Source organism: Macaca nemestrina, chromosome 12 (assembly GCF_043159975.1).
Source record: "Macaca nemestrina isolate mMacNem1 chromosome 12, mMacNem.hap1, whole genome shotgun sequence".
In the NCBI taxonomy this organism is placed as follows: Eukaryota; Metazoa; Chordata; class Mammalia; order Primates; family Cercopithecidae; genus Macaca; species Macaca nemestrina.
The window spans coordinates 4,957,541-5,099,099 of record NC_092136.1 but is presented as its reverse complement, the minus strand read 5'-3'; the positions used below and the strand labels follow the sequence as shown (position 1 = coordinate 5,099,099).

At 50.4% G+C, this 141,559-nt stretch overlaps 4 protein-coding genes and 1 long non-coding RNA gene across 8 annotated transcripts; 1 reads left to right on the top strand and 4 right to left on the bottom strand.

Annotated features, from left to right (window-relative positions):
* Positions 1-31,404: 31,404 nt before the first annotated feature.
* On the bottom strand, positions 31,405-69,734 carry LOC105469724 (uncharacterized). The gene is made up of 3 exons (XR_011610276.1): positions 69,520-69,734; positions 47,932-48,066; positions 31,405-33,175 (listed from the first exon to the last, which is right to left on the bottom strand). It is a non-coding gene; the product is annotated as an uncharacterized lncRNA (long non-coding RNA).
* Positions 69,735-74,363: 4,629 nt separating this feature from the next.
* Positions 74,364-87,031, top strand: LOC105469727 (cyclin D1). The gene is made up of 5 exons (XM_011721173.2): positions 74,364-74,740; positions 76,272-76,487; positions 77,074-77,233; positions 81,165-81,313; positions 84,237-87,031. Exons 1-5 carry the CDS (start codon positions 74,543-74,545, stop codon positions 84,399-84,401), a joined length of 888 nt encoding a protein of 295 aa, XP_011719475.2. The 5' UTR covers positions 74,364-74,542; the 3' UTR covers positions 84,402-87,031.
* A 671-nt stretch (positions 87,032-87,702) lies between these two features.
* On the bottom strand, positions 87,703-98,552 carry LOC105469726 (uncharacterized). The gene is given in 5 exon segments (XM_071074125.1): positions 87,703-90,170; positions 90,172-90,432; positions 90,434-90,736; positions 90,738-96,753; positions 98,061-98,552. Coding segments are annotated over 4 exon segments (843 nt in total). The 5' UTR covers positions 90,966-96,753; positions 98,061-98,552; the 3' UTR covers positions 87,703-90,119.
* Positions 98,553-98,703: 151 nt separating this feature from the next.
* LTO1 (LTO1 maturation factor of ABCE1) lies at positions 98,704-109,095 on the bottom strand. 4 transcript variants are annotated; one of them, XR_011610434.1, is made up of 6 exons: positions 108,911-109,087; positions 106,588-106,693; positions 104,918-104,988; positions 101,112-101,229; positions 100,621-100,800; positions 98,704-99,741 (listed from the first exon to the last, which is right to left on the bottom strand). XR_011610434.1 is itself a non-coding variant. In XM_011721171.2 (5 exons), exons 1-5 carry the CDS (start codon positions 108,958-108,960, stop codon positions 100,732-100,734), a joined length of 414 nt encoding a protein of 137 aa, XP_011719473.1. In that variant the 5' UTR covers positions 108,961-109,087; the 3' UTR covers positions 98,704-100,731. The 4 variants fall into 4 exon arrangements, 2 of the variants coding, with proteins under 2 accessions (XP_011719473.1, XP_011719472.1); XR_011610433.1 differs by having other exon boundaries at positions 100,621-101,229; positions 108,911-109,095; XM_011721171.2 differs by having other exon boundaries at positions 98,704-100,800.
* A 25,846-nt stretch (positions 109,096-134,941) lies between these two features.
* Positions 134,942-139,724, bottom strand: LOC105469728 (fibroblast growth factor 19). Its single transcript, XM_011721174.2, has 3 exons — positions 139,493-139,724; positions 139,108-139,211; positions 134,942-135,256 (listed from the first exon to the last, which is right to left on the bottom strand). Exons 1-3 carry the CDS (start codon positions 139,722-139,724, stop codon positions 134,942-134,944), a joined length of 651 nt encoding a protein of 216 aa, XP_011719476.1.
* Positions 139,725-141,559: the final 1,835 nt, after the last annotated feature.

The following is a 141,559-nucleotide window of genomic DNA, read 5'->3' as shown; positions in this document are numbered from 1 at the left end:
ATTCACAACAGCTAAGATACAGCAGCAACCGGGATGTTCATCATCAGAGGAATGGATAAAGACACTGTGATACATATACACCACCGAATACTACGCATCCTTTAAAAAGAAGGAAATCCTGACATTTGTGACAACATGGATGAATCAGGAGGATGTTATGCTAAGTGAAATAAGCCAGGCACACAAAGACAAGTACAAATACAACATGACTTTATACGTGGAATCTAAAAAAGTTGAATTCAGCCGGGAGCAGTGGCTCACGCCTGTAATCCCAGCACTTTGGAAGGCTGAGGCGGGAGGATCATGAGGTCAGGAGTTTGAGACCAGCCTGGCCAACATCGTGAAACCCTGTCTCTACTAAAAATACAAAAATTAGCTGGATGTGGTGGTGGGCACCTGTAATCTCAGCTACTTGGGAGGCTGAGGCAGGAGAATCGCTTGAACCCAGGAGGCGGAGGTTGTAGTGAGCCGAGATCACTCCACTGCACTTCAGCCTGGACGACAGAGCAAGACTCTGTCTTGGGGGAAAAAAACAATGTTTAATTCATAGAAGCAGAGGGTAGAACGGTGAGTACCAGAGGCTGGGTGCCGATGGGCATAGATGAGGCAAGGAAAGGTGTTGATCAAAGGCCATACAGTTTTCATCAGGCAGAAGTAAGCTTTAGCGATGGATTACATAGAATGGGGACTATAATAACTAATCATGCACTGGATATTCCAAAACTACCAAAAGAGTTGGTTTTAAATGTTTTCATCACAAAAAGGTAGTAAGTATATGAGGTTATCAATTTGTCAATTAGCCTGATTTAATCATTCTACCCTGTAAACATATCAAAACATCACATTGTATCCCATAAACATATCTGCAATGATTATTTGTCAATTAAAAATAAAATTTTAAGAAATGAAAATAAACATTCTAAAATAAGGACGATTAACTTTTTAAAAATAATACATCTTACAAAAAATGCACATTGAATTATCTCACTTTTTGAAGGAAATACATATCTTTCTGCAAAGAACCTGGATGCCAAGCCCCCAAGTGAAGGCAGCCCACCTGTGTGTGCTGTGATTCCAGTTGCTGTCCTTCTGCTCACTTTGTTTTCTGATCTTTTGAGACAAACAAGGACTACTTGGGCAGTAATTTTGTGTTGATTGACTTTGTAAAACGTTTGAAGGTTTTTGTTTTTGTTTTTTTTGAGATGGAGTTTTGCTCTTGTTGCCCAGGTTGGAGTGCAATGGCTCGGCTCACCGCAACCTCCATCTGCCAGGTTCAAGTGATTCTCCTGCCTCAGCCTCCCAACTAGCTTGGATTACAGGCATGCACCACCATGCCCAGATAATTTTGTATTGTTTTAGTAGACACAGGGTTTCACCATGTTGGTCAGACTGGTCTCGAACTCCTGACCTCAAGTGATCTGCCCGCCTTGGCCTCCCAAAGTGCTGGGATGACAGGTGTGAGCCATCATGCCCAGCCAAATGTTTGAACTGTTAGAACTTTATCCAATGCCTGTATGCATAAAATTTGAAGAATCAAATATTTTGACTGGCGAAAGTTCTTAAGAGTAGAAAGGACACTGGCCACACACCTGGCCCTTAGGGTTGGACTTGCACCCTGGAGACTGGAGACCCCAGACCTGGTGTTGTGGTCCCAGCCTGAGCTGCTTCCAGCTGGAGCACACCCATCCACGGCCCCAGGCTGCCCAAGGGTTTGTGCAGCTCTTGGAAATGTCAGGAATGTCCACCTGTCCCTGCAACCTGCGGGTCATGCAGCTGGTATTTCCTCAGCCCTTCCTCGAGGGCCCCTCCATGCCCTCCAATCACAACCCCAGCCCTCAAGGTGGCTGGCATGTCCCCCGGCAGACCTCGCCCATCACATAACCACCCTTGCTCGCCCATCATGGGCTACACCTGGTCACGTCGCAAAATACTCCACACAAAGACAGGCCTCAGTGCGGGGAACAGGCCCCACTTGTTCAGACAGACGAATTCAGGAAGGACAGCGAGGTTAAGTCCCTCGGCTGAAACTGTTTCCAGCGGGGCCTGCTAGTGCCCGACCTCAAAGGTGTCTGCAGAGCAACTCACATTGGCTAAGAGCAAACAAAGAACTCAGACACGAGAAAAGGGGATTTCATCTGTACACTAGAGACTGGTGTGTGTATGTGCACTCCACGTGGAAACCTGGGTGCGTGTGTGCACTCCATGTGGAAACCTGTGTATGTGTGTGCACTGCATGTGGAAACCTCTGTGTGTGTGTGCGCGCACTCCACCTGGAAACCTGTGTGTGTGTGCACTGCGTGTGGAAACCTGTGTGTGTGTGCACTGGGTATGGAAATCTGTGTGTGTGTGTGTGTGTGTGTGTGTGTGTGTGTGTGTGTATGTGTAATTGCTTTATTTTGAAAAATATTTCTGGGATACTTTTCATGCTCCATGGTGTGGCTGTGCCCACTTCTCCCCTCTGCAGAGAGGACAAAACAAAGACGGATGCATGGAAAAACACCTCATAAATTATTGTAGTCACATAAAACTTAATAAACCATTCCTTCTGATTCTTCAAAGCAATGGTTCTAACTGGGGGGAGGTTTTGCCCTCCAGGGGATCTTCAGCTGTATCTGGAGATGTTTTTGGTTGTCCCAATCTTGTGGTTAGGTGGACACTGGCATCCAGCGGTGGGGAAGCCAGGAGGCTGCAGAGTGCCGGCCCCACCCGGCACTGAACTGTCCCCCCTACCAAGAATCATCAGCCCCAAATGCCAGTAGCACGCACGCTGAAAAACCCCCTTCTGAGACTTCATGATCCCAGCTTCTGTGGTCCTAGGGTTAGCGTTTGTTTTTGCTGTTAGTTTTCAATAAGGCCCTGAGCGCCACACACAGGGCTCCCTGTGGGCGCAAATGTGTGCCTTCCCCACTCTCCTGTGGCCTTGGGAACCAGTTCTGGGCAAAGTCAAGGAAGTCGCCACCCGTCGGTGGGGCTCCCAGGAAAAGGAAACCTCCCAGAGGCTCCCTTTGAAAAAGGAAGGTGCCTCTGGCTTAGCCTGTAACCCCTGTCTCTGTTCCCTTCTTCTTGCCTGGGCAGGGATGGGTTATGGGCACTGTCTTGGAACCCTGAGGACACGCTGATGTGGAAATGGCTTTGAACACCATCCACAGACCAACGGCTCTCACCTCGCACCTCTCTCCTAGCCCTCCCTTCCCACATGCCAGTCGGCGTCTCCCCCTGTACGATCCACGGACAGGCTTCCCGGTCCTCCCCTCCAAATACGCTTCACACACACCCTCCTCCGACCCAGCTGACGGCAGCTTCTGCACATGCACCAGGATTGCTGAATCCATGGCCTACTGGTCTACTCCTCCCCTTGGGTAGGGAGGGCTCAGGGCCCCCAGTGGAGGCAGGCTGGAAGACACGGCCCCTCCGTAATGCCCTTGCTGTGACAACCTGCTCCAATGTCCCAGAGAGTCTTTTCCAGCCCTTCTTGGGCGCCCTGGGCTCTGGGCTTGCCTCCTGCCTTTTGGAGAGATGTGAGGGAGCAGGGGCTGCCAGGAAGTCACATCTTACATTCCTGCTATGGGTTAGGGGATGCTGCAGGACAGGACGGAGGGCCAGGTCCAGGTCTCAGCAGGACCATGGTCATCTATCCATCTATCTCCTGCTCTCAGAAGGGAGGTCTGGGGTAGGATCCTGGTCAACCTATCAGCAGAGAGATAGCCGGAGAATTCTGACTCTCCTTACCCACCTCATCTCCTCTTGCCAGACTCTAAGGACGGTTGCCCAGGATTCCAGAGCTGAGAGGCTGGAGATAAGCATGTGTTCCTGCCCGCTCACAGTTTAAAGTGCTGCTTCTCTTTAATTCGGGGGCATCTGCACCTCAGGAAACCCACCTGTGTGCATTCTCTCATTCCTGGGGGAGATCCCATCCTCACTTCCCACCAACCGCCAACTCAAAAAACACCTTTTCAGCCTTTTTTCCGGTTACTGCTAATGCCCAAGGGGCACCCCCAGTGGGCACCCCCAGTGGGCGCCCCCAGAGGCTGTGTGTTTTCCATTTCCTCCACTGGGCTCTCCATGATCCCATTTCACACGTGCCTGTGGGAAGTGGGAGTTTCTGTGTCAATATCATGATGACTAGACCCCAGTTCCCTGCGAGAATCAGTGCACTGTCTCGGAGTTCGGTGGCCTCGAAGCCAAAGAATTGGTTAAAACCCAACAGAGTATCTACTCTCACATCTCCAGGCCCCGTGACTGGTGGACCAGGAGAATTTGCAACCTTTAAACCAGCTCACCTGAGAGCCCAGTGAAGGTGCAAATTACTCACAAAAGCAATGCTCTTGGGATTCCTGGGTTTGGTCATCGGGGTCCACAGGTTCATGGGGCTGCAATTTAGACAGCTGGGTTTCCCAAACCCCTCCTGATCCTCAGCGCAAAATGTGCTCCTTGGATAGCAAATGTGCATTTTCAATGTGACTTAGCAAGCTGAAGGATCATTCTGTAGTCAGCCTCCAACAGCCATAGCCAGGCTTATTTTGCAAAGTCGGGCCAAAGGTTTCAGGAAAGCTGGGAACCTCATTCCTCTACTGAACCTAAGGACCTTCAGGGAGCAGTGAAAATGCAAGTCCCTGTGCTGTCCCAGCAGTTCTGATTCACTGAGTCTGAGCAGGGGCCATGAGTTTGCATTTTTAACCAGCTTTTCATATGATGTTGATCCAAGAGGTCTGAGGAACTCTGCTCCAAGAAAAAAGGTCTAGCGATTTTTTGAGGATGATCATCTTTAAACAAACCATGTTCCCAAAAGACCTGCCCTCACGGATGGTGAGTACAACTTCTTCCTTGTGCTGAGAGTTTTGGCTGTGGGTCTGAGCCAAAGAAGCAACAAATAATGAGGGCCTTTCATGTTGTGTGATCAACTTCCAAAACTTCATAACGCTTTTGCAAACCAGATATTTGATGCCGAGGACTTTACCTGCCTCTTACCGAAGAAAATAAAAATAGAGGGATGTTGGTGGTCTTGTCCAAAGACTCACACCCAGAAAATCCTTCATCCAGGAATAAAAACCATTGTGGGAGTGGAAATAACTTGATTGCGGTCTATGTTATATATCATATAATTCACTGGTTTTGAGCGTGCTAGTGAATGATGTCTTTGTGAATTTACCAAGCAGTGCGATCATCAACATACAGCTGCAGAGCCATTCGTCACCCCAAGAAGGTTCCTCCTGCTCCTCACTGGTAATTCCTACTGCACCCACTGCACCTCCCATCCCTGCCCAGCCAACCACTGAGCTCCTTTTTGCCCCTGTAGATTTGCCTTTTCTGGACATTCCATCTGAATGGAATTGCGCAATGTGTGTTCTCTTGTGGCGGGCTTTTCTCTCTTCTGCAAATGTTTTCTATCCATCCGGCTGTGGCACGCGGCCTTAGTTTGTTCCCCTCGATTGCTGAGCCGCATTCCTCTATGTGGATGGACGGCACTGTGTTTATCCATTCACTTGATGATGGACATTCAGGTTGCTTTTAATTTTTGAAACCACCCCTTTTGAAATACCACAATCTAGCTGCTTCTTGGAAGAGCTGTCACACTTGGACGTCCTGTCCAGGTGGATGGATGGGGAGTGGGGGCTGGAAGTGCGCAGTGAGTCGCATCTTCTGGGCTCTCCTGTCTACCCAAGGGGCAGCCATCGGCATGGGGGGACATCAGACCCGGCACAAGGCACACGTGGCCTGGGTGAGGCCAGGCTCTCTGGACACCAAGCCCAAAGCAGAGTTGTGGAGTGCGGGCTCCTGGGGAAGCCTGCTGGGAGGGATGAGCAGGGTGAGGCAAGAGGAGGAACTGAGCCTGGCTCTGGCCTCAGCGAAAGGCTGCCCCTAGCCCGGTGTTTGGGGCAGCTCCGGGGCATGAGTCCCACTGCACCGCTGGTGCCAAGGCTGGGCCAGCCTTTGATCCACCTCCAGCAGTCACTGGTGTGGGCTGCCCCTTGAGGTGGGGGGTTAGATAACTGCCTGGGCAGCAGGACGGGGGGCTCCTAACAGCACCCGCCAGGTGCCATGGACAGCCAAGACCCTCAGCAACTGGGAGGTGGATGCCCTTACTCATAAAGGGGATCTGGGCAGGCACCAATAGTGTTTGCTACAGCCTCACACAAACTCGGGTCCCCATGAACCCAGCAGCAACATCAGCTCGCTCCTGCCAGCTCTCCAACCTCCAGCTGCCTGGGCCGAGACCCCCAAGACAACAAGCTCGTCCCCACCTCGGGGCCCCCACACACGCTGCTGTCTCTTCCCCCAATGCACGCCTTGCCGCCTGGTCTTCCCAAAAGTACACAGCACACGTGTGTGTGCATGCAGGTTTCCAGGGTGGGGGGCTCAGGAAAAGGTGGGACCACCCTGCCAGCAGCCTCCAAGTAGCTCTGACCTCACGACCTGTCTCACAAACGGTTTAGAAAAGGTCAGCCATGCCCAAGGTGCCCGCTCATGCTGCAGTGAAATCGGTCCTGTGTGCAAGCACAGAAGTGAAGACAATCGCAAGTCAGGGAGGGAAGAGATGTTGGGAAGACACACTGGAATGCTGTGGCCACACTGAAGCAGGCCTGGACCATACCTGCCATGGATATTAGAGGGCTTCCTGGAGGAGGTGTCAGTTGAGGAGACCCTAGGAAGGTAGGACTCAGTCCAGTGATGAAGAGGAGCCATGAAATCCAACGGGGAGAAATTGGCACCCAAGGTGAGGCAGCAGAAGAGGTCTTGCTCAGTTAGGTGCCCACAGCTGGCTGGAGTTCAGGTTGAAGGCAGGGGTCCAAGGGTGAGGCTACAAACGGGGTCAGGAAAGGCCTTCTGTGTTTGAGTTTTAGCTCAAGGCCCGTGAAAAGCAGGGAAAGACTTGACCACATTGGTTATGATCTGCTCACCAGCCTCATTTTTCCTGTGGAATTTGACACTCATTATCCATGTGGCTTTCACTGGGTGACTCTGAGGGTCCAGGGAGAACTCCAACCATCGGAACACAACTTGTACTCTATGTTGCTTCCTTAAGTCTTCCAGTCTTAAGCTGGGCCTACCCCTGAGATGCTTATGGATGCTACCATCTTGTTAATTAAGACTTGAACTTCTGAAGAATGCAGAAAAGGGTAGCTACACGTTAAAATTGTTCTCTGCAGTATCCAACGAAGAGGCCTTTGGAAGGAATGCAATAGGTTTTTACTGTTTTAGGCTGCCAAGCTCTTGCATGCAAAGAATCTGGCATCCAACAGCAATTCATAGTCTTTTCTCCTTCAAATACTCCGTGTTTGCCAGCTGATAAGCCAGCTCTGCGGTACCAGGGCCAGGCAGCAGTCCTGGGTCCTAACCGGGCTGGTATCTGCGCTTGGGAGGAACGGAAAAAATAATCCATGCATTTCTCATTGGCTTTGGAGGGCAGCACCACCTGCCTGGATCAGGGGTCACTTGGTAGCTGAGTTCACTGAGACAGAAGCCACACCAGCCCTGGAAGGGCGACTGATAAGAAGCTTTCAGGGCACCCTGGGGAGAATGCAGGTGCCAGGAACAAAGCCCGTGGCCCTGCTGCTCTCGGAAAGAGTAAAGATGTCATGGAAATTCAACTATAAGGTCTAGAAAAACCCAGTGGAGAGCTTTCAATGGTTTTGACTGAAATTTTAACCGTGTGTGCCTCCCTCTGTTAACGTGAGTCTGGGAGCTTCCTGGCTGAGCCACTCGAGGGTGGATTCCCCAGCCAAGCCCAGAGACAGAGATGGCAGGTCCACAGAGCTAACAGGCCATGCTCCAGCCCAGCTCTGTTCCCAGGCCCCTACTCCTGGCTGCACCCATGGCTGAGGCCTGGGTGTCTGGCTCCTCCCCATCACCCCAAGCCTCATCAAGTCTGCCCCGGCACTGAGGCGGCAAAAGTGCAGTGCGTTCAGAAGCTGAGAAGCACGTGGCTGGAAGGAAGCCTTGCCCCCACCCTCCCTCCCACCATCTACTCAGGGTCCAGCCCCCGGGTGTCCCTGGCTCCCTGTGACTCTCCCTTCACCTGTCCTGAGCCCACAGCTTCCTGACCCCACTATCCCATCACCTACTTTTGCTCCCATCTGCACCCACCTTGTCCCCCAAGCCAACAGCCTCATGTCTCATCACCAAGGCCACTGAGGCCCAGGGAGGTCGGAGGCAGGCCAGGGTCGCAGAGCGAGGGCGAGAACTCAGGGCCTTTTTCGCCAGCCCAGGGGCCCTGCCTCTTCCCACCAAGCTGCGGGTCCAGGCTGTTTCTACAGGGAGAGACGCTCATTGCTCTGTGTGTCCCCACTGGACCTTGGTCAGACCAAAGCCACTTGAAGTTGGGGACAGCCTTGGAGGTGTTTATTTCCCTCAGGGGTGTGAGGTGGTGGATGAGGCCGGGACACTGGGGGCTCCCTGTCAATACCTACAGCCTGCTGGGGGCTGGGTTTCCGTAGTTTCTTTCCTCAAGTCCTGAAGAGTTGATGCTCTTTCAATCACCCTGTCTCTCCCCGTCTCTCTCTGTGTCTCTCTGTTGTTGTCTCTCTCTCTCTCTCTGTCTCCCTGTCTCTCTCTACTGCTATCTCGATGTGTCTCTTGCTGTCTCCCCCTCTCTGTCCCTGTCTCCCCGTGTCCCCGTGTCTCTCTCTTGTGTCTCTTTGCCCTTGTTTGTTTCTTTCTGTCTCTCCCTCTCTGTCTCCATCTTCCCCTCTCTGTCTCTCTCTGCCGCTGTCTCCCTCTCTCTGTGTGTCTCTCTGTGTGTCTCCCTCTTGTGTCTCTTTGCTCTTGTCTCTGTCTCCCTCTGTCTCTCTCTGTCTCTCCCTTTCTGTCTGTCTCCATCTCCCTCTTTCTGTCTCTCTCGACTCTCTCCCTGTCCCTATGTCTCTCTCCCCACATGGACTGAGCTTTGAGACCTTCCTCCAGCCTGTCCCTCTTCCGGGACGACTGCCCAAAGGTCTGAGGTATGTGGGATGGACCCACACTGCCTGGAGGGTTCCCAGGCCCAGGAGAAGCGGTGGTGGTGGAGGCGGAAGGAATTTAGAACGCCCAAGGCGTTAAGCGGCAGGAGATAGTGACTCTTATGGGCTTTAGTGTCTCTGTCCGCCTGGTTTTCTGGTGTTCTGGAGGTAGAAAGGTCACTTGCGTGAGCACACAGAATCACTGTGGCTGAACGGGCAGTGTCTGGCTAGCTGTGGGGCTACCCTGGGAGGGCAGTGGGCTTGTGGTCTGCCCAGGACAAGCTCTCCTGGATGCATGACAATGGGCCAGTCACCCCACACTTCCAACCTGTTTCCTCCAGGGACCCTTCCAGCTCCTCTCTGCTTCTTATCAGCGCCAGGCTGGTTGCAGGGGAGGCGTGGGGCCCCAAGCACATTCCTTCCCCTTTTCAGGGTGGAGCAGGGCAGGTTGCACGTCTGTGAGCTCCAGAGCAGAGGACCCAGCCCTACCTGTGAACCTTTCAAGATGCACACCTGACCTGGGGTCTTTGGGCAGAGCCTGGCCGGCCAAGGTGCCCTGACTCTGACCTTAGTCAGGATAGGGCTGCCCCACTGGCCTGGCCATCTCCGGATATTTGCCATTGGCCCCAAGAGGAACTGGAGAGAGACTGAGTGCAGAACAGCCTAAATCCACTCGTTGCTTGCAAAACAAACCCAAGTTCTTTCCTTCCTGCTGGTGGGACAGTGGCAGAATCTTAGAAGAAGGGGGCCACTGAGTGTGGGGCTCAGGGCACAGTAATGAGACTGGCCTGGGTCCAACACACCAGAGCTCACTCTGCAAAGAAGTCTGATTAGAGATCCCGACGCCAAGCCTGGCTCAGAGCAATTTGGGCACTGCTCGAGGGATGCTTAACCATGCTAGGAAATTCTTCCGGTGACTTTATTACCACATATCAAAAGTGGCTCCCCCACCCAGCCCCATAACCTCCTCTGCACAGAGCTGCCTACCTCCTGCTGATCTGCCCTCAAAGCAGCGGCCACCTCTGAAGAGTCCCCCCAGGATGTACGTCCTGTGTAAGGCAGCCTCAATGTCCCGGAATCTACCCTCAGAAAAGAAAGGCCCCCTTTAGAATGGAGGCCTTACCAAATCGCTCCTGTTGTCAGTCTCCCTCTCAATATTTTGTTTCATGTTTAATAGACTTAATTTTTGAGCAGTTTTAGGTTTACAGAAAAATTGAGCAGAAAGTACAGAGAATTCCCATCTCCTCTCTCATCCCGCCTCCAGCTTCCCCTATCACTAACATCTTGCGTTGATTTGGTACATTTGCTACAAGTGATGCACCAACGGCGGTACATTCTTATTTGCTAGAGTCTACAGTTTACAACAGGGTTCACTCTTGGGGTCATGCATTCTGTGGGTTTGTTTGTTTTACATTTTTTTTTTGAGACGGAGTCTTGCTCTGTCTCCCAGACTGGAGTGCAGTAGCGCGATCTTGGCTCACTGCAACCTCTGCGTCCTGGGTTCAAGCCATTCTCCTGCCTCAGCCTCCTGAGTAGCTGGAGTTACAGGCATCTGCCACCATGCCCAGCTAATTTTTGTATTTTTAGTAGAGATGGGGTTTCACCATGTTGGTCACGCTGGTCTCAAACTCCTGACCTCGGATGATCCACCCTCCTCGGCCTCCCAAATTGCCAGGATTACAGGTGTCAACCACTGTGCCCAGCCCGTTCTGTGAGTTTTGACAATGGTACAATGACATGTATCCATCTTTACTGTGTCATATGCAATACAGTCAGCCCTCTGTATCCATAGGTTCTTCATCCACTGGTTCAACCAAGCACAGATTGGAAATAAGAATTTGTGTTCACTAAGTCCCCTGTGCTCCACCTATTCATCCCTTCCTTCCCTGAGCTCCTGACAACCACCCATCATCTTACTGTCTCCATAGTTTTGGTTTTCCTGGAGTTAGAGTTGGAATCACACAGTATGCAGCCTTTTCAGCTTGTCTTCTTTCACCTGGTAAGATACATTTACAATTCTACCGCATCTTTCATGACCTGACGGCTCATTGCTTTTTCTTCTTTTTTTTTTTTTTGTTTTTTTTTTGAGACTAAGTTTCACTCTTATTGCCCAGGCTGGAGTGCAATGGCACAATCTCAGCTCACTGCAACCTCCACCTCCCGGGTTAAGTGATTCTCCTGCCTCAGCCTCCTGAGTAGCTGGGATTACAGGCACCCGCCACCACACCAGGCTAATTTTTGTATTTTTAGTAGAGACGGGGTTTCACCATGTTGGTCAGGCTGGTCTCGAACTCCCGACCTCAGGTGATCCGCCTGCCTTGGCCTCCCAAAGTGCTGGGATTACAGGCGTGAGCCACTGTGCCAACCAGTTGGTTTGTCTCTTCACCTCCTGAAAGATATCTGGGTTGCTTCCGAGTGCTGGCAATCGTGCAGAAGCAACAGTAAACATCTGTGTGCAGGTTTCTGTGTAGACATAAGTCGTCAACTCCTTTGGGTAAATATCAAAGAGCGTGATTGCTGGATCACATGAAAAGAGCGCGTTTAGTTTCATAAGAAACCACCAAACTGGTTTCCAAAGTGGCTGCACCGTTTTATATTCCCAGCAGCAGTGATGAGAGTTCCTGTTGCTCCACATCCTCGCCAGCATTTGGTGTTTTCAATTTTGGCCACTCTAATAGGTATTTAATGGTGTCTCATTGCTGTTTTAATTTTCAACTCCCTAATGACATATGATGTTGAGCATCTTTTCATATGTTTATTTGGCATCTGTATCTCTTTTTTTTTTTTAGACAGTGTCTCGCTCTGTCACCCAGGCTGGAGTGCAGTGGCACAATCTCCGCTCACTGTAACCTCCGCCTCACAGGTTCAAGCAATTCTCCTGCCTCAGCCTCCCAAGTAGCTGGGATTACAGTCATGGAGTCATCAAATCTCAGGCTACTGGATTTTATTTTCCCAGCCTCTCTTTTGGCCAGATGTGGCCACATGGTAGGTCCAGGCCAAGGACCCATAAGCAGAAGTGCTGGGTGGGGTTCCAGGGACAATCTCTCAAGGGAGCTAACTCAGATGGGAGCTCTACTCCTTTCTTCTTTCTGCTGCCCGGAACTCAGATGTGATGGCTGAACTCCAGCAGCCAGGTTAGACCATGAGGTGCCCTCGGGAAGGGAAATGGCACACTAGGATGGTAGAGCTGAAAGACTGAAGAAGGAGCAAGGTCCCTGGTGCCTGTGAAGCCCCCATACAGCCTCAGACTACTCACTTCCAGACTTCTTTTATGAGAAAGACAAAGAAACTTCTATGCTCTGTAAGACACACTTATTCTGGACTTTCTATTACAAGCAGTCGAATGTATTCCTATCTGAAAGAGATGCAGTAGCAGAAACAACCTCAGTCTCTGGAGACTCAATGCCTATGAAAGGTGTCATTGAGAGGTGAAGATATCTAGCATAGCCTTAGAATTCTCCCTGGGACCATGGCCTCATAACTGTAAATGTCCAGTATGCGGGGCCCAAGTACTTTATTTATTTATTTTTTTAGAGATGGGGTCTCACTATGTTGCCCAGGCTGGATTCAAACTCTTGGGCTCAACGGATTCTTCCACCTCAACCTCCCAAGTAGCTGGGACGACAGCTGCATGCCACCAGGCCCAGCCCACGTCTTTTAAAGACCACTTGGCTGTGGGGTTTCCACTACAGACCTATAAAAGAAATGAGAGAGCACTTGCCCCACCTTTATGGGAGTGGCTCCTTGAAGGAGTGGACAGGTGCCAGCTAGTCCAGACAGGAGAGGAGCTGCACTCTGCAAAGTGTTGCCATAAAACCATGTCATAATATGTGAGATGGGAAAAGCGATATGTCTGCATCAAAGCATTTCATGTCGTATGTAATTGTAAATGTGTGTATGTGCAACTAGATCAGTGAGTCGGACTAGATAAGTAGATGTCTCACAATTTCATCTATGTCCCCGCAAGTTCATGTGTTCAGGCTCGCTGCTCATTACTCAAACTCCTTTTGAAGCTTCTCTTCGGGAAAATAGGCACCCACCACCATCTATTCAGGATCACCAGGTGTATTAGGCAAGCCTGGGCAATGGCTGTCTTGCAGAATAGGTGTGTATCCCCCTTGCATGACTGCAAAGACTGGTTTTGTTAAATAATATATTTGTTTGAAAAAGCAATCACATTATTTTATTATTGGTAGCATTTGATAAATCCTAATCATGTGGATAATTCTAATAATATATTCTAATCACGTGGAGTCTTATGATAGCCTAATGATAGTGATAATGACGTTCTAGTGATGAACGTAACAATCTATTCTAATCGTGCAGGTGTCCTGTTGGTACGAGATGCCCTGTGAAAGCATCTTTGATCTTCTCCCCTTGGATTTTAACTTGACACCTGTCCCTAATGGGTCATTCACGGGTCTTCGATAGAATGGCCGCTGGTCACCTCCTGAAGTGGTTCTTACTGGGGTCAGATAACTCAGGCCCAGTTCTTCCAGCATCTCAAGCCATGTGCTTCCACAAGCATGGTATTGATAACATGTGCTCTAGGCATTGCCTGAACCCTGACATGATGGCCACACCAACTTCTGGACCTCTTGGGAGTGGGATCCTTCAGCAAGAGTAGATCTGGCCCCAGTCAGCCTTCCTGAGGTTCCTACCCCATGACGTGAGGACACAAGGCCCATTTCTCCCTTAAATTGCTCTCTGAAGCCCTGAGTGTTCCTCTTCACGGAGTCATAAAAATCTCAGGCTCCTGGAGATCTTACTAGACCATTTCTTTCATTGAAGGCTCTCCAAAGGAATGCTGCAGCTTCAGACACAGCCTACGCTCTGTCCATGCAATACAATACAACCAAACTTACCAGGTGTGGAAAAAGCAAGCAAATAAGTGATCTGCCGCTTAGATGGTGCTGTAGGTTGAACGGTGTCCCCCAAAAAGATATGTTGACGTTCTCATCTCTGGTAGCCGTGAATGGGAACTTATTTGGAAACAGGCCCTTTGCATATGTAATTAGTTAAATTAAGATGAGGTCATGCTGGAGTAAGGTGGGCCCTAATCCAATAACTGGTATCCCTATAGGAAGACGAAAGACAGACACAGAGGAGAAGGCCATGTGAAGATGAGGCAGAGACTGGAGCGATGCGGCCACAGTCGAGGAATGCCAGGAGCCCCCAGAAGTTGCAAAAGACAGGAAGGATCCTCCCCGAGAACCTTCAGAAAGAGGCGATTGACACCTTGATTTTGAACTTTCAGTCTCCAGATCCACTAGAGAATGATTTTTTGTTATTGTTTTATGCCACCAAGTAACTCTTAGTCCAAGGCCAAAGCCCTGAGAACCTGGCACTGGCAGCGGGGGCGAGAGGGGCGCGCAGATGTAAATCTTGGGTGTGAAGGTCCATGTATTAGCAGCAGGAGCTCTGATGTCAGAGAGAGGAAAAGAAGCGTTTCCCAGTTCCAAGAGAAAGAAGGAATTCACCTTTCCTCTGTCTTTTTGTTCTACCCAGGCCCTCAATGGATTGGACGGTGCCCACTCACACTGGGCGAGGGTCAATCTTCTTTACACAATCCACTGATTCCAATGCCAGTGTCTTCTGGAAACACCTTCACAGACACACCCAGGAATAATGCTTTACTGTTATCTGGGTATCCCTTAACCCGGTCAAGTGGACGCTTAAAATTACCCACTACATTGTTTAATGTATTACTAGGGATTTTATAATTTGGGTTGCTATTGTGAATGTCTTTATTTTGTATTATATTTCCTACATGGCTCTGGCTGGTATATAAGAAAGTTGTATAATTACTTTCTAACCAGCCACCTTCTGAATTCTCCTACAATACAGCCTAGTAAGTTTTTCATGAATGCGCTAGGGTTTATACATAGATAGAATAATTATAGTTTGTCTCCTCCTTACCAAAACTACACCTCTGTAGGAATTGTAGCAGTAACAGCAGGGCATTCTGCCCTGTCCCTGACTCTAGTGGAAATGTGTTTCGTGGTCGGTCACTGAGTACAAAGGCGGTTGCTGGTTTCGAATGGTATTTTCATCACGGCAAGGAAGTTTCCTGCTGGCCTTTACTTACTAAGAATTTCCTTTACTTTTCAAATCAGAAATAAATATTGAATTTTATCAAATGTCTCTTTGGAAATTATTCAAATGATAGTAGGGATTTTTCCTCCTTTTGGCCCATTAATGAGAGGAATTATTAGTAGATTGTCTAATACTGAGCCCGGCTCCCTTTCTTTGAATAAAACCTGACTGTTTATGCTGTATGCCTTAAAATATTCTGTCGGACTGTGTTTGCATTATTTTATTTGCAATCTTACTTTGTGAATTTGTGAATCTGTGTTTACAAATTAGGTATGTCTGCAGTTTTCTGTGGTGTGAATAGAGAAACTCTTCATCCTGTTTTTCAGTAAGAGTGGTCTACATCGTATAGGGATGACTGATTACTTGAGGGCTTGAGGGAATTCAGCCTTTTGGGAGGACAATTCTTTGATAACTTTTCAATTTCTCCTATGGGTGTTTGTCTTTTCAGGTTTTCCACCCCTCCTTAATTCAGTAATTTTGCCACTTGTATTTTTCTAGGCAATAGTAGCCACATCATAGGCACCCAGTAAACATGAAGCCATTTATCAGCCGTGGGTCTTCCATAGCTTCTTTGTAACTGTGTGAATTCTCCAACTCTGTGGCAGAGTCCTTGTTCTCGTTCTTATTTGTTCTCCTTTTTTATTCCTTAATAATGAAAGCATTTAATATGTCTCCAAATTCAACCTTGACCACATCCCATAAATTTGGACGTCTGTAATTTCAGTTTTTACTTCTGCTTTGACCTAATTTAGAAGAGTGTTTTTTAAAACCACGTGGTTGGGTTATAAATTTCTGATTTTATTGCTTTGGAATCATACAGTGTGATTTATATAAACATAAAACTGTTACAATAAGAGCCAGAAAATGTGCATTCTCAATTGGTAAGGTAATAAACACACACACATAAAGGCGTTTATTAATTATAATTTTACCTATTATAGTTACGATTATGTTGTATACTCTATTTTTTGCCTATTTCATAGGCCAAAGACTGAGAGAAGTATGTTCAAGATATCTTTAGCACAGGCCCACAAGCACTTACACAAATCCACTGGAGCAGGCTATAAATCAAAACTCAGAGTGATCTAGTTTTTAGAAAAGTAATATAAGGCATTCACGTAAAGCCTCCAGACAGATGGGAGGCAGGATCCCATAATCAAATCCAGTGATGTTTCTTCAGTGAAATACACAAATATCCACACTGAGTGAGATAAGACTATAAATAGCCTCCTAACAGCTCAAGTCCGGTTTCATTCCCTAGCTGGTGTTAGGCTTACAAAAAGGTTTTGCCTTTCAGAGTTTTTTGAAAATCAAATGATGAAAAGAAGATTTGGGGCCTTGATGGATTTCTGTCCATTTCTCCCTATATTTCTAGCCATGTTTGCATTATATATTTTAAGGCATAATTATCTATCACCAAGAAACTTAAGTCAGTGTATCTTTATTTTGAATTTTATCATCCATAAACATAGCCAGTAATATGCACCTATAGTCCTAGCTACTTGGGAGACTGAGGCAGGAGGATCACTCAAGCCCAGGAGCTCAAGTTGAGCCTGGGCAACATAGCAAGACCTGTCTCAAAAAAATAAATAAATAAAAGTAAAAATAAAGTTACTTTCTCTGTTCCGCTTCTGTTTTTGCTATTGAATTTTACTTGGGCCAATATTAATATTGTGACCCTTTTTTTGTTGTTGTTGTTGAGGCAGAGTCTCACTCTGTCACCCAGGCTGAAGTAGAGTGGCATGTTCTTGGCTCACTGCAAGCTCTGCCTCCTAGGTTCAAGCAATTCTTATGCCCCAGCCTCCCAAGCAGTTGGGACTATAGTCATGTGCTACCATGCCCAGGTAATTTTTTGTATTTTTAGTAAAGACAAGGTTTTGCCATGTTGGTTGGGCTAGCCTCAAACTCTTGGCCTCAGTGATCCGCCCGTCTCAACCTCCCAAAGTGTTGAGATTGCAGGTGTGGAGCCACCATGCTCGGCCCCTTCTTTCTTTGTATTCGCATTTATTAAGTATGTATTTTCCTACATACTTTTTTCACGTTTTGAGCAACTATATTTTAGGGGTATCACCTGGAAATGGCACATAACTGAATTTTAGAGTCTTCTCAATTAAAGAATATGTCCCATTTACATTTATTATTATTACCAAGATATCCAGTCCTATTTTGTCTCTTTATTCTATGATTGTGTGTGCATTTCTTTTTGTTTTCTGTCTTTGATATGTTGTATTAGCCTGTTTTCACACTGCTATAAAAAAACTACCTGAGACTGGGTAATTTATAAAGGAAAGAGGTTTAATTGACTCACAGTCATGCATGGCTGGGAGGCCTCAGGAAATTTACAATTATGGCAGAAGGTGAAGGCAAGGCATGTCTTACATGGCGGCAGGAAAGAGAGTGTGCAAGGGGGGAACCACCACATACTTTTAAACCATCAGATCTCATGAGAAACTCACTATCACCAGAACAACATGGGGAAACCACCCCGATGATCCAATCACCTCCCACCAGGTCCCTTCCTTGACATGTGGGGATTACAATTTGAGATGAGATTTGGGTGGGGACACCCAAACTATATCTTATGTTGAATATACATTAAGTTGAACCCATGAAATTGCCTATATTGAGCTGTTTTAGACTTATAAAAATGGCAATTTCATAGGATTTAACCCAATCAGTCTCCCGATCTTTATTTGGGTCGGGGGGATTCTGCAATAGAACATTTTCAGACTGTGATCCTCATCTTTTAGATACTGTTCTGTTGCTCCTGTTTTCCCCTTATTGGCATTTATTTATTTATTTATTTATTTTTATTTTTTCTGGACGTTTGTTTGTAGGTTGGTTGGTTTGCTGGTTTGCTTCTTTTTTAAAATCCCTGAAAATGGCAAGATCTGTAAAGGCATCATGTTTTCAAATGATCAGGCAAATAATTGTACTTGGTGGATTTCCTTTCTCAGCCCCCAAACAGGGAAGCAAATTAGGTGCTCAATTCCCAGTCTAATTCCCAGTTTCTTTGACAGAACTTACTTAGTACACTGTTCTCTGTGAGGCTAAACTTTTGTCCGTTCTTCTCTGATGTTGACATGAAGCTGTCTCTCAGTGCCATCTGTGGTATCATATACTTTAAGGTTCAGTGTCTGTGGGGACATTTTATTGGAACTTGGAGAATTATCTGTGATTGGTGGTCTGTACCAGTTAGCCAATTCATATCCCACCAACCTATGTCATCATATCCCATTTAAAGTTTTGTTCTTAGGCTAGGCACGGTGTCTCATGCTTGTGATCGCAACACTTTAGGAGGCTGAGGAGGGATGACTGCTTAAAGCTAGAAATTCAAGACCAGCCTGACCCCATATCCACAAAATATCAGCCGAGTGCAGTGGCTCGCACTTATAGTTCCAGCTATTCAAGAGGCTGAGGTGGGAGGATCTGCTTAAACACAGAAGTAAAAGGCTTCAGTAAGCTATGATGGCACCACTGCACTCAGCTTGGGCAACAAAGCAAGACCCTGACTCAATAACGATAATAATAAAGGTTGTTTCTTTGAAGTCATCTTGAAATTTTAACATATGCACATAAACATGAAACACTGAAAGCAAAGAAGGCAGAAATAAGCCCTTAACAAAAGCCAAAGGCAGATGGTTTCCTCCAGACACATAAAATAGAATTTAATCTCTCAGTCTCACAATGAGGAAACTTCCCTTGCAACAAGTCAGGGTGATATGCAAAGCAAATACTCTGAATAATTATGACATCTGGTTTTACCCTTAAAAATAATGTTCATATATTAAAAGCTCAGTGTCATTAGATGACAAGTCTGACATGGAAAAGGCTTGGCCACATTCTCTGTTAAGAGAAGCAAGATTCCTGCCCCTAAGCTCACCGGTAACCTGCATTTGTTATTGCTGAACATCAGGCCCATGTCGCCATGTTCAGCCTGCACGATGACATCAGTTGCAACAACTCTACCTCCAAGTATGACACATTCAGTACCCACTCCACCAGGACTCGTTGGGATGTGAACCATGACAATGAACCAATGACTGTACCTCACCTAGGCTTTTCCAAATGGTGAGTTATGAAGGACATAGGGTGGCCCTCAGTTTCCCCCCCAGCTGCTGTCACAATGGGCTCTTAAAACCGTGAATCTGGGACAGGCACGGTGGCTCACGCCTGTAATCACAGCACTTTGGGAGGCCAAGGCAGGCAGATCATGAGGTCAAGAGATAGAGATCATCCTGGCCAACATGGTGAAATCCTGTCTCTACTCAAAATACAAAAATTAGCTGGGTGTGGTGGTGGGCGCCTGTAGTCCCAAGCTATGGGGGAGGCTGAGGCAGGAGAATCACTTGAACCTGGGAGGCAGAGGTTGCAGTGAGCCAAGATCGTGCCACTGCACTCCAGCCTGGCGACAGAGTAAGACTCTGTCCCAAAAACAAACAACAGCAACCAAAATAAAAATAAAAATAAACGTGAATCTGACCAAGCCACTCTCTGCTTAAGAAACTGCAGTGTTCCCCACTGCTGGGGCACTGTGGCCAGACTCCTTAGTGGAGCCCTAAGGGACCCTCCTGAGTGGCCCACCGACCCCTACAGCTCTTCTAACTCTTCTCTGAGGAAGAGTTACAGCCATTTTATTTTATTTTATTTTATGTTATTTTATTTATTTTATTTTATTTTATTTGAGATGAAGTCTCACTCTGCCACCCAGGCTGGAGTGCAATGGGGTGATCTCGGCTCACCAAATCCCTGCCTCCCAGGTTCAAGTGATTCTCTTGCCTCAACCTCCCGAGTAGCTGGGACTACAGGTGCGTGCCATCATGCCAACTAATTTTTGTATGTTTTTAGTAGAGACAGAATTTCACCATGTTAGCGAGGCTGGTCTTGAACTCCTGACCTCAGGTGATCCACCCATCTTGGCCTCCCAAAGTGCTGGGATTACAGGCGTGAGCCACCATGCCCGACCTAGTTACAGCCATTTTAACCCCAGCCCCCTCCCAATGTCCCTGGCTGTCACTTTTCATGGGCTCTGCTGCTTCCAGAAGGCTGGCCAATCCACCGGAAGGCCATCCTCCCTCCTAGCCTCCTCCCTGTCTTCCTGCTAAAACCCAACACATCCCTAGGCACCTGCCCCTGTGTCTGGTGAAGCCCTCCCTGATATCCCAGGCAGTCTTCTGGATCCCCTCAGCACCTCTCTCCCCATACAGCAGGTGCCACATGGTACTTCAAGCCATGGCTTCATGCCTTCAACAGCGTCATCACCCTGAGCTTCCAAGGACATACCCATGCACCCGTTGTCTTGAGGAGGCAATGTGGCACAGAGCACGGGTTTGGACTCAGACTTCCCAGACACACACCCTTGTGGGAGTTACTTCACCTCCGCAAGTCTACTTTCCCCATCTACAAGTTGAGGTCTCAATAGCACCTGCCTCATTCTGCAGACCCAATGGGCGCGTTTTTGTGATGTGCCTCCCAGTAGCACCTGTGACAGAGAATGAGCATGTGTTTTTGCTGTTGCCACGATTGTACTGTTATTCTCAACACCTTTGTCAGTCCAAAGTCAAAAACAGGGCCTGACACAGGTCAGAGGAATGTCTGTGCTCCGGATAGAGGAGCCACATTCATCCCTTTATCTGATGTTTCATGCATCCTTTTGACTCATCCTCACGCCCTGTCTTGCCAGGACACATGGGCAAAGGCTGGGTCTGGGCTAAGAGACGCGGCTTCCAAAAAGATGGGTCTGAAACCGTTGTGGCCTGATGGCTTGCTTGATTTTTAAAGCTGTTTGCAAAGCCACAGCAAACTACGTATGGGCAACATATATCCTCTCCCTCCCTGCTGTGGTTATCAGCCGGGAACTGCCACCTCCCTGCCGTTCTTGGCCTCCCGAAACTTCTTTTGCATCCCTATCATATATTTTTGTTTTCCTCCAGAAATCAACAAAGCACCAAACAACACAATTCAACAGAAAAATCGGCGAATTTTGATTTTTAAAAATTTCAAATAGCTCCTTTCCCTTCTATTCCCTCAAATAATTAACCAGGGACAGGCCATGCTTCCTCTGATCCTATTCAGGAAATGAATTTTGATGACCAGAGTTACGTGGACGTGTGGTATGTTTCCCATCCGTGGGAGTTCTCTAGCCGTGGACACTTTTTTCCAGTCCTATAAAGATCCTGCTGGAACTGGACACAGAAGAGTTGAGTCAAGTTCCTCAAGTCAGCTCTGGATCTGCGATTGACGAGTTCAAGTTCTCTGCATGACCCAAGGCTGAATCATCCGCAGTTTGGCCTCTGCCCAGTAAAGTAAACTTAGGTACTGTAGAGCAGCTACGTGATTTTTATAATAAAGTCCATCCACCAGGACGACTCATGCCTGGCCTAGGATTACGGACCCAGTGGAATGGTTGTGAATCCCTACTATATAAAAAACTCTTGAAAATCAATGAAGAAAAGGAGAGAAGCCTATTGGAAAACTATGGGAAAGACACGAGCAGGCAATTCAAAGAGAAGGAAATTCAGTTACCAGTAAAAATATAAAAAAGCGCCCGACCTTAAAATTGGTTTAAAAACTGTGCATTTTTTAAACCAATAGTATAAGAAGTTTGGGTTTTGTTTTTGCTTTCTTTATCAGATTGGCAAAGGCAAAAAAAGGTTGAAAATACCCAAGGTCACTATTGGAGAGAGGATAAATTAACTCAGCCTTGGGAGGGGTAGGGACTATAAGCAGCTATTGATCACATTTTAAATTGTGGATGATCTTTGATAGCAACTATGCATCTATGAATTAGCTTAACTGAAAAACCCACATGAGCGTACAAGTATAGACAGGAAGGATATTCATTACGGCATTGTTTTTAACGGCAAATTTTAGGACCCTCATCCCCGAAAAGGAAGCAGGCCCAGAAGATTCACAGGGAACAACAGCTCCTAAACTTTTCATACCAATGCAGTTTAAAACTTGAGCATACAATTAAGAAAATTTTAAAATTATTTTTATAAAGTAAGCATAACATTGATACCAAAACTTGATGGAATCTTTGGATAAAATTTCTTATAAATATCAAGGGGAAAATCCAAAGTAAAATATAAACAAGTAGAGTTCAGAAGCACATGAAAACGAGAGTACATTCACACTGGGAGATATGTTAATAAAATTGATTGTATTAATTGACTTGACGGGAGGTAATCAAATGATCGTTTCCACAGTTGAAAAACATTTGAAAAAGTCCTGGTTAAACACTCAGTAAAAAAGAATAGATTGAAATATCTTTAATCTTACAAAATATTTCCATCTCAGCCAGCTTCCTCTTAATACAAGAGACATGAAAGGTATTGCCACTAAGACAGCAACATGTATTATCAACACTGTTATTTAATTGTTCCAGAATTACTAGCAAATACAACCAGAAAAAGGCAAATAAATTCAAAGTATAAAAGTGGAAAAGAAGAAAAAGTCTTAGTATTTGCAGGTGATATCCTTATATTCCTAGAAAACCCCCAAAATACATTGAAAGGCTATTATAAGCAATCAAATGCATCACTCAGAGAGCAGACTATATTAAAAAATCAGTAGCTTTCACATGCATACACACACAAATGTGCACACACAAACTACACACAATCCAGAATCTGCTTCTCAGTTAATTTTTTTAAAAGATAAAATGCTAGGAATAAACATAAAAAGAATTTTTAAAGAACACAAAATAACATAAAGAATTGGAAAAACAACCCAAATTCTAGAAGCCAATTCTCACAACATTAATTTCCAAAGTCAACTTGACCCCATTGAAAATAGAAACAGCTTCTTTTTCCCTAACCAAAGTAATGCTAAAATTCATGTGGAAAAATAAATAAGATAGCCAGGAAAACCCTGAAAAAGAAGAGGAGAAAAGAGTGTGATAGTCTTGGCAGATATTTAAACATATTATAAAGCATCAGTCATTAAAATAGTGTGGTATCAGAAATAAATAGACCACTGACAAGGCATAGAAAGTCCAGATAGACTTGAAATACACGTGACACTTCAGTACGTGGAAAAGAGGGCATCTCACCCAATGAGGAACAGATGGCCACAAACGGTGTTGGGACAACCAGGGACCTCGTCACAGAGCTCAGATGAATTCCACATCGGTCAAAGGTTCAAATGAGAAAAGTAAAGGAAACAAATTTTAAAAGTGCTACAGAAAAACATGAAAGAATTCTTTTACAGCTAGAAAATGGGGAAGGCCTTTAAGTTATGACTCAATATATTAAAGGGATTAAAAAGTTTCAACTACATGAAAACAAAAATCTCCCACATGTTAAAAAAAGAAAAAAAAAAAGCACCATAAGAAAAACCAAAAAGCAAGACTAATTGAAATCTTTAGGGTAGGCCATAATCCAATAAAAATGGTGTCCTTACAAGAAGAGGAGATTAAGATGCAATTTCAATTTCAATTTATGAAACCAGAACTGTGGTTATTCAACTATCTATAAATGTTGTCAGTTCTGATGGTGTAAAGTTAAAAGTACAGTTGGGAAGGGGAAGAGAAAATGACCCTAATCTAATACAACTGGTATCTTCATAAGAGGAGACTAAGACACAGTTTCAATTTATGAAGCCTAAACTGTGGTTAGCCAACTATCTATAAATGTCCATTTTGATGGTGTAAAGTTTCAAGTACAGTCAGGAAGGTGGAAGAGAAAATGAAGAGAGGTATGTTATAGACTGAATGTTTGCATCCCTCCAGGATTCATACGTTAAAGTCTGACAGCGTGGCTATATTTGGAGATGGGGCCTCTAAGTAAGTGACTAGGGTTAAATGAGGTCAGAAAGGTGGGACCCTGATCCAATAAGATTGTTGTCTTTGTGAGAAGACACCAGAGCTCTCTGTCTCTCTCTCTCTCCCTCTCTCCATCTTCCCCTACTGCCAGCCATGCGAGGACACAGCAAGAAGGCTGCGGTCTGCAAGCCAGGAAGACAGCCCTTACCAGCAACCAACCCTGCCACCTTGGTTTGGAACTTCCGGCCTCCAGGACCGTGAGACAATCGTTATTTAGGCCAACCAGTCTGTGGTATTTTGTTATGGCAGCCATAAGCATCTCACAGAATGGTGAATGGAAAGACGCCACCAGCCCTTGCTGTGTCCTATTCACGTACCATCTCTTGCTCTGACAGATGTGGATGTGATTCACTTACAATATCGCACCATCTCCTCCTGAAACAGTGAGAGCAGATTTCATGTCCTCTGTGAGGTTCATTTTTGATTCACCGATATCACTGTCATAAGACTGAAACAGGCTCTTGGGATTTGAGAACTATGAGAAATGCCAGTCATTAATCCCACGCACCCTATCAAATCATGCTGACGGGAAGGATCCTGCTGATGGGGAGTGTTAGGGTTGAGTTGTGCTCCCCCAAAATGAAAATGTTGAAGTCCTAACCCCCAGGGCCTCAGAACTGACCCCAATTGCCCAGTGACTGCAGTTGGACATAAGGTCTTCACAGAGGTGATTAAGGTAAAATGAGGTCAGATGGGGGGATCCTAATCCAATCTGACTTGCGTCCTTATAAGAAAAGAAGATGAGGACACAGATATGTACAGAGGGATGAACATGTGAAGACTCAGGGAGAATGAGTGTCTACAAGCCGGAGAGACACCTCAGGAGAAACCAGACCTTGACAGCCCAGCCCTCCCCAAACAACCCCATGTCTACACGAAAGTCCCCTCCCAGCCTTCCCACCCACCCCCACCCATATGGAGTGTCCCCCATCCAGCACCCGATGGTGAGCAGATTCCAGGAATGAGATTCAAGGTACAATAAGAACGGACACAGACAAGCCAATGAGAAAAGGCCAGAGAGGGCAGGGGGCTCTCCAGACAGAGGGGCTGGGGCTGTCCATGAAGGAGGGTGTCGTGTACATCTGTGAAGAAAAGGAAAGAAATGGAAAATCCTTTCTCAGAAGGAAAACGAAAGGAGACCCGTTCTCTAGGAGCTTTTCTCAGCTACATCTTTCCCCTCGAAAAAGTCTCCAAAAGCTGTCATGTTCTTCACAGTCCTGTTCTCTGAACCATCTTGGATTCTCAAGTATTGTGAGAAAAATTTAATCCTTATGTTCCAGATTCATCTATACTAAAATTATCAAAATGCTTTCGTCTGTCTAAGGGGACTTTGGTGTTCTTTTTATAGACCTATTCAAGCCCATTTTTGCTTTGAATCACGTTCTGGCAACTATAAATGAATGCAATCTCCTGCTCCCTGAATTCCATTCTGTTTCAGGGTTGGAACTCTAGAGTGGGGACGGCGCTCTGTGTGGCTGAATGAACTCCCCTCTCTTCCTGTTGAGCTGGACTGTGCTGCACGCAGAGGGCCCGAGGAGGCCACGTCTGCTCCGAGGGCCCACGGGGGCTTAGCGGGCCGCACGTGTTGCTTCCTGATCATCCAGTACCCACAGCAGCCCAGCTATAGACAATGAGCTCTTAACACCAGGGCCTCTGCCCAGCAGCTCTGGCAGCTCCTTGGTGCAGTGAGGCCGTCCCTCTCCAGTGGCTCTGGCAGCGCCCCGGGCAGTGAGGCCGTCCCCCTCCAGCGGCTCTGGCAGCTCCTTGGCTCAGTGAGGCCGTCCCTCTCCACTGGCTCTGGCAGCGCCCCGGGCAGTGAGGCCGTCCCCCTCCAGCGACTCTGGCAGCTCCTTGGCTCAGTGAGGCCGTCCCTCTCCAGTGGCTCTGGCAGCGCCCCGGGCAGTGAGGCCGTCCCCCTCCAGCGGCTCTGGCAGCTCCTTGGCTCAGTGAGGCCGTCCCTCTCCGCTGGCTCTGGCAGCGACCCGGGCAGTGAGGCCGTCCCTCTGAGTGCTCACTGTGCCAGGCGGCACACACTCTTGCCTCCGGGTCCTGGTCTAAGAACCTCCCCCCAGTGTCTGTCTGGCTCAGTGCCTCCCAAAAGCGGCTGCATTTCAGAATCGCCTGGAAGCTTTAAACAAACCCAGATGGATTCTGCCAGAATGGCAGTGGGTGGCCTTCGTCTTCTTGCAAAACTGCCCCAGGTGAGTCTTCTATGTGGCCAGGTGAGAATCGCCGATCCGACTCAGTTCCATGCACACAGTAAGTGCCTGTTGAATACGCCAATGGGAAACGCTTCCATGAATGAAGTGCTGGCATCCATGGGTAGGTGTCCAAAGGTAGCTTTCTCCAAAACTTCCCCCACACCCCCGCTCTGTCCCCATTGGCCATGAGTAGGCCAGTCATCCGGGTGACAGGAGGAGGGTCAGGGAGCCTCCTTCTTGCTGCTGGGGTCCCCTTTCTGGGCCAGCCCTCTTTCCGCAGCCCATGGGGGAGCAGATTGGCACCTCATTTAAGCGTTTTCTCTGTGGCTGAACTTTTAACTCTTTGTTTCCTGTGTCATTGCTTTATCTCCCCAACCAGGTATAAACCGCTGAAGGCAGAGGCCACATCTCCAGGCTGCTGCCCTCCCCAGGGCCTGATTGGAGGCCACACCAGGAGGCCGCACAGAAGGATGAGGTTTTGGCCTTGAAGGCCAGCTCTGCCAGCTCCAGGCACCTTGGAGAACAGATCCTAAGTTGGGTACATTCAGTCTCAGGGTGGGCAGAGACAGGCTCAGCCAGCCATAGTTCCTTTTCTCCTTCCCACAGACACAGTGATTGGCTCAGGGCAGTCATGTGACCCAAGCAGAGCAAATCAGAGTCCTCCTTGGCATTGCTCTGTGGGTGGTGGCACACATGAGTGTTGTTTCCACTAGGGTCGGAGAACAAGGTAAGCCTGGAGTCCATCATCTTCTCCGGCCACATGAGAGATGCCCGTGTGAATTGACAAAGAGAAAGGAGAGAACATTGAGAGGAAATCAGAGCCAAGACAGAAAACAAAGCCTAATGACATCACCTGAGTGCCTGGATCCAGCCATCCCTGAAGTTGCTGGACTTCGCCAGTCACAAGAGCCAACTGGGATCCTTTTGGCTCACGCTGGTTTTTGTAGGATTTCTACCCCCTGCCACTAGCCATCTAAGAGAGCACACTGAGGCCTGTGCATAGGAGGCCACCAGAGAGGCAAAGGGGCTGACACAGTGAGCCCGATGGAGTGCTTAGCCCAAAAAGAAGGGCACTGTGCTGGTTGACTCCAGGTATTCAAAGGGCAGGTGAGGGAAGAATTTGCTCAAACGAGCAGCCTCACAGTGCCAGGGGTCGGGGTGGGTGTGTGGACTCTGCTGTGAGGGAAGGCTGCTCCACACAGCTTCACCCTCTCCTTGATCAAGTCAGGGTTCTGTGGTGCAGACACGCAAAACTCAAGCTTCCCCATTCTGCAGCCTATTTCAGGGACACTGATGACTCAGCCAGCATCTTACCCTCCCACCCACGCCAGCACCCACCCAGCAGAGGTGGTTGATGTCCCAAAAAGCCTGCATTTGCTAGACATACATGGGCTCCCCCAGGAACCCGCTGCACGGACCCCACTCTTACTGCAGCTCACCCCAGCCCATCGCAGCTGACATGGCCCTAGCCAGGTGCTGACAGTTCCACTACTTGCAGGGCGTGGGTGAGTCCAGGGACACTTGTGGCCCTTGAGGCAGTAGGGTCTGTGTAATAAGAAGACTGGCATCAAGTGTGGAAGGGGTCTTCTCCTGGGAGTGGAGACCTGGGTGAGAGGCAGTCCTGCCACAAAGAACTAGGGACCTGAAGCCATGTCTCCTGTCCTCCTTGGGCCTCCGATTCCTCAGGTCTGAATACCAACAAGCCTTTGGAGCTTATGCGGTCACAAGAGCTAGGACCACTGCACCAACTTCCCCTGGAGCCCACCCCATGTGTGATGGGCCCAATTGTGTCCCCAGAATTCATATGTAGAGGTCCTAACCCCAGTGCTTCAGAATGTGACGGCTTTAGACATAGGGCTTTTAGGAGTAATTAAGTTAAAAGGAGGTTCCCCAGCACAGGCCCTAATCCCATATGACTGTGTCCCTATAAGAAGAGGAGATGAGGACACAGACACACACAGAGGGTCGACCCTGTGAGGACACAGGGAGAAGACACCATCTACAAGCCAAGAAAGAGGCCTCAGGGAAAACCAACCCTGCCGACACTTTGATCTTGGACTTCCAGCCTCCAGAACTGTGAGACAATACATGCCTGTAGTTTAAGCCATCCACCGGTTTTGGCAGCGGGACCAACAACTGCACCAGGTCATGCCTCGGCACCACTGGTCCTGCTGGGCCCTTGACCTGTGGTGCCCGCCCTTTCCCACCGGCCAGGCTCTGCCTTCCACTTCCGCCTTCAAGGCGTAAGTTGGTGTCACTTTTTTTGTTGTTGTTGTTGTTGAGACAGAGTCTCGCTTTGTCACCCAGGCTGGAGTGCAGTGGCTGGATCTCGGCTCACTGCAAGCTCCGCCTCCCGGGTTTGCGCCATTCTCCTGCCTCAGCCTCCCGAGCAGCTGGGACTAGAGGCGCCCACCACCTCGCCCGGCTAGTTTTTTGTATTTTTTTTTTAGTAGAGACGGGGTTTCACCGTGTTAGCCAGGATGGTCTCGATCTCCTGACCTCGTGATCCGCCCGTCTCGGCCTCCCAAAGTGCTGGGATTACAGGCTTGAGCCACCGCGCCCGGCCAAGTTGGTGTCACTTATTCTAGGAAGGCTCTCTGGTACACACACGCTCACACACACACGCTCACACACACATGCTCACATACACACACATGCTCTCACACACACATGCACACACATGCTCACATACACATGCATATGCTCTCTCACACACACTCACAGACATGCTCTCACACACATGTTCTCATACCCACTCACACACACATGCACACATACACATATGCTCACACACATGCTCACACATGCACACAATACTCTCTCACACACACATGCTCACACGCATGCTGACATACATGCTCTCACACACACAGATGCTCACACATACACATACACACAGTCTCACACATGCACGCACATGCTTATACACATGTTTGCTCTCTCACATACATGCTCACACACGCACACACAAATGCTCTCACACACACATGCTCACATACACACATCCTCACACATGCTCACACACACTCACATACACACACATGCCCTCACACAGGCCCACATACTCACAAAAACATATGCTCACACACACACTCATACACACATGCTCACACACACACACGCTAAGTCATGCACAGGCTCATGTACACATGCTCACACACAGGCTCACACACATACACACACGCTCATGCACAAACTCACACACGCACTAACACATGCTCACACACACACACAGAGTCACCGCCTTCTGTTAGATGGTGGGCCCTGGCAGCAGCAAATGCCACCTTGATGTCTCACCTTGGCCATCCCATCACCATCTCCCTGTCCCTAGAGTCCCCAGGTGGACACTGCACACCTGTGCTTAGAAGCCCAGCATCCCCTTCTACCTCACTGGGACCATGAAGCACCTGCAGGACCACAAAGGTCCCTCTAGTCCTTGGACTCAGCATCCAGCACTATGCTAGCACCTTGGCTTTCAGGACTTGTCCGGTGAAGGAGTGACAGGCACATCCCAGCCACCATCACCACAGACCCGTGGCTGGGCTCACGGTGGCCCCTTCCCTTTCCCAACTGCTTTCTTTCCCCAGAACTCCCAGGACCTCATACCTTGTCCTCACACTCTCCTTGCCAGACACAGGGACATGGCTACGTGCAGACATTTTGGCCACTCCTGGACCTCTAGGGACTGTGTTGACTCAAGTCTTAATGGGGCTTACTGGAGATATTTTTCTTCTTCTTCTTCAACAACAGCAAAATGGACCCTACCGTGTGCCCGTCCTGGAAACAACAGACACCTTGTTGGGTGGGTTGGGCAGTGGAGACACAGAGCAGGCCCCACCCAGTGACCCCTCCAGCCAGGAGCCACCATGCAAGAATGGCCCTCCCAGCGTTCTGTCCCCTGAGAGGCGAAGTGCGGGTGCTGGCTTTGTCAGGTGGTTGAGCTCTCAGCTACCTTCCTCGGGGGTCCCTGCAGGAAGAAACTGAGGGGCTCTGAGAACCTGTCCAGGCTATGCCCAAAGTTGGCCCTCCCAGTGATGATGTGAAGGGGGTGGTAACATCGGGCCTGCCCATGGTCACCTCTGATTTCTGCTGCTGCCTCAGAGGGGGATGTGGGCTGCTCAGCCCAACCACAGGCTCCAGCCAAGCCACCCCCATTTTGAATTTCCCTCACATGCAAACCAAAGGCACAGGGAGTACCTGCCATGGGAGGGGGCAAGCAAACATCCTTCCCGCAGCCCTGGCTGTGGGGCAGGGTGGGAACCCCAGAACACCGGAGTTTCTCTCCGTGGACAGGTTAGCATCTCGTCCACTGTCCCCAGGGGATGCCTCTCTCCAAAGGGCAGCTGCAACCTGCAGGGTCAGTGCCAGCCCCCACGAGTTGGAGGGAGAGGACTGGCCCACAGGATGCAGTCCTCTGCTCAGGATGTCATAACAAGGTCCACAAGCTGAGTGGCCTAACAATCAAAATGTATCCTCTCACAGTTCCGGAGGCCCCAGGTCCATACTAAAGGTGCCAGGAGGGTTGGTTCTGTCTGAGGGAAACCTGTGCCACACCTCTCCTTTGCTGCTGGGGGCCCCAGGCACTTCTTGGCTCCTTGGCTTGTCAATGGCTTCCTCTCCCTGCATCTCCCCTGGTTGTCGGTTGTCCCTCTGTGTGATTTCCCCATTTCATGAGGGCCAGAGTCATGTTGGATTAGTGCCCATCCTAATGACCTCATCTTAATCATCTACAGAGACCCTATGTCCAAACAAGGTCACATTCCCGTTCATGGGTACCAGGGCTCAGGACTCCAGCATCACTTAAGGGGGCACAGTCCAGCCCATGCCACAGGATAGGGGAGGCTGGTGCTTTGTGTCCCTTCCCACCAGGCCAGGAGGTGCATCAGCCCGTGGGATGCCAGGCACAGAGTGTAGAACATTCAAGAGAAAGTCCTCTCTCTAGTCCACCAAAATCTCCAGGACTCTGTGCACTAGGAGCTGAGGAAATGGCATGGAATTTGTCTCGTCTTATGGTGATTCCAAGTAGACTCAGCATTGGTGCCAGATACGGGACACTGGCAATACCAGGTCAGCCTTTTAAAATTGTTGTTATTATCATTATAATCATTGTCACTGTTACAATTGATGCAGCCTAAGTTGTACTTAGAAAAAAGGAACGGCCATGAGCTTTTGTGACAACTGGGGACTGACATCAGGACAGAGGTCCCCAAGGTGTGAGCACCTGGGGTAGGAAGGAGCACTTGCTTATGTGCTCACAGCCACTGAGTCCTTGCACTGTCAAGAGGAAGCAAAGTTCCCTGGAAATATGGCCAGAGGGATGTAACCATTTCCTTATGCATGGCACATGGGTTCCTGGTCCCCACAGTTGGTGCTGACAGCCACCCGGCAGGCAGGAGTAGCATGGCTCTGCGCACTCTTGTGTCAGGCTCAGGGTCCAGTCAGCAGCCCCAACCTCTAGCCTGGGAGGGTCTGGACAGGTGATTGGTCATCCCTGGAGGGCCACTGACCAGGTGTGGCCCTAGTCGAATTAGGGTGTAGCTCTAATCTGATAGGATTGTGGCCCTATAGGAAGAGCAAGAGACACCAGAGAGCCTGCTCCCTCTCTTCCTCCACCATGCAAAGACACAGCAAGAAGGCGGCAGTCTGCCAGCCAGGAAGAGAGCCCTCACCAGGAGCTAAACCTGGCAGGAACCTTGGTCTTGGACGTCTGGCTTCCAGAATTGTGAAAATTCTGTTGTTTAAGCCACCCAGTCTGTGGTGTTTTGTTATAACACCCTAAGCAGATGGAGGCAGCTCTCCTTGCTTTGCTAATAAAAATCATTTGCCTGGGTACATGAATTCAGGTGTTCAGAAAGCTTTCCTGGACAGGCATGGTGGTTCACACCTGTAATCTCAGCACTTTGGAGGCAGAAGTGGGAGGACTGCTTGAGCCCAAGAATTCAAGACCAGCTTGGGCAACATGGTGAAAACCCACCTCTACTGAAAACAGAAAAATTAGCTGGGCATGGTGGCACATCTGTAGTCACAGCTACTTGAGAGGCTGAGAGGGAGGAGGATCGCTTGAGCCCAAGAGTTCAAGGCTGTAGTGAGCCATGACAGCAACAATGCACTCCAGCACAGTGACTCACGCCTGTAATCCCAGCACTTTGGGAGGCCAAAGTGGGAGAATCACCAGAGCCCAGGAGTTCAAGACCAGAAAGCTTTCCTACCCTTACTTCTCAATCTTAACACTCTACGGTGCAAATGCTTTGTGGGTGATGGGGCCAGGCCAGAGCCCAGGGCTCAGCCCCCTGGCTCAGTACTATGTCCCATACTCCAAAGTTAGATTTCAGAGCCATTTGTGATCAGTCTACTTGGGCACTTGAGAATGAAACCCATTCCTCAGAGTGAAAACAGAGGCCAGAGGAGTTAAACAAATGCCTAGAAGCCTGAGGAGCCTGGCTGTACATATTCCTTTAGAGCATAAACAAACTGACCAATTGTAATAAAATGGGTTCAGGAGGCCGGAGAGGCAAAGAGAGTTTGAGTTCCTGCCCACCAGGCACACCCTGCAGGTTTCAGAGCAGCCTTCCAGAGATGTTCCTGGGCAGCCACAGGGCGGGCCGCTGCTCTTCGCAGCCAGAGATCTCCCCTGTGGAGTCCCCAGCCATGCACCTAACCCTGCCTCATGAAACTGGATCCCACCAGACAGCTAAGCCTTGGGATGCCTGTAATTCCTTGGCTAATGCTAGGCTTAATTAAGACATCGACTTTAATAGCATTCTCACCGATTACTTTAAGAAATGGCAGGTCTGAAAGATGATATTTCCTGGTGTGCAAAGATATCATGATGAAATCTCCAAGTCATCGTTTCAACACAGGAAGTTATCAGCTACCTGGGGCAGTGCCGGTCCTGCCGCACAATTGGCCTGCTGTTAGTAGCGTTATTTAAGAGGCTGAGGCATCCGTGTTTCCCAGGAGCCGGTCAGTGGGGGAAAAAAAGGATCAATTGAGTATTTTAGCTCTGCATATAGGCCTTCTCGATGTTTGGTTTGCTTTGATGCGGGGGAAAAGTAAGCGTTATACGTTTGAACTTGTTGCTTTATCTTTTCCAGACTTCTGTCATGCCTCAAAGTCAGCTTAAAAAAAAAAAAAAAAAAAAAGTCGGCTTGAGTTAAATTAGCATTTCTACCTCTCTTCCTTTGTCTGTCTTTATGCCTTTCCGTTTTAAAAGTAAGTATTGTAGCTTTATAAAAATCGAGTACCAGAATCTTTACAGTTCCACATGGCATAGCTGCCACCCAAGTCGAACGTGAAGCTGAGCTCTCCCGTTCGATCTGCAGACGCTCCCCATCAATGTCCATCCGGTGCATCAGGGTTGTGGGGGACACGGGAGAGGAAATGCGATTTCTATAAGGAATTGAGTACAGTTTCTAAAACAAGCTATTTGTTTCCACCATGAGGTGGTCTATCTCTGGCAGGGTGTTGCCCTTTTTATAACATGGGTCTCTGTTTTCAAAAGAAATTGTCTGATATGTGCAAATTATTATTTTTGGAAGGATGAGACCAAAATGTCAGTGCTTTCCTAAGCCACCCTAGGGGTAGGGGTGAGGGGACTTGCCTGGGATCCTCCTCCATCGTCCAAGCAGAATCAAAGCTGGGGCAAGATTGCATTTGGATCAGCACCACCCTCCACCGCCATGTCTCCATCCCTGGAGCCCAGATGGATTCAGTAGGGTGATGAGTTAATACTAGTTTCCTTCCTTAGCCAACTGGCCACTTAGGGTCCAAAGAAGGGACCTTCCGTGGGTACTGACTAAGGCCAGCACCCACAGCAGGAAGAACTGCTGGCAATGGGCAACTCCAGAACCCATATCTGTGCCTCTTGGGAAGGACAGTGGCCTGTGGAGCGGCATCCACATGGGAGTGCGTGCCTCCCAACACAACTCTCACCATGTAAACCCCTCCCCACCTGGGACCCCATGCCACATTCAGACCTCAGAAATTCATATGTACTCAGGAAATTCAAACACATTATCATCCTCCGACATGCAGTGATGATGGTAATGATACTGGGAAGCCTTCACTCAGTGCAACCGTGGATGGAGCGGACAGGGCAAGTGTTAACAGGACCACCACTGATGAAATGGGAAGGAAGCAAAGCCAACCACATTTCCACTCCTCCTTGGCTCTCGATACCCCCAGGCTCCATACCTCAGACCATCTCTCCCTGAGTCGCTCTTGGGAACAGGACCTGTGTGCTCTGGCTTTTGCAGGAGCAGCCGCTGCTTAGGACCCCCCTAGGCCCCAGGACTGTGGCCAGTCCTCGCCTGCCTTTGTTCTTTGGCAGGCCCACCAGGCAGCCACGTCCTCTGTAGAGATGCACATATTCGTTTATTTATTCAATTCATTTTGACTTATTCATCAGATTTAAATGGACTCTTTTTGATAAAAGCCCAAAGAGTAGAAGGGAGGCGGCTCTCCAGATGCAGGTGCTGGGCCCCATGAGTTTCCTGTTAACCCCTTGATGAGGTCCCTGCATGTGCACGACCACGGTGGCAGAGAGGAGACTGAGAGCAGAGGCCGTGGGATACAAGAGCTGCTTCACGCTCAGCTTTGAGGGCCAGCCTGGCCAGGAGAAACCTAAAGGTGGGAACCTGCAGCTTGCTGGGTCCAGCTGAGCTTGGGGTGAATCCACATGTAGAGGGTGCAGAATGCAGGACTGGCGGCACAGCTCAGATGGAAACTCCCCTCCTACAGTCAAAGTCCAGATTCCTGGCTTGGCCTTCAAGTCTCCAGACCGACTACTTTTCCAGCATCCACTTCAGGGCCCTGTGGTCAACACAGCAGAGCAGCTGCTTTCTCACCCCTAAGCTCACCGTCCAGGTCCCCTGTGTTGGCCTGGCTTCTGGGAGCATCCCCCAGTCTCTGATGAAACCTACTGAGGACTCACAGCCATGTCCTGAGCCAAGAATTGCCACTGACTGCAGGGAAGCCCCCTGGCCTGGAACATCCCACTGGGACCACCCTGCCTGGGAGGGCCATAGTCAGTGACTGACTGACTGACCCTGGGGGTCTAAGGGCCCCCATGCCTCACTATGGGACTGACTCTGTGATGCAGGTCACACTCCAGAGCCCCCTGTGGGGCTGAAACCACCACTGTGCTGAGCCTCCCCTGCCCCATCTAGCCTCTCTCACTTTCTTTCTCTTGAAAGCCCTCTGTCAATCAATCCCATGGACCCAAACCCTTGTCTCAGGCTCTGCATCTGAGAAGCCTGGCCAGAGACCCTGTCCTTTCATATCCTTCTGGCTTTGCTGCCTCTGTCCCCTCCATGGAAAGGCCTCTTTCTCCCTTATCACGGGTTGAATTGTGTCCCTCAAATATTTATGTGCTGATGTCCTAACCCCCCATATCTCAGGATATGTCACTGTTTGGGGGAACAGGGACTTCAAAGAAGTAATTTAAGTTAAGTGAGGTCACATGGGTGGGCCTTAATCCCATCTGATCCATGTCCCTGTAAGAGGAGATGAGGACACAGACACGTACAGAAAGACCACCCTGGAGGACACAGGGAGAAAATGGTCGACTATAAACCAAAGAGAGAAGACTCAGGAGCAACCAGCACTGTGACACCTTAATCTGGGACTTCTAGCCCCAGGACAGTGAGAGGATCAATTTCTATTGTTTAAGCCTCCCCGTCTGCAATAGTTCATCATGGCAGCCCCAGCAGATCAAGGCACCTCTACATCCACTGACACTGCATTTGCCCTTCAGGATCTAGCTGTCGTCCACCTGCAGTGCCTCCCTGCTTCTCCAAGATAGAATCATTTCTGCAGCACATTCTTGTGCCCCTCTCAATATAAATACCACACCCCTACTTGCATTATGCTAGTTATATACATTCCTATTCTCAGCAGAGACTTTGCCTTTTAATGTATTCATCCTTGCATTCCACGTAAGACCTACTAAATTGTCAATTAATGTTTGTCGAGTTAAAAATGGACTTGGATTGAATTCCTTGACTCCCCAGGACAGGCCACCTTCCTCCTCCCCAGCAGGCCGAGCTCACTGGCAACTCAGATGGTATCGCACACGGGCACGGTGCAGGATCACGCTCCAGTCTCCGACACCAGCCCCATTTAAATGACTCTGGGGACAGAGCATAGGAACTTAAATTTCTTTCCATGCAGCTGAAGGCTTCCTCCTAGGAAGTCGCTGACTGAACACACTTCACCGAAAAGATCACAGATGAAACTGAGACCCTAGACCCGTCTCAGCTCCCCTAGGGGTTCCTGAGCTGTGGGACTGGCTTCCCTTAAGACTCCCTTTGGGAGCGAGGCTGCTGGGAGTCTGTGCACCAAGAGGTCAATTGTCCGATATCACTGAGCCAAAGCTATCTGTTTAACAGACAACGTATCTGAGTGTCAGAATCAGCGACCATCATCCAAGATGCTGGGTTTTTTCTTCCGCGTTGAAATGGATCCTTTGAGAGTCAGTCAAGGGGAAAGAATGTGGAAGGATGAAGCTCAGCAGAGCACCTCGGAGAAGGAGGCCCTCGGTTATAAGGGGGACATGAAAAACTGGGAGTTTCCTCTCCCATCACACACTTCCCTCCGTTACCTCTACACCTCTCTGTGGAAAAACTACTCATTTGTGTTTCTGAAGACAGGAGGGCAGGGGGTGTGGGGATCATCACAGCAAGGCATGTTTCCTGAAAATGTTTTTGATTGTCAGGAGACTTTTCGAAGTAAACGCATGAGAGTCTCCCTACCCCCACCCTCCATTCGAATACTGGGGGCTGGCTTTGCATAAGCAGCTTGTCGGCAGGAGGAAGGAAAGTGGATGTATCCCAGGATGAATGATAACTGCGCAGCCCTGGCCTTATGAACAATAGCTTTCTGGCCAGACAACATTAGCCACAGCCAGGTTGCATTTTTAAAAGAATGTTTGTGCATTTTTTTTCTCTCTCTCCTAAAACTGAGAAGTCTCTTAAAAGACATCAAAAGTGTTGAGTGCAGATATTCAGAACAAATCAACCCTTTTTCCCCCCAGTATGGTGGTTGTTGTAATAACAGTCTTCTTATTTATTGGATACTCATGTAACTTAAGATGAAAAGACATCTTATAGCCTTCGGGCAAAATGATGGGAAACCAATGGTACACTGGAGGCTCCTTTACGCCCAGGAGGGAGTCAGTTTCAGGCCATGGGAAAGGGGCTCTTTTCACTGCTTCTTGAGACCCACCTCCTGCCTTTCAATATTTCCCTACAGCGACTTTTCATAAAGGCATGTAAAAAATACCTTGGTTAATTGGTTGTGATGAAAGAACATAACACAGTGGTCACGGAGACCCATTGAGGGTTGGTCCAAGAATTCGTTAAGTAACTGGTTTCTGAGTAGATTTGCTTAAATGTGCATGTTCCTCTCTGATTTGGAGACATTTGGCAAGCTGAGGTTCAAAACAGGAAAGTCGGGTTCCAAGGCTCTAAGCAAATCGGTTCGACCTAATGGGCCTCAAATAACCCAGCTAAGAAATGGGTCTAATTATACCCACGGCCTCGGATTGTTGTGAAGTTTAATTAATGCTTGAAAATGTTTTGAGATCCTTGGATGAAAACAGACCACAGATACAGAGTGTTATTATAGAATCCTGCCGGAGGCCTTCTTCTGCAATAAAATGCTGTGGGCATTATCTGAACTTTGTCCCTGCCAGCAATGGGGTTTTCTGAGATGTGCCTCTGTCCACTACACCTGCTTTCGAACCCTTTAAAGCTCTTTGACTGCTACAGGCCACTTATATGTAAATGCCCCAAGACAACAGACGAGAGATCTGACAGACTCCTTAGCAACTCAATTTCCAAGAAGCGGCCGGGTGCAGTGGCTCACGCCTGTAATCCCAGCACTTTGGGAGGCTGAGGCGGGCGGGTCACTTGAGGTCAGGAGTTCGAGACCAGCCTGACCAACATGGCAAAACCCTGTCTCTACTAAAAACACAAAAATTAGCCGGGTGTGTTGGCACGCGCCTGTAATCCCAGCTACTCAGGAAGCTGAGGCAGCAGAATTGCTTGAACCCGGGAGGCGGAGGTTGCAGTGAGCCGAGATAGCACCGTTGCATTCCAGCCTGAGTGACAGAGCAAGACCCTGGCTAAAAAAAAAAAAAATTCCAAGAAAAATGTGTCTGTGCTCTCTCCTGTGGATTTTGGTTAATTTCTCCACCATCAACGGTATCATTTGAGGATGACTGTGGTACCCCCCACACCTGGCTTAGATTGCTCAAAATCAAAATGCTTTTTCTTAATGAACAGCCAAGGAGAGGGCTTGGGTTCACCATCTTTTATTTATTCTTTTGTACTATAATAAAGTAGAAAAGACTGATCTTAACTAAATTTGGTCTCTAATAAAGGGATTCCGGATGCACATAGTTTTGTTTTCCTTTTGATCTTCATCTTTTAAACATAAGTTTCTTGCTGGGCTCATGTACCCGGGGTAAGAGATGGATGGAAGGCTCTGCGTGGCCTGCCAGTCACAGACTCACTGGCATGTGGAGTTCTTGTGTAATCTAGCTAGGCCCCGTTCTCAGGAGTCTGATGGGAAGCTGAAGATTTGTTATTTCTAAACGCTGAACGGACTGGAAAGAAAGTGACTCTCACCTCCCTGATGTGGTCCCTCATGTCCCCTCTGCCCAGGACACTCTGCCCCCATATGGCCACTTGGCTGTCCTCTTTGGCTCACTTGGAGGTCCATACAAATCCCCCCAACCCCCCATGCTGACTGCTCCCCGCTCCCCTCTCCTTCCACCCACTGTCACCCTCAATTTCTTATCTGGCATTATTCCCTTTGTGTTCTCACTCATTCAGTTACATGGAATTCTCTGTCTCTCCCTCTAGAATTCGGCATCCATGGAGTGGTGGGGAGAGGTGTCCGTTTAATTCACTGTAGTATCCCCAGCCCGAGTATCCTACCTCACACATCGTGAGAGCTCGATCAATACTGCCGGGTAAACGGCCTCAGCGCCCAGTGGTGCGGAGTACGCAGAGGCTGAAACAAAGGCTTGAGTGTGAGCCCTTCATGGAGAAGTATGATCTGGGTTGGGGTGAGCAAGGCTGGAAGGACAAGAGGCGATACAAAGGCACAGCCTTGAACCTGCTATTGCTACCTTCACTGGTCTCTCAAACCAAGGGATTTCCCGACGAGTGTGTGACTGTTTTCCTGGACTTTCCTCTGGAGAAGGGAAAACATTAATTCCACCATCATCCACCAGCGACCACCCTCTGCTAGAGTCATCTCACAAACTCCGGTAAGGTGCACGACTGGGTCGCAGTGTGACCATGAAAGGCGTCACTCCTACTGCCCATGAATTCCTGGGGACACAGCCCCGTGTGCCGGCCATTAGCTCAGTGCATTCACCGCACACTGGAAGATGGGGTCCCAGTGCCACTGGGTGTTGCCCTGAGCTGACGCCTTAGCAGAGTCTTTAGCAAGATGCTCTCACATTTCCTTGGGCTGATGCTTCTGGCTTATGGGAGTATATCTGTCGTAAGCCCAATAGATCTCACCAGTGTGTGCTCCAGTGAGCATCTCCCGCACTATAAAAAGTGTCCTTGCTCCAAGGCATCTGCCAATTCCTTGGAGACAGATTCTGTCAGCCCTTTGATTGATGTGGGCAGAGCACTGTGAACACAGAAGGCAAACGCATATCTAGAGTAATGCCAATTCCAAAAAAGACAAGTGTTATCTCCTTTAGACTAGAAGGGGACCAATATAATCAGCTTACCACTAAGTGGTTAGTCAGTGCCCTCAAGGAATGAGGCCTTATTGAAGGTTTGTCATTACTGTCTGCTTTTGTGTGTGTTTGTTTGAGACAGGGTCTTGCTCAGTTGCCCGGACTGGAATGCAGTGGCACAATCACAGCTCGCTGCAGCCTCAATCTCCCGGGCTCAAGTGATCCTCTCACCTCAGCCTCTGCAGTAGCTGAGACCACAGGTGCACGACACTATACCTGGCTAATTTTTTGTTTTTTGTAGAGATGGGATTTCACCATGTTACTCAGGCTGGTCTCAAACTCCTGGACTCAAGCGATCCGCCCACCTTGGTCTCCCAAAGTGCTGGGATTACAGGCATGAGCCACCACCCCGAACCCAGTGTCTGCCTTTGAAAGGTTGGGCAGACCAGCATGATCTGTAGAACATCAAGATGACTACGGTACCTGTGACATATATTCTTGGAGAACAGGAGCTAGGATAACACAGATCTGGAGTGAGATTGTGAATATCCTTCCTATAATGATAAATTGCTTTTTATCCTCTTTACTGATCAGGATAGAGAACACATTTGCTATAGCAATAGCTGCACACCTTCCAACTTCCAATTCTGGCCAAAAGTAACCTTCCTGCCACACACAACTCTAAAACTGGGGGACAGGGGAGGGATATGAAATAACTGTGCCCAGGCATTGGGTACAGGCAGCAAAGACTGTGATCTCTAAGAGAAGGGAAACTCCTGGTGTGAGCCCACGGATTGCCCTGCCTCTCTCCCTAAGGAAAATGTCCTGACTGTGGTCCAGGGGACTCAGCGAGAGCACAGCAATCTTACCCAGCTGAAGAGGCTGCCAAATAGCTGGATCTATGGGTCAGGACACCAGAAATGGGGGAAGCTCTTCCAAGCATGGGCACCTCAAAAGTTTGTGTGGGGGTCACCCACAGTCCTCGGCCAAAGGTGGAGCTGTGTGTATGCAGGGAAAGACTGAAGAATTACCAGAGATCAGTTGCTATGCAGTTGAGAGGGAGAACGATGCTGAGATATATTAGAACTCCAGCTCAGGGCCGGGCGCGGTGGCTCAAGCCTGTAATCCCAGCACTTTGGGAGGCCGAGGCGGGCGGATCACAAGGTCAGGAGATCGAGACCACAGTGAAACCCCGTCTCTACTAAAAATACAAAAAATTAGCCGGGCGCGGTGGCGGGCGCCTGTAGTCCCAGCTACTCGGGAGGCTGAGGCAGGAGAATGGCGGGAACCCGGGAGGCGGAGCTTGCAGTGAGCCGAGATCGCGCCACTGCACTCCAGCCCGGGCGACAGCGTGAGACTCCGTCTCAGAAAAAACAAAACAACAACAACAAAACAAACAAACAAACAAAAAAAACTCCAGCTCAGCCAGAGGGGAGTGGTTTCATTTATATCCCAAACATAAGAGACATCAGAAAAGTCATACCTCAGGAGTAAGGACCACAATCTAGAATAAGGTCTACTCTACACTCTCTTTTTTTTTTTTTTTTTTTGAGACGGAGTCTCGCTCTGTCACCCAGGCTGAGTGCAGTGGCCGGATCTCAGCTCACTGTAAGCTCCGCCTCCCGGGTTCACGCCATTCTCCTGCCTCAGCCTCCCGAGTAGCTGGGACTACAGGCGCCCGCCACCTCGCCCGGCTAGTTTTTTTGTATTTTTAGTAGAGACGGGGTTTCACCGTGTTAGCCAGGATGGTCTCGATCTCCTGACCTCGTGATCCGCCCGTCTCGGCCTCCCAAAGTGCTGGGATTACAGGCTTGAGCCACCGCGCCCGGCCTACTCTACACTCTCTAATGCCTAAAACTAAGCCTCAACAACAGGAGTATCACATATAGCTGCAAGGCAAAACTTGGAGGATGAGTTAAATCAACTTAGAGGGGCTTAGGAAACACTAGATCCTAGTTTATGCAAATTCAAGTTATCCGTCAGAATGAAACTGCCTGCTAGAATAGAAATCAACGGTACTCAGAGGCAAACAGCAGAATCCTAGATTTCTAGGGTGTGTTATATGCAATGTCCAGAATATAATAAAAACAAATTCTAGATATCCAAGACAACAGGAAAATGTGAGCCATACTGAGAAAAAAGGCAATCAATTGGAACTGACACCGAGATGTCCCAGATGTTGCACTTAGCAGATATAGACTTTAAAACTGTTATTATAATAAATATGTTAAGGGTTTAAAGAAAAATATGGGGTTAATGAGTGAACGGATAGGGAATTTCAGCAGAGAAATTAAAACTCAGAGAGAGAACCAAATGGAAATTCTACAGTTCAACAACACAAAGCAAATGAAAAAGTAGCTGGATTGACTTAAAAGAAGATTCGAAATGAGAGAATAAATGATCTAAAGACAAATCTGTGCAACCTAATAACAGAGATCAAAAAAGAAATGTAAAGAAAGTAACAGATCCTGAGATACCTATGGAACAAAATCAAATGGCCTCGCAGTGTGTAATTACAGTCCTAGAAGGAAAAGAGGGTGATAGCAAGGCAGAAAAAAGTCTGAAGAAATAAGACGGAACTTTTCCGAAAGTTGATGGGAATCATCAACTTATAGATCCAAGTAAATCAGTGAACCCTGAACAAAACAACTGCCAAGAAAACCCACACCTAGGCACACCATAGTAAAACTGCTGGAAACCAAAGATAAAAAATCTTGAAAGCATTCAGGGGAAAAAAATGTACATTACAAGGAGGGAAACAAAGACACAAATCGTACTGATGCCTCATCAGAAACAATACAATCAGAAGAAAGTGCCAAGAGAGACTTAATGTGTTGAAAAAATTTTTCAACTCAGAATTCTATATCCAGTGACAATACCCTTCAAAAACAAGGGTGGAGGAAAGGATGGAATAAAGGCCTTTTTAGACCCATAGAACCTGAAAGCATTTCTCATCAGTGAATCTGTACTGCCAGGGTGTTCCTTAGGTGAATGGATATTATACCAATGGAAATAAGAACCCGCACAAAGGCATGAAGACTGTCTGAACTGGTAAATAAGTGGGTAAATAGTCACTTGCCAAATGTCAGAGATTGTGTCAATCTGCTGCAACAAATTTACCACATCTGGCACAACAGCAGGAACGAGGTTAAGTTTACATGGTTAAGTTTACCATACCATCATGCACCATGACCCATCTGTTTTTGCAGGGGCCAGACAGGTGAATTGGATGACAATGCCATGGAGCAGCATCACTTCATACCTTAAGTTTTTTGTGATGGTCCTAAATCCGTGCAGTTCCCCCTGGTTTGTAATATTGCTTCTGATTTTACCATCTTAGCCAGGAGGTGACAGTTTCAGGGGCTTCCACTTGGTTCTTCCCACTTCATGGCTCTTTTCCCACAAGTCAGAGAATCAAATCAAGAGTCCTGCCAATTCTGAAGTCTAGCTACTGCAATTACTACAATCAGGGAGCAAGAAAATGACTATAAGGTGAGTCCCCGGATCGACTGGCACCACTGGGTGATGACCTTGGGCAGGAACTCCATTTATCACCTGGTCTTCTTAGGAAGGCCTCCCACCATCCGCTGCCAGTATAACCAGGGGATAATCAGGAGTTTCAGATTGCCTCATATCAGGCCCTATATCAACAATCCCTGAAAGCGTAAGTAATCCTCTTTCTTCAGTGCACAGTTACTCTGGTAGATAGCCACATGTCCCTTCAGGAAAGCATCAGGGAAATAACTGCTGCATACACTGGCAGTGGTATTACAGGATCCTCCCTCAAGGATACTCAACTTCCCTTTTAGTTAATTAATTAATTAATGGAGTCTTGGTTTGTAAACTGAAATCTACTACTACATATACTTCCCTGGTTCCCATTGGTACATATTGATTAGCTCCTGATTTTTTCACTAGTGAGCTATTTCTTCTTAGAGCAGGAAACGTATTTCCTCACATGGGCCATGCTCAGGGCTGACCCTAGCTATGAGCCTTATTGGCTTGGACGTACTGAGGTGGGAACACATACTGAAAATGGCAAATGTCATGTTACATGCCTGCTTCAAGTGAGACTTTGTGAACTGGAGGAAGCTCTAGGCAAAGGGGGCATTTCTCATCGAGGGGGTAAGGATATCTGCTGATGTAGAGGGCTCAAAAGAATCTGGAGGTACAGGATTTTCAGGCTTATCCACCTAAATGTTACCATCCTGGATCTCAAAGTCCCACTCTTTTCCTACCAGAACCCTAATTTGGACAAAGCAGATCTGTGCATTCAGTGTCCTTTGCTGCTCTGCCACTCTTACAATCAGATTCTGAGCCTGATTTTCAGTACAGTCTGCCCTACAGAAAATGAAAATCTTTAAACGCTTCCAGAGACCCTCTGGATTCCACAGCTTGACATGAACTGACAGATGGCTAATCTAAACCTATCACTTTCTTTTTCAAGGCTCCCAAGGCCATTTAACTAAAGGAAGCACACTCCATGCTATTCAAGTGCCACAGCCCTGCACAGCCCAATGCCTCATTTTCCATGTGTACCTCATCCCAGGCAACCACAGGTGAGAGCCTTGGCTATGTGTGCCATAATCATTACCACCACCTGGAATGGGCCCCTCATTGATGTTTGACTAGTGAGTGATCCAATACCAAAATCCCATCCTGGGGCTCTGCTTTCAGAGGTTATTTTTTTTTCCCAACGATCTTAGCCCAGTGTTCTTAGCAAATCCTGAAACAAAGACTTAACTGCAAGTACTTGGTTGGGAAGTGAGAACAAGTGAACAGGGCTGAGGGAGAGGAGGAGCAAGGAAGGGAGGAGGGAAAAGCCAAGTCACCCTGTGTTATTTGGTTAACCTCCAAGCACCTGCCATTTCAAATCAATAAACATCTGCTGGCTAATAGACCAACAGTAATGGTGGGCATGTCTTAACTGTGAAGCAGGAAACTAAGGCAACTGCCTAGATTTTAAATTCAGGAGCAAACTTTAGGCAGAGGTGAGAGGATTTGGGAATTATTCTCATCCTTGCCTCAGTTCCTTGAATTTCAGGGGAAGGGGAAGAAGTCGTAGCCCACTTATAAGTATGACATTGGCTTCATTTCCAATTCCATACCTAGCCAGCCCTCCAAAACACTATGTACTTTGTTTAAGTAAGGAAAGGAAATTAACATGGGCAGATGACATGCTGCTCATATTATAAGTAAAAATACTGGGATCTAAAGATATACAGGTATCTGTTCAAAGTTCCAAAATTCAAACTAAGAGTCTGCTTCATTCCAAAGTTCTTGCTTCCCCTATCTGACCGTGCTGAGAACTTTGTCCTAAGAATCCAGAGTCCATCAACCCCAAACAGGCCCCAAATTATCTGAAGAATAGTTTGGGTGAGGTAAGTGAGGTTCAGTTGTTTAAGGGAAATTGCCTGTTAAATCAGTGGATTCAGCTGAGTCTGAGATCACACATGAGCCCACCAGAACCATATTCTGGTCTCCATGGCCAGGAAGTTTTCTTTTTCCAAGAGATTGTTTTCTAAAGTGAGAAAATAGCCTTTTTCTTCTTCTTCTGTATTCTGAGGGATTTTCCTCTTTGACTGTACAATGTGCTGAAAATATACATTTTGATAAGAGAAATATTTGGACATCTGGGCAGGAGGGAAGTTGTGAAATCTCTACCCACCGTCCCAGGAGGGAACGGAAAGTGAGGAGGCAGCTGGACTTCCGGGCTCCGGGATCAAAGTGACTCTGCTTGTCTCCATCAGACCTTCCTGATGCCAGTGTGCCCAGCTCTTTCCCTGTCGACATAGGCACCCACCTAGCCGGGGTGCCCTTGCAGCAAGAGGGACAGGGAAAAAGACCAAAGCACCTATCGCAAATGCCATCCTCAAGGTCACAGCCTGCAGGGTCACCGGCCTCAGCCCACTCCCACCGTTAGAAAGCAAATGGCTGCTAGCAGCTCAGGATCACCTGGGCTCTGCAAACCCTGACCACGAGCAATCATTTTCCACAGGGATCACCGTGGTGTTTGTGCACCAGCACATCCCCTTCCTCCAGGGGTCCCCAGCCTTGGAGAGGACTCCCAGCACTTCAGGGAAACCACGTGGCTTAGAACCAAAAAATGATGTCCAGGGAGCCCTGTTCAAGAGATTAGGGCCCTTGGCATCATGGCACCAGGGAAACCTGGGCCTGAGCAGTAAGAGTGTTGTCATGACCTCTATAGATCCAGGTAGGCTTCCTGGAGGAGGTGAGGCCCAGAAGATCTTTGAGAAACATGAAACATTGGGAAAGGTGGGGAGTGGTTGGGGATGGGGGGAGGGCAGTGAACAATGTAAACAAAGCTAAGGAAGCCCAAGTGGGCCTGTCCAGTTAGCTGAGAGTCGATGGCCTCGGGGCCATATTCTTGGGTGGGTGCGCGACCCACGATTTCTCCATGAGGATTTTAAAATTGGTGTTCATTTCAGTGACCTTGTCCTCCAGGCATCACATCCACATGGAATCATCTGGAATCATCTGGATGCTTCTGATTTCAGGGCTCAGATTTGCATTTCTCATTCAGCGGACACGAAAAGAAGATAACCGGGGCAGGAGCTCTGAGCCCTTTCTGCAACGTAGACTTTATGGGAAAGTTTTCAATTCTATGGCCCCCTTCTCAGAATAACACTTACCAGTGCAAAATACAAAACATATAGGAATACAAAGGAAGCGAATTACACTGAAATCAGTTAACCGAATATTCTTTAAAAAAAAAAAAAAATGTGTGCTGGGCAGGGTAATCCCAGCACTTTGGGAGGCTGAGGTGGGCAGATCACATGAGGCCAGGAGTTTGAGACCAGCCTGACCAACGTGGGGAAACCCCATCTCTAACAAAAATACAAAAATTAGCCGGGTGTGGTGGTGGGCACCTGTAAGCCCAGCTACTTGGGAGTCTGAGGCAGGAGAATCGCTTGAACCCAGGAGGTGGAGGTTGCAGTGAGCTGAGATTATGCCTCTGCACTCCAGCCTAGGTGACAGAATGAGACTCGGTCTTGAAATAAATAAATAAATAAATTTAAAATTAAAATTTTTAAAAAGACAAGTGTATCATATGGAAACTGCCCTGCTTTTCCAGCACATGCACTAAAGCCAGCAGCAGTTCTTCTCACTCACTTCCATGGCTTCGAAGGGCACAGGAGCACAAACAACATGCCGAAATGTCTGCGACAACTGTAATGCGACTTGAAAAAATCCACAGTTTCTACGAACGACAAAGCCACACGCCCTGCTGCTACGGCTGTGGCTCATGGCCTACCCTCAAATGCCAAAGTGCAGTCAGAGGTTGGTAAAAATCAAGATGTAACTTTCCCCTGCCCCAAGTTCATGGGCCCCAGGTTAAGAGCTCCTGACCTCTTCACATGCTGGGAAATGCATGTCTAGCTGCGGTCATATTAGCAAGTGGTGGTGGTGAGATCACGGTTCCACACACCTTGATCATCAGGGGGAAGCCCTTCACCAGCTGGAAATGGAAAGATGGTTCCTTGGACAAAGCCTTAATGTGCCACACTGGGGCTTTAGTTCAGCATCTTGAAAATGGTGCCCTGTCTTAGTGTCTTGTAATATCAAATCCCTTTCACAGACAGAGGCTAACAGTGGTGAACTTGATACACAGACAGCGTCTGTGCTCCACAGGAAGGATATGCAAGGAATGAGACATTTAGCCTCCCTCAAGCAGGTCCACGTTTTACTCCTTAAGGGAGTGTGATGGTTTCAGGTGGGCTAGGGAAGAGGCGGCCGGGCCTAGCTGGGAGCCTGGCTCTCCAATGCAGGGTCAGAGCCTCCCATCTCCACCCCAGCAGGGGAACCCAACCCAGCCCGTGGCAGGACGCAGGAAGGTACTCTCAGGTGAGTGCCTGATCCAGGGTGCTGAGCCACAGTGGCAGAGGGCACAGAAGAGACAGGAGCGGGGCAGGGGGCATTAGAAGGGCCCCCAAGCAAGGTGAGAGGGCGGCAGGCACAAATCTGCCCCTCTGAGGTCTCAGGCAGCGGCATGAGAGGACCTCAGGAATGGACCTCCTTCTCTACCTTGAAACGTTCAAAGCTGTGAATACCGTAAGATAGGACAAAAAAGAAGTTTCAGGTGTCTGTGCTACCCCACCACACGCACCCTCCAACAACTTTTTCTTTTAAAAAAGCCATTTTTGACTGTACCTCTTCCGAAGGGCAGGGAGAGGGCTGGCGGCAGGGCTGTCCATCTCCACACGGAAACTCTGCAGAGGAGGGAATGCTGCCTGCGGTCCGCTGACCAAAACAAGCCCATTTGCAAATTGGCAGGTGGAATTCACCCTGTGAAGATAAAGAGCTTGATTGGGGAATGTTTAAAAAAAGTGATTTAAATGTTTTTATGGAGTGCAAAACAAGAGAGGGGGAAAAAATTAAGTTAATAAAAATTTTACTGAATTAAGATAGAAACAAAGGCAGCATTTTACAGCAGCCATTTCCACTGAGGTTTTTAAAACAGATTTTTATGAGCTATTTTTTTCTCTCTTTTTTCTTTTTTTTTTAAACCTTGCTCAGTGAAAAGCCTTCGAAATTACTGCTGACCACATTATTTTCAGTTCCTGAGCCATGATTTTTCCCTGCGCTGAGGGAGGCTCCATCTCCCAATTTACAGATGGGCAGGCCCGCTGTGGCTTCTGCAATTTGACTCTGAGATCCGTTAATGAGTCTGGCGTTTAATGTTAAAGCCATTTAATGGTAACCAAACTCCTCAGGGATCCCACAGGGCTTTGATGGAAGCCCCAGTCCTGTTGGCCCCTGCTAATTGCTCCGAGGCCCAGCTCCCCAGTTCTCCCCCACCCATAACCCCCTGACACACACCAAAAAAAGGTGGAGATGGAGTGAGGATGTTGTAACGAGGAGTCCTTGGAGTCTAGGAGGAGTCGTGGCTCAAGAGAAAGATGGTGTATATATTGCAAATCAACCCAGGATTGTCATCCACGGGCAAGAGACTATGAGGTTAGGGCTTCTCAGATGTCATACTGGAAACGTGGTAAATTTTGGAGTAAGGAGCCAAGACTTATGGGGTGCCAAACCCCAAAGGCTGGCTTCACCAATGTGACTGGATGCTGGTGAGGACCCTTGTGTGCAGAGGCACAATTACTGCCCAAGAAAACCCTGAACCAAGGGGTCCTGGATGCTAGCAGGGCCCTAGAAACAGACCCAGAAGCAACACAGCCTCCACCTCCGGCCCCCATCCTGCATGCCCTGGGCCAGGCGACCGCACCGGAAAGGCTGCACCTGCTGAGAGGCTGGGCCATGCAGGGGTCAGAGAGGCCTCTGGGAGCCTGGACTCTGGACCAGGGGCCTGTGATGAGCACTCACAGGAGCTGCCAGCGTGGCCCTGCAGCCCGACACAGTAAACAGCAGCAGACGCTCAGTTCCAGCCGAGAGGCCCAGCTGAAATGAAGTTACAGGGTCAGTCCTAGACTTTGGGGTCCTTGAATTGACTCCCACCTGCCTTGGGTGTAGCAGGCACAAGTCAAGGCCTGGGAAAGTGCTTATCTTCACCTCCCCTGGGTCAGGAACCAGTGCCTGCGTTGTCCCCAGCCTGTCCTCCCGCAGGCAGCCCCCAGGAGGCAGAACCTCTACCGCATTTTCACCCTGGGCCATGGTGCAAGCCCCAGCATGTATTTGAGTAGGGGGCTCTGAAGCTTGAAACCAGAGCTGGTCCTGCAGAAGCCCCTGGGTGGGGAGGGGCCTGCAAATGTGACCCGGGCCGTCTCACGCTTCCCGTAAGACGTGGATAAACCCACATGCAAGGCTTCCACGGCAAGCTTTCCTGCTCCCAAAGAATGCAACTATTAGTGGGGTTTATTCTCTCATGCCTTTGGCAAATTGGAGAGAGCTCCGAGGTCTAAAATGCATTCTTGAAGCAGAGTTGCGGCGGATGCTGACTGCTGGGGGTTGGTTGGAAAGGCCCGGGAACCTCCTTCCTGCCTCTGGTGAACCTGTCCTCCAAACTGCCCCACCTGCTTCCCCACCTGGTCACGCAGCTCTCTAACCTGAACATCTCCAGTGTGTCCTGCCGACAGGTGGACAGAGCCCAGCCCAGAGGCCCCCACACAGGCCCGGCCAATGCTTCCCACCTCCTCTCCTGACTCTTGCCACAGACACTCCTGGAACCCCCCAGCTGCCCTCCAACCATCCTTGCCAGGCCTCATAGTCTTTCTAAATCAAATTCAATTTAACTTTAAACCCAAAGAGGCAAGAAATGCCATTTTGGAACTAATAATCCAGGTAAGGGGGCCATCCTGGCAACACACACAAAGCCCTTCGTAAAACACCTGGTGCATCCTAAGCGCTCGATGCATTGATCCACTCAACAAACTGGCAGAGAATCACTTCTGTGAGCACCTGCAGGGCACACAGCTGAGCCCAAACCCAGGCCCTGCCTCACAGGGTGCATGGTCTAGTGCAAGGATTTACACAACAAATACCATACATTACAGAGCATGCTGGAAAGCAATGCATACCACAGAACAAAAGAAAATGGGCTGGGTGCAGTGGCTCATGACTGTAATCCCAGCACTTTGGGAGGAAGAGGCGGGTGGATCATGAGGTCAGGAGTTCAAGACCAGCCTGACCAACATGGTAAAACCCCGTCTCTACTGGAAATACAAAATTTAGCCAGGCGTAGTGGCAGGCACCTACAATTCCAGCTACTCGGGAGGCTGAGGCAGGAGAATTGCTTGAACCTGGGAGGCAGAGGTTGCAATGAGCCACGATCGCGCCACTGCACTCCAGCCTGGGCAACAGAGCGAGACTCCATCTCAAATAAATAAATAAAAAGAAAATGGCAAGGGGGTGGGGTGCACTGGGCAGGGGGTGCCCTGCAGCATCAGGTGGGTTGGCTGGGGACAGCCACACCCAGAGCACAGCATTTGAAGAGTTAAAGCCCAGGAGGAAGCCCGCCCTGTAGCTAGCTAGGGAAAGAGCGTTCCAGGCCAAGAGGGCAGCCAGTGCAAGGGCCCGGAGGCAGGAGTGTGCCTGATGCATCAGATGCTCAGCAGAGAAGCTGGCCGGGCTCAGCAGAGTGAGTGTGAGGGAAACTGTAGGGGCAGAGGCCAGAGAGTGGGGAGGACCCACTGAGGGCGGGGAGAGACGGTGCAGGACCTCAGGGTGGCAGAAGGAACTGATCTTCTCTCTGAGTGAAACAGAGAATGGCCTGGGGGACGAGGGGCACTGGGACCAGCCACACGAGACCAGCTCTGTCTCGTGCCAGACACAGGATAGATTGCACTATCCTCCCTACTCAAAGGCCAACGAAATGTCACAAGGGTGATGTCCCTTGAATAGACAATTTCAGGGCCAGGACAGCTCAACCATGCCCTTTCTTCCTCTGGTATGGTGACCAGCTGGGGCCCAGGGCCCCGAGCCCCCTGGCACACAGTGGGTGCCCAGCATGAAGCAGAACAGAGCCTTTGTTGTTTCCAGCCACTGAGATGGGGTTTTTTGTTACTGCAGCGAAACCAGCCTGACTCTGATATGGGGGCAGAGACAGAAGGGCAGCTAGGGCACTATGGCAGTAATCCCAGTGACAGACAACGCAGCTGAGGCCAGAAAAGGAGCAGGTGAGGTGCTGAGAAGCAGTCGGAGTTAGGTATATTCTGAAGGGAAAGCTGGGAGGGGGTGGGTATGGGGTGTGAGGGGAAAAGATGAGTTGGAGATGACTGCAAGGTTTGGGCTTGAACAACTAGAGAAATGGAGTCTCCACCAGCTGAGATGGGGAGGCTGGAGCAGGGAGGGGATCACGGGTTCAGTTGTGAACACGTTTGTGATGTCTCATTAATGTGAAGCCTGAAACATTCACGAGGTGGCAGGGGCAGGCGTCCCATGAATTAATGTGGGGACCAGGGGAGGTGTCCAGGTGGGAGACATCAACGTGGGAGTGGGTGGTCAGTATCGAGATGGGACTTAAATCCCTGAGCTGAATGAGATAACTGAGGGAATGCATGTCCACAGAAGAAAGGCCAGGTTCAAGGACAATCCTGGGATCCCAGAAAGTTAGCATCCTCTGGGTCATGCAAGCATTTGGTATTTTACATGGGTCTAGGGTGGGAGAGAGGCCAGTCTTTGGTCCATCTGGACTGCCCAGGAGTGGCTCTCGTTGGCCACGTGAAGGTGTGCTCCATCCTGCTATGCCAGGATGCACAGGGATCCCAAGAAGGGAGCCCCACCCCAAAACTGTCTCCTTTTCCCTCCCCTACTTCTTAGAGACCTGCTGCTTTCCTGGATGCTCTGGAGGACCACCACAAGGGTCTTTCCCACTCTTGGAATGTCCCCTCTTTTAAATAAAGCCTCCATCTTGTCTGCCAGTTCTGGCCACATTTAGTTAGGCCACTCCTTCCCAGGCCCTGTTGCAAACCCTAGAGCTTCCTCTAACCCTTGAGAAATTTCAACCCTTTTCTAAATAGAGTGTCTGTTTTTTGTTTGTTTGCTTGCTTGCTTGTTTTTGAGACAGAGTCTCGCTGTGTCACCAGGCTGGAGTGCAGTGGCGTGATCTCGGCTCACTGCAACCTCTGCCTCCAGGGTTCAAGAGATTCTCCTGCCTCAGCCTCCCAAGTAGATGGGACTACAGGTGCGCACCACCACGTCCAGCTAATTTTTGTATTTTTAGTAGAGATGGGGTTTCACCATGTTGGCCAGGATGGTCTCAATCTCTTGACCTCATGATCCACCTGCATCAGCCTCCCAAAGTGCTGGGATTACAGGTGTGAGCCACCACACCTGGCCTGCAGAGTGTCTTAATCCTTCCCTGGGGCCAGAGCAGCTTGGTCCTCTTATCTCAAGGTATCACTTGCCCTCTGGAAGGAGAAGTAGGAAAGGGAAAAAAATAGCTCTCATTTTCTTTGGATTCTTCTAGAACAGCAAAGAACACAGAATATTATCACAATATATTAACCTTCCACATATGCTTATCAACTTTGCTCAAATCATGAAAAATGAGTATCCTTCAAGGAACAAATAATCCTTCTACTAAATCAACCATTATAAATATATATAAAATGGGGGACACAATGGGAGTATGACACGATTAGGGTTTTGAATCAAACCAAGAACAGCGAAACTTTAAAGACTCGTCTGTATCATGAACATGGACCCTGGCAACACAATGAGAAAACTAGCCAAATCCAGTGAAGTCTGGAGTTTAATGAACAGTGTATTAGTTCATTCTCACACTGCTATGAAGAAATACCCAAGAGTGGGTAATTTATAAAGAAAAGAGGTTTAATTGACTCACAGTTCTGCATGGCTGGGGAGGCCTAGGGAAACTTACAGTCATGGCAGAAGGCATCTCTTCACAGGGCAGCAGGAGACAGAATGAGTGCTGAGCAAAAGAAACCCCTTATAAAACCATCAGATCTCACGAGAAGTCACTCGCTCGCACGAGAACAGCATGGTGGAAACTACCTCTGATTCAATTATCTCCACCTGGTCCCACCCTTGACATGTGGAGATTATTACCATTCAAGGTGAGAGTTGGGTGGAGGCACAGAGCTAACCTATATCAAAAAAATAATATACCAGTGTTGGTTTCTTAGCTTTGGCAAATGTACTGTGAGATGTTAACAATAGGAGAAACTGGGTGAGAGGTATATGGGAACTCTGTACTATCAAAAATTATTCCAGAATTGGCTGGGCATAGTGGCTCACACCTGTAATCCCAGCACTTTCAGAGGCCAAGTCGGGCGGATCACCTGAGGTCAGGAGTTCAAGACCAGCCTGACCAACATGGTGAAACCTCGTATCTTCTAAAAATACAAAAATTAGCTAGGTGCGGTGACGCATGCCTGTAATCCCAGTTAGTTGGGAGGCTGAGGCAGGAGAATCTGTTGAACCTGGGAGGTGGAGGTTGCAGTGAGCTGAGATCACACCACTGCACCCTAGCCTGGGCTCTGGGCGACCAGCGAGATTCTGTCTCAAGAAAATAAAAATTATTTCAGAATAAAAGTTTTATCTTAAAATTCCAAACATAAGCAGAGACTCTTGCCACTTAAAAAAAAAAAAAAGTGTCTATAGCAACCAAGAAAAGTTTATCCCAAGACTACATCAGTGGCATTAAAGCAGGAAAATTATTTACATGATTTATCATATTGCCATGAGAAATAGTAAGATCCATTTAATTATCTCAATAAATATCCATGAGGCATTTGAAAAAAAGTCACTAGAAATTTGTATGACAGGTTTTATTCTAAACATGATAAAGATTACGGGATTTTATTTTTTATTTTTTGAGACAGGGTCTTGCTCTGTCACTCAGGCTGGAGTGCAGTGGCACAATCTTGGCTCACTGCAGCCTCGACCTCCCCAGGCTCAGATGATCCTCCCACCTGAAGTCTCACAAGTAGCTGGGACTACAGGTGCACTCCACCACAGCCGGCTAAGTGTTTGCATTTTTTATAGAGACAGGGTTTTGCCATGTTGCCCAAGCCGGTCTTGAACTCCTGGGCGTAAGCAATCCTCCCTCCTTGGCCTCCTAAAATGCTGGGATTACAGGCATGAGCCACTGCACCTGACCAAGATTATGGATTTAAAATCAAAAGCCACCAGGCACAGTGGTGTGTGCCCGTAGTCCCAGCTACTTAGAAGACTGAGGCAGGGAGACGAACTGAGCTCAGGAATTCAAGGCTGCACAGTGAGCTATGATCATGCATGTAGATAGCTACTGCAGTCCAGCCTGGGCAGCAGAGCAAGACCCTATCTCTTAAAGAAAAAAAAAGGCCAATTATTGCTTAAGGAATAGAAAGTCATTAGCACTAAAAATCTGGACATGCTCTCATTTGTCCAGTTACCACTCCTATTTTAATATAAAACTAAATTAAAACTAGAAACACTGGCAAAAGCTAATAAGAAAAAGAAATAACGTGAATATCAGAATAGAAGACATTAAAATGTGAATTGTCTTTTAGCCAAGATTATAAACCTAGGAAAGCAACCAAAAGGACCAGTAAATTACTTCCAGAAGATACATAAGAAAACATTTAATCGAGGGCATCCTATATGCATATAATGCAGCTAGAAAATGCGTGTAAAATAAAAGAGAATTCAAGAGCAATTTAAAAATCAAATAATTGTATATCCACTTAATTATAAAAGAGAATTCAAGAGCAATTTAAAAATCAAATACTTGTATATCCACTTAATTGGGGACCTAAGACGCTTACCCAAAGGGCATGGTGAGACCCTAATAGGAGAAATGAAGGAAGATAAATAAAAAAAACAATTTTTCCCGCTCCTGTTAGGAAGAAGCACATAATAAAGATGAAAAATTTATCCCTGCCAGCTGGCAAGAGACAACTCTTGAATATTCAGAAAATTTGACAGTCATTTGTTAAGTTAGGTATAGCTTGAAAGTGGCCACGGTGGCCAGCACAGTGGCTCATGCCTGTAATCCCAGCACTTTGGGAGGCCGAGGCGGGTGGATCACGAGGTCAAGAGATTGAGACCATCCTGGTCAACATGGTGAAACCCTGTCTCTACTAATATACAAAAATTAGCTGGGCGTGGTGGTGTGCGCCTGTAGCAGCTACTTGGGAGTCTGAGGTAGGAGAATCGCTTGAACCCTGGAGGTGGAAGTTGCAGTGAGCTGAGATCGCGCCACTGCACTCCAGCCTGGCGAGACCCAATCTCAAAAAAAAAAAAAAAAGAAAAAAAGAAAGAAAGAAAGAAAAGAAAAGAAAAAAGAAGAAAGTGGCCACAGTATGGGTATTTCTACCAAGCAGTCCACAAATGCACCAATCAGGGCTTTTCTTTCCAGAGAGCCGTTTTTCCTACACACCATTTAGTAAAGGCCAAAATATTTTTTACTGTTACTTTTAGGAATGTAATGAATTGATTGAGGAATCCCCAAATTCCTATTTTTATTTATTCTTTTACTTATTTATGTTTTGAGACAAGGTTCCACTCTGTCGCCCAGGCTGGAGTGCAGTGGTGTGATCATAGCTCACCTCCAGAGCTCAAGTGATCCTCCTACCCTCAGCCTCCTGAGTGCCTGGGATCACAGGAACACACCACCATGCCTGGCTAATTTTTTGACTTTTTGTAGAGATGAGGTCTCACCATGTTGTCTGGGCTGGTCTCAAACTCCTGGGCTCAAGCGATCCTCCCACCTCGGCCTCCCAGAGTGCTGGGATTACAGATGTGAGCCACAGCACCCGGCCGCTACATTCTTTTGCATTTTTACTTACAATTGTTCTAGCTTTATTGAGGTATCATTGACATGAAGCTAATTAACATATCCATCCCCTTACAGAGTGACCGCTTTGTCTTTTGTGGTGAGAACATTTAAGATCTCTCTTAGCAATTGTCAAGTATGTGACACATTATTACTAACTGTAGTCACCATGTGGTACAAGAGAGATCCAGAATTTACTCATCCTGGGGAAAACATTTAATTTGTTGTATTTAAACACTGAGAGAAGTCTGAAAAGATCTACAAAAATATGTCTGAGTAGTGAGATTTCAGGTGCTTTTTTCCAATTATTTATTTATTTATTTATTTATTTTTGAGACAGAGTCTTGCTCTCATTGCCCAGGCTGGAATGCAATGGCGTGATCTTGGCTCACTGCAACCTCTGCCTTCCGGGCTCCAGCGATTCTCTGCCTCAGCCTCCCGGGTAACTGGGACTACAGGTGCCCGCCACCACACCTGGCTATTTTTTGTAATTTTAGTAGAGATGGGATTTCACCATGTTGGCCAGGCTGGTCTCAAACTCCTGACTTCAGGTGATCTGCCTGCCTCAGCCTCCCAAAGTGCTGGGATTACAGGTGTGAACCATTGCGCCTGGACCACTTATTTTTAATTATTTTTATTTTTTTCTATAATAAACATGTATTACTTGTGTGATGAGAAAACATTCTTTTTATTTATTTTAACAAGCTAGAAGAAAAGAAAATCACATTTTTTGCCCACCTGTGTAAAGGAAACAAATTCTGACTAAGGAAACAAAAACATCTCATTAGAGACAAGATGGCAGGGGGCTGTTGAGCATCTTTCAAAAGTTGTGAACTCCTAGGGCCGGGCGCGGTGGCTCACGCCTGTAATCCCAGCATTTTGGGAGGTTGAGGCGGGCCAATCACTTGAGGTCAGGAGTTCAAGACCAGCCTGCCCAACATGGTGAAACCCCATCTCTACTAAAAATATAAAAATTAGCTGGGCGTGGTGGTGAGTGCCTGGAATCCAAGCTACTCTGGAGGCTGAAACAGGAGAATCGCTTGAAACCAGGAGGCACAGGTTGCAGTGAGCCGAGATTGGGCCACTGCAGTCCAGCCTTGGTGACAGAGCAAGACTGTCTCAAAAAAAAAAAAAAAAAAGAAAAGCAAAAGAAAAAAGTTGTGAACTCCTTACATAATCATAGGCATGATAAAACACAAATAGAACAACAGCATTGGAAAATGTGTAATAAATGTAAGTTAAAAGATAACTGTCTAGATATATGAAGTATTGCTATAAAATATACAAGCTCAAGATCCAGTTTCAAGTTAATGAGTGATCAGAGAAGGAAAAGAATACCATTTACACACCAGGAAATTAGGACAAAAAAGCGTCCCATGAAAAAATGCAAAGCGTCAGTAGCAATTCCAGAAAATACAACCAAAACAACACGAAAATCACTAGACACCTGTGAACCAGCTGAAGGAAGCAAAACCTGTGTTGTGAGGGCTAAAAGGGAAACAGGTTTCCGCATTGTCTGAGGTGCCTGCTATAATTTGGTTTTGTTTCTGGAGAATATTCTGACAGCCCTTCTTGGCTTCTTGAGGAAAAAAGAAGACAAACTATTTATACCCTTTTGTATCACTTAGGAAAATATGTTCTGGGCAGCATCTTCCAAGTAATATTTCTGGAATACTTCCAAAGGATGTTGATAGATATTATATAGAAAGTGTATTGTAATTACAAACACGGATGTTTCTATATTTCAGGACCTGTCAGTGCCCTTTACCTGCTAATGTGCCTTGTGGATCTCCAAAACTATGTGCCATTTACTCAATTAATTTGACCCCAGAATCGTTGTCATGGTAACTTTACTAACAGCTCACAGAGCATTAGGCTGCTGGCAATCAGACTGAGAATAAGAAAAGTATTAGGGGTTTTTTGTTTGTTTGTTTGTTTTTGAGACTGAGTCTCGCTCTGTCGTCAAGCTGGAGTGCAGAGGCGCAATCTCGGTTCACTGCAACCTCCACCACCCGGGTTCAAGCGATTCCCCTGCCTCAGCCTCCCTAGTAGCTGGGATTACAAGCGTGTGCCATCAGGCCTGGCTAATTTTTTTTTTTTTTTTTGTATTTTAGTAGAGACGAGGTTTCACCATGTTGGCCAGGATGGTCTCCATCTCCCGACCTCATGATCCACCCGCCTTGGTCTCCCAAAGTGCTGAGATTATAGGCGTGAGCCACCGCACCCAGCCAAGAAAGGTATTTTGTATTGAGATGTTATTGGTATAAGTAAAATCTCTGAAACAACCTGGATTTTTGCCAGCCGAGTAAAGTTTATCCAATTCATCTGCATTTAGTAACAGTTATTTGAGTGTAAGTTCTCTCTCATTTGCCAGTTAGATAAGCAGGCCTTGTAGACTTCTTACTTAAGTCACTGAGCCGAGAGTTGAACAGTAACAGAGAGCAAGCCCGTGGCTTGTCACCAGAGACCCATTTCCTCGGCTGCCACTGCTCAGCGGTCCCTGTTTAATTGGGAAAACCACCGGACTCCATTATCATCTAACCCAGAGATGCTATCAAGAATCACATGCCCTGCCGAAGTCAAACCGGAAAGTATATTTAGTGCTAGATGTTTGTGTATCTTTGTTAACCTTTAGAAAGAGGAAGAAGCTGGAGCCTGGTTCCCCATCAACGGTATCAGCTCAGCTAACTGACCCCGATTCGATCTTGAAGTTAGGACGAGGAATTTGCACTGTATAAACTCATTCACGTCTTATTCATTCTTACATGCTGTCGGTCTGGTTGCCTTCAATTTCCTAGGACGCATTTCTGTTTGAAAGTTTCCAGTCTTCTCCCAGCCAAATGGAGGGGCAGCAGGAATTCAGCCCATATGGGTCACAATGGGTTGGAAGGAGTTGAACCAAAGAAGTATCAGTATAAAACCAGAGCCTCAAAGACTCCACGGACACCAATGTGTAGCATATGCTCACAGACACTGTGCTCAACGGGAACCCAGGGTACCCTACAGGAGCAGAGAGAGGGTAGGAAGCCTCGGCTGTGGACATTATTTATCCCTCCCCTACCCCACCCCACTACTCCTTCCCTCCCTCCCTCACCCTATCCTGCTCCTACCCCACCCCTCCTGATTTTCCACATTTCTCTCTCTCTCACACACACACACACACACACACACACACAGAGTTTGTCTTCTCAGTAGCCTTCTGATCTTGGTGATTTACGAATCCAGAAAAATGCACAAAAGCAGTCATTAGCCAAAAAGAACCCATGTGTTCCTGGTAACATTCAAATGACCCCGGTACTCAGGAAGGTTTCTTGGGGCCATCAGCCTATCTGGAATGGCTATCACTCTTCAAGCCCAAAACATGTTTTTAAACACTTCTGTCCATTCATTCCTTCATTCCTTGGTCCAACACATCTGTGCAAAGCTCCTACAGTGGACAGTACCCCAGACTATACGTTTATAGTCTAGCGCAAGCCTGTCCAGCCCATGGCCCACAGGCCACATGCGGCCCAGGACCGCTTTGAATATGACCCAACACAAATCTGTAAACTTTCTTCACACATGATGAGATTTTGGGGGGATTTTTTTTTAGCTCATTAGCTATGTGAATATTAGTGCATTTCATATGTGACCCAAGACAATTCCTCTTCCAAAGAGGCCCAGGGAAGCCAAAGCATGGGACAGCCCTGGTCTAGGGCATGGATAATATCAAACACTAATATCTAGCAAATACGAAACTCAATAGCAGGGTGCATTTAGAACTAGATGATAGCCGAGTGCGGTGGCTCATGCCTGTAATCCCAGCACTTTGGGAGGTTGAGGCAGGTGGATCTCCTGAGGTCAGGAGTTCGAGACCAGCTTCACCAACCTGGTGAAACTCTGTCTCTACTAAAAACACAAAAATTAGCTGGGTGCAGTGGCGGGTGCCTATAATCTCAGCTACTCGGGAGGATGAGGCAGAAGAATCCCTTGAACCCAGGAGGCGGAGGTTGCAGTGAGCTGAGATCACGCCATTGCACTCTAGCCTCGGTGACAAAGCAAGACTCCATCTCAAAAAAAAAAAAAAAAGAACTAGATGATAAACACGACCAGTGACTCTTATCTCCAAACTCCCAATGCCAGTCATAAAAGGGCTCTTCCCAACTGCCTTCAAGAGCCCCACCTTCCTGGCCCTTCCCAGCCTCAGGAGCGTTTGCAGCATGTTTTTAATGATGGCTCGTGGTGGCTATGCGCTTCAGTCACAAGCAGAGGTTTGCAAGGTTATCACATTAACTGTGCCTGATCCCTTGCACCCAAATTACAGGCTGAAGCCACAAAATTGTCTCCCAATCAGAGGCCTCTTGCCGAACGCCCCCACAAACACCAAGTCCCCTTAATCAGAGTTGAGTGGATGTGCCGGTGAACTCTGCAACAGGGAGAACGCTGATTTTTCCAATTGTGCAAAGTACCTCAGCAGTCTCCCTCTAATTTTCCTTTTCATGTTCTTTTGAGGAGGTTTGTGTATTGCCAGTCAAGATTCTATGGCAAAAAAAAAAAGAAAAAAAAAAACATAAAAAGCCCACAACAGCGAAAACAACAACGACTAAATGCAGAAAGCAGTAGAGAGCTGCCTGCTGAGCCTCCGCCTGGGCTGAGGCTCCCTGAGAGTCCATCTCCATCCAGCCTTGGTGCTTCAGTTGGGCATCTTAGCATGAGAAGCTGGAAGTACATGATCTCTGTGTTTTCATGACTTGTCAGGAGCTGCCTTTGCAGACAGACCCCTACCTCCTGGCACTCCATGCCTGCTTCAAATATCAAGCCAGTCCACCTTCTCCAAAGAGAAGTCTCCCCGGACCTGCCAGCCACGTGGGATCCCTCCCTCTCCTGAGCCCCTGGAGAGCCTGGGATGGCAGTGGGAGGGAATGGTGGTCACAGACTCTGGAGGAAGTCACTCTTCCATAGAGCAACACGTATGGTGCTTGAGACACGCGGGCAGCTGTGGGTGGTGGCTGTGCGCAGCTGGCTGCTGAGCCGCATCGTGGCGGGGTGGGACCACGGTGGGGTCTTGTGTTGAAGGCCCAGATGCTGTGCACTTGGAGGCAGGGGCACCACTGCAAGAAGAGCTGAGTCCCGCGGCTCGAAAAGAGGGGTGGTAGGCCCCTAGGGGTGAGGAGAAGTTGACTTGGGTGAAGAGGGTCTTGGAACACCATGTAGTGATTTTAGAACACCTTCAGGGACCGCCGGGGAGCCACTGAAGGTGCCTGAGTGCACAGTAGCATCATAAGACAAGTCCTCGGGTGTAGCCTGCCAGGCAGGTGGGCAAGGGGAGTGGTAACATACAGCAAGCTTCACAGGCCTGACATCAAGCCATGTGATGAGGGTAACAGCTGACACCTTCTTCAGCACCAGCTGTGTGCAGACCCTGGGTCGAGGCACTTTACAGGAATTGACTTGTTAAATCCTCCCATTGTTATCACTCCATTTTACAGGGAAGTAAAACAAGGCACATGGAGAAAGCAACTCAACTAAGACCATGCAGCCAGCAAGTAGCGGAGCTGAGACTGGAAGCCCGGCGTCTGGCCCCAGAGCTGCACACGTCATCACTGCACAGCCTTGCTTGGCTGGGCTGTAATCCATCGGCAGACCTGGGAGGCAAGGAGGAGGACAGGCCTGTACGCTTGCTTAGAAATGAAAGGACTGAATCAGGAGCTGGAAACATGCCTCTCCTTTTGTATTAGTTATTCACTGCTACGTAACAAGCTGCCTCAATATGTTGCTTAAAACAACACTCATTTGTTATCACCTAGGTGACATGGGTCAGGAATGGGCATGGGGCTTAGCTTGGTCCCCTGGCTCAGGGTCTCTCACAGGCTGCAATAAAGGGCTCTTGGGGGGCTGCAGCCATCTCAAAGGTGGACTTTCAGGCTCACGCCCATGGCTGTCAGCAGCCTGCAAGGCCGTGCTGTCTGTGGGCTGGAGACTGCGGTTCCTGGCCATGTGGACCACCCAGAGGACAACTCACAACATAGCAGCTGGCTTCTCCAAGGGCAAGGGCTCAAAGACAGCCAGCAAGGCAGACGGCACAGCCTTTTCAGAGCCCGGTCTCGGAAGGGACGTCCCATCACATTTCCTTGGAAGTCATAGGCCTCACCCACACTCAAGGAGCAGGGGATTGCACAAGGGCAAGAGTGTCAAGAGGCAGGGCTATTGGGTGCCATTCTAGAGATCGTCTGTCACAACTTTTAAAATCAGAGCTTATTTTATAGTTCTTTTTTGTGTTATTAAAAAAATGTTAATGATCAGCATTGAAAAACACAAACATTTCATGATCGGCACTGAAAAATGCAAAAAGTGTTAAATAAAAACTCTCCAGATTTCTGTCTCCTCGTTCATCATTAGCCCTTGTTGGACCTCCTTTGTCCCTTGCCACTGCTGTGGCTCAGGCTGGGTCCCGCTTCATCCCTCAGAACTGGGACTTTTCTCCTTGTCTGGGTACTTTGTCCTCATATGTGCCCCACCCTCCCAGAAGCCCCCCATCCCTGCATTTATGACCACTGACTCTTCTGTCTCTTCCATGAATGCAGACAAACCATTCACATTCCCAGCCAGAGCCAGCTCCTCTGCCTGTGCAGTGGGCCCCGCTCCACAGCCTCCCCACTTTGCAATGTTTGCCTCTCCCCAGCATCATTTTCCTTTTCTCCTGGAATGTTCCCATCAACAAACGAGTCTGCTGCTATTTCTCCCATTGAAAAGAAAATAAACCCCCCTGTGACCCATTCTCCTCTCCAACTTCCTTCCCTTTCCAACAAAGCTGATTTCTCCCCTGGCAGCTCTGCTCTCAGACTTCCTGCTCCACCTCACAAATCCTGACCCCACTAAGAGTCACCACCACGTTGCCATTGACTGTGTCTCTGTGGCATCATTGTTCTTCCTTCTTATCCTTCGTGGCAGAGGACAGGCCTCACTGAGGGCTAGGAGACCTAAGGGAATCATAGTAGAGAAGGGAACAGGTTAAGTTCCACAACTTGAGTCACTGCCCCTCATTCCTGGGAAGCACCACAGGAAGTTCAGCCCTGCACAGGGCCCCCTCATCCCTGTCCCTGTGCTGTAAGACCCACCGTGGGCAATTCCAAGTCTCTTCCTCTCATCTGGAGCACTGCCTCTTGCCCTTCAAGCCTGTTGCCCTTCCAATCTCTGCCTGTCTTCAAGGAAACCACTCCCACTGCCAATATCATGAATACAAAGTGGCTGAAATAGGGTATAAGTGTATTTTTTCCTCTTATGTACAAAACTTGGTATGGTGGCACTACTCTGTAATTTGAGTAAAGGGCCCTCATCACTGTGACATTCCTCATCCACATCATTCAAGAAGAGCCACTGCCATGTTTGCGCCTCATCAGGAAAAGGAAAGGGAGAAGGGGAACGCATGCCCCTGCCTTTTAATGCCCCAACCCAGGAGTTTCAATCAGCACTTGCTCTCACAGCCCATTGGCTAGGACTTAGTCACAAGACCATCCCCTGCTGCAAGGGATGCTGGGAAATGTAGTCTTTAGCTGAGTAGTAGGTGCCCACTTAAAAACTCTATTGCTATGGAAGGAGGAGAGTATCAAAGATATCAAAGGGCACTGAGCAATGCCGGCCACCCAAAACCCTATCACCCAGCACTACCTTTTCCCATCTCTCTATATAATGCTCCTGGGAGGAATTGAGAGGCTGGGAGACTCTGGAGGTCTAGCAGCCTTCAAGGTGTCCTGATTTGCCCTAGTAGACAGCAGGCTGCTGCTGGATCAGACACACATGTGTCTCCCAAGGACCTCATGAATTCTTAGAGGTAGCATGGTTAAAGTTCATGCTAAGGAATACATGGCTGCCTTACTGCTGCTTACTCAGCAGCCACCCCACCGGCCCTGTGGCAAAAGCATTGTACGTTGATGCTATAACTGTCATTTCTCTTTCCATTTCCTCCTGCTTTCGGCCCATGCCCTGCATCTTAGGAGGCAGAACCCAGGCCTCCTGTGCTCCTAAGTTATCATCATCCAGTGACATGAAGGCCTGCCTTTGCATTTACGTGCAGCATCTGCCCTGGGACCAGACCAATTAAATTCTACCTGAAACACCAGCCTCCCATTCCACTGTCTGCTGGAAAGGAGGTGATGGGGAATTTAGGATCCTCCTGAGCCTGGTAATAGGGGGCTGGGCAAGAGGCTCCTCCCTCCATGACGGACAGAATCCCACGTAGCTACTGCCCAATAAAACACAAGGGATTTGGCTCAGGTGTTCCCAGGAAAGCCAGGGAGCCTGGGGCCTGGAAAATACCTGGGTGTCTTTTGAAGTTGTTTCTGGTTGGATTCTTTTCTCTACTATAAAGGTAGTATTTGTTCATAATAGAATACAGTGTGTGGAAGTACATAACAGAGTATAGAAAAGGGAAAAATTGGCCAGGTGTGGTGGTTCATGTCTGTAATCCCAGTGCTTTGGGAGGCCGAGGTGGGCGGATCACCTGAGATCAGGAGTTTGAGACCAGCCTGGCCAACATGGTGAAACCCTGTCTCTACTAAAAATACAAAACAAACAAACAAACAAAATAGCTGGGCATGCTGGTGCATGCCTGTAATCCCAGCTACTCCAGAGACTGAGGCAGGAGAATCCTTTGAACCCAGGAGGTGGAGTCTGCAGTGAGCTAAGACGCACCACTGCACTCCAGCCTGGGCGACAGAGCAAGCCTCTATCTCAAAAAAAAAAAGGGAAAAATCACTGTGATCATCCCAAAAGTCTCAGCTCCTACTCTTTTGCTACATGTCCTTCAAACCAGCTATGTATTTATTTTGCTGAATTGATGCTGGTTTTATCTTTTGTATCTTGCTTTTTTTCATTTACTGTTCTTCCATCCAGTGAACACACCATAATTTACCATTCTCCTCTTCTTGAACATGAGATTGTTTCTAGGGTATCTCTTGCAAATATGATAATTGGCAATGATGTAACAGGTCTCTATGCAGCTTACAAAAGTGATCAGTCCTGGTGTCCTCCTCATCCTAGTTTTTGGTTCCAAGCAACAGAAACCAATGCTGGCAGATTTCAGCAGAAAAGGAAAATCGGATGCAGAAGATAGGCAGGAACAAGGGAGGCAAGACAGTATGAATCATAATGAAAGCATGCTGCAGATCTCATCTCATGAGAAGCCAGGGCCACCCCTCCCCGCCCCCACACCAGACCCTTCAATAAAACTGCAGGGGCTCAGACCTTGTCACCAGAGCCCATGGCTCTATGATGGGCACCACAGATACTGCTGCTCATAAACCTGGATGTCCCACCCAGTTCTACACTAGAAGACATTTCCTACTTTTTCTGATTCTTCCCACCACCAGCTCCCAATTCAAAATCTTGATCAAAAAAGATGAAATGTATAGATAATGCTATTTATAATGACATCAAAATATCAAGTACTTAGGAAGAAATCTAATAAAAGATGCATAACACACAACACACACACACTCACACACACACACCTGCAATGAAATTAAAGACAATCTAAATAAACAGAGGTCTATATCATGCCCATGAATCATGAATTGAATGACTCTGTTAGTAAAGTGTCAATTCCCTCAAAATTGATCTATAGATCCAATACAATCCCAATCAAAATTCCAGCATCATGTGTGTGCAAGCATGTAAGTTGATTCTGAAATGTTTATGGAACCCTAAGGGCCAGGAATAGCCAGGGCAATCATAAAAGAGAAGCGAGTTGGAGGATTTAGCCCACCAGATACCAAGAATTCATAGTGTACAGCTTCCATGATGCTTCTACGGTAAGGACTGATCAAGAGACCAATGGAACCGGATAGAAAGTCCAGAAACAAGAGATTCATGTTAAATGAGCAGATTTTAGCTGCTCTTTTCACAAAAAAAGTAACTATGTGAGATGACGGGTATGTTAATCCGATTCACTCTGGTAACCATTTTACTATGTATATGTATCTCATGACGTCAAGCTGTCAGGTTTATTTCAAAAATACATTTTAAATAAAACCTTAGCAGCGTTATTCATAATAGCCAAAAAGTGGGAACATTCTATTTTTTAAAGAGCAGAAACTTTATTCCTCAAAGGAGAAATAAGTTAATAATAAGAAGAATTAAGGCCAGGTGTGGTGGCTCATGCCTGTAATCCCAGCACTTTGGAAGGCTAAGTCCAGAGGATCACTCAAGCTCAGGAGTTTGAGACCAGCCTGGGCAACACAGTGAGACCCTATGTCTACAAAATTTAAAAAATTAGCTGGGTGAGGTGACAAGTGCCTATAGTCCCAGCTACTTGGGAGACAGAGGCAGGAGGATTGCTTGAGACCAGGAGGTCAAGGCTACAGTAAGGTATGATCGTGCCACTGCACTCCAGCCTGGGCAACAGAGCAAGACCCTGTATCTAGGGGGAAAAGAAAGATGAGCCTTGTGAAAGAGAAATGAAAACAGCATCCACATATAAACTTGTACCTCCATGTTCACTGGCAGCAGTGTCCATGGTAACCAAAGGTAGAAACCATCCTAAGGCCCATCAAGTGAAGAATGGATAAACAAAATGTGGTCTATTGATACTATTGATAGTACCCGACCATAAAGAGGAATGAACCATGGACACATGCCACCTGTGGGCCTTGAAAACATGATGCTAAGTACAAAAAGCCAGATGCAAGAGGCTGCATAGCATACGATTCCATCTGTTGAAAACGTCCAGAAAAGGTGGATCCACAGAGAAAGCAGATTAGTGATTGCCAGGGGCTGAGGAAAAGGGGGAAGAAAAGGGTGAATAACCACAAATGGGTCCAGGGTTTCTCTGGCGGATGATGAGCATGTTCTCAGATGGTGATGGTGACTGTCCAATATACCAAAATCCATTGAACTATATACTTTAAATGGGTGAACTTTATGGTATGTAAATTATTTTTCAATAAAGTTGTTTTTAAAAAATAAAATAAAAAGGTGAACCCTGCCATTTCTAGGTGCTCTGGAGTTTACCGTTTTTCTCCTTGCATTTTGGAGTCAGAGTGAGAAGGCATCTCAGCTCTACCATAGCTGAATGATGCAGCGGGCTTCGGTTTCCTCATCTGTAAAATGGGGATAAAGGGCCTCTCCTTGGAGCTGCCGTGAAGATTGAATCAGATGCCCTCTGTGAAGATGCGGGGCAGGTGGAGAGCACAGTAAGCGTCCCCGGGGGCTGCGCCATCACCGCCAGCGGGACTCACGGGTATCTTTGCCCGGGGAACAGCCAGGGTCTCGGGAGCAGCCAGGGTCTAGGCAGAAGGGCTGCTTCCCTACGGAGGCTCCTAACTTCCCCATCTCCTCCCTGTTTCTCCCCTGCCCACCCCCAACTCCTGGAAGTTCGACTCCCTGCCTCCTCCTGGGCCTCCCCTATATTGCATCTCCCCAGTTACTGTCTTTATCTCTCATCTCTTCTTTCCAAACAGCCTCTGTCTAGCACCTTGGAGCTTGCATGGTAATTCACGAGTGGGTGGTTCACAGGTGGGTGGATGCCGAGCTTGGCTTCATCAGATGGCAACCAAAGGACAGAGGCCCGGGGGGCAAGGGAGCTCCAGGATCTGTCTCCCGTTGGAGAAGCCCAGATTCACCTTCCCAGAAAGCTGCTTTGGCCTCACCACCATGGCCCCTACAGCCCCTATGCCCCTGACCCTCAATAACCTTCAGTGGCGCCCTTCTTGCAGCTGTAATTCCCCTCTTGGGATGCTACAAAAGGGATTCCAGGGATTTTTTTCCCCGTAACTCAAAAGGGATGGAGTAAACAATATATTTGCCCGGGACAAGGCAGCTAAGGGAAGGCCTCAGGCTTCCTTTGCCTTTGCCTGGAAGTATACCAACCCTTAGCCCAGAGGGCCAGCAGAGAACCAATGCTCCGAGCCTGGGGACCCAGGGAAAGGTTTCCAGGCTGGACATCCCAGGAGCCCTCTCTCCCTTCCCCATAGCAAGATACTAAGAGCAGAGGCTGGCCTGGCAGGCCATGTCGATGCCCTGAGCTGACATGGCCTTGGCAGCTTCTTGACAGTTGTGTCTTTTTGTTTCCAGCAGTGACACTCACTGACCCACACCTTTGGCCAGCGTCCCTTGTGACTGCCCCCTCCCGCTTGAGCAGAATGGCTCCTATTACGCAATGAGTGCCAGGAACCCGGCCAGTCCATCCAAAGACAGGGCAGAGCCCTGGGCTACTGACCCTCTTGGGCCAGCCGAAACCTCCCTATGGCTTTGCCTCTCATCCTAGCATTGACACTTGTGCCCTTAATTAAAGTGCTTCTTTTTTAAATCAACATTTCTACTCTTTTTGCAGAGTAAGAGAAAAAAAAGTTAGGGGAGAAGAAAGAAGGAAGGATTAATGCGGTTAATTTTTTTTTTCATGTAAAAGTTTGTTCCATGATTTAAATCTCATGGCCACAAACAGCTCAGAAGTCAGCATAGAGAAGCAAGCTGACAGATTATAAAGTCATTTGTAAAATCCTCTTTCTGAATATAAACTGAAATGTGTAATTAATTCCACATACTGCATGTGGCACATGGCCTTCATCCTGCATAAGAACAAATACATGAATGAATAAATGGAGCAGGCCTTGACACACGCCAGGCCCTGCGCTAAATGCTTTCCACATATTACCTTAATTACTCCTCACCGTGGCCTTGTGAGGAAAATGATCATAGCCCGTTTTACAGATGGGGACAGAGATTTGTCCAAGGCCACACAACTAGTGGCAGATGTAGGTCTGTGTGTGACATTCTTGTTCAGTTTCATAAATGTGGCTGCCACCTGCCTGAAATTTTGAGAAAAAAAAAAGTGGTTTGGCTTTGCATGAATTCCTGAAAAAGTAGATTTTTATCTTTATCAACTTCTAAGCAAGCTGGATTTATTCTGACAGTGTCCATGACATGGCTACAGACCATCACTGTTGCCAATGTTGTGAACCTGAACAAGGCACCTGGACAAGTTTCTCTGTGCCTCGGTTTCCTTACCATTAAATGCATTTCCCTGAGATTAAGTGTGTGAAACTATAAGTTGGCTGGAGGAAACACCTCATAGAAGTGAGAAGATGAGGATGGGTGGTGGGTGAAGACTTTTTCTCCAAACCCTACAGGAGATGGACCTCAAAGCAAATGGCCATGCTTCCCGTAGACTGGGTGAACTGGTGCTGCTCAGGGCTAGAGGTGTGTCTAGAACCATGGGGACTAATGCAGCCCCCACCACCCTAGGGTATATAACCTGTCTCCCTCCCATAGGATAGCAGGGACAGCTCTCTGTCTAAGCCAGGATTCAGTGAGATGGTCCGGGAGGGGCCTAAGGATTCCTCTGACTCATCCAAGCCTCGGCTCGGGAGGCAACACAACCTAGCCTGGATCTCAGGGGGCCACAATCATGCCCTGAAGCTCATGAGCCCAGGCAGGCATCCTGTTGGTTAAGGTCGGGCTCAGGGTCCAGGGATGCACTAGATTCTTTATCTTAAAGTGACCCTCAGGCAAAAAAAAAAAAAAAAAAAAAAAAAAAAAAAAAAAAAAGCTATAGGCAGTTTCTGGACGTTTTCCTACTTGTTAAGCACCTTCTGGCTCCGAGCTTTCCAGCCACAGCGCACTGGACGCCATGGGAAGGGTGCAGCTGCTCTTTAGTACTTTACCAGCGCTGAGAAGGTGGAATGGTCACGGCCCGATTCCGTCACTTTCTTCGGCCGGACAGTCGCCCTATTACAGATTCCAGTAGAGCCGAGCACCCTCCTTCCTGCCCGTCTTTACAGATGAACACGCTATCGCTCCAGCAGTACAACCCGCCTTATTACGTAAAAAAGCAGCCCCTATCTACCCGCAGGGAAGGAGTATGTTCGGCATCACAGAGGGACCGGCGCCGGAGTTCAGCGTCCTGGGAGGTCCGCATGCGCTCGGGAACCGTGATGCGCGTCTTTTCTAAGCCTTACGGTAAACGCGAAAGCAAGGCAACCACGTGGCGGTGGAACCGAGGCCGGGCGGGAATGCGCGGAATGCGCGGCGCGGCCTCGCGCGGCTCCCGGGCCACGGCCCAGGGTCCGGCGGCGCGCGCTCTCGCCTCCCCCGTCACCTCTTCCAGCCGCACCCCGGCCCTGGTCCTGCCACCCAGAACTCGCTGGGCAAATCGTGCCCCGCGTGAACACCCAGGAGGGACTTGGAGACCGAGCGCGGCCCATCAGTCCCTCAGACCCTGCGAACCCAGAATTCCCTAAGGGGTCCGAAACCGAATCCTGCCCCCAGCCCTTAAGGCACGGGCTCCAGACACCCCAGGGGAAGGGCGCGGGGCGTTAGGTACGCAACCCGTTTCCCCGCACCTGGAAAAAAACTCCGTTTCCCTCCCTTCCCCTGCTTGTTGAGTGTCCCGAAAACAGAACTCTAAGGTGGCCCCTAATAACGACCTCGCTGTCCCTCCACCCACCCCCAAGTGCCAAGCCGAGGGATGGAAGCGCTTTCAAGCGTTCCAACGGCATTATGGAGCGAACTGGAGAGGCGCGGGGATGCGGGGTCCTCCCCGCAGTCTTCCGGAAAGGGCGGGGGAGGGCGAGGCAAGTTCCGGAGTGGGGCATGCCGTGGGAGCCCACGAGGACCTCAGCGCGGATCCTCCGCCGGAAAACCGGCTCCTGCGAGCCGCCGCCGCAGGTTTCCTAGGCCCCGCGAGTCCGGCAGCGGCGCCCTGCGTCTCGGTCCGACGCGGGGGTCTGCTCAGCCTCGAGTGGGCCGCGGCCAGGCCTGACTGCAGGGGAGAGGGTCGGACGTGACCTCCGAGGTCACCGCCAGCCCGCTTTCTCTCCTGTGGCCCGAGGTGGTTTTCTTCTCGATCTGGGCGCCTACTCCCCACGACTTGGTCTGAGAGGGGCTGGGGCCAGCCGGAAGGCCAGGAAATCCCTGGTGGATTTGGGGGTTCATATTGCTCAGGGTACCAGGCGATGCATTTTGAGGGGCGGGAGTCGAGGAATTAGAATCGCCTTTAACCCTCAAGAGTTGCGCCTTCAGCCTCGGGATCCCAGATGCGTCGTTGGAGCCAGGGCCGCCCCCCTACCTGTTGGGTTGCGTTTTAACTCCCGCTCACATCTCGCCCGCAGCCTTCGGAGCTGGAGGAGGGGTCCCATTTCCCCGCAGCCCGCCGGACGGACGACTGGGGCGCGGGGGCGGGGGGGGGCAGGGTGGTCTGTGTGTGGCTGAAACTAATTGATCTACAGCGGAAACGCACGTCTGCGGTTGGGGCGATGGGGGGCGGGGTGCGGCTGTCCATGTGCCGAGCGTGTGGCTGCCTCGGGTGGGCACTGGGGCCGGAGTTCGCCGCGGCCCACCTCGCAGTTTTGGGGCGCCGGGAATCGGCGCTACGTAACCGAAGCAGAGCTGCCGCAGCACGTGGGCCGCCACGCGCACCCCAAAAGCGAGTAGTGTAGGGGGAAGGGGAGCTCGAGCGTCTTCGGAACCCAGGGGCCGGCTTTCGGAAGCGTTTTCCCGGGCGACTTAAGGGCTTAACAATGGAAAACTCGCGGAGCCTGAGCCAAGTCCTTTCAAGTCGCCGCCAGGTATGCGGCTGCAGGTGACCCCACCTGGGTGCGCCCTCCCGCCAGCCGCCCTGGTGGTAAGGCGGGTGCCGGAGGTCGCTGGCGAAAGGTCGGGACTGGTCCCTGCACCACCCGCCCCCAACCCAAGCCCCCAGCCCCGCGGCGCGCAGCCGCGCTGAGTCCCGGGGTCTGCGCCGCGTCGCGCCGGTTCTTGAATGAACGCGCTCCCTTCCCCCGCCTGAATGAAGGTTCCCACAGCCAGGGACGGTGGCGAACACGCGCCTGCAGCGGAATTCGCTCTCTCGGGGCCGACCATCCGCCCAGGCCGCGGTCACCCGGGCAGGGGCCAAGGGGCGAGGAAAGCGTGAAGGTGATTTAAGTTACTTTTGGATTTTCTTTCAAACCAACGTGGTTACCCTCCCGACTGGGCCACTTGCCCTTTGTCTCCAAATGGTCACCAAGAAATAAGAACAGAGCACTTTAAATGAGCCCAGAAGCCGCAGTTCCTGCTTCGTGGTGGGTTTTAAGAAGACAGTGTAAAGTAAAACTGCAACAGAAAAGTTTTTTAAAGTTGCTTTTCCCTTTGGAAAAAAATCAAAATGCTTTCTCTGCGCTTCTTGAAGCAATGACCCTCAAAAGCCCAGAGGTATTGGCCCCCTCAGGGGACCCGGGGGCCGCTAAGCAGGGTTCCCCCAGGTGGAGGCTGGACAGCTGGCGCTCCCCGCCGGGCCCCAAATTCCAGCGCCTCCCCCGCGGGTTCCTGGACGGCTCTTTACGCTCGCTAGCCGGGCTTGCAATTTTGCGCTCGTCCCTGAGCCGGGAAATCAACGAAGTTCCTAGCCTAGATCTGCCCGGTCCGCCTAGTAACAGCGCCGCGCCCCCATTGGCTCATGCTAATTCCAGTTTCCTCTGTCTTGCGCCCGGGATGGGGGGGTGAAGCTCCCTCCTGGACCCAGAGCCGGTTTTGCCGGAGTGGGCGAGCCTCTTTATGCCGTGCTGCCCCTAGCCGACTTCGGCCCGCTTCGCGCCTCGGGCTGGGCCAGGGCGCACGCGGGGCTCGGGGCCCCTCGACCCCCGGGGTGGGAGAGGCCGGGTGATAGCTCCGGGCCCCATAAATCATCCAGGCGGCCGCCGGGTCGGGATTTTATGAATGAAAAAGCAGCTGGGCCGCCCTCGTGCGCGGGCTGATGCTCTGAGGCTTGGCTATGCTGGGGCCAAAGCGATTATGGGTGCTCGGGGAGTGGGGGGGACACGACCGTGGGTGCTCCCTGCTGGGGCCACCCATCGCTCCCCATGCGGAATCTGGGGGTAATTACCCCCCAGGACCCGGAATATTAGTAATCCTAATTCCCGGCGGGGGAGGGGGCACGGGAGGAATTCACCCTGAAAGGTGGGGGGTGGGGGGGTCGCATCTTGCTGTGAGCACCCTGGCGAAGGGGAGGGGACTTTTTCTATCCGTTTTCTTTCAGCTTTTACTGTTAAGAGGATACGGTGGTTTGATGACACTAAACTATATTCAAAAGGAAGTAAATGAACAGTTTTCTTAATTTGGGGCAGGTACTATTAAAATAACAAAAACAAAAGTTAAGACAGTAAAATGTCCTTTTATTTTTTAATGCACCAAAGAGACAGAACCTGTTATTTTAAAAACTATGTATTTTAATTTACATCTGCTTAAGTTTGCGGTAGTGGGGACCCTCTCATGAAACCACGAACACCTATCGATTTTGCTAAAAATCAGATCAGTACACTCATTTGTTTAATTGATAATTGTTCTGAATTATGCCCGCTCCTGCCAGCCCCCTCATGCTCACGAATTTAGTCCCAGGGCAAACTCTAAAGGTGAAGGGACGTCTACACCCCCAACAAAACCAATTAGGAACCTTCCAGTGGTCTTGTCCCAGGCTGAGGCGACTAATATTTCCAGCAATTTAATTTCTTTTTTAATTAAAAAAATGAGTCAGAACGGAGATCACTGTTTCTCAGCTTTCCATTCAGACGTGTGTTTCTCCCGGTTAAATTGCCGGCACGGGAAGGGAGGGGGTGCATTTGGGGATCCCCGCAAGGACCGACTGGTCAAGGTAGGAAGGCAGCCCGAAGAGTCTCCAGGCTAGAAGGACAAGATGAAGGAAATGCTGGCCACCATCTTGGGCTGCTGCTGGAATTTTCGGGCATTTATTTTATTTTATTTTTTGAGCGAGCGCATGCTAAGCTGAAATTCCTTTAACTTTTAGGGTTACCCCCTTGGGCATTTGCAACGACGCCCCTGTGCGCCGGAATGAAACTTGCACAGGGGTTGTGTGCCCGGTCCTCCCCGTCCCTGTATGCTAAATAGTTCTTGAAATTTACACGTGTTAATGAAAATGAAAGAAGATGCAGTCGCTGAGATTCTTTGGCCGTCTGTCCGCCCGTGGGTGCCCTCGTGGCGTTCTTGGAAATGCGCCCATTCTGCCGGCTTGGATATGGGGTGTCGCCGCGCCCTAGAGTCCCCCCTTCTCGTGGTCTCCCCAGGCTGCGTGTGGCCTGCCGGCCTTCCTAGTGGTCCCCTACTGCAGAGCCACCTCCACCTCACCCCCTAAATCCCGGGGAACCCACTCGAGGCGGACGGGGCCCCCTGCACCCCTCTTCCCTGGCGGGGAGAAAGGCTGCAGCGGGGCGATTTGCATTTCTATGAAAACCGGACTACGGGGGCAACTCCGCCGCAGGGCAGGCGCGGCGCCTCGGGGATGGCTTTTGGGCTCTGCCCCTCGCTGCTCCCGGCGTTTGGCGCCCGCGCCCCCTCCCCCTGCGCCCGCCCCCGCCCCCCTCCCGCTCCCATTCTCTGCCCGGCTTTGATCTCTGCTTAACAACAGTAACGTCACACGGACTACAGGGGAGTTTTGTTGAAGTTGCAAAGTCCTGGAGCCTCCAGAGGGCTGTCGGCGCAGTAGCAGCGAGCAGCAGAGTCCGCACGCTCCGGCGAGGGGCAGAATAGCGCGAGGGAGCGCGGGGCAGCAGAAGCGAGAGCCGAGCGCGGACCCAGCCCGGACCCACAGCCCTCCCTAGCTGCCCAGGCAGAGCCCCAGCCATGGAACACCAGCTCCTGTGCTGCGAAGTGGAAACCATCCGCCGCGCGTACCCCGATGCCAACCTCCTCAACGACCGGGTGCTGCGGGCCATGCTGAAGGCGGAGGAGACCTGCGCGCCCTCGGTGTCCTACTTCAAATGTGTGCAGAAGGAGGTCCTGCCGTCCATGCGGAAGATCGTCGCCACCTGGATGCTGGAGGTGCGGGGCTTTGGGCGGCTCTCTTAAGACTTCCCTGCAACTTGTTGCCCAGACCCACGTTTCTTTGCTCCTCACCCCCCTCCCTTCTCTCCCGCTAGAACTTTGAAGTTTGCTGTGGTGTTGCTAGGGATCCGCATTTTCAAAATAAAAATTGTGGGTATTTTCTGAAGCAGGAAGGGGTGGGGGTGGGGGTGCTATAAGTTGCGTTTCGTGGGAGGGGAGAAGGGGTTTGGGGAGGGGTGCCGTCGGGAGAAGCCAGTGTCGGGGCACCCCAATGGGCCCGAGGGTGCGGGCTGGCAGGCTGAGTGCGCTTTGTGCCCCCCGCCTGCGCCCCAGCCCGGCTGCGCCTCCTCTCGCGGCCGCTGCGGCCGAGAGCCGCCAACTCCGGGGGGAGGGGGCATAGATTTGATTTTTAAATTAATATCCATGGACACGTATGCAAGGGCCGCTCGTGCCAGTATTATGCGCCATCTTTGCTCTTTTATTGCAAAGCAAAAGTGTTTATTAATAATTGGGGGCAGGGTGGGGGCGGGGAGCGGCCGCCGGGCGCTGGGGCCGCAGCTAGGGGCCGCGCGGCCGCCGGGAGCCCGCGGGAGGGGCGCAGGGACGCGGCATGGGGAGTTTTGGGGGGACCCCGCTCGGGAAGGGGGGCCCTTTGTTTAAGCAGCGAGTCCCGGGGCGCCCCAAATGGGCAGCCAGGGCCGGAGAGCACGCCGAGCTGCAAGGTCGCGTGGCCCCCAAGACGCCAGGGCTTGATCCCCGTCTGCAGGGATCTCGGCTTGGGGGACCTTCTCTGAGGGAGCCGGGGGCCTGGGAGCACATTTTCAGACCTTCGGTGGGCGCCTGAGGGGCCCGCAAGTATTTTTAAATAATTTTTGAAAGTGCGGCGTGGTGCCCTTGCGAGAGGGAAACGCCGCCCGCGCCCAGGGGGAAGGGGGGGCCCCGGAGTTTGAATTCCTGGGGCTCCCCCCGGAGCCTGTAACGAACTCCCGACCCTCGGCCTGGGTAAAGGGTCGCCCGAGGGTCATTTTCAGGGTTTTTTTATGCACTTAGTTATTTTTTTAATATTTTTAAATATTTTTTGAAAAGATGACGTCTGGGGAAATGCGGCGCGGCGGCCTGGGACGCCACCTTTGTGTCTCGCAGGCGCGGCGCCCAACCCCGCGGTCCGTTCCGCGGCCCCGCACCCCAGTGGGTGTCGACCCTCAGTCAGAGGGACCACGGAGCTCCAGGGCGGGCCGGGGTCCCCAGGGCTGGCAGCCCGCGCCGCCGCGCACGCCGCCCAGCTGTGCCCGCTCCCGCCCCCACCGTGCCAGCCTCGCGGGGACTTTCCCTTTCAGTTTCGGGGAGGGTGGGTACTGGGGACGCGCGGGGGAGGGGGCGCATCACAGGAAGGTCCTTCCGCCCCCGGCCCCCACCCCTCGGCGCCCTTCAGAACTGGCGGTCCTGCCGAGCGCGATGGGGGGGTGCGGGGGCGGGGGTGGGGCGGCGCGACCTGGCGGCGGCGGTCACGGGCCCCGTGCCTCCGCAGGTCTGCGAGGAGCAGAAGTGCGAGGAGGAGGTCTTCCCTCTGGCCATGAACTACCTGGACCGCTTCCTGTCGCTGGAGCCCGTGAAAAAGAGCCGCCTGCAGCTGCTGGGGGCCACCTGCATGTTCGTGGCCTCTAAGATGAAGGAGACCATCCCCCTGACGGCCGAGAAGCTGTGCATCTACACCGACAACTCCATCCGGCCCGAGGAGCTGCTGGTAACCGCGGGACCCCGCCGCCCCCTGCCCCCCGAGAGTCGCACGCAGGATCACGGGGCCGGGGAAGGTGCAGGCAGTGGCGGCCGGCCCGCCTCTGACATATCTGCTCCCAGGGAGGGCGGCCCCGCCGCCGGGCGCCCCTGTCCCGGGAGCGGGCGGGATCCTAGCCGCCCCCATCCCGCCGCCCCCAAGTCGCTTGCCTGCGACTCCCACCGCGTTCGCGCCCGGCAGTGTGGCCGAAAAGTGGGCGGCGCGCGCCCTCCAGCGGCTGCACGAGGAGCGCCGCGCTCCGCACTGAGCCTCCTGTTTCAGGTGGTGGGAGGTCTTTTTGTTTCCACTTGCAGAGTCTTTTCACGCAGCGGGCACCTTTTCTGTTTTGATCTGGGATCGCGTGTTGCCCCGGCTCCCCGATACCACCCCCATCATTCGCCAGCCCTCCCCTCCCACCTCCAGGACCGCACGAGACGCAGGGGCCAGTGCTCTGAGCCGGAGGTGCTGCATGGCCCGGGCCCCCATGCTGCCGGCTTCCCCGCGCCCCCGGGCCGGCCCGCACCTCCCCTGATGGCCGCTCACCCTGTGTTCGCAGCAAATGGAGCTGCTCCTGGTGAACAAGCTCAAGTGGAACCTGGCCGCCATGACCCCGCACGATTTCATCGAACACTTCCTTTCCAAAATGCCAGAGGCGGAGGAGAACAAACAGATCATCCGCAAACACGCGCAGACCTTCGTTGCCCTCTGTGCCACAGGTAGGGTAGGCCCAGCAGCCCCCGGCCTCCGCTTGAGAGCCAGCTCCTTAGGTGACCCTGGCCGGGTTCTCGCTCTCCACCGGGGTGATGTCTGGGAAGATGTCCCTAGGCTTCCTTCTGCGCTGGGAAGCGCTCTTCCAGCTCTGGTGAGCAGAGGCCCTGGATTATTTGTTGTGCTGGATGGAAGGGGATTTGCTCCCTCACGGCCACCATGCAGTACCTTGGGCATCGGTGTGGACAGCTCGGCCTGCCTGTGTCCAGCTGCTGTGGCCTCATCCTCCAGGCCAGGCAGCCTGTGGCCACTCCATGCTCAAAGGGGTTTACCTTGGCTGCAGGGCCGCCTCCTTTCCCCACCCACCTCCAGCCCTTCTTGTGTCCTTAAGGAGCCTGAGCTGCAGGGCCCCCTCCTGGCCTCTCCCAGGCTGGGCCACCTGCCAGAGACGCCTCCAGGGGCGGGGAGAGCTGTTGGCCCGCCTGCACCACGTGCTCTGGGCAGCCGAGTGCAGGGGTGTCCAGCAGAGGAGCTCTGCTGCCTGAGGCCCTGCCAGGGGTGCTGCCAGCCAGCCGGGCTCAGCTGAGCCCTGGGGGGTGCTTCAGAGCAGTCTCAGCTTGGGCCGCCACCGTGGGCAGCAGAAGCACCCAGTCCTCACTTCCCCTGGCATGGCCCCAGAGGCCCCTCCCTGACATGGCCCTGGCCCCAGAACCCAGTGGGGACAGACACGCACATACACAGGGTGCTGCCTCCTGCTGTCCCCAGCCCTGCCTCTGACCCCCGTGTGACCGCCTCCTTTCCTGGCCCAGGAGGCCTGGTTATCCTGATGGGGGGGGCATGTCCCCATCCCACCCAGCTCTGCTGTGGCCCACCTTTGCTCAAGCCTCAGTCATCACATCTGTTTGGGGGCTCACTCTGGGTGACCTAGGCTGCAAGGCCCAGGGGGCCTCAAGGAAGCAGTAGCATCTTCTCCCCTCCCCAGAGGGCGGAGCCCCCCAAGCCTACTTTGTGCTCCCTTCTGACACCAGTATCTGGTATTCCAGAATAGTTTCTGGTTTAGGCGTGAGGCCTCCCCCACCTCCTCCACCTGCTTGGGGCATGAACCCGTCCCCAACATGTTTCCAAGCTAGTCCCCAAGGTGGGCAGATGAAGATGCCAAGGATGTCGTCCAGCCTGGATGGGTCTGACGGTGGGGGGTGGGGGCATGCGGCAGACAGGGAGGCATTCTCTGGCTGGTGCTGCTCAGAGGAGAGAGGCCTCTGGAGACTCCAGCCAGCCTTTTATGGAGCTGAAAGTGGCTTCAGAGAAATGCAAAGTTTCCTGGAGAGAACGTGGGGCGTGGTTCTTGCACAGCCTTCCTACAGGGTGGCTCCTGCGGACGAGCTCCCGTCCCAGGACCCCTGAGTGCTGGTGGGAGGCAGTGGGCAGGTGCAGAGTCTCGCCCTCCCCGCTACTGCACACCCTTTGTCTGCTAAGGCGCCCCCAGCGGTGGGTGGAGGAGGGACACTCGGGGACCCAGCTGTGCACTTACTCTCAGTGGCTGTGGAGTCCACTCCAGGGTGGGCCCCGAGGGAGAGGCAGGAGGCCAGGGGACCCACCCCTGCAAAGTGCTCCAGGTCCTGACCCGTGGCCACCCCATGGAACGTAACTGAGCAGCCGGTGCCTTGGTCCTGCTGGACATCTGTGGAGATGAGAGTGACTTAGGGCTGCTTAGAGTTAGAGATGGCTGAAGGAGGTGGAGGCATGGAAAAGAGTCTGGGAAGGTGTTTCTGCCGTCCACGTGGCAAGGGTTACGTTTAAAGGGGATGCTGGGGGTTCTCCCTGCGCCAGGCATCCCTGGCCCCACGTCCCCAGCGGGTGTGCACATGCCGCATACACTCACGCATGGGGGTTTCAGGGCAGGTGTGCCCTTGGCTCTGCGAGAGGCCAGATGAGGAACATCCAGTACCTAGGAGCTTCCAGGACGGCTGTCACTTCCCTTTACAACCGGGCAGCGGATGGGGTCAAATCCTGGAGCTTTGGTGTCTAATTCTGGGTGGCTCCCAATCTAAACACAGGCAGCGCCACACATTCGGGTGGGAGAATGAGCTTCTGAAACAACGTGGCCCCAGTGACTCCGCTCTGCGTGTGCCCCTGGAGACGGGGGGCACAAGGTACGGGGCCAGCTAGAACCTGTCGCTCCCTGCAGAAGCGGTTTCTGTGTGTACGGTTCTGATTTGCCTCCATGAAAAGGTTTTCATTCATGGCTCTCAGACTGGGTGGAACTGCTCCCATTTAAAGGGGAAAAGAGGTGGCTCGGCTCGTTAAGGATTTCTTTTTTTTAAGTTGTTACGGCGCCCAGCAGCCGGCTTTGTCTCCCCTTCAGGGTGGCTGCCTTTCTTCCCAGCCCCTCGCCGGCGCCCCTCTCTAACAAGGCCGAAGTTGTTTATTCTCTCGGGATGAAGTCTCGGATGGGCCGCCGCACCCCTGGCGGCCCGTGGGGGCCCCTCTCCCTTTGTGCCTGGGTCGGCTCCCATTCAGCTCCCCCGACCCCCCTTGTTCCCGGGCGCTCAGTGGCGCGAGATGAGGCGATGGGGCCGACAAAGATGCCACACTCATCCCTGCTGACGTCCAGCTCCCAGCCCAGGGCCCCTGGTTCCTATGCAGAATTCCTCGTGGGTGTGACAAAGGGCTACCCCCAGCGGAGCTGGGGTGGGGGCCAGGCCGAGAGGCACATCCCACGCTGGCCCACCTGTCCACGGTAGGTGCATGACTGCTTGAGGAGGGGAGGCCGGCGTTCCGCGCCACACACTGGGACGTGATTGGTGGCGAGGCTCTCTATGGAAAGAGCTGGTCTGCTGTTTGTCTAGGTCAGTCATGGAGGCCCTGAGATGCCCACTACTGCAGCCTGGCAGGCAGATGAGTCCCAGTATCTGACAGTGACCAGAGGGAGTTTTGTGCAGACCACAAAGGCTGATGGGCCGCCCTAGATTGGTGTCCCCCTTGGAAGTAGGCCCAGATGTGCGGGACAGTCCCCAGGAAGCCCCAAGTAGGGGGATTGGTGCCTTCTTGGGAAAGCTGCTCCCTCCTGGGACCCGGCTCCTGGCCCAGTCCACCAAGGGTGTCCCATAGTGCCTGCTGCTAGGAACCCCACACCTCTTCCCTTACTTGGGAAGTCGCTGGAATTGCTGGGCTACATCAAGTGGCCCAGAGAAGCGTTTTTGTCATCGGCCAGAAGTAGAGTTGTGAGTAGAGGGCCCTGGGTGGAGTTGGGGTGTACTTGGTCCGTGCTCTGAAGGTCACTGTGACAGTCGTGGTCCCACGGTAAGGGCCATGGGTTGCTGGAACAGCTCTTCCTTCCCGAGTGAGCCAAGCCGGGCTCTCCTGACGCCAGGGCCTGAGCCGGAGCCACACCATCACGGCCACCCTGAAGGCTGCCGGCCAGGGCTTGACACTCGATGGACACAGGGAATGGCTTCATCAATGCCCTGCAGCCCCATGGCCTGGCCCCGTGCAACGTCCCTTCAGAATATGACTTGTCTCCAATCCCTGCTGCTGGGGGGTGGCACGTACTTGGGGTTAAGGTTTAGGGTCATAGAGGCGACATCTCTGTGTCCTCATATTTGTGTCATCTAACTTTGTTTTTGTGAATAAGTGATAACATTCACAAGGCTCAAGATGCTGAAAGGATGAGAGGGTAGTGATGTCCCGGTCACCTGTCCTGTCTTCCCGTGGCTTTCTCTTTGCTTGGTTATGTTTGAGTCAACAGTGGGGCTGACATTCCTGGAGGGTCCCTGGGCCGGGCTCTTGCTCTCCTAGTACCCAGGGATGGCGGGAGGCTGGGGAGGGCCTGGAGAGTGGTACCCACCAGGCCGGGCCGCCTGCTCAGAGCCAGCACGTGGGGATGCCCAGATCACGGGTCCCCCTGCTCACAGCCCCCTTCCCTCTCTCCTGCTGCAGATGTGAAGTTCATTTCCAATCCACCCTCCATGGTGGCAGCAGGGAGCGTGGTGGCCGCAGTGCAAGGCCTGAACCTGGGGAGCCCCAACAACTTCCTGTCCTACTACCGCCTCACACGCTTCCTCTCCAGAGTGATCAAGTGTGACCCGGTGAGTGAGGGCAATGTCCCAGGGAGCCTCGCCGGGGCTCACAGGCAGGAGACGCCTAGTGCCACGGAAATGCCAAGGCTGGTGCAAGGGTGACAAGGTTGGGGTTGGGGCTGGGGCTGGGCCCCTCGGACCCCAAGCCACAGACTGACAGGGCACCAGCTTCTTCCACTGCTCCTAGAACTCACTGACCGGTCGGGAGGTCCTCACAGGCTGCTCATGTCCCCTGGGGCTTCCAGGAGCTGTAGAGTGTTTCTGGGCGAAGCGTCCAGGACGAAGGCCCCAGGCGGCCCCAGCCAATGGTCCGTGTGGTGATAGTGTGTGGGGTTAGGCCCAGGCGAGCTTTGTTTGGGCCACAATGTGCGTGGCCAATAAATAGATGCTTGAAAAGGGCTCCTGTGAGGTCCGAGACGCCGGACAACGGGCGGATAGAGACGGCCTTGTTTACGGCTCTTTGAGAGGCTGCTGCCGTTAAACCCTGGCATGACTGTGTCTTTCTTCTTCAAAATGCCATTGTTTTATTCCCGATTCTTTTCTTAAAGAAAGAATTAAAATGACAATCAAAAGGGTTTGTGGCATTTACCAAATTAGACCAGAGAGGTGGCCGGGTCAGCCGCCGGCCCTGCGGTGTGTGAGGGAGTGACCGCCTGACCCCAGCTTGGGGCCGGCTGGGCCTGCGAGGCCCGTTGTGGCTCTGGCCTGGGCCGCCTCTTGGGGGTCTGCCCTCGAGCCTCCCGGGGGCTCCGCACGGGTCTCAGCAGATGCTATCTAGCGTCCACCTGCCTGTCCCCTGCCTAGCGGTGCCTCTAGGCAGCTAGCGGCTGCCCAGCCCATGTGTGTCTCGGAAGAGGAAGAAGCATTTTTGCCATGGGATACTGGAGGTGGCAGGGGCGCCCTCCCCTCCCTTCTGTGCTCTCGGCCGTGGCCTCCCTTGCACCCTGCCCCGTGTTATCCTGTGGGGGTGGTAAGGTGTCCTCACCCGCTGTAGGGTGGAGGCCAGCAGCCCACAGTTCTCTCAGGAAAATGGTTCAGAAATGCCGTCGAGGCCTCCAGAAGCCCAGCAAAGGGAAAGCCCCTCCGTCAAAATGAAACTCCCATCTGCACTTTCATTTCCAACTCCACGCCCTGAGTGGAAACCGCCTCCCCGCCAGGGGTATCTGCCCGGGATGTTGCTGTCTTTGGGCAGTTGTGGGAAGTTGGGCACTGGCCCTTATTTGAGTAGAGACCATCTGAACTAGATGGGAGGCACACGCTCACAGCTGACACACGGGGTGAAGTTACCTGAGGCGGAGTCCACTCTGCCTGATTAGCTGAGCCCAGACTCAGAAAAACCGTTCACAGCAGAGGCCCCCTGCACTTTCTAGGGCGTGTTCTAGAATTTTCTTTGGTGGGTGGAATGTCCATCTGTGTGAATCGGGTGCACAGGGCCACACACCAGTGACTTTTCGTGGAGGAGCGTGCTGCCTCCTTGGAGCTTCTGGCTGTGGGAGAACAGCTCTGTCCACCAGGGTAGCCTTGCAGGCAGCTGTGGGGCCAGAGGAATGAGGGAAATGGAGTCCAGCTGCATGCGTGACCCTGGAGCAGGTCATGGTGAGGGGGGCGGACGGCAGGTGAAGAGTCCGTGGGTGGAGCTGCCAGGCCCCTGGAGCTGGGAACTGAGGGTGGCTGGTGTTTTAGGTTGAACATCAGGAGTCTTGGATCTCACCCCAGGTCTCTGGCCTCAGTTTCCCCATCTGTACAGTGGGACTGTTTGTGCTGCCAGCCCAGCCGGCTTCATTTGCCATGATGAGAATTTATCTGAAAGGCGGGAGAGGAAAGCCCTCCCTATAAAGTCACAGGACGCTAAAATGTTACGACCCCAGGGGTCCACTGAAAAGTCCTTCTGGCCTAGGTCATCGCCTGTCATGCCCTGCCTTTGTCCACCCCCATCTGGTTGGAAGTTCAGTGGCACCTGTTGGGGCTGTGGCCCAGCCCTGCTCCTTGTGGAAAGTCTGTTTCCTGGGCTGCCTAGAGACTCGGCTTGAAGCCCTACGGTGGCTTCCTGGCAGTTGGGACACACACAGCCCCAACACACGAAGCCAGTTCTCTATCCAGAAGCCCCCGCACAGGAGATAGCCGCTTCGGGCTGCCTGGGACTTGCCCGTGCTGGAGCCGAGGAGAGGCCCCCGGCTGGGCGCGGGGTTCCGGATTCCATGGCTGCTCTTTCCCACTGACAGTGTGGTGCGGCCACCGCCAAGGGGGTCTGGAGACCCGGAGGGCGGAGGTGCAGGACTTCCAGGAGCTTGTTGCACTCCACCCGAGGGCGAGCACCTCTGTGGCCGCAGCGGGTGGATGCATGCTGTGCCAGGCTGATGGGTGGCCCCGGGGCACAGGCCTGAGCGGGAGAGGATGGAGGTGAGGGATCAAGGGTCCAGGTCCCCCTGGGCACCCAGCATTCATCCTCAGTCATGCACGGCCTAAGACTTTGACAGCCGTTGATCATGGAAGGCCAGGTTCACCTGGAGGGCTGCCACACGGAGAGGCTGTCTGAAAAGGCAGGACTGAAAGGGCCTGTCTGTCCAGATCAGATGGCACTGAATTCCCCAGGGAGCTGGCAGGGCCAGTGGGAACAGAAGGTCAAGGAGCTGTTGAGCTTGGGGATGGGCAGAGCGGGTGCAGGGTGGGCGGGCAAGCATCTGCTGTCTTGTGGCTCCGGAGGCCAGGTGGGAGGTGGAAGCGTTGGGTCCTGAGTGTCTCACTGACAGGTGATGGCAGCTCCCACGTCTCGCTCAGGTTCAGAGGCGGTGGCATGGGTCAAGGGACAGTTTTTTACTTAGTCTTGCTCTTATAGAGGCCTTCCAGGTCGTGGCACCTGGGAGGGGGCCCTCACCGCAGGCCCCTTCTAAGGACCCCCTCTTCCCACCTCTCCCCACTCCTTCTCTCTCAGGACTGCCTCCGGGCCTGCCAGGAGCAGATCGAAGCCCTGCTGGAGTCAAGCCTGCGCCAGGCCCAGCAGAACATGGACCCCAAGGTCGCCGAGGAGGAGGAAGAGGAGGAGGAGGAGGTGGACCTGGCTTGCACACCCACCGACGTGCGGGATGTGGACATCTGAGGGCGCCAGGCAGGCAGGCGCCACCGCCACCCACAGCGAGGGCGGAACCGGCCCCAGGTGCTCCCCTGACAGTCCCTCCTCTCCGGAGCATTTCGATACCAGAAGGGAAAGTTCCATTCTCCTTGTTGTTGGTTGTTTTTTCCTTTGCTCTTTCTCCCTTCCATCTCTGACTTAAGCAAAAGAAAAAGATTACCCAAAAACTGTCTTTAAAAGAGAGAGAAAAAAAAAATAGTATTTGCATAACCCTGAGCAGTGGGGGAGGAGGGTTGTGCTACAGACAATAGAGGATTTTATACCCCAATAATCAACTCGTTTTTATATTAATGTACTTGTTTCTCTGTTGTAAGAATAGGCATTAACACAAAGCAGGAGTCTCGGGAGAGGATTAGGTTCGATCCTTTACGTGTTAAAAAAGAAAGCGTAAAAACATTTTTAAAACATAGAAAAATTCAGCAAACCATTTTTAAAGTAGAAGAGGGTTTTAGGTAGAAAAACGTATTCTTGTGCTTTTCCTGAAAAGCGCAGCTGTAGTGTGGTTCTAGGCATCTCTGTACTTTGCTTGCTCATATGCATGTAGTCACTTTATAAGTCATTGTATGTTATTATATTCCGTAGGTAGATGTGTAACCTCTTCACCTTATTCATGGCTGAAGTCACCTCTTGGTTACCGTAGCGTAGCGTGCCCGTGTGCATGTCCTTTGCACCTGTGACCACCATCCCAGTGGAGGTTTGTCGGGCACCAGCCAGCGTAGCAGGGTCGGGAAAGGCCACCTGTCCCACTCCTACGATACGCTACTATAAAGAGAAGACGAAATAGTGACATAATATATTCTATTTTTATACTCTTCCTATTTTTGTAGTGACCTGTTTATGAGACGCTGGTTTTCTACCCAACGGCCCCACAGCCAGCTCACGTCCAGGTTCAACCCACAGCTACTTGGTTTGTGTTCTTCTCAATATTCTAAAACCATTCCATTTCCAAGCACTTTCAGTCCAATAGGTGTAGGAAATCGCGCTGTTTTTGTTGTGTGTGGAGGGAGGGCAGTTTTCTAATGGAATGGTTTGGGAATATCCTTGTACTTGTGTGTAAGCAGGACTTCGAGGCAAGTGCGGGCCACTGTGGTGGCAGTGGAGGTGGGGTGTTTGGGAGGCTGCGTGCCAGTTAAGAAGAAAAAGGTTTGCATTCTCACATTGCCAGGATGATAAGTTCCTTTCCTTTTCTTTAAAGAAGTTGAAGTTTAGGAATCCTTTGGTGCCAACTGGTGTTTGAAAGTAGGGATCTCAGAGGTTTACCTAGAGAACAGGTGGTTTAAGGGTTATCTTAGATGTTTCACACCGGAAGGTTTTTAAACACTAAAATATATAATTTATAGTTAAGGCTAAAAAGTATATTTATTGCAGAGGATGTTCATAAGGCCAGTATGATTTATAAATGCAATCTCCCCTTGATTTAAACACACAGACATACATACACAAACCTTCTGCCTTTGATGTTGCAGGTTTCATACAGTTTATTTTTAAAGATAGAACCTTTTATAGGTGGGAAAAAACAATCTGGAGGAAAAAAACCACACAAAGACATTGATTCAGCCTGTTTGGCATTTCCCAAAGTCATCTGATTGGAAAGGCATGGGTGTCACAAGGAAAATTAGGGTACTCGACATAAGTTCGGTTCCGATATATTCTTATCCCCTGCCCCTTCCTTTAAAAAACTTAGTGACAAAATAGACAATTTGCACATCTTGGCTCTGTAATTCTTGTAATTTTTATTTAGGAAGTGTTGAAGGGAGGTGGCAAGAGTGTGGAGGCTGATGTGTGAGGGAGGACAGGCGGGAGGAGGTGTGAGGAAGAGGCTCCCGAGGGGACGGGGCGGTGCCCACACCGGGGACAGGCCGCAGCTCCGTTTTCTTATTGCGCTGCTACCGTTGACTTCCAGGCACGGTTTGGAAATATTCACATCGCTTCTCTGTATCTCTTTCACATTGTTTGCTGCTATTGGAGGATCAGTTTTTTGTTTTACAATGTCATATACTGCCATGTACTAGTTTTAATTTTCTCTTAGAACATTGTATTACAGATGCCTTTTTTGTAGTTTTTTTTTTTTTTTATGTGATCAATTTTGACTTAATGTGATTACTGCTCTATTCCAAAAAGGTTCCTGTTTCACAATACCTCATGCTTCACTTAGCCATGGTGGACCCAGCGGGCAGGTTCTGTCTGCTTTGGCGGGCAGACACACGGGCGCGATCCCACACAGGCTGGTGGGGGCCGGCCCTGAAGCCGCACGCGTGAGAACCGTGCCGGTGTCCCCGGAGACCAGGCTGTGTCCATCTTCTCTTCCCTGCGCCTGTGACGCTGGGCTCTTCATCTGATCGGGGGCGTATCATCATAGTAGTTTTTACAGCTGTGTCATTCTTTGCGTGTAGCTATGGAAGTTGCATAATTATTATTATTATTATTATAACAAGTGTGTCTTACGTGCCACCACGGTGCTGTGCCCGTAGGACTCTCATTCGGGATGATTGGAATAGCTTCTGGAATTTGTTCAAGTTTTGGGTATGTTTAATCTGTTATGTACTAGTGTTCTGTTTGTTATTGTTTTGTTAATTACAGCATAATGCTAATTTAAAGAGACTCCAAATCTCAATGAAGCCAGCTCACAGTGCTATGTGCCCGGGTCACCTAGCAAGCTGCCGAACCAAAAGAATTTGCACCCCACTGCGGGCCCGCGTGGCTGGGGCCCTGCCCTGGCAGGGTCATCCTGTGCTCAGAGGCCATCGTGGGCACAGGCCCGTCCCGCCCCACCCCTCCAGAACACGGCTCACGCTTACCTCAACCATCCTGGCTGCGGCGTCTGTCTGAACCACGCGGGGGCCTTGAGGGACGCTTTGTCTGTCGTGATGGGGCAAGGGCACAAGTCCTGGATGTTGTGTGTATCGAGAGGCCAAAGGCTGGTGGCAAGTGCACGGGGCACAGTGGAGTCTGTCCTGTGACGCGCAAGTCTGAGGGTCTGGGCGGCGGGCGGCTGGGTCCGTGTGTTTCTGGTTGCACCGCGGCGCTTCCCAGCACCAACATGTAACCGGCATGTTTCCAGCAGAAGACAAAAAGACAAACGTGAAAGTCTAGAAATAAAACTGGTAAAACCCCAGCATGGTGCCCGCCTGTTTGCTTCCTGGGCTGGCCGGGAGCCAGGGGCGCGTGTCCTGGTGCCCCAGAACCAGGGCAGGGTGGCAGGCTCGGCAGATGCGGGAGGCCACAGCCTGTCCTGTGCACTGCGGGAAGTTCAGCGGCATTCTGACCTCCACCCACAGGATGACAGTCACGCCACCCGCTGTGACAACCAAGAATGTCTCCTGACACTGCCACATCCCCGGGGGTGGGGACAGAATCCAGCCAGGAGCAGGCACACCCTTCCCAACTGGGAGGAAGCCCTGAGCACAGGGGTGTGAGGTGGGAGGGGGACTCCTGTCCCGGGGAAGCTCCAAAGAATAGTTTGCAGGCAGCCTGGCTGGGTGAGCCCACCTCCAACCACGCGAGACAACAGCTCCAGCCTGGGTGACGTGAGTGGTGCCCATTGATTGGGAACATCTTCCATCCCTTGCTTGCCCCACCAGTTTGTCTTCTCAGGTTATTTGCAGATAGGAAAATAAATAAAGCCGGCATTTGTTAACCCCCTTCTGGCACAAACTGCTGTTTGTTCTGGATGAATCATGACCCTTTGGCAACGCCAGGCTCCAGGAGAGCAAAGCACCGTGTCAGGGCTGTGATCCAGGGTGGCCTTTCACTGGGATTGTGGAGACCTGGAGGCTGCCTTATAGGATGCCCGTGACATCCACCTCTGGATTTCAGGTGCACGTGACTGAACCTAACTTCAAACCCCGGGGTGGAGGTGGGTAGTGGGAGTTCCCTGGGAAGGTGTCCGCGGACCTTGGTCACTGCTCCTGGACCCATCTGTGAGGTTGGTCTGTCCTTACCCCAAGCTAAGTGGAAGCTCAGGTCCCACGTCACTGATGGTTACTACTTGTCAGCTGTAGGTCAAATCTCTGGCCTTTATGAAGCACCTGCTGTCTACCCTTCCTGCCTTGTAGGGCACTCCTCCCAGGGCGGAAAGTGGGGCCAGGGTGGTCGGTGTGTTGGCTCCACAGGCACCTGCCCTGGGAGGAAGGTGGGGTATGGAGGGAAACACTCAGCCCCTATAGGTCTCCACCAGCCTCTGCCCTGAGGGTGGGGGCTCCGGGAGCCTTCCCCAAGGGAGTCCCATGTTGAGTGGGTGGGGGAGTCTGCAGGGTGCCCCTGACAGGTCACCTCAGCAAGAGCTCAAGGGACCGTCGGAGCCAGAGGTGACACTGGTGGCCACTCAGGTGGCTTACAAGGCCCAGCTCCTTGCTCCTTGGGCAAATTACTCTGAAGGCAGGGACCAGGTCTGCACTATTGTAGCTGTTCAGTTCTGGGCAAGAGCCAGGTCCTGTGTCAGGGCTGGGGTCCTAGGGAAGCCATGCCCCCGCCCCCAGCCTGCAGCTGGGTTTACATTCATCCCCCGAGAGCACATGGGTGTAGCAGAAGGCCTGTGCAGAGAGTTCCAACCATCGCGCACCTTTGGTTGTTTCACGGAGCAGGCAAGGTAGCCATCGGACCCTGTTAGGTTTGAGCAAAGATGTGGGGAAGAAGCTGGAGAGCCACTTTGCCGAGCGCGGGGCTCAGCCAGGCTGGCAGGGCAGGGCAGGGGCCCTGAGTGGGTCAGGTGTGTTCACAGCCAAGTGTGTAGAGAGGGCTCGGGCCCAGAGTGAAGCGGTTGTGAGCTCCCCCACAGCCCAGTCTCTCTGTCTCGGCATCTGTGGCATCCCCTTGATGGTGGGCTCTGTACACCCCCCACCCCTGGCTGTGCCACAATGGGGGGGGTCTATACACCTTCCACCCCTGGCTGTGCCACGATGGGGGGGTCTGTACACCCCCCCAGTGAAGGGTAGGTCTATACATCGTGGTCATGCCACGAGCTCCAAGGCTATATTAGTCTGTTTTCATGCTGCTAACAAAGACATACCCGAGACTGAGTAATTTATAAAGAAAAAGAGGTTTAATAGGCTCACAGTTCTACGTAGCTGGATAGGCCTCACAATCATGGCAGAAGGCGAAAGGCACATCTTACATGGAGGCAGGCAAGAGAGAATGAGAGCCAAATGAAAGGGGAAACCCCTATAAAACCATCAGCGCTCATGAGACTTACTCACTGCCATGGGAACAGTATGGGGGGAACTGCCCCTATGATTCAATTATCTCCCCTCGGAGTCCCTCCGACACATGTGGGAATTATGGGAGCTACAATTCGAGATGAGATTTGGGTGGGGACACAGCCAAACCATATCAAAGGTGTGGTCTGGCTACTCCGGGCCCTTGTTCCCAACTCTCAAACTCCACTGACATCACTTTGGGGCCTGTGATCCCTCCTGGGACGCAGTGAAGACCTCGTCCATTGTTGGAGTATCTGCGCTGCCCAGAGGGTGACGGTAAAAAACTGACCTTTGAGGAAGTTCAGAGACAACAACTTCCGCAGTCAGCTCTCCCTGCAGCCCCTTCTCAGAAGCCTGTTCTCAGGTGCCCCAGCACCCCTACCCGCTCACGAGGGGCCCTGCCCTGCCTCCTGGCCCCTGTCCCTGCAGGCAGACAGTCCTCATCCATTCTTCATCTTCTGCCCCCAACCCCCGGCCTTCCTATCTCCCTTCAGCTCCGTCCAAGGTCCTTGGGACTCAGCCCCATCTCTACCCATCCTTGAGCCCCAATAAGCTCAATGTCTTTGCCCAGGAGCTCCTGACACACCAGACAGAATCAAGCTTCCTGTTCTGTGCTTGGCCCACCGCCTTGGTCCACAGGACCCTTCATCTCTGCACTCACTGTGAGGACGGGCTCTCTGGAGGCTTCCCCACCCCACACCAGGCAGGTGGCTCTGGGAGTCTGGGATTGTCATACCTGGGCACCTTCCTGCTCCGGCTGAGTCCCTCCAGGATGGAAATCTCCCTGATTCCTCTCTGCCTCCCTTCTCCCCACCCTGGCAAACAGTGGGTCCTAGGAAGGGGGCCAAATGGAAGGGAGGTCGTGTCGGCTCCCACAGGGCAGCCCCAAGCTGCCAGGCTGAGTTGCAGATCCATAGGTCCAGCCTGATCCGCGTGCCAGGAGCTGACTCCATGGCTGGAAGGGCCGGGGATTCCCCAGGGGCCCAGACAACACCTAGAGTTGTCATGAGGAGTGAAAGTCCCAGAGGGGACAGAGGACGGAGGCCGGACAGAGCGGGCATGCAGACTTCCGACCGTGCTTGTGGGATAACAGTGGGCAGGGCTGTTGCAGAGGATGGGGCAGTGCCCGTGGGAGTCCAGAGAAGCCAGGCCCAGTGGCAGTGGCATGCAGCTGGCACTCCCTCCAGCCACCCCGCATGCAGCGTGACCCTCCTTGAAGCACCCCAAGAAGCAGAGTCACAGCCTGGCTCTGCCCAGCATCGAGGGCCTGGCCTCTGAATCTGGTGGGGAAGGCTGTGTTGCCTCCTGGCACCCGCTCCATCACCAGTCCCACCATAAGGCTAGTCCCCAGAGTCAGCACTGCAGCCAGGGCCAGCGAGGGCCAGCAAGGGCAGGCCTGTGCAGGGGCTGCAGCATGGGGTGTGCGTCCCGCACGCTGGGCCAGCCTCGCAGCTCACAGGGCTCTGTCATCCCAGGAATGTCTTTGATCAAGAGTTTATGCAAGACGAGGAAAGCAAGCCCAGGACCTCTAATCCGTTCCCACAGTCCCCTGCCCGCTGGGGCCCCACAAGCCCAGCGCCACACCGCCAGGCCGGAGCAGACAATAGCTGGCGGACGGGTGGGCGGGCAGCTCCGGGGCCGCTGGCCTTGGGGCCCACATCCGGGAGCATTGTCACCGCCACTCACGGGGGCACACAAGGAGGACTGGGGAAGAGAGAATGCAGAGCCCTCTGCTGAAGGGGCTTCGGTGGGCCTTGAGCCTTTCAAAGACGGCGGTGTCCATTAATCCTTTTAATTTGCACCTAGCGGCAGCTGAGACAAGCCTCTCAACCGGCAGCCACTTTAAGAGCCGAGTGGTCTAACCCGAGGATCAGCTCCTATTCCAGACCCTGGGCCCTCTGAGCCTGTCGGGGCAGTCCTCCTTGCCTTTGTTTAATCACAGGAGGAACCAAAGCTAGAGGTTACTGAGCACGTACTGTGTGCCTTGTGTTTGACACTGAACACAGTTTCTCTCCGAGTCTCGCAACGACCCCATGGGTTGGTGACAGGGAGGGGACACTCTGGTGAGAGCCACAGACACAGCCCTGCCCTCTCTGAGCCTACACTCTCCCGCACACAATCATCCCATCTGCTAGGTCAGGGATTGGCAGGTTTTCCGGAGAGGGCCACATCGAGGGGCTTCAGGCTTTGCGGGCCACAGGGCCTCTTGCCCTGTGCAAAAGCAGCTGCAGCCGCTCTGTGAATGAGTGAGCATGGTTGTGTGCCAATAAAGCTTTATTTACAAAAATAGGCAACGGACTGGATTCGGGCGAGGGTAGTAGTTTGCCGACCCGTTGCAGATGAGTAAACTGAGGCCCAGAGAGGTAAAGTAACTAAGCTAGGACCGCACAGCTGGTATGTGACCAAGCCAGCCTAGTGGGTCAGCCTCATGGAGAAGAAAGGGCTCAAGCTTCAAAAATGGAAATGCATGGAGCCTTCATTGGGCCATTTGCAGCCAGGCCCCATGCACACAGCTCAGGGCCCTGCTTCGCCAGCTCCACCTGTTTCAAGGCTTCCAGTCGGTCGCCCCTGCGGGCAGCACTGTGTCTTGGCTGCTGGCCTGGAGAAGGGCAGCCAAACAGGCCAGCGGTGGACATCTGAGGGCGATCAGCTGTTTAAAAAGAAAACTCGCCAGCATGTATAGACACACATTAAGCACACACGTTTTGGAGTAAAAGGCCCTGGGGTTGGATCTCAGATCTGCAACATTCCAGCTGTGTGGCCTCATTTCTCTGGGCCTCAGTGTTCACACCTGTAACATGGGGAAAGCCTGCAAGAACACAGCCCATGATGGGGAGTCGTCTCCATCTCCTACCCATGCCAATGACCAGCACAGAACAGGGGCTCCGTAAATCTCTGTCCAATAACTGAACTCTGTCTGGGGTACTGAGGATTCAATGGCTCAATGTGTATTGAGCAGTGCTGAGCACCGAGCTTGGGGCGCAGTGATCACTCAGGGAACGCCGTCATCCCCTTGGAGCATCCGCATAGTCACCATCACCATTCCACGCACCACCCAGGTCTGGAAGCACAGGCCCCCGTGCCACGGTGGCCACGGGTGGTGGCACCAAGGCTGATCTTAATTCCCTCCTTTGGCCCATTCAGTGGACAGTTCTGGGTTTTCTTGCCACCATGGATGCCCCCTCCTGGTGTTGACAGCACCCAGATGTTGCTCCAGGAGAACCACCATTCCCAGATCTGTGACTTGAATGGGACTGACCCCATCCCCAGCTCCAGGCCAGGCCCTGATAAGCTGAAATCCAACCGCACATCCATGCCCACCAGAAGAGCAGCAAGTTAATGGATGGGGGAGAAATCAAATAGAGCCACTGAGTCTTGAGGAGACATTTTCTGGGGCTTCTGAAAGAGAATGCTTCCCCCTCTTCCTTAGGATTCCCAGCAGGGGAACACGAGCCCAGGGGTGGCACTGCCCCTCTGCAGCCCCAAGGGAAGACTGAGCTGCTCCCAGAGCCTCACAGGGGAGCCTGAGCACAAGGCCAGCCTGAGGGAAAGCAGATAATAGGTAACGGGTCTCCAGACAAACTGCTGGATCAAGCCCCTCCTGAAGCCATCCCCCTTTTGTTCCAGGAGCCAATCATTGTCCTTTATTAAGTCAGTTGGATATGGGCACTGTGTCATTTGGTTTTCAAAGACCCTTAACTACTACACCTTGTGTTTTCTTTTCTTTTCTTTTCTTTTTTTTTTTTTTGAGACAGAGTCTTGCTCTCGCCCAGGCTGGAGTACAGTGGCGCAATCTCGGCTCACTGGAAGCTCCGCCTCCTGGGTTCACGCCATTCTCCTGCCTCAGCCTCCTGAGTAGCTGGCACTACAGGTGCCCACCACCACGCCTGGCTAATTTTTTGTATTTTAGTAGAGACGGGGTTTCACCGTGTTAGCCAGGATGGTCTCGATCTCCTGACCTTGTGACTCGCCCACCTCGGCCTCCCAAAGTGCTGGGATTACAGGTGTGAGCCACTGCACCCGGCCGCTTGTGTTTTCTACCTCTTCTAGATCTAACGTGTATGACTGACATAAACAACAGGAGCGACTGACAGAGTTACCATGTGATCTTAGAATTTCAACATGTCTGTCTTGCTTAGCTGGGAGTTCCACAGGGTCAGGGAATGACTCCTCTTGGGGCCACCAGTGCCCAGAGGTATGCCTAGAACTGCTGTCTGAAGGGACAGACCCCTCTGTGTGTAACACTCTGAGTGTAACAGAGCACATGTGTGACCAAACTGACTTGGAGGAAAGGCCTGACCACATCCACCTCCCCAGTTCCGAGGCCGGATAGTGCCCACAGGGGCTGAGACCAGGGGAGAGGATCGAGCCAGCCTTCTCTGGTGGACCCTGCCTCAGTCCTCTGTGCAGGGCAGTTGCACCTCCCAGAAGGCAGAGGCCTCTCAGGGAGGGAGCCTTGCAGCGACAGCACTTTTCAGGGGCTCCCGCCACTTGCCCTCAGTGACGGCTGAGACCGGGGGAGTCAAGGCAAACCCCTGAGGAGGCCCCACGTGCAAGGCGGGAAGTGTCTGGATGGTGCGGCTGGCACCCTTACCCTCCAGACCAGCAAACGAAAGCCCAGGCCGGGAGAGGGGCCTTGTCGTTTTCTGTGGCTGCTACAATGCATTTTCACAAAACAACAACCAACATTTCTCTCAGAGTTCCAGAGGCCAGCAGTGTCTGCCGTACCCGCTCTCCCCCAGCTTCTGGTCGCCTCGGACGACCTTCAGCTCTTGTAAGCTGGTCCACACGCAGCTCCAAACTCGGCCTCCGTCCTCACAGGGCCATCAGCTCCGTGTCTTCACGTGGCAGTCTCTCTGGGCTGCCGGCTCCCCTCTCCTTCAAAGGACACCAGTCATATTGGACGAAGGGGCCACCCTACTCTAGTAAGACCTCACCTTAACTTACATCTTTTCTTTTTTTTTTTTTTTTTGGAGACAAAGTCTCACTCTGTTGCCCCAGCTGGAGTGCAGTGAGGCAATCTCGGCTCACTGCAAGCCCTGCCTCCCGGGTTCAAGTGATTTAGCCTCACTCAGCCTCCCGAGTAGCTCAGAAATACAGGCACTGCCGATGGGAGGGATAGCATTACGAGATATACCTAATGTAAATGACGAGTTAATGGGTGCAGCACACCAACATGGCACATGTATACGTATGTAACAAACCTGCACGGTGTGCACATGTACCCTAGAACATAAAGTACAACTAAAAAAAGAAAAAAGAAAAAAAGAAATATAGGCACCGCCATCATGCCTGGCTAATTTGGTTTTATTTTTATTTTTAGTAGAGACAGGATTTCACTCTGTGGCCAGGCTGGTCTCGTGTTGGCCACTCCTGACCTCAACAGATTTCACTCTGTTGGCCACTCCTGACCTCGTGATCCACCCACCTCAGCCTCCCAAAGTGCTGGGATTACAGGTGTGAGTCACTGCGCCTGGCCCCATTCACATCTTAAAAAAATCTACAAAGACCCCATTTCATATTTCCAAATGAAGTTGCAGGCACCAGAGGCTAGGACTTCAACGTTCCTTTTTGTGAATACATTCAATTTGCAACAGACTTGGGCTCTCAAAGCCTGGAAGCAGGCTCCACAGTCCCCTCGAATTTCAGAGGCACATACTCACTGGAACCAGCAGAGGGACACCAATCCGTGAGCCTCTAGCTCAGCAAGCACCACATACTCTACACGTTCAGGTGTCGCCCGAGATAGAGGCTTCCATCCCTGCAACCCAAGGCCCAGCTGCTCTGGTAAAGGGTGCCAGGGAGGAGACACAGCCAAGGCGCTATCCTGATGGGGGTCACCAAGGGGCAGATGCCAAGGCCTCGATGCCACCTGAGTTTACCAGCCAAGGAGAGTTATGAAAAAGTGTATGAGCAAGGAGTGACTTTCCTTCTTGGAAGTTAATCTGAGAGATCCCAGCTGAACCCTAGTCACGCTGGCTTGGACAACTCGCTGAACCCTTGAGGCCTGGCTCCTCGCCTGCAGGCCCCGTGTCCTGTGAAGCACCAAACACAGTGACCCATTTTTCTCAGATCATAAGAACTCTGTGACTTCAGTTTACTGAGTCACAAACCAGTTCCTCATCTGATTCATTAAGGATCAGGATAACTGTGGGAATTAGGATAAACTTGCATGTTAATTACCCTTTTTGGTGTCTCCAGATTACACTGGTGTTTTCAGGTGGAGTGGGAGAGACTTTCCTGCGGCGTTGTAAGGCCAGATGAACGCTCGCAAAGCTCGGTGTGAAGGTCATCTCCTCCTGTGCCCACCCTCCCATTCCCTCCTCTCCCCTGGGCTCCCAAAGTGCCAGGGGCGTCCCTAGGTGAGACCTGCTCACAGGGTCTGGGGCAGCTAAGGACCCATCCAGGCACTGCCTCTCCTACAGGCAGCCGGCATGGGTCCTTTTCCATAAATCCAGCTGCTTTTGCCTCAATCTGGCCTCAATCTGCTAGATCGGGGTCCCCCATCCTCAGGCCGTGGACCGGCACCAGTCCATGACCCGGTAGGTACCGGGCCGCACAGCAGGAGGTGAGCAGCAGACGAGAGAACATTACTGCCTGAGCTCCACCTCCCGTTAGATCAGCAGAGGCGTTAGATTCTCATAGGAGCGGGAACCCTATTGTGAACTGTGCACGTGAGGGATCTAAGGGGCGTGCTCCTTATGAGAATCTAATGCCTGATGATCTGAGGTGGAACAGTTTCATCCCCAAGCCATCCCCACCCCCAAGCCCTGGCCATGGAAAAACTGTCTTCCACAAAACCAGTCCCTGGTGTCAAAAAGGCTGGGGACTGCTGTGCCAGATGCAAGACTGGTCCTGAAGACAGGCTGCAAATTCTCAGAAAGCAATGGCCTCAGGAAGCGAATCATTCAAGCAACCTGCTCAAGCCCTGCTGTGCCCCGTCAAGCCTGAAGTTGGCCACTTACTGTGACCACTGGACTTGTCCTCAGTATCTCTGCAAAGCGAGGGTGGTAGCCCTGCCTCCAGCACTGGTGGATAATCCCGGTAAAGGGCGGGCCAGCAGCAGCCACCGAGCAAATAGGCCTCTCGTCCCTTCTTCCTATCTCCTCATTCTTTTCTTGCCACTGGTTAGAGAAAAAATGTCAAGGGGTGAATGGAAAATAAAGTGAAAGGTGGTCGTGTTTTAGGACCGCTGAGTGGCCCTTGGGCAGTTCCCTTTGGCCATCCAGTGACTCTGACAGGTGATTCCAAAGTGGAGAGTTCAGTGGAGGACTGACTACTCTTGCTTGTGCCTAGCTGTTAACATTCTAGAAAAACTAACTGAAGTAACTTCAACTTTTACATGAAATGGCTTTATTTTCTCCCAAGTCCCAATTCAACAGTCTATCCAGCAGCCACAGCTGGGTCCTGTTAGGGACTAAACTGTGTCCCCACAAGACTCATGTGGAAGCCTTAACCCCCAGCGCCTCAGAATGTGACTGTGTGAAGAGTGAGGTCTTCAACACGTAACTAAGTTCAGATGAGGCTGGAAGGGTGGGCCCGAATGCAATCTGACTGGGGTCCTTATAAGAGATGAGGACACACACAGAGGAACGACCACGTGAGGACATGGGGGGAAGGCAGTTGTCTGCAAGGCAAGGAGAGAGGCCTCAGGAGGGAGCAGCCCTGTGACGCTTGATCTCGGACTCCAGCCTCCAGAACGAAGGGAAGGTGGACCGCTGTTGAAGTCATCCATCGGTGGTGCTGTGGTGGCAGCCCGAGCTGAGACAGTGGCAGACAACACGCTGGGAGCTTCCGACAGGAAGGAAGGGGCAGGCCAAAGCCTTGGAAAACCAACCACAAGGGATGCAATCCAACCCCAGGAGCTCCCAAACTCAAGGCCACTCTGGACAAAGGCTGACATCCAGAATTAGCGGGATGGGATGGGCCTGACGGGGATGGGGAAGGCAACAAGCAGCCTTTGTCCGCAAACAACGGAAACCCAGGGCCACGGCCTTCCACGACGGGGATGGGCAGCGCCTACAGGTGCGAGCAAGGTGGCTCAGGGCTGCTGGGAACGGCACGCGGTGGTATCGAGGACGCAGGTTCTTCCTAGCTCTTCGCTCTGCCAGGCTCGGGGTGGCTTCAGCTGTAGCCAGCTTGCAAGATGACTGGAGCAGTTCCAGCTGTCACATCCCAACAGGATGATGTTCAAAATAGCACCAGCACCTTTTCTTTGGAATGACGTAACCTTTCCCAGACCCCCGCAGGACCTTCTGCCAACTCATCTCCTTAACCCAGCAGAGACATACAGTCATTCTAAGAGTGGGCCCACTGTGCTGGGGACTGGTCAACCCTCTACTAACACCTCATTAGCAGAAGAGAAGACACAGACACGCTCATTCCCAGGGTAGAGGCTGAGGATGGCGTTGCCTGGATAGGATGGAAGCACCTGTTACAGTGGGCTCTGTCTGTACCACAGTGTCGGGGGTGACCAAGGGATCCTGGAAACTGGGTCTCGTCCTCTAGAAAGGGGCCAGGCAGGCACAGCTCAGCAGAGTGTGTGAGAATCTTGAAGATGAGGCAGCCCGGGCTCCCTGTGAGGCAACCAGAGGAGGAAGCGGCAGTCTGCTGCTCAGCCAGCTGTCGAAGAGGCAGACAGGGAGTAGGGAGAATGACCAGGAGACAGAGATGGGAGAAGAAAAAAAAAAAAAAGAGGAGGGGAGAGAAGGTCGGCGACAGCGGGGATAGAGATGTCTCGGAGAGGGTGGATGAGTAAGAGCTGGGCCAGGTGAGCAGGAGCTGACCAGTCCCCAACACAACGGAACCACTCTCGCAGCGGCTGTGTCTACGCTGGGTTAAGGAGACGAGCTGGCAGAAATCTAGGGCACATGTCTTCCTTCATATCCAGATCCTAAATGCCCTGGAGGAAGAAACAAACTGGCTGGATGTTGTGCTATAAATGATGCTGTGTCATACGTGACACTGTGTTATAAGTGACACTGTGTTACAGGTGACGCTGTGTTATAAACGATGCTGTGTTATACACGATGCTGTGTTATGAACGATGCTGTTATAAACCGTCCCAGACAAACTTTCACTTTAAAATATGCTATTTACTTTTTTCCAATTATAAAAATAATACATTATCAAAATAGACAACTTACAAAACACAAAAATCCACCAAGGGAAACACAACAAAGGCCCCTGATCCTGCCATCTAGAAAGAATGGAAATCTTTCTGCCCAGAGGCACCAGCTCTGATGAAGGCACAACGGGGCGATGCCCAACGCAGACTTCCCCAGACCTGAGGTGAGGCCACAAACGAGGGGTGCACAGCCACACACGCAGGTTTACAGTTCAGGAGGAGGAGACCTAAGTCTTGTCTTCAAAAAGAAAAAGCAGGCTGGGAGTGGAGGCTCATGCCTGCAATTCCAGCACTTCGGTAGGTGGAGGTGGGTGGATCATTTCAGGCTAGGAGTTCAAGACCAGCCTGGCCAACATGGCAAAACCCCATCTCTACTAAAAATATAAAAGTTACTTGGGCGTGGTGGCGGGCACCTGTAATCCCAGCTACCAGGGAGGCTGAGGCAGGAGAATCGCTTGAATTCAGGAGGTGGAGGTTACAGTGAGCCGAGATCGCGCCACTACATCCCAGCCTGGGTGAAAGAGTGAGACTCTGTCTCAAACGAAAAACTGAAACAAAGACAAAGCAGCGCTCTCTCTCCTCCCGAGCCGCCGTGGAGGTCCCCCTGCCGCCGTGGAGGCCCGCCCGCTGCTGCTCCTGAGGGAGTCCCTGCTCTGGCTCTTGCAGCCAGCAGCTTAGGCAGCACAGCACAATCCACTAGGACATTCGGGAAAGGTTTTAAAACCAAAGTGGATTCATGGTGACTCCTTAATAATCCCGTGGACTGCTTTCAGACATGCTTTCTGGAACAGGAGGGGTGGGGAGAGCCAGCGTGTGGGGACTTCAGTGACCCTGAGGTGCACACAGGAGGGCGCGTGAACACATGTCATCGCATATGACCACTCACCTCGTGGGGACCCACCGAACCATCCACTCCGCTCATCTGTGCCCAGCCCACTGTCTCTGTGTGGCACCTCGTTAAGGACCGACAGAGACAAAAGAGCGCCTAGGAGAGGGGAGAATGCAGGAGCCTGTACACACGGTTCTCAGTTTCTGCAAATATAACGGCCTCCTAACATTTGGTCTTTGGTTCAAAATATTTCCCCCCTTCACCATTTTTTAATGCTGCAGAGCTCATCGCCCCTCTGGGGACAGTGTGAAGGATATGTCCGGGTCCCCTCAGGATTGGGCTGGCCTTTCTTCCTCTCAGCCAGATGGCCAGGCAAACTGGCCACCACGGACTCCCCTGTGCTCCTCGAGGCTCAGCAGGGCCCATGCGGCCTGGGAGGGAGGGCAGGGACTCCCAGTGCTGAGGTGCCGGCCTGTGCATTCCAGAGGCGGCTGTGCCTGGTGGTGGTGAGGCACGGCCTGGGGGCGGAAGTCCTAGCTCTGCTGCTGGCTGCCCTCAGACCACGCAACCCCTTCTTGTCTCACCTTCTTCCTCTGTAAAATGGGAGTAACACCCACCCCGTGGGCTCCTGAAGGGATTAAATAAAACACGAGACGTACGTCCTGCAGGGCCTGGCACACAATCGGCTTCGACATGCGGCACAGCACCCGTCCAGACCTCCCACGAGCCTCGTTGAGGGCCAACTGTCTCTCTCATTGCAAAAAAAAATTTAAAAACCTGCCTTGAGTCCAGGCCTGGGGACTGACCCTATCCAGAGCCAACCCCAGGCCAGAGCCAGCCAGGCCTGTGCTGCCGAAGAGGCCGTCAGGCCAATGCACGTGGGCCCAGCAGGGAGCAGCCACGCGAGGGCTCTGCCAGGGATGGCTTCAGCCCAACAAAGGGCATTGTGAAGAGACCCCTCGGCGGGCACCGAGATGACACAGGCAAAAAACCCCGGGGAAGGAGGCCCTCCCGCGGCTGAACCGGAAGCCTCACCCTCCCACTGAACGACGGCCTTCCCAGCACCGTCTGGCCCTTCGCCGCATTTCTAAACATGTCACACACACATCTGTTCCTCGATGTTCGGTCTCTGTTCATCCATCGTTCTCAAAATGAAAGTCCGGAACCTTCTGCACTAATTTTAAAGTCTGGCTGAACGTTGAGTAATGAACAAAACTGAAAACACAAAAGAAAAGGGATGGTATTTTTAATCTTGTGTATTTTTACTGAAAAACGAGAAGATAATTCTATCTCTAGCGATAGCTTTTCCTGTCTACGTGGCCAGCCCATAAGTGAGTTCTAACTCCTATTTTCTGGACCATCTTCGGTTTTCCCGCAGTGCGACTCAAGGACGAGGCGCCTCTACGGACAGTTCCACGGCGCACGCAGCCCCAGGCCATCGCCGCAGTGGCCCTGGAGTGCGCCGCCCCGCCCGGGAAAGGCACAGTCAGGCGCTCCCAGCAGGAGGAAACACACAGTGCACGCACCTGTTTAAATTTTCCCCTGATTTTGTCTAAGTCTTCATGGAGTTTATCATAAGTAGGGTCATCATAAGGGAATTTCTGGATCATTCCAATCAATGATTCTAAGACCTTCATCTTTCGGCTGTAAAGCACAGAAATACAGACTCTCAGTCATGTGCACACACCAGGTTCAACTTACGCAACAGCTATGCTGCTTGCTTACTGAAACCCAGCAGGTGCGCTAAGAATGCCTTCGTTCAAAAGCTGGATGATCATTTTCTCATTACACGAAATCATATTTATTTACCTAGCAACGTGCTTAGGCCCACACCCAGCACCTCGACAGCAAGTGTGTGCCTAGCTTACAGACATGCCTCCATCCGGACCATGGGGCTGAGTGGCTGAGGCAGCCTGAAGCCCCACTGACTCTCGAGGTCGCACACGCAAAAACAGACAGAACTGGGCAAGAGGGACTGGGGCTGGGCACAAGCAGCCTGCTCTGGGTCTGGGGATTTTCCAGGATTTGGAATCTTTGTGCTCAAAGCCTTCCGGAGTTCAGCTGCAAGTAAACCAGCAAATCTCTCCCTCAAAAGAGCGGAAATCAGTACTGTCCCCTCCCCAGGAAGGACAGAGCTTTGCTAGGGAGGCAAGGAGGTTCTCCAGAAAGGGTGTGCACTCAGGAGACAGCAGCCCTGGGCATGACTGCTCCCCAACACCGACCTACCCGCTCTCAACCCTGCTGGCCTCGTCTGTAAAATGGGGGGCATCCCAGTCTCCAGATGGTAATAAATTCATTTCTGTTGTTTATCTTTTTTAAAATGGGGAGAGTAACAGCAACCTCATAGACTTCCAAGAGGATTAAATAACTGACATGGGCTGGGCCTGGTGGCTCACGCCTGGAATCCCAGCACTTTGGGAGGCCAAGGAGGGTGGATCACCTGAGGTCAGGAGTTCAAGACCAGCCTGACCAATATGGTGAAACCCCGTCTCCACTAAAAATACAAAAATTAGCTGGGTGTGATGGTGTGTGCCTGTAGTCCCAGCTACTCGGGAAGCTGAGACAGGAGAATTTCTGGAACCCGGGAGGTGGAGGCTGCAGTGAGCTGAGATTACGCCACTGTACTCCAGCCTAGGGGACAGAGCGAGACTCCATCTCAAAAAAAAAAAAAAAAAAGACATGAAGCTTGGACTCCAGCACAGAGTAGGTGCTCAATAAATGTCAGTCTCTTGGTTTCCTGTGGATCCTAGAGACCAGGGCTCTCACCTGCAGGGGTTTAAAAATAATCCACACGTGTGTACATCTGGTGGGGCCAGGTCCTTCCAATGAACCACAGAAGCACGCTGCCCCTGTGCCGCATTGGGCCATGTGAGTGGCCAGAGTAGGCAAGATTCTCGATTAACAGGAATTTTAAAGAACTGACGGTGAGGATGGATCGACAGCAATTCAAAGCAACCAAGACTCCTGTGTGTGTGCAAATAGCTGGTGCTCCTGGACACACAGAAGAGCAAGTTCGCCAGCTGCATCCAGTTTACAAGAGCTAACGACGGCTACCTCTCTGAGAAAATACAAAACTGTGAAAGGTCAAAGCAAGTCAGTTTTAGCAACAAAGCACCTGGTTTCCAGGGAAACCAAAGGGAGATGCCAAAACGTGGGAGGTGGCTGTATGCTACCCAGTGCAGAGGACCACCCTCGGTGCTCAGCGATGCTGCTCAGACACACCCAGCCGGGCGCACCGTCAGAGGCAGCACACATCAGGCAGGTGTGAGCAGCTCAGGGCTAACGAAACAAAAGTGATGGCACCAGAGCCCCCACGCTCAGCCCCGGCACGCGCTGCTCTGCAGAAGGGTTTCACCAGAGTGCTAAAGCCGGGGACAGAAGTGCCACGCAGTTTACTGGAAAGCTAGTTACTCAACAGAAAGCACCATCTTTTGGCCCGAGATGCCGCTCTCCATGGTTTCTTTGGTGTTACCATGCCCAGCATTTTGCTGAATGACAATGCAAGTGGCGGGTGTTTTTCTCTTAACATCCTTATTTGGAAACATTTACAGGTAAAACATGCAACATCAGCCCTTCTTCATTTAAAAAAAATAAACAAAACCTGACATATAAGATCCAAATATCCGTGAACCACTGCTCTACAATAAAGCCTTAGGTTCCAAAGAGACCTCTGGGTACTACTGGACGGGGTGAGGGTGGCTGCGAGGGGGGTCTGGCCGGGCTTCCACCAGCCCCTCGTCAACCAAAGCGGTTCTTCTCTGTTAGCTAGACTGGGTGTGCTGCGTTAAGATGTCAGCAAACCCCTGCTCTGGGGTAAGGGCTGGCAGCCTCCTGGGATGGGACCACGGACACACAGCGGAGCACTTCTCCGGGAGCCGGCAGATTCTGCCGCGGTGGGAGACGGGAGACGGGAGACGGGTGGAGAACGCCAAGCACACACATCCTTTTGTGGCCTGGAGTCGAGAGCCAAGCTCAGCTTTGACTGCCACCCAGTGGCGGCACAGGCTGCCAACAACGACTGCCCTGGGGTCCCCAGCTGCCTGCCACCGCCTGAGAACCAAGAGGAAAATGTCCTCAGGTGCCTCTCTACTAACCCAGAATCCCATCAACTCCCAGCCGCTGCTACAAATGCAGCAGAAAGAACCACCAAATTAGCTGCAAGCATCCTCATTCTTAAACATTTGAATAGTCAAGATATTCAAGGTATTTCTAGAAATTCCAGATATTTCAAATAAAAGCACAAGGCACGTGGTTAGGGCGAGTGTTATCCACTCTCCCTGTGCCCCCCCACGCTAGGCGAGGCCACGAGGTGTCAGAACAACCCAGAGCACCAGCTGAGGTCCCGCGCTTGCTGCCGCCCATGAACGGCAGAGTATCCAAACCATCTCTGCCGTTTACTTGAGGGTTCATTTCCAGCTCCAGAATGAAGCTAGATAAAGCAGGGCCACGTGGGGCCTCAGTAAGTACAATGCAGGAAGAAGAGTTTTTGTTTGTTTGTTTTTGAGAAGGAGTCTCGCTCCGTCGCCCAGGCTGGAGTGCAGTGGCGTGATCTCAGCTCACTGCAACCTCCACCTCCCGGGTTCAAGCAATTCTTCAGCCTCAGCCTCCCGAGTAGCTGGGACTACAGGCACCCAGTACCACACCTGGCTAATTTTTGTATTTTTAGTAGAGACAGGGTTTCACTATGCTGGCCAGGCCAGTCTCGAACTCCTGATCTGGTGATCTGCCCACCTCGGCCTCCCAAAGTGCTGGGATCATAAGCGTAAGCCACTGCACCCGGCCGAGAAGAGTTTTTAACAGCTAAAAACAATTCAAATGACAGCTAACATTTATTGACTGTTGACAAGCTCCAGAAAGGAGTTAAACACATATAAATGCATTTTCTTGTTAACAGACTTAGTTGGCTACATTAAAAAACTGATGACAATGGCATCCTCATTTCTGGGCCCAAGTCATACAAAACTGTTATAATTTGTTTATTAGAAGCTCAGGGGAAAGGTGAACGAGAAAATACAATCAATGTCAACATTATTTTATTGGTAGGGTATCTAAAAGCCACGTGGTTCCCTAATGACTCCAGGTAAAAGGCAGGAGCAGAGAACTCGTGAGAAGCAACAACAGCCAGTGTTCATCAAACACCTAAAACGTGCCTGGCGCTTTCTGTTTAGTATTTTCGTTAAATCTCCTAACAACGCTCAAGCTTGACACTGATTATTTTCTCCATTTTACAGATGAGGAACAGACAGATTGATTACTCAAGGGCATGTCGGTAACCCATGGAACTAGAACTCCTGGTTCCTACACTAAGAAAGAAAGACACCTCCATCTTTACCTGTCCTTCTCAGTGGTGCAACTGTGCAGTAGACATTTCCATGCAAAAGCAAAACCCTGGTAGCACCCGATCTGTGAATGTGAAAAATATGTAAGAGTGAAATTAATAAGCCAACTAGCTACACTTTCATTACCAAGATCTCTCAAAACAAAAGGTGGGGGCAAAGGGCAGCGGTGCTTCTTACACTATTGTTCTGGAAGTACCCATTGGGCATTAGGCAATGGAAATTAGGAGATTAGGTCATCGGTGGGGCAGCCAGTCTCCCAGATGCCCCAGTCCTCATCTCCTGGTACCCATGCCCTATGCAGGTCCCTCGACACTCCATCAGGGTGGCTTTCGTAACCAACAGAATGTGGAGGACCAGCACAAAGCTCCTGAGTCTAGGGATAAACGCCAATGCCACCTGCCTCACCAGCTCTCTTGGACCACTCACTCTTGAATGTCACAAGGACACACAAGCAGCCTCATGGAGACGTCCATGCCCACAGTCAGGTGACAGCACCACCTTGGAGGCAGATCCTCCAACCCCAGTCAAGCCGTCAGGTGACATGGCTCCGGCTGACACCCTGAGCCAGGACCACCCAGCAAAGCTGCTCCTGAGTTCCCAACCCTCAGAAACATGTGAGACCATCAATATTTGCTATGTCAATCCCCATGCATTTTGTGGTGATCTGTTTCGAAGCATCAAACATCCAATATAGTCATAACTGCCTCAACTCAGACTTTGCCAATAAGGGCCACTTATCTGTAAGTAAGGGTCAATCTAGGACAAAGGGCAAGAGGAGAAAAAAAACCCATAAAGTTAATGAAATTTCAACGTAAACATAAATGTAATATTTTCACATGACAGAGGGCACCCATGCTTTGGACAATGATTCAGCTGGCTTAGTACATGAGCCAGCACCACAACACTCCAAAATAAACTGAGGAGACCAGGGACTTGTTTTATCTTATCCAGCCTGCATAACTTAATTATACCTACCCACAGCAAAATGCGCTCTCGGTTCTGTACTAAGAGTATTTCTCCAGCAACAGTCCATCTAGTCCATTAACTCCCACACAAAGGCACTGTGATTTTTGTTTGTTTGTTTTTTGGACACGGAGTTTCACTCTTCTTGTCCAGGCTGCAGTGCAATGGCACGAATCCTGGCTCACTGCAACCTCCGCCTCCCGGGTTCAAGCAAGTCTCATATCTCAGCCTCCCAAGTGGCTGGGATTACAGGCATGCGCCACCACGCCCAGCTAATTCTGTATTTTTAGTAGAGACGGGGTTTCACCATGTTGGTCAGGCTGGTCTCCAACTCCTGACCTCAAGGTGATCCGCCCACCTCAGTCTCCCAAAGTGCTGGGATTACAGGTGTGAGTCACTGTGCCCATCCAGCACCGTGACTTTTTTTTTTTTTTTTTTTTTTGGAGACGAAGTCTCGCTCTGTCACCCAGGCTGGACTACAGTAGTGCAATCTCGGCTCACTGCAAGCTCCGCCTCCCGGGTTCATGCCATTCTCCTGCCTCAGCATCCGGAGTAGCTGGGTCTACAGGCGCCTGCCGCCACGCCAAGGCACTGTTGATTTTAAAAGGCCTGACATTCTTACTCCATCACACTGAATATCCAAATAAATTATAAACTGTAAATGAAGAGGTTTCATCTCCAGATGGGGGTTCCCACTTACCTCAGACCCGATTTTGGCTCCATGCAGCGTGCCATGTTGCCTTCCTTCCATCACACCCAAACTACTGCCTTCTTCGTAGCCTTCCCGATACCCTTCCCCATGAAACCTGTGAAGAAGAAACATGCTTCATCAAATCAACAGAAGAAAGAATACTTTTTCCAGCTTCATCAAATCAACAGAAGAAAGAACAGTTTTTCCAGAAAAATTTTTCTCTCTTATATTACCCGGACCCAGTAAGACAAGCCAAAGTAAGAAGGAAAAGCCTAAAATTCAAGTTAGAAGACACAGATTCCGGTCCCAGATATACCACTTCCTAGTCTCCTCTGGTAGTCACTGTACCTCTTGTAGCCCAGTTTCTTCATCTACAACAAAGGGCTAAATCAGTGATTCCCAAACCTGATAAGAGAACTAGAGACACACAAGGAAAATTCAAAGATATTAACTCAAAAGCCTCACCCCCAGAGATTCGGTAAGTCCGGAGCAAGGCCCCGGAATCTACTTTTCTTTCTTCCTTCGTTTTTTTTTTTTTTTTTTTTTAATTTTGAGACAGGGTCTCTGTTGCCCTGCCTGGAGTACAGTGGTACAATCACAGCTCACTATAGCCTCAAACTCCTGGGCTCAAGCAATTCTCCAGCTTTGGCCTCTCAAAGTCTTGGGATTGCAAGTGTGAGCCACCACACCTGGCCCAGAATCTACTTTTTTTTTTTTTTTTTTGAGATGGAGTCTTGCTCTGTGGCCCAGGCTGTAGTGCAGTGGTGCAATCTAGGCTCACTGCAAGCTCCGCCTCCCAGGTTCACGCTCTCCTGCCTCAGCCTCCCAAGTAACTGAGACTACAGGCGCCTGCCACCACGCCCGGCTAATTTTTTGTATTTTTAGTAGAGACGGGGTTTCACCATGTTAGCCAGGATGGTCTCTATCTCCTGACCTCGTGATCCGCCTGCCTCAGCCTCCCAAAGTGCTGGGATTACAGGCATGAGCCATCGCGCCCAGCCTTTTTTTTTTGAGATGGAGTTTCGCTCTTGCTGCCCAGGCTGGAGTGCAATGGTATGATCTCAGCTCATGGCAACCTTCACCTCCCAGGTTCAAACATTTCTCCTGCCTCAGCCTCTCGAGTAGCTGGGATTACAGTGCAGGCATGCGCCACCACGCCCGGCTAATTTTGTATTTTTAGTAGAGACGGGGTTTCTCCACGTTGGTCAGGCTAGTCTCAAACTCCCGACCTCGGGTGATCTGCCCGCCTCAGCATCCCAAAGTGCTGGGATTACAGGTGTGAGCCACCGCACCTGGCCCGGAGTCTACTTTTCGAAGTCTCCTAGGTAAGTCTGGTTTGCAGCCAGAGTTAGGGGGCCAAAGTTCTGTGAGTGTTCAAGTAGCACTAGCCCAAGTCAACTGCTTCCAAAAAACTGCAACATACACAGGGTTTGACATCACATTGGTAGGACAACAGAGAGAAATGGCATCAGATCACCACAAAATGTACTCCCACTGGTACCTGGAGTAGCACTGACCGTGAGGCCCAACAGTGGAACTGGCATTATCTTAACCTGCAGTCACCAAAGACGCAAGGAGTGGGCTGCAGCACTCCATGAAGCAGACTGCACAGCTCCCCACTTATCAGTTATGTGACCCTGGAAAGTGACTGTGCCTCCTAGTCTGTAAATTCCGAAGAATAATTGGATCCACTTACTAAGTAGGGCTGAAGTAGATAAACAGGGTGGAACGTTTAGCTCTGCGTCTGACTCACAGCGAGAGCTAAATAAACGTCAGCAACTGACTGCTAAATGTTCGGTCGCTTTCTTAACTAACATCTATGGACGTGTCCTGTGGGCCGGGCACTGGAAGTCAGCCAGGAGGCAACTCACAGTTCCCCCACTGTCGCAGCACGAGGGGCTCCCCAGGGGCTCTGGAGGGAAAGGGGTGTGGTCGGGCACATCTATCAGCACATCCATGAATACTGCCGTATGTCCTATGGTTAAGGAACCAGAAAAAGAGGCAGCTCCCAGATGGCAAAGTCTGTCCTCCCAGAGGACGGGGCGGCCTCGGAGGAGGGGAACCACCAGGCTGAGCAGATGCTTGGGGCAGCCCTGACACGGAAGGCGGGTCTGGAATTGCAGCTGGGCACGTGCCTCGCCGGAGAGGGCGAGGAGAGAAGGACCAGAGCCTCAGGCCCACACTTGTCCTGCGTCCACGACCACCAGGCGCTCCCCAATGCGCACGCCCAAGGGACGCCAGGCTCCAGCAGCCGCCCTGGGCCTCAGCCGGCAGCGAATCCGCTGGGAGAGGACCAGACAGGGCGGGGTACGGGCCTGGCCTCGCCACCCACCTCTCATCCGCCATCACGATGGAATCGAATATATCCTGACTGCCAGCCATAGCGGCAAGCAGCCCGCCCTTGGCCCCCGGGATTCTGCAGCACTGCGATGCCGTCGCAGTCCCGGCAGGTTCAGGCACAAACGCTCCGCTTGGGAGGAGACAAGATCCACTTCCGGAAGCGGCAGCGCGGGGCAGGCCGGGTAAGAACGGCACGCGGGAGGGTCCAAAGCGGACGGCACACGGCGCATGCGCGGCTGCGGCGGTGGGCGGGGCTGGGCTCGAATGAAGCCCCGCCCTGGGGTCCCTCCGCCCTGCCCCGCTCCCGCAATGGGCCTGTCTGTCCGCGCTGGGAGCGCCCATTGGCCGCGTGCGGAGAGAGCCTGTATTTTACCACCGCAGATGGAACCGAATTTCCCAAAGTGACTCCGAAAGAACCAAGGAAGAAATGGAGAGTCATCAGCTGGGCGCGGTGGCTCACGCCTGTAATCCCAGAACTTTGGGAGGCCGAGGCGGGCGGATCACCTGAGGTCGGGAGTTCCAGACCAGCCTGGCCAACATGGTGAAACCTCGTCTTTACTAAAAATACAAAAATTAGCTGTGCATGGTGGGCGGCGCCTGTAATTCCAGCTACTCGGGAGGCTGAGGCAGGAGAATCGCTTGAACCCGGGAGGCGGAGGTTGCAGTGAGCCGAGATCGCGCCACTGCACTGCAGCCTGGCGACAGAGAGAGACAACGTCAAAAAAAAAAAAAAAAAGGAAAAGAAATAGGAAGTCATCAAACAACCGACGCCTCAAGAGACTCCGGGCCAGGAGGCTTTGCATGTGGGATTTTGGGGGGGAAATTTGTCGGTTTTAGTTCTCATATTTGTCATTTCCATGAGATGTACTTTCTGAACACGATTTTTAAAAAGCGATTTCAAACTCTAAGCAATCACGGAATTCAGATGAGAAACACCAAAAGCATTCCTAATAAAGTAAGTAGTAAAACCTCACGTGACCACTGAACATCTTTCTACCAGCCCTGGCCAATGCAGTAAAACATGAAGCAAGAAGTGCAAATACCAAAAAAAAAAAAAAAAAAAAAAAAAGGCAGGAATACTACTGTTTGCAGATGTCATGGCCCACCTAGAAAACCCAAATAGTTACCTAAGACATTCTTAGAATCCATAATCGCAGCAAGTAGCTATGTGTATGATGAATAGGGAAAAAATCAGTTTCTGTTATTCCAACAAAAATTGGTAGTAACCTGAGCAGGGATGATGATGGGAAAATCGCCTTATGATAGTCATAATATATTTCTTAGAAATAGGAATTTCTAACAATTTGAGCAGGACCCATATAAAGAAAACTACAGCTTTACCTTGACTGAGGATTGGAAAACTGGACAAGTGCAGTACCAAAGAAAATTCCATGAGATCTGGTAAAATGTGTCAAAATCCTAAACTTTTTCATCCATATGAATAAACTAATAAAAACAACTGAGATGTTTTTGAAGAAAAAGAATGATTTTCACATGAGATATGAAAAGATAAAGTGACAATATAAATATTGTGGTATGTTGCTTCAAGAAGAGACAGACCAGTGAAATAAAGTGAATGGCCCAGACAATGGACTGTCATAGATGTAAAGCCTTCTCATGTAAAAGAAGATAAAAAGAAGAATCACAAATGAATCGGGGAAAGGGAGTATTAAGTAATAACTATAATGGAAAATTGGTTGTTTGGGAAAACCTTGGTTCCATGTATGCCTCACACCATTCATCAAAATAATTCCAGATGAGTTAAAGAGTTAACTTTAAAAAATGAAGCACATTGGCCGGGCATGGTGGCTTACGCCTGTAATTCCAGCACTTTGTGAGGCCGAGGCAGGCGGATCACCAGAGGTCGAGAGTTCGAGTCCAGCATGACCAACATGGAGAAACCCCGTCTCTACTAAAAATACAAATTAGCTGGGTGTGGTGGCACATGACTGTAGTCCCAGCTACTTGGGAGGCTGAGGCAGGAGAACCCGGGAGACAGAGGTTGCAGTGAGCAGAGATCGCTCCAGTGCACCCCAGCCTAGGGAACAAGAGTGAAACACTGTCTCTAAATAAATAAATAAAGCACATTGTGCCTGTAATCCCAGCACTTTGGGGAGCCGAGGTGGGCGGATCACGAGGTCATGAGATTGAGACTATCCTGGCTGACATGGTGAAACCCCATCTCTACTAAAAACTACAAAAAAAAAAAAAAAAAAAAAATTAGCCATCCGCGGTGATGCACGCCTGTAGTCCCAGTTACTGGGGAGGCTGGGGCAGGAGAATGGCGTGATCCCGGGAGGTGGGGCTTACAGTGAGCTGAGATCGCACTACTGCACTCCAGCCTGGGCGACAGAGCGAGACTCCATCTCTAAATAAATAAATAAATAAATAATAAAATAAAGTACATTAAAAAAATCTAGGTGGAACATTCAGACAAGTATGAAGATGCTCTTTTAACACATAAAAGTCATGAAGGAATTCTCAGCAAGCAAAACCAACATTTTACTATGTGAAAATGCAAACTTGTGTTTACCAAAAGTGATAATAAACACAATTTAAAGTTAAAGAACAATATGGGGAAATATTTGTCATAAATATTGTAACTAAAGAAATAATATTTCCGGTAAAGAGTTTATTTAGATGGATAAGAAATAAATACATCCTAATGGGGAAAAAAAAATACTTGAAACATTATTCACAGAAAGAACAATTGCTGGCTTATCAGGGAAAGCAGATGCAGCCTTACTAGTAACCAAAACAATGCTCAGAAAGAATAATGAGATGCATTTCTTACCTTTTAAAATAGTTTAAGCTCTTTTTCCCCTTTTTTTAGAATTAAAAGATACTTTTATTGAGCATAGGTGCATAAATTTAAGACACCTCTTGGTCAGGCAGTTCAAAACACAGGAAGGGCATTTCTATAGATATATATATATGTTTTTTGTTGTTGTTGTTTGTTTTTACTAGCTGGGCGTGGTGGGTCACTCCTGTAATCCCAGCACTTTGGGAAGTCAAAGCAGATGGATCACCTGTGGTCACGAGTTGCAGATCAGCCTGGCCAAACAGTGAAACTTCAAAAAACAAAAATTAGCCGGGTGTAGTGGTACGCACCTGTAATCCCAGCTATTCTGGAGGCTGAGGCAGGAGAATTGCTTGAACCTGGGAGGTGGAGGTTGCAGTGAGCCGAGATCGTGCCACTGCACTCCACACTGGGCGACAGAATGAGACTCTGTCTCAAAAATAAAATAAAATAAAAGTTTTTTGCCCCTTGACCGAATCATTTCACTTCTAAGACTTCATCTCTAGGAAATAATCAAAGACAAGTAAAAATATTATGTACAGTGGTGTTCAGTGCAACACGATTTGTAAAAGTCAAGGCACGGAAAGCAGCTTACATTGACAAAATGGTAGAATTATGACATGTATTGTAGGATATTCATGTTGAAGACTCCTAAGCAACCATTACAAATAATATTTCAACAAACGTCACATCATGTAAAACGCTCATGATATTTCAAGAAAAAGAAAAAAGGCCTCTATCTGAGGCTGCAGTGAGCTATGATCATGCCACTTCACGGCAGCTAGGCCAGGGCAACAGAGTGAAATCTCATCTCAAAAACATAAAAAGAAAGAAAAAGAAAAAAAAATAACTCTACATATACTAGAATTCCAATCACACCAAACACCACTTTAAAAGAATGAAAGTAGCCAGGTGAGGTGACTCACAAGTATAATCCAACACTTTGGGAGGCCAAGGTGGAAGGACTGCTTGAGCCCAGAGCTCAAGACCAAGCTAGGTAACAGTGAGACCCCATCTCTCCAAAAAATAGAAAAAAAATAGCCAGGTGCAGGAGTGCACACCTGTCGCCCCAGCTACTCGGGAGGCTGAGGCAAGATGATTGCTTGTTCTCAGGAAGTTGAGCCTGCCGTGAACCGTAATCGTGCCACTGCACTCCAGCCTGGGCGACAGAACGAGACCGTATCTCAAACAAAACAAAAGAACAAACAAAAAGACAGAAAAGAAAAAAGGAAAAGAGAAAAAAGAGTGAAAGCAAGTACACCAAAATGTTAATAGAGAATATAGCTAGATTTTGGAATTACAGTAATTTTTAATGTCCTCATTTATATTTTTTGGAACATCTCATGTTTGTTTGCACAATGAACATAAATTATGTTATAAGCATAAAAAAACAAAAATGTTTGTGGTGGATGAAATTAAATGGACTTTGTATTATTTTGTTCTGAAGATGTCTTTAATTTTTAGGTTTTTTAAATAAGCAAATGAAATCACAAAACACTTGGAATGTAGGAAAAAGGGAAAGACAGCAAGCAAAAAAAAAAAAAAAAAGTTCGCCCTGTCCACCAACTGATTTTTGCTAATTTTGTTATTTTTCCCTTGAATTTTCATATAAACATAATTTAATATATAAACAATGTAATTTCCTTCTCCCTGCCCACTTAGCATTAGATTACAAACATCTCCCGAATAAGGGAACTGTTCTCTTATCAGTACGTATTTAAAACACCTTTTTGGCCGGGCGCGGTGGCTCAAGCCTGTAATCCCAGCACTTTGGGAGGCCGAGACGGGCGGATCACGAGGTCAGGAAATCGAGACCATCCTGGCTAACACAGTGAAACCCCGTCTCTACTAAAAAATACAAAAAACTAGCCAGGCGAGGTGGCGGCGCCTGTAGTCCCAGCTACTCGGAGGCTGAGGCAGGAGAATGGCGTAAACCCGGCAGGCGGAGCTTGCAGTGAGCCGAGATCCGGCCACTGCACTCGAGCCTGGGCGACAGAGTGAGACTCCGTCTCAAAAAAAAAAAAAAAGAAAAGAAAAAAACACCTTTTTGAGCATACATTTCGTTAGCTGAAATAAAATAAAATAAATATATCTTTTGGCATAGGAAAATAGATAACGTGGTGAGAAAAATAAACGACCACTTACAGAATAAAGCCCGTGGACATGGAGGCTCATACAGAAGAGCGTAGGTTTCAATTTCTAACTTTAAAAAAATTTGCAAAGCATCAAACAATTATATGTGCTACAAAAATCAACACTATTGATTCAAACTATTGATCTGAAATAAAGCTTTGGAGAGATTTTCCGTCCCCAATCATCAATTTGTTCATCGGTTTTGTTCCTAAAATATTTATTTTGAAGTCAGACTATCTTAGCATTAAAGACAAAGAAGGGCCAGGTGCGGTGGCTCACACCTGTAATCCCAGCACTTTGGGAGGCCGAGGTGGGTGGATCATCTGAGGTCAGGATTTTGAAACCAGCCTGGCCAACATGGTGAAACCCTGTCTCTACTAAAAACACAAAATTAGCCGGGCTTGGTGGCTCATGCCTGTAATCCCAGCTAGTTAGGAGGCTGAGGCAGGAGAATCGCTTAAACCTGGGAGGTGGAGGTTGTAGTGAGCCAAGATCGTGCCATTACACTCTAGCCTGGGCAACAAGAGTGAAACTCCATCTCAAATAAAAAATAAATAAAATAAAAAATAAAGGCAAAGAGCCTGATTCCATTATCCTGGATTTTCAATAGTCTATTTACAAATTGCTTTATTTTCAAATAAGGACCAAATGGTTAGAATAGGGCCTTTGGGGCTGCATGCAGTGGCACACTCTTGTAATTCCGGCACTTTGGGAAGCCGAGGCAGGAGGATTGCTTGAGGCTAGGAATTTGAGAACAGCCTGGGCAACATAGTGAGACCCCCATCTCTACAAAACATTTAAAAATTAGCTGGGTATAGTGGCTCACACCTGCAGTCTTAGCTACTTGGGAGGCTGAGGTTGCATTGAGCTGTGATTGTGCCACTGCACTCTAGCCTGAGCAACAAAGGGGAGATGCTGTCTGCTTAAAAACACATGCCCACACACAGACACACACACAGACATACACACACTGACACATACACATATGCACACACACGCACGCACACATAGACACACACGCCGACACACACACATGCACACACACGCACGCGCATACACACATGCCTTTGAAAGTAGAAAAAGGCAGTTTTAAAGTCCAAATATTTACATCAACATCCTTAAATAAGTTGCAAATGTTATGCTTTAGCAACTGAGCACATAAAAAGGGTAGGAAGAATCTAAATTAATATCTTCCCTTGACTGGGTGTGGTGGTTCACTAATTGTATTTATTTCAGTGGTTTAGAAACACTATTAGTAAATATTTAACTTATAACAAAAGGTATAAAGGAGATAATATAATCACCTGCCAGGAATCTACCACATTAAGAAAAAAAACATTTTAAAAATAGAAATGTTGGCCGGGCACGGTGGCTTACGCCTGTAATCCCAGCACTTTGGGAGGCCAAGGCAGGCAGATCACTTGAGGTCACGAGTTCGAGACCAGCCTGGCCAATATGGTGAAACTCCGTCTCTACTAAAAATACAAAAATTACCCAGGCGTGGTGGTGGGCGCCTGTAATCCCAACTACTTGGGAGGCTAAGGCAGGAGGATCACTTGAACCCAGGAGGTAGAGGTTGCAGTGAGCCAAGACTTTGCCATTGCACTTTAGCCTGGGTAACAAGAGCAAAACTCTATCTCAAATAAATAAATACATAAATAAATAAATAAGTAAATAAAGTAGAAATATTGCTTACATTCTTGTGAGAGTTCAAAGAAAAACCAGGTCAACATAACTAAAGTGAAAAACAAATTCATCGAAGTTTAATATTAAACTGTATTTACTTACAAGAATACATTTTTAAAAATTTTATATTTACATTTTTAACCTGTAGTCCCATGCTCAAAAAGAAAAAAAAAAGAGGACATTAAAAAAATTATGGCAATTCCAAAATCTAGATATAGTGTCCATTAACATTTTGGTGGACTTTCTTCTAGCAGCAAAATACTAGGTAGTTTTCAAACCAAACCAAACCAAACCTGACAATGTAGATCTACAGTTGTTAACCTGGAAACATACTCATTTTATTAGAAAAGAAAAAACAAACAAGTTAAGAGCAAATTATCATTTGTTCTTATTTTGGCTCAAGAAAAAAGTCCTCGAGCATAGCAACAGGTTTTTATCTATGTATATAATAATGTGCAAGGACCGCACCCCTGAGGTTGCAGTGGTCATGTTTGGGTGATGGATTATGTGTCTTCTTAATTGTATTCCTTTGTTTCTGCATTTTGTGATTCAGGTTTATTATTTTTTTTACAGCACGAAGCTGCTGGATGCGGTGGCTCACGCCTGTAATCCCAGCACCTTGGAAGGCCGAGGCGAGTGGATCACCTGAGGTCAAGAGTTTGAGACCAGCCTGGCCAACATGGTGAAACCCCATCTCTACAAACAATACAAAACTTAGCCAGGCATGGTGGCGGGTGCCTGTAGTCCCAGCTACTCAGGAGGCTGACATGGGAGGATCACTTGTGCCCAGGAGGTCCAGGCTGCAGTGAGTCATGATTGCACCACTGCACTCCAGCCTGGGTGACAGAGCAAGACCCTGTTAAAAAAAAAAAAAAAAAAAAAAAATGAAGCAAGTGCGGCTTTCACAATCTGGAAGTAAAAGAAGCGGTTTTAAATTCTGAAAAGGAAGTCGTTAAATGACAGTTCAAGGAATAAAGTTTCATCTCATGCTCTATTCATCATAAATAAATAACGCATTTGGAAAAGGAGGCAAGTTGCAGGCAGGCCTCAAATCCAAGTTTGACCCCATGGGGCAGGGGGAGGAGAATCTGAGGCGTGAGCCACACTGAATCTTTCCAGCCGAGCCTCCTCTCTGTTCCTTCCCTAATAGGTGTGCTTGGGTTTGGGAGCCTGTCAAATGCCATTTTCTACCTGCTTCCCTGGTGGTCATAGTGCAGGAGACCTGGGTTGGGTAGGGGTCTGGGGCTGTGAACAGTAACTGAGAACAGGGCTCCTCTGGGCACCCACCTGGCTGCTGAAGTTCTCCGGCCAGCAGGGTTCAGCCTCTGCCCATCCTTAAGGCTCCCAGGGGAGTCCTCTTCTGAAGGGCCCAGCCCCACTGGGTCGGTGGTTTTTCTCCCCATGTGCGGAGACCAGAGATTGTCAGAATAAAGACACAAGACAAAGAGATAAAAGAAAAGACAGCTGGGCCCGGGGGACCACTACCACCGAGAGGCGGAGACCGGTAGTGGCCCCGAATGCCAGGCTGCGCTGATATTTATTGGATACAAGACAAAGGGGCAGGGTAAGGAGTGTGAGTCATCTCCAGTGATTGACAAGGTCATGTGAGTCACGTGTCCACTGGACAGGGGACCCTTCCCTGTTTGGCAGCCGAGGTGGAGAGACAGAGAGAGAGAGAGAGAGGACACAGCCTACGCCATTATTTCTTCATATCAGAGGCTTTTAGTACTTTCACTAATTTGCTACTGCTATCTAGAAGGCAGAGCCAGGTGTACAGGATGGAACATGAAGGCGGACTAGGAGTGTGACCACTGAAGACAGCATCGCAGGGAGACGGTCAGGCCTCCGGATAACTGAGGGCAGGCCTGACTGATGTCAGGCCCTCCACAAGAGGTGGAGGAGTAGCGTCTTCTCTGAACTCCTCTGAACTCCCTTTCCCCGTCTGCTAAGTAGCAGGTGCTTTTCCTTGACAGTGATGCTACCGCTAGACCGCAGTCCACTTGGCAACGAGCGTTCTTCCCAGACACTGGCGTTACTGCTAGACCAAGGCGCCCTCTGGTGGCCCTTCCCAGGCATAGCAGAAGGCTCACACTTGTCTTCTGGTCACTTCTCACTATGTTCCCTCAGCTCCTATCTCTGTATGGCCTGGTTTTTCCTAGGTTATGATTGTAGAGCAAGGATTATTATAATATTGGAGTAAAGAGTAATTGCTACAAACTAATGATTAATGATATTCATATATAATCATATCTATGATCTATATCTAGTATAACTATTCTTATTTTATATATTTTATTATACTGGAACAGCTCATGCCCTTGATCTCTTGCCTCGGCACCTGGGTGGCTCGCCACCCACATTATTCAGGCTTCTAGAGAAGAGATAACATTTTGGGAACGTGACACAAAGATCTGGCAACAGTACCTCTACTGGGTGTGGACTGAAAGTCTGAGAGGGTGCCTGCTTTTCACTGTCTAACTTGCATTAGTCAGGTTAGGCCAGGCTGTGCTGCGATAAGAAATAAGCCCTGACATCTCAGTGGCTTAACCAGGAAGGGCTATTTCCCATTTCCACTAAGTCCACTATGGGTGGGGCAGCTCTTCTCCAACTTGCAGGAACCAAGGCCCCCTGATTGCCCCAGTAGAGGAAGAGAGAGACAGAGGAAGCAGACTAGCTCCTAGCTGCCTTGTCCCAGGAGAACATTTTATTTCCATTCCATTGGCCAGAACCAGTCCCAAGGCCCTGACCAAACTGCAGGGGAGCCTGGGAAACGGAGAAGAGCCCACGGACGTTTGGTCAACTCTGTCTCTGCCACAGTGCTTTAGTGCTGTTAGGATTTGTTTTGAACCCTGTAAATATATGGCTTCTCGAACGTAAAAAGAAAGAAAAGCGAAAAGGGAGAATTGTTATCGAATGCATATATTATACATTATGTTATATATTCTATGTATGTAACAGGTGGAATATATCAGTCACTTCTCCTCACCCAATTGAACAAAATGCAAAACACAATAGATGCTGTCAAAGAGATATGTCATATCCACATTTTACTGAAAATAATAACAATGTCTCCAAAACTGTGGTTCCTGAAGTAAATAGACTTAAAATAAATGATGAAAGTTTGAATCTTAGCAGATACCAAACATGTAGATCTTACTTTGCACAGGGTTTAGCTCATAACGGGTGCTCAGTAAATGGTTGTTGAGTGAATACGCGAGAATGCAGAGTGTGGCAGCTGGCAGAGAAGGCCCCTCTGAGCCGTGGGAGGGGGACAGGCCGTGTTTGCCGTGGTGTTTGCCCATGGCTTTCGGATCATCTCAGTAGAGAGGGTGCCTGGATAAACGACTCTTTCCAGAGCTCAAAGACCGTTTACCAAAACTGGGCCCAGCCCTTTAGGGCTAGCTGTATTTCCCTGTTTGTATCAAGGAAAGGGGAAATGAGGGATCCAACCTGGGCTTGGGGCTGCCACCTGCTGGATGCGGTGGCTCATGCCTGTAATCCCAGCACCTTGGGAGGCCGAGGCGGGTGGATCACCTGAGGTCAAGAGTTTGAGACCAGCCTGGCCAACATGGTGAAACCCTGGAGAGGGAAGTGAGGCAGCCGAGGACGCATAGTGGCTGTGGGGGACCCAGCCCTGCCATGGCCTGACGCACTGTCCTTCTAGGTGGGAGTGTGTAGGACTCATGCACCCCCCAGGGAGGCTCTAAGAGAGTCCCCCATTTGACCGATACCCCTGATTTCTTAGAAGGCCCTAGCCTGGCTGGGCGTGATGGCTCACACCTATAATCCCAGCACTTTGGGACGCCGAGGCAGGTGGATCACCTGAGGTCAGGAGTTCAAGACCAGCCTGGGGCCAACATGATGAAACCCCGTCTCTGCCAAAAATACAAAAATTAGCTGGGTGTGGTAGCGGGCACTTGTAGTTCCCAGCTGCTCAGGAGGTTGAGGCAGGAGAATCACTTGAACTCAGGTGGCAGAGGTTGCAGTGAGCCAAGATTGCGCCATTGCACTCCAGCCTGGGTGACAGAGCAAAAGTCTCAAAAAAAAAAAAAAAAAAAAAAAAAGAAGAAGAAGGCCCTAGCCCTGGGGCTCCAGTGTCTATCTTCCAAGGGCTGTGGCCTTCATCTGGCCTCGGGCTCCTCCCTGGCTTCTCCTCTCCTCTGCCCTCCACCTCCCAAGGCTATAGCCACGAGTTCCCTCTCATCCCTGCAGCCTGGGGGAGCTTCTTCCTTTCCGCCCTTGGTGGAGCAGAAATTCTTGCTGGGCTCCTTCCCCCACACCAGGAGGGCTGTGAGGAGTGGCCTTGCTGCTTCCATCTTCTTTCTTCTGCACTGGCCGTTTCCCCTTCCCAACTGGACACAGCATCCCAGAGGCAGGACTGTGACTCCTTCTAAACCTTGGTGCCCCCAGCTATGCCCAGTATGGAGTCTCCAGTATGAAGTCTGGTGCAATAAAGGGTGAGCCGTTCTCATTACCTGCCTTCCCATGTCCTCCTCTGGTCAGTGGGCTGTGCTGGTCCAGGAAGCCAGGGATTTTTGGCTTCTGAGATGCAGTCTCCCCCACTCCACATGTTTTTTTGGTTTTTGGTTTGTTTTGAGACAGAGTCACGTTCTGTTGCCCAGGCTGGAGGGCACTGGCATGATCACGGCTCAGTGCAACCTCTGCCTCCTAGCCTCAAGTGATCCTCCCACCTCAGCCTCCCAAGTATCTTGGACTACAGGTGCATGCCATCACACCTGGATAATTTGTATATTTTTTGGTAGAGATGGGGTTTCAAACTCCTGGGCTCAAGTGATGCACCCACCTTGGCCTCCCAAAGTGCTAGGGCTACAGGCATGAGCCACTGCACCCTGCCAAATTCCAAACGTTTCTCGACAGCGTTAGTGAAAGTCACGTTCCTGCACCTCAGTTTGCTCATCCATAAAATGGGAGTGATACTGGTACCTCCTTTTCAGAATCAACATGAGGATGAACACTTGCACGTAGGAAACAGAATAAATATATTGATAGATAAATATTGTGAACATAATAAATTCCTAACACATGAACAGGAAGTTGTGGAGGTGATGGAGCCTGCCTCTCCTTTGCCCTTTGCTGAGGTCCAGGCACACACAGTAGGGGCTTTGTTGATTCTTACGTATATCCGATGTTCTTTTGCTTCCTGGGGGCTTGTCTGCAAAAGTTGCAGGGGACGGGGTGGAGGGCAGCTGGTCAACCACCAGATCAGACTTCGAGAGGGGCGAGCGTGAGCGCGCAGCTGCTGGGTGCGCTCGGGGCAACCTCGCGGCTTCCGAGTTCCCGGCCCTGCGCGGATGAAGGGGCACCGAGGGCAATTTGCAGACCGCACCCTGCACACCCTGATCCTCGGCCTTGCGCGGGGTCCATTCCAGCCACTGCCACCGGGGGCCGCCATTGCGCCGCGGACGGTCCCGCTCCTCCGGGGAGCCGCAGACCTGCCTCCCTCCCGGGCCCGCGCTTCGCCGCTCTGGGACAGTGTCCCTGCTGCCTCTAGAACTCTCTTCTGAATCTCCACTTCCCCGGCCAGATGTCATCCTGATAATCAGAGCTACGGGAGATCGGACCGTTTACTTTTTCTTTTTTTCTTTCTTTCTTTTTTTTTTTTTTTCCGAGACGGAGTTTTGCTCTTGTCGCCCAGGCTGGAGCGCAGTGGCGCGATCTTGGCTCACTGCAACCTCCGCCTCCCGGGTTCAAGCGATTCTCCTGCCTCAGCCTCCCGAGTAGCTGGAATTACAGGCATGTGCCACCACGCCCAGCTAATTTTGTATTTTTAGTAGAGATGGGGTTTCACGATGTTGGCCAGCTGGTCTGGAACTCCTAACTTCAGGTGATCCGCCCTTCTCGGCCTCCCAAAGTGCTGGGATTACAGGCATGAGCCACCGCGCCCTGCCCGGGCTGTTTTCTTAGATCCTCACTTGAAGATCCTAACGGTTTGCTTTGGAGATGGACGTCGTGATGAGTCTCACCGGGGAAGGCACTGCGCTCTGGGAGACACAGCTCCTAGGGGTAGGTGTCAAGGCCGGGCCACACCAGGCTGCCCCTCCCACTTCAGTCCCCACCAGACCCGCCCCTGCTTCCTCCACCCCATTAGGCTGAGGATGATCAGAGGGGCCCGGGCCCACTGCCCGGGTCCCTGCTCAGAGGCCCCACACAGCTCATGGGGAAAAGGAGACACGGGCCCAGTGACAGGTTGCCCGGCTCTGATGGGAAAAGCGAGGTCATGGAGCCCTGCCTGTTGTGGGTGGTTCTGTTCCTCAGCCTGCTTGGGTCTGGGCTGTCCCCTGAGTCTCAGGCTCCTCATCTGGGCTGGCATTGGGGCCCAGGCTTTAGCCAGGTCTAGACTCCCCACTGGCCATTCAGGCATCAGTCACTCCATCTGGGACCCCAGGAGCCACAGGGCAGGACAGCTGACAAAGAAGGGGGCCCCCACTTCACCCTGAGACTGCCTTGAGCCTCCCATGTCTGGTGAGGACCCCACCAGCCCCAGTGTCTGGGGAGGGCAGGACTCTCTGAGACAGGTATCCCAGCCCCAGTAGGTATCAGTGTCGGAGAAAACTCAGGGCCTGTCACCGTCACCATCGTTCTCAGTTTTCCCAAAAGTAAGGTGAGTATACGTGGTGCCGATGAGCCAGACTCCAGGCCCAAGTGTGCATTAAAATTTCCCTGGGGAAAAATAGAGAGTGTAATTTGGCAGGCTCTGCGGAGATTTTAGAGGTGCGTGCAATTCACTTATGCCTTTCCACTGCAGTAGTGGAATGGTGTCCCCCAAAAAGACATGTTCAAGTCCTAACCCTGGGAACGTGAGAATGTAACGTTATTTGAAAAGAGTGTCTTTGCCGATGTAACTAAGGAAAAGATCTTGGGATGAGACTATCCTGGATTGCTCCAGTAGGCGCTAAATGCAATGACAAGTTTATAAGAAGAGGAGAGACAGAGCAGAGAGGACCACGTGATGATGGAGGCAGAGGAAACTGGGGTGATGTGGGCACAGCCAACGAATGCCTGGGGCTACTAGAAGCTGGAAGAGGCAGGAAGGGCCCTACCCCAGGCCTTTCCAAGGGAGCATGAGTCTGCTGACCCCTTGGTTTTGGAGTTCTGGGCTCCAGAACTGTAGGAGTGTCAATGCCTGTTGCTCTCAGCCTCCCAGTCTGTGGTATTTGTATGGCAGCCAAGGAAATACACACAGCAGCCTAGAAAAATCCTTGCCCATGTGCACAGTGAGTTATACTCAAGGACATTTCCAGAGTGTGGTTGGCAGCGACCCGTGTGCTCACCGCTTGCCCATCTGTGGCTTGGAACCGGTGCTGGCCAAGGTGGGGATGTTTTAGTTGGTGTGATCAGGAAAGAAAGACTGGAATAAAGAGAGAAAGTTGCGCAACATTTAGGGAAAGAACTTTCTAGGCAGAGGCAATGAAAGACCCTAAAAATGAGTGGTCAGGTTGGAGGCACAGCAAGGATCCCAGAGGGGCTGGAGCAGAAGGAGGGTGGGCTGGAGTCCACCAGGAAATGGAACGTTAAAAGCTGCCTGTGCAGCTAGCATTCTAGGAGAGATGGGATAAACACGAGTTGCATTTTCTCGTTTATTTTTCGTTCTTAACAGAGTGTATAGGGATGAATGTGTGTATTTGTCAGGGTTCTCCAGAGGGACAGAACTAATAGGATGTACATATGAAAGGGAGTTTAGTCAGGAGAATTGACTCGTAATCACAAGGTCAAGTCCCATGATAGCCTGTCTGCCAGTTGAGGAGCAAGGAAGCCAGTGGTGGATCAGTCCCAGTCCCTAAACCTCAAAAGTAGGGAAGCCGACAGTGCAGCCTTCAATTTGTGGCCAGAAGCTAGGACAACAGGCATGTGCCACCACACCTGGCTGATGTTTACATTTTTTGCTGAGATGGGATCTCCCTATATTGCCTAGGCTAGTCTGAAACTCCTGGCCTCAAGTGATCCTCCCACCTCAGCCTCCCAAAATGGTACATGTCCTTTTAAATGACAAATTATGTCATACTATAGATGGTGTCCTGAATTTAATTCTACTACACAATATACTTTGGATAACAAACCAACTGTGAACTGGGCAAGACTCAGAATAACAAAAGTTTATCTCTCCACTGTTCTCCTCCGAGACCAGCACAGGTCACTGGGGGGTCTGCTCCACGTGGTCATGCAGGGACCCAGGCCTGGAAGGTCCATCAATCTGTGTCGCAGTCATTGCAACCTCTTCCGCGTGGCTTGGTAGAGAAAGGAGGAGTGTGAAGAATCTACATTTGGTTTTTGGTTTCCTTTTTAGTTTCTATTACATCATTTCACCTGTAAATACTTCAGTACCTATCTAACAGATACAGCTTCTTCACATAACCATGATACATTATCCCACTAGCAAATTAACAATAAAATTCAATACCCAGAATCATTTCCATTTATTTCAACAGTTAAAAACTGTCGGCTGGGCACGGTGGCTCGTGTCTATAATACCAGCACTTTGGGAGGCTAAGGAGGGCAGATCACTTGAGGTCAGGAGTTTGAGACCAGCCTGATCAACATGGTAAAAACCCATCTCTAGCAAAAATACAAAAATTAGCAGGGCATGGTGGTGGACGCCTGTAATCCCAGCTACTTGGGAGGCTGAGGCAGGAGAATCACTTGAAACCAGGGGGCAGAGGTTGCAGTGAGCCAAGATTGCACCATTGCCCTCTAGCCTGAGCCACAGTGAGACTTTGTCTCAAAAAAAAAAAGCCTTAAAAAAAATTTTTTTAAACAGCCTCACCCACATGACTTCATTTAACCTTAATCACCTCTTCAAAGGTCATCTTTAAGTATAGTTATACTTTGAGGTGCACTAGAGGTTAATTTTTTTTTTTTTTTTTTTTTGAGACAGAGTCTCGCTCTGTTGCCCAGGCTGGAGTGCAGTGGTGCAATCTCAGCTCACTGCAAGCTCCGCCTCCCGGGTTCACGCCATTCTCCTGCCTCAGCATCCCGAGTAGCTGGGACTACAGGCGCCTGCCACCACGCCCGGCTAATTTTTTTTTTGGTTTTAGTAGAGACAGGGTTTCACCGTGTTAGCCAGGATGGTCTCGATCTCCTGACCTTGTGATTCGCCCACCTCGGCCTCCCAAAGTGCTGGGATTACAGGCGTGAGCCACTGCGCCCGGCCTAAGATTTTATCATATAAATTTTAGGGGCACAATTCATTCACATATGAGTGTGTATATAGACATCTATATATACACATATATATACACACACAAACAGTTTTTGAAAAAAAGAAACTCAAACTGAAGAAAAGGGTTATAGCAAAATTTTCCTTCCTATCCTGTCCCCAGCCCTCTAATTCCTATCCCCAGAACAACCCACAGTTTTATTGTTGCGTATACTTCTTCCCAGAGAGGTTCTCTCCATATATAAGCATGCATATATATGCCTTTTTTTTTTTTATTTTGAGACGGGGCCTCACTCTGTCACGCAGACTGGAATGCAGTGGCACTCTCATAGCTCACTGCAGCCTTGAACTCCTGGACTCAAGGAATCCTCCCACTTCACTTCCCAAGAAGCTAGAACTACAGGCATGCATCACCACACCTAGCTGATGTTTACATTTTTTGGTAGAGATGCTATCTCGCTGTATTGCCCAGGCTGGTCTCAAACTCCTGGCCTCAAGTGATCCTCCCATCTCGGCCTTCCAAAGTGGTACACGCTCTTTTAAATGACAAATTATATTGTACTATAGACAGGGTCCTGAATTTACTTCTACTCCACAATATACCTTCAATAACAAACCAAGTGTGAAATTGCCAAGACTCAATATAACAAAGGTTTATTTATCCACTATTCTCCTCCAAGTCCAGCACAGGTCACTGGGGGTTCTGCTCCACATGGTCACACAGGGATCCAGGCCTAGAAGTTTCACCAGGTTGTGACATAGTCATTGCAGCTTCTTCCAAGTGACTTGGTAGAGAAAGAGAGAGTGTGAAGAATCCACATTTGGTTTTTGGTTTCCTTTTTACATAGACATTTCAAACATACCCAAGTGTAGGTAGTGTAAACAGACCCCAATATACCAATACCCAGCCTCAGCAAGGATCAATATTTCACTGTTCTTGTTCCAACAATGACCTCATTCCCCACCCCCACCTTTTCTTGCTGAATCATTTCACCTGCAGATACTTCAGTGCATATCTAACAGATACAGAGGTTGTTTTACACAAGCGTAATGCATGATCCCACCTAGTCAATTAATAATATAATTCAGTTTCCAGACCATTTCCATTTATTTCAACAGTTAAAAACTGTCTTTTTAAAGTGTTTTTTTTTTTTTTAACAGCCTCACTCATATGACTTCATTTAGCTTTAATCACCTTTCAAAGGTCATATCTTCAAGCACAGTCATACTCTGAGGGGTACTAGAGGTCAAGTTTTTAACGTGAGTTTTGGCGACACAATTCAGTCACGTGTGTGTATACACACACGTATACATGTATACACACACACACGGTTTTGGAAAAAACAAACTCAAACTGAAGAAGAAGGTTATAGTAAAAGTTCTCTTTCCTACCATCTCTCCAGCCCTCTAATTCCTGTCCCCAGAAGCACCCACAGTTTCATCGTTTTCTATACTTCCTTCCAGAGAGGTTCTCTGCATATATAAGCATACATATATATATGCCTTATTTTTTCTTTTTTTTTTTTTTGTGACGGGGCCTCACTCTGCCACCCAGACTGGAATGCAGTGGCACAATCATAGCTTACTGCAGGCTTGAACTCCTGGACTCAAAGAATCCTCCCACTTCAATTCCCAAGAAGCTAGAACTACAGGCATGTGTCACCACACCTGGCTGATGTTTACATTTTTTGTAGGGATGACATCTCGCTATATTGCCCAGGCTAGTCTCAAACTCCTGGCCTCCAGTGATCCTCCCACCTCAGCTTCCCCAAATGGTACATGCCCTTTTAAATGACAAATGATATTATACCCTAGACAGGGTCCTGAATTTACTTCTACTCCACAATATACCTTCAATAACAAACCAACTGTGAAACTGCCAAGACTCAATATAACAAAGATTTATTTATCCACTGTTCTCCTCCAAGTCCAGCACAGGTCACTGGGGGTTCTGTTCCACATGGTCACACTGGGATCCAGGCCTAGAAGGTTCACCAGGTTGTGACACAGTCATTGCAACCTCTTCTAAGTGGCTTGGTAGAGAAAGAGAGAGTGTGAAGAATTCACATTTAGTCTTTGGTTTCCTTTTTACATAGACATTTCAAACATACCCACGTGTAGGTAGTGTGAACAGACCCCCATATACCAATACCCAGCCTCAGCAAGGATCAATATTTCACTGTTCTTGTTCCAACAATGACCTCATTCCCCACCCCCACCTTTTCTTGCTGAATCATTTCACCTGCAGATACTGCAGTGAGTATCTAACAGATAGGGATTTTTTACATAACCGTAATGCTTGATCCCCCTAGCAAATTAACAGTATAATTCAGTACCCAGACCATTTCCATTTATTTCAATAGTTAAAAACTGTCTTTTTAAAGTTTTAACAGCCTCACCCATATAACTTCATTTAACCTTAATCAACTCTTCAAAGGTCATATCTCCAAGTACAGTCAACTTTGAGGTGTACTGGAGGTTAAGTTTTGTTTTTTGTTTGTTTGTTTTTGTTTTTGAGATGGAGTTTCACTCTTGTTGCCCAGGCTGGAGTGCAATGGCGGGATTTTAGCTCACCGCAACCTCCACCTCCTTGGTTCAAGTGGTTCTCCTGCCTCAGCCTCCCAAGTAGCTGGGATTACAGGCATGCGCCATTACGCCGGGCTAATTTTTTTTGTATTTAGTAGAGACGGGCTTTCACCATGTTAGTCAGGGTGGTCTCGAACTCCTGACCTCAGGTGATCCACCCACCTTGGCCTCCCAAAGTGCTGGGATTATAGGCGTGAGCCACCGCGCCTGGCTAAGTTTTTAACATATGAGTTTTGGGGACCCAATTCAGTCATATATGTGTGTGTATACACACCTATACACACACACAGACACATATATATGGTTTTTGAAAAAAGAAACTCATACTGAAGAAAAGGGTTACAACTAAGACAAAAGGCTTTACACCTATTTTGTTGAACTGAAAACCAAACAAGGCCTATGCATTGAGTTGTTGGCTGTGTCTGCTGGGTCTCTTTATTTTCGACTTCAGTGATGAGACAGCACAGGAGGAGAGTGGGGCAGAGAGGACACGAAGGGGAAACCTGAACCGCAGGAGGTTTACAGGGAAGAATGAAAGTGGGTGATGCTTTGCCTTAAGCCATAAATAACGGCAAGGGAGAGCAAGCAGGCAGCTTTGACGTTAGCAGGGAAGTGAAGAAGAAGAAGATGGAAGAAAGAAACGAAGGACCAGGGAGGAAGGGAAGGTGGGAGGGAGAGTGGGCGGGACGGGGTAGAAGGAAGGTATCAAAATTCACACATCATATCAAGAACAAGGAAAATTCCAACTTCAATGTGAATAAACAATCCACAAATGCGGAGATGAATGAGATGACAGAATGATTCATACACTGTTGGACAAGGATTTTAAAGCAGCCATCATAAAAATGCTTCAACAGCAATTATGAATTCCCTTGAAACAAATGAACGCATTAAAAATCTCAGCTGTCAGCCGGGCACGGTGGCTCACACCCGTAATCCCAGCACTTTGTGAGGCTGAGGCAGTTGGATCACTTGAGCTCAGGAGTCCGAGATCATCCTGGGCAGAATAGTGAGACCCTGTCTCTACAAAAACTACAAAAATTAGCCAGGTGTAGTGGCATGTGCCTGTAGTTCCAGCTACTTGTACTAGAGAGGCTGAGGTGTGAGGATAACTTGAGCCCAGGAGGCAGAGGTTGCAGTGAGCTGTGATCAGCCACTGCACTCCAGCCTGGGCGACAGAGCTAGGCCCTGTCTCAAAAACTAAAAATAAAAAAATAAAAAAATCTTAGCTGTGAAAACTGATCTTAGAAATTGGATTATTCTTGTCATACCTGACTAAACAAAGTCAAGAAGCCAGGGGGATAAAAGTACTCCCCATTCATAACAGTACTCCAAAAATGTAATTCTCTGCAAGCCTGGCTGCTGAAAGTGCCTGCTGTAAACTTAAATGAGTTTTACGCAATAGTTGCTGACACAACCTGCTGCAACCCTAAGACTAGGTTTACTCACTGCCCTCACTCACCAATCAGAGCTTGCCAGCTCCCCAAAACCTCCTTCATGCCGATGAACTTTCTTGAAGAGCAATAGGTAATATTTCTCCTTTTTACAAAACTTTTAACCTTCCCTTTGTTTTCTGGATATATTGAAGACTCCCTAGTCTGTATGTGTGCCCTAAATTGCAATTCTTTCTTCCCAAATAAAATGTTTTCATTTCAGAGATTTGTCTCTATGTTTTACCGGACTTTGACACAGCAAAGAAATGGAAGTTATGGAAAAGAACCAAATGGAGAATATAGGATTGAAAAATACAGCCGGGTGTGGTGGCTCACGCCTGTAATCCCAGCACTTTGGGAGGCTGAGGTGGGTGGATCACAAGGTCAGGAGATCAAGACCATCCTGGCCAAGATAGTGAAACCTCATCTGTACTAAAAAATACACAAATTAGCCAGGCACTGTGGCAGGTGCCTGTAATCCCAGCTACTCAGGAGGCTGAGGCAGGAGAATCACTTGAACCCAGGGGGCGGAGGTTGCGGTGAAATGAGATCACACCATTGCACTCCAGCCTGAAGGTTTGGGCACGGTGGCTCATGCCTGCAATCCCAGCACTTTGGGAGGTCAAGGTGGAAGGATCGCTTGATTCCAGGAGTTCAAGACCAGCCTGGGAAACATAGGGAGACCTCATCTGTACAAAAAATGAACAAAATTAGCCAGGCATGGTAGTGTGTGCTTGTGGCCCCAGCTACTCTGGAGGCTGAGGTGGGAGGATCTCTTGAGCCCAGGAATGCAGAGGCTGCAGTGAGCTGAGACTGTGCCACTACACTCCAGCCTGGGTGACACAGTGAGACTCTGTCTTAAAAAAAAAGAAAAGAAAAGAAAAGAAAAGAAAATGGTCAAAGGAAGTTCTCTAAATAGGCTTTGAAGTTCAGAAAGGAAAGAGGAATATCGGACTGATTAAAAATGGGGTAAAAATATGAGATTGTCCTTCTTATGCATTTTAAAAATCATCTTTGATGCCTGAAACCAAAAATCATGGCATTTGATGTGGTGCTCAATATATGTAGAGGAAAGACTTAATGAAAATTTAAAAGTAGGGAGAGAAAGAGACCTAAGTAAAGGTCATGTGGGTAATGTTCTTGCATTTCACTCAAAATGCTGAGCTGATAGCCTCAGACCATGGTACGTTATGCAGTCATGTAAGTATGCAACCATGCAATGTGAACGATGGGGATACGTCCTCAGAAACGCATCAACTGGGCGATTTCGCCATTGTGCGAGCATTATAGAGTATACTCACACAACCCTAGATGGTGTCGCCTGCTGCACACCTGGGCTATGTGGTACAGCTGATTGCTTCTAGGCTACACACCTGCACAGCACGGTACTGCTCTGAACACTGTAGGCAAAGGTTGCACAATGGTAAGTACTTGTACATATCTAAAAACAGAAAAGGCATAGTAAAAATATGGAGTTATAACGTTATGGTACCATCATTGTATATGTGGTCCGACATTAACTGAAACATCACTATGGGGTGCACGGCTGTATTGTAATACCCAGTGTCTGTGTGTCTGTCTCTCTCTCTCTCGCACACACACGCTCTCTTTCTTTGCCTCTAGTGGCAAAAGGTATACCTTCTCTCCCCACTCCCCTAATTGAGGTTCCTTTTACTCACCTTGAGAGTGGGGGAGGGAGTCTGAGACTAGGGCAGGAAGGATGCTGTCTCACGTCCTCCATGGCTGAGTGGACAATTTCTGCATCTGGGTGGCCCTGTCCCCACCCACTCCCTCTCCTCTTTGGTCTTGTAAAACATTTTTGGCTGTCATTTCCCAATCCGAAGAGGGAAGCTTGCCCAGTGGATGGTGAATTGTAGGAACTTGGGGGAATATCTGTGCCCTGGGTTTTCCTCTGGGGGAGTGTCTCTCCCCTTCTTAGTCCGAGCATCCCATGAGGGCTGATTCTTCCCTGGGCTATAGAAGAGGACACAGCCCAGTTGGTCAGAGCCTCCTGTGCCCAGCTGGGATGAACAAGGGACACAGGAAGGATCCCTGGGACCCAATCTGGGGCTCTTGCTGGAGTTGTTGGTAAGAGAAGATAATTGCCCATCATCTCAGCTGAGGCTGCTGGGGCCATCTTGTCACTGCAAAGGGAAAAGATGCTTGAAAACGGACAGACAGACGATGCCTGGTGTGGTGCCGGTTCCCAGATCCTGCATGCCTGAAGCGCGGCACCGCCTGGCCTTCTCATTAAGGTGAGCCAATAAGTTCCCTTGTTTTTCCTACCACAAGTCAGTTTGAGTTGTGTTTTCTGTCACCTGCAACCACGAGAGTCCTAATGCTGGAGTGTTGGGTTCCAGCCTCCTTCTTGGATGAGATGCCTTTCCCAGCCCCTGGGCACTTTGCCAGAATCCCCAGGAGTCAACAGGCCTTGAGGCGATGAAAAGGATCTCACTTTACAGATGCAGAAACGGCCCGAAGAAAGACCGGGATTCACTCAAGGCCACCCCTGCCCATGGGATCTTTTGAATTCCATTTTGGACTCTTACCAGCAGAGAGTCTTGTTCAACAGAAACAGTTTTTTTGCCCCGGCCCTCTCTCATTTTTAACTTCATGTCAGTGGTGTGGGCCTAAAGCTAGGCTTGCCAGACAAAACACAGGACACCCGGTTCAATTTGAATTTGAGATCGACAATGAATAACTTTTTAGTGTACATATGTTCCAAATATTGCATGAGACACATTCCTACTAAAGAAATGCATTGCTCATCTGAAATTCAAATGTAGCTCTGGATGCTGTATTTTTATGTACTTGGCAACGCTATCTAAAGCAGGGACAGGGGATGCAGGAAGAGGGCAAGGCTACCTCTTAATGAGGACCAGGGGAAGAGTCGGGGTAGGGTGGGTGCTAAGAGGCAGCCTCAGAAAAATAATCTTCCCCATCTCCTGCCGAATTCCCACATCACCCACAGTTTGTCATCAGGGCTTTGCAGCTGCCAGGTGAGTAAAAATGTGGCCTGGAGAGCAAACATATTAACCATCAACAGTCTAGTGTGAATTAGTTTACATGCATTTACTTGTCATCCATATACTGTTACTCCTTCCCTGTACAGAAGGAAGAAGACACCAGAGAGGGAGGTGCTGATAAGCCTCTTTCTTCATTTTCTCCCTGAAGTGCTGGTCTTCAGAGCACAAAGGATGGAATCTGAACTGGTTCCCTGTGGTTCCCTGCACATAAGAACCACAGGGGAGCTTGTGAAAAAAATCCCAGTGCCCAGACCACACCCATCCCCATTAAATCACAATCTCAGCTGGGCACAGTGGCTCATACCTGTAATCCCAGCACTTTGGGAGGTCAAGGCAGGAGGACCACTTGAGCCCAAGAGATCGAGACCAGCCTGTGCAACATAGCAACACCCCATTGCTACAAATTAAAAACAAATGAGCTGGGCCTGGGTCTGTCGTCCCAGCTACTTGAGAGGCTGAGGCAACAGGATCCTTTGAGCCCAGGAGGTGAAGACTGCAGTGATCGGTGATTACACACTCTACTCCAGCCTGGATGACAGAGTGAGACTGTCTTAAGAAAGAAAGAGAGAGCGAGAGAGAAAGACAGACAAAAAAAAAAAAAAAAAAAAAAACCCAGAATCTCCATGAGTGGGTTCCAGCTATCATCTTTTTCCAGTGTGCAGCCAAATTTGAGAACCAGTGGACATAATAGCTCAGGACAGATCATTTGATCCTTGGTGAGGGTTGCTGTGGATAGGCAGCTGACTCTGTGTCAGGCATCCCGCAGACATTATTTCACTGGATTCCTGTATAGCCCTACCATGCAGATCCTGTTAACCTCATGTCCACGGAAGGATGCAGGCTCAGAGAGGTGATGTGACTTACTCAAGGTCACACAGCAATCAAAGGGCCCTGCTCACAGCCCCTGAGCTGCCTCCAGGCCGTGTGGCTCCAGGTGAGTGCCTTTCCTGCCTTGCCCTGCCACAGGTAGAGAAGGCTGTGTCCACAAGCATCATTCAGTCCTGCCTGTCAGCTCTCTAATCAGCATGGTTACATGACGAGGACACCAAAGAGTGAGAAGAGTATCTCGATTGGCAAATGGAGACAGGGAATGGCCCAAGGGTCAACTCTGGGTGTCCTGGGCATGTCATCAGTGAGAATGACAAGTGGAGGTCCCCTTTACTGAAGAGCGGGGAGGCTTCGCCTGAAATAGCCTTTGTAGTCTTCAACAATGACATTACCCCCCTCACTGCCAACATAAGTACCTGGGAACTACTGCCCTGAGCGACCCAACCCTCCTCCCCAACTCCCTCCACCATCCCTAATTGCTGGCAAACACTCACTTGGAATTGTGTTTCATGCACACATTGGTGTCTGGTTGCACCTGCTCCTCCTTGCACTCAGGATGTGGACCCACACCTGGTCACCCTGACCGCTAATTCTTGCCTTCCCAGCCTGCCTTGCAGCTGGGGCTGGCCTGGTCCTGCGATGCAAACCTGGTTCATAGGATGTAACCGGAATTTGCTGAAAGGTTCTAAGGAAGTGTTGGCTTTCTTGATGAGAGAGGCCCAGCCCAAAATGATTCCCTCTCGCTGAGTACAGAGCGCTCAGCTGAAGCCACAGCAGCCCTGCCGAGACAAGGCCCCAGCATGACAGGGACACCAAGGGAATCACAGAGGGCAGAGCTTAGGTGTCGCTGGGCCATTGGGCCCCTCTGGATTTGCGGCTGGGCAAAAAGAAATCCTATTCGCTCAGGTCAGTGGTCCTCCGTTGAGGGTGATTTTGCCCCCCAAGGACATGCAACAACTTCTGGTGGTACTTGGTTGTCATAACTTGGGGGTTGCTCTAGGCATCTAGTGGGTGGGCTGCTAAATGCAGGAACATCTTCCCCTCAGTGAAGAGTACTGAGGGTGAGGGGCCCTGTCTTAGGCCACTGTTCCTTGGTGTTTCTGTTTCCTGCAACCAAAAATACTCCTGGCAGAGAGGCCGCCCTAACCACTGAGATTGCTAGAGAGAAGGTGGTCTGAGGAAGCCAAGTCCTTAGACATAAGGAAAGGGCAGGACAGCAGGGTCCAAACCAACCTCCACCACTAGAGCTGGCTGACCCAAACCCGTTGAACTTCCCACCCGAGCTTTTGGTGTCAAGGGCAAACACACCGAGGGTTTCCTCCCGTGGGCGGCGCTGCTCCCCACCAACCCCTTCCCCACTTTCCCTAACATTCCAGGCAGATAACAGAATGCAACTTTTCATACAAACAAACTCCATTTTAATGTACAAAACAAACCTCACTTACATACATAAATATAATTTGGGGGCATAAATAATGTAAGAAAATAAGAGATGTACATATCAAAATAAATTACTCATAAATATCATGTTGGAAAACTAAGTGCTGGGGAAAGGGTTCTAAGTCTTCCCCCGCTGCTTCCACACCGCAAGTTATTGACAAGACTTGGGGTCTTCAAATCTTTTCTTTTCCTGACTTTTGAACGAGAAGTGCAGGTTGACATAAGGTGGGGGGCCTGGGAAGCCCCAATCCATGGGGAGACATGTGAGGTGGGCAGAGGGCTGGTGGGCTGGGGGGTGGAAGCAGGTGACACCGGGGACAGCAAGTTATTCTCAGGACAGCATCCATGACAGAACTGGCCTCAGGGGGAATTCTCAAGATGTCCCAGGGCTGGAGGGGTTTGGGAAGGGCAAACGGTCCCTGGAAGTAGATATAGATCAATTCCCACATGGGGTTGAGTGAAATGTACGTGCTGTTTTACAGAGTAGATCACCTGTTCCTGAAATTTAAACCACTGCCTATCTTCCGGCTGCTCCTGGGGAAGTGATGAGAAAAAAAAATTAGAGAATTTCAGCTTGACATAAGAATTTTTCCAAAGGAAGTGAGTTCCCCATCAGTGGAGGTATTCAAGCAGGACTGAGACAGCACAGCAGCTTGTCCAGCAACCTCGAGGGAGCAGAATGGGGGCCCGGGCAGCAGCTGGGCAAGCTACAAGCTTACAATGTTATGATCAGACAAGTCTATTGGCTAGAAACTGGCACGGCCAATGGAAAACTCTGAATATGTACAACTTCTAGATGTTTCTTCCTAAAGCTAAACAGAACGTGGACTCGGGACTGCTCTTGTAGAAGCACGGCCTCCACTCTGCAGGTACCACAGCCCCTGGCAGCAGTGAAGAGGCCCGGGCATGGCCTCAGTTATTTCTCAAAGCTGGGACTCCTCACCGCCTCCAGTCCGGTGACAAGCCCAAATGGGTCCATGCTGTCAGTCTCCAGGGGCGAAGAGAACATGTCAGATTCCAAGTGGCCCCTGAGGTCCTCAGGCTCCTCTGGGGCCATGGGCAGCATGGGTAGGAAATGAGAGAGCGGAAGAAAGCCTCTGTTCTTATACAGCTGCCTCTGTTTGGCACTGCTCAGAGAGACCGGCAGGCGGTGCTTCTCGGATCGGTACACATTGTAGCCATCAGGGCGGATCTCCTCCTCGAAAGCACAGTCTTCCTCTGAGTACTGAAGCTGCAGAGAAAACGGGCAGCTCTGAGCAATCCACAGTGGACGGGGAACACGGGTACACATGGACATTTGTGCTACAGACTGTCCCTGGTGGCCACCAGCAGTGACCTTCCCCGTGAGCATCTCTTGCATGTTTTATACATACTTCCTGATGTACACACTGTATATGTAAGTATATATAAAATATACCTTTATATATAAGCATATATAATATATAATATACTTTAAGGCCAGGCACAGTAGCTTACACCTGTAGGCCCAGCACTTTGGGAGACCCAGAGCAGGTGGATCACTTGAATCCAGGAGTTTGAGACCAGCCTGGGCAACATGGTAAAATTCCATCTCTACAAAAAGTACAAAAATTAGCAGGGCATGGAGGTGGGCGCCTATAGGCCCAGCTACTCGGGAGGCTTAGAGGTGGGAGGATGGGTTGAGGCTGGGGGGTCAAGGCTGCAGTGAGCAATGATCACGCCCCTGCACTCTAGTCTAGGTTACAGAGCAAGACCCTGTCTCAAAAAAAAAAAAAAAAAAAAAAACCCACAACTGTATATATACACAGAGAACACACATATATAAATGTACTGTAAGTATATGTAGTATGTACATTATGTTAATATATAACACATTAATAAATTAAATATACATTTATATACCGTTACAAATTTTTAATAATCTTTATATAGATATACATGCACACAGACAAAACTGAGGTTTATTATTTCATATACGTATATTTTATGTGTATACTTAATGCTACATATACACTTTATATAGACCCAAATAATTTCCACTAAATTACCTCACCTTTTCCGAGAGCCTTGTCCTGAGCAATAATATCCATCAACCCACAGGAATGCCGTCCGTGTTTCCCTCACCCTTTACATTACATACACAACTCCTGGCATTTAAAAAGTTCCTGGGTATTTCACTGGCACTTTGGGAAACACTGATAAACCGGGTTATCATCTTAGGATAAGTCTTTTAAATAAATTGCATGTAATCCGATCTGGAGCCCAGATGAAAGCATCTGTTCCCCACCTATCTCAGAAATCACTGTGTGCCTTTATCATTCTAAGGCCTTCTGGTCTGCAGCAGTTCTGAGAACCATCAGCCCCCCTGTCTCCTCCATTCAGTCACCAAGGGCCTTCTAGGCAGGCTGCCAGAATCCGGATCTCAGTAGCCCCTCCCCCAGGTCAGGCCAGGCCAGGCCGGCGCCCAGCTGGTGGCCGGAAATGTGTGCTGAGGGAAGCCAGTCCCTCTTAGAACATTCATAGTCCACAGGGTTGAGAGGTGCCAGTGGGCAAGTGCCATCCCACACAGGTGTCATTACCCCTTGGTGACCCAGGACAGGTGCAGGCAGGAGCCGGAAGGGCTGGGCAGTAAACACACTGCAGGACGGCCTCAGTCAGGTTTCTGCCTAAGTCTGCAAAGGTCACTGAACTGCAGGTGGGTGAGGATGTGCCTGTGCCAATAAGCTCCTGATAAGAGGCTCATTGCAGCAACCCAGGATCCTGCCGAGCCCACGGATGGCTGGGACAAAGCACTGGACAGCAAGCACGATTTCTCCCAAACATGCCAAATGATAAATAAACAAGGAACACAAAACCGAATAACTGGAGGGCCTCCTTCTATTTACTCGGCTTGTCCTTTGGGAGAAATAAGTATTACATTCTCCATACAGAAGATGAAATGACTTCAAGTTTCTAGAAGAATGTGGAATCTTTATTTAAGAAAGAAAGAGGCCAGGCGAGGTGGCTCACGCCTGTAATCCCAGCACTTTGGGAGGCCAAGGCAGGCAGATCATGAGGTCAGGAGTTCGAGACCAGCCTGGCCAGGATGGTGAAACCCCATCTCCACTAAAAATACAAAAAAACTAGCTGGGCATGGTGGCACGACGCCTGTAGTCCCAGCTACTTGGGAGGCTGAGGCAGAAGAATTGCTTGAACCCCGCAGGTGGAGGTCGCAGTGAGCCGAGATCATGCCACTGCACTCCAGCCTGGGTGACAGAGCGAGCGAGACTCCGTCTCAAAAAAGAAAGAAAGGAAGAGAGAGAGAAAGAAAGGAAAGAGAGAGAGAGAAAGGAAGGAAGGAAGGAAGGAAGGAAGGAAGGAAGGAAGGAAGGAGGGAGGGAGGGAGGGAGGGAGGGAAGGAAGGAAGGAAGGAAGGAAGGAAGGAAGGAAGGAAGGAAGGAAGGAAGGAAGGAAGGAAGGAAGGAAGGAAGGAAAGAGAAAGAGAGAGAAAGATCTTCAATCTGTGTTAGACCATGCACAGGGGATCAAGAGGCACAAAGGGGGCTGGGCCCGGTGGCTCACACCTGTAATCCCAGCACTTTGGGAGGCCGAGATGGGCGGATCACTTGAGGTTGGGAGTTCGAGACCAGCCTGGCCAACAAGGTGAAACTCCATCTCTACTAAAAATACAAAAATTAGCTGGGCGTGGTGGTGGGCACCTGTAATCCCAGCTCCACGGGAGACTGAGGCAGGAGAAACGCTTGAACCCGGGAGGCACAGGTTGCAGTGAGCCGAGATCGGGTCCCTGCATTCCAGCCTGTGCGACAGAGCAAGACTCTGCCAAAAAAAAAAAAAGAAAAAAAAGGCACAAAGGGATTTCAGGTGACCCAACCCCCAATTTGGGCAGAATGGCGGGTTAGGTTGATGTCCCCTGCTGGCCTCCCATCATTAGAAGCACTCCCCCCACCATCATATATGTCAAAATTAAAGTTGCAAGGGTGGGTTTGGAGCGGCTCTGGGTGGGAGTCAGCGTCCAGCGTGCCGACCACCCCGTTTCCCTGCAGTCCTCTCACGCAGGACTCCGCCATAAAACCTGAAACAGGCGCTCTGAGTACACGCAGCACGACAGAAGCACCGAGCAATTTTGAGACTCTTAAAATGCTTTGTCCCGCTGTTCACAAAGGAGCTGGTTGGGCTGGAGGCGGCCCCGCCTCTGCATCCTTTCTGGGGTGGGGGCCCCGGGCAGGCGCGGCCACCCCCGCCCTGGCCCCTGCTCCGCCAGGGAGTCCGGGGCTGCGTGTGAGGCCTGCGCGGGCCGAGACCTCACACAGCCTCCTCTGCGCGCGGGGCCGCGGGAGGGGCGCGGGTTCGTTCCTTTGAACTCCCAGCCTTTGTTCCAGGGCCACCAGAGCCCCAGCGCTCGTACACTTCCGGCCCCGGGACCTCTGCGGTTACCTGGGCCTTCCCAGCCAGCCGCCACCCCCTGCCCCCACCAGAAAGCGTTTACAGGACAGGTGAGGCCCGCAGGAGGAAAAGCACGCCTCTGGCGCAACTTGACTCCAGCGCATCTGCGTCTAAGCCACATCGTGCTCCTGGTAGATTAAAAATTAATTCTAAAAAAACTCGCCTATCCCAAATGCACTGTTTTCTGCCTTGCTGGACAATTGATTTGTTTTTAAAGGAAAGTTATGGGTAGACCCTCTTTTTTCTTTCCTGTTCTTTTTTTCTTCTTTTTATACTGGAGGGAGGGAAACGGAGGCGAGGACCACACACGCGCAGGCAGAGGCTGAAAAGGCCCGAGGTGGGTTTTCCTGTTTAATATCAAAGGAGGCCGAATAATGGGTTTCCTCGGTCCGGCTGGGCCGGCCTTTGACTCAATTGCAAATGCAAAGGCAGCTTTTGCCTATTCTCTGGCTACTGGCTGAGACCCTAAATTTCAGTAGAAAATCGTCGGACATGCACTTAATCGGTCTTTGCAATCTCCCTCAAAGTTGCACACGGGTCTGGTCGGAGGAGGCGAGAAAACCCTGGATTCGAACCAGCGCCTTTTTCTCCTTCCGGCCTCCGCCCGGGGACAGGCGTTGGTTCCCCGCCCCGGCGCATCCGCCCCGTGGGGACACTTACCAGCCCCTGCATCTTGCCGTCGGCGCCCATGCAGAGGTACCGCACGCTGTGCACGCCCTTGATGGCCACGGTCCGCAGAGCTACTGCCTTGATCTCCAGCAAACCTGGGCGCAGGGAAAGCGAGAAGCTGCAGCCGGGACCCCCGGGGCTCGCACCACGTGGGTGCGGTCGGTCCACGAGCCTGTGCCTCTCCCTAGCGTCCCGCGCCGTTTGGGGACTAAGGGAGGGATCCTAACGCCCAAGTGCCAAAACCTGGGGTTCCTAGGAGTTGAGGGGTCCGCAGGAGCCTAAGGGTGGCAAAGGAAGGAAGGGCGCTGGGGTGGGATGCGCGGGGCGGGGTGGGGTGTGCGCGGCGGGGCGGGCGGGGGACCTGGCTGGCACTCACTGTGCGCGCTTTGGCCCCGCGCGCAGTCCACGACGCCGTCGGTGCGGATGCGCAGGAAGCAGCTGGAGAGCCCATGGGGGCCGGAGGTGTACAGGTGCCGCAGGCGGATGGGGTCGCCCCAGCCGTAGTGCACGTGGGGCCCCGCGTCCGAGAAGGCGAGGGGACGCCCGGCCACGGCCAGCCAGAGGCTGGCCAGGATCCAGGCGTGGACCACCACACACCCGCTCCTCATGGCACCTCCCTGGGGCTCTCGGCGCAGTTCCGGCGATGGGGGTGCGGGAGGCTGGGCGGCGACCGGGATGCGCTGCGGGGCTGTGAGTGCCGGATTGGGATGGCCGTGGCCCTCGATCCTGGACGCAGCGCTCCTGCTCCGACGGCGCTGCGGCTCCGGGCCGGCAACCTTATATAGTAGCGCCTTACGGGCCCCGCGGGTAGGTGCCCAAGACACCCGAGCATTTCTTATCGGGATTGCATCAAGCCTCCGCCCCCCGCACACACCCACTCACACCCCGCCTCCGGCCCCAGCCCCCTCCCCGGGCCCGGGCAGGCAGGCGGCGGCTTCTTGTCCCAGCCGGGGTGACCCCGCCCAGGCCGTTCGGATCTGCGGGAGGAGGAGGCCTCGTTTAGCGGCCGGGTTTCGGGGAACTCCTCCCCACCGCGCAGCGGCCCCGAGGTTCTTGGCTGGGAGAGTTTGATTTTGCAAAGCAATCGACAACTGGGGCCCCTCCCCCAGGCGTCGGGCTCCCAGTGGATGCGCTCGGCATGGGGCACCAGCAGGGGCGGGGTCAGGAACCCCGGGGTCAGAGGTTTGGGGGCACCGAGTTTTGCCTCCTTCACCCTCTAGTCGGTAAAAGCCTCACCTCGGCCTTAGGGTCCTTCCCCTTAAAAGGCCACTTGCACTCCCTCCCCCGACTTTCCCAGCCCAGCACATCTGACGTCAAAGCCGTCCAATAGAATTTCCCCCCGCAGTTCCGACCGTCTCAGGTTCTCCCAGCTTCATCTTCTTGCAATTCCTGCCCCGCCCCTTTTATCCGGGTAAATTGCCCCCCGACGGGGGGCCGGGCGCGCTCTCTGCGGGCCGGGAAACAATGGGAGCCGCGCGGACTGTAGGTGGCGCCGCAGCCTCGGCGTCGGCCTCGGCTTTGCGCTCCTGGCCGCGCGCCCCTGCCTGCTCCGCGCTCGCCCCGGCCCCGCGGCTGTGCCCGAGATGCTACCTGAAAGGGGGCACTGGGAAGAAGGCTCTCGGGCAGGGGGTGCGGGCCAGCTGCGGGATTGGTGAACCCCAGCTTCTCGGCTGGAGGGTGATGGAGGCAGAGGCGCAGGGAGGGAGGCCTGGGCCTCCGTTTCCCGGTTTTTGAGCTGTCTTGTGTCGGGGGTCTGGTCCTTCAGTCCCCGAGTCTCTGCGCACGGGGTCAGGGGGAACAGCACGGTCGGGGAGGTCGAGAGCGCCTTACCTGGTGGGGAGGGGTCGGGAAGGGGCCAAGGAACGGTGATGGGCGCCCCTGGCTTCCGGGCATGTGCCAGGTGAGGAAAGAAATAGGGGCCGCTCCATGAAGTGGTTCCTGTAAATAAAGAAAAGGACATCCAGAGAATACCCTGGCGGGGAATAAAGGGGTCCTCCTAGGGGGTTTTGGCTTAACTCTAATTATTTCTTGTTATTCTTCCAAACCCCCAGCTCCTAGATGTGGGGCCCCAGGAGGCTGGTTTTGGGGCAGAGCCCTCCTGGCCCAGCGCAAAGGCGATGGGGAGGGCAAACGGGAGAGACAGCGAGAGAAATGCCAGGCCTAATGAATTTCAATGAGCAGAGGCCACATTCATCCCCCAGTCAGTGACTGGCGTTAATGACTGAGGGCGCAGCAAATGTCACCAGGAAAGTCTTTACAAAAAGACATCATCCCGAAGGCTTTCTAGACCAGGGACCCCCACGCTGTGTGTCTTGGTTCAGAAAGCAGTGGCTTCTGTTAAATCTAATTACTTCCCCCCTGTGGCTTTAAATCGACGGCGGCTCCTATTAAACTTAATTACCCTCCCCTGCAGCTTTCGTTTTAAAGATCCGTGGTAAATGCG

What these genes read in the sequence shown, in the direction of transcription:
- LOC105469728 (XM_011721174.2), bottom strand. Translation starts at nt 139,724, where the DNA reads ATGAGGAGCGGGTGTGTGGTGGTCCACGCCTGGATCCTGGCCAGCCTC. An exon ending in GCGGGGCCAAAGCGCGCACA is followed by an intron (nt 139,212 to 139,492) that starts GTGAGTGCCAGC and finishes CCCTGCGCCCAG; the next exon opens with GTTTGCTGGAGATCAAGGCA. An exon ending in ACGGCAAGATGCAGGGGCTG is followed by an intron (nt 135,257 to 139,107) that starts GTAAGTGTCCCC and finishes TTTTCTCTGCAG; the next exon opens with CTTCAGTACTCAGAGGAAGA.
- LTO1 (XM_011721170.2), bottom strand. Translation starts at nt 108,960, where the DNA reads ATGGCTGGCAGTCAGGATATATTCGATTCCATCGTGATGGCGGATGAG. An exon ending in GAGCCAAAATCGGGTCTGAG is followed by an intron (nt 104,989 to 106,587) that starts GTAAGTGGGAAC and finishes TCACATTCACAG; the next exon opens with ATCGGGTGCTACCAGGGTTT. An exon ending in TGCACCACTGAGAAGGACAG is followed by an intron (nt 101,230 to 104,917) that starts GTAAAGATGGAG and finishes TGTGCTTTACAG; the next exon opens with CCGAAAGATGAAGGTCTTAG.
- LOC105469727 (XM_011721173.2), top strand. Translation starts at nt 74,543, where the DNA reads ATGGAACACCAGCTCCTGTGCTGCGAAGTGGAAACCATCCGCCGCGCG. An exon ending in TCGCCACCTGGATGCTGGAG is followed by an intron (nt 74,741 to 76,271) that starts GTGCGGGGCTTT and finishes GTGCCTCCGCAG; the next exon opens with GTCTGCGAGGAGCAGAAGTG. An exon ending in GAGTGATCAAGTGTGACCCG is followed by an intron (nt 81,314 to 84,236) that starts GTGAGTGAGGGC and finishes CTTCTCTCTCAG; the next exon opens with GACTGCCTCCGGGCCTGCCA.